At 41.4% G+C, this 121,896-nt stretch overlaps 3 protein-coding genes across 3 annotated transcripts; 2 read left to right on the top strand and 1 right to left on the bottom strand.

The window, feature by feature from the left end:
- Nucleotides 1-1,722: 1,722 nt before the first annotated feature.
- LOC137255289 (olfactory receptor 4M1-like) lies at nucleotides 1,723-59,840 on the bottom strand. Its single transcript, XM_067792742.1, has 6 exons — nucleotides 59,759-59,840; nucleotides 10,255-10,840; nucleotides 9,079-9,204; nucleotides 3,395-3,446; nucleotides 3,252-3,311; nucleotides 1,723-1,734 (listed from the first exon to the last, which is right to left on the bottom strand). The coding sequence occupies exons 1-6, from the start codon at nucleotides 59,838-59,840 to the stop codon at nucleotides 1,723-1,725; spliced, it is 918 nt and encodes a 305-aa protein (XP_067648843.1).
- A 12,553-nt stretch (nucleotides 59,841-72,393) lies between these two features.
- Nucleotides 72,394-74,219, top strand: LOC137255729 (uncharacterized). Its single transcript, XM_067793228.1, has one exon. The coding sequence runs from the start codon at nucleotides 72,582-72,584 to the stop codon at nucleotides 73,308-73,310; it is 729 nt and encodes a 242-aa protein (XP_067649329.1). The 5' UTR covers nucleotides 72,394-72,581; the 3' UTR covers nucleotides 73,311-74,219.
- A 43,456-nt stretch (nucleotides 74,220-117,675) lies between these two features.
- On the top strand, nucleotides 117,676-120,647 carry LOC137256158 (protein Fer3-like). The gene has a single exon (XM_067793863.1). The coding sequence runs from the start codon at nucleotides 118,400-118,402 to the stop codon at nucleotides 119,102-119,104; it is 705 nt and encodes a 234-aa protein (XP_067649964.1). The 5' UTR covers nucleotides 117,676-118,399; the 3' UTR covers nucleotides 119,105-120,647.
- Nucleotides 120,648-121,896: the final 1,249 nt, after the last annotated feature.

Genomic DNA, 121,896 nt, shown 5'->3' with positions numbered 1-121,896 from the left:
AACTCACGAGGATGTAACACATAATTATTCATCAGCGTGCTCCGGGTTTCCGACTGTACCCGGATTTGACAGATTACTTAGCCTCTGAAACACGTCTTTTGTGTGAACCGGAACCAGTTTGCCACAGTAATGTGGTGTAGCAGTCACTAAGTACCTGTTTGTCACCTTTCCTCTCTTACCTGTAGCTCAATTAAATACTGCAGGTGCACGTGTATTTGTCTGTATGTGGCGCAACTCCCGTGGACGACATCCATGGATGACAGATCGACTGTGTAATATTGGTGCACATCAGAACAGTACAGCCTGGCAGATCTTCATGTGGGAAGCGGGTGTGCTTTTGATAAATAGAGTTATTCGCTTCTGTTCCCAACAATGTGATTTGTTTGTATCTAATAGAGCGTTTGTGGTCTGCAATAGACTGTGAATGAAACGTGATGCTAAGAGCACAGCTTGGAGTCCGAGGCTGACTGTACTGAAGGCGACCCAGAGCGACTTTCGACGTATGTAGGCCTAAGCTTTCACTGTTGCTTTTCAATCGATCAATCATTTATTCAATAGTATGGCCACATGTCCACATTTATTTGTTAGTATATGTATATGCAATCACGTGATAGATTTTAAACGAAAGCATGTTTCCGGATACTGAAACGAATTTAGGCTATTTACATTTTTTGAGTTTAACAGGTTTGTCGTATACATTTGGACAAGTAAACAAGGCCTGAAATTCATCCCCGATCATGTAATTATTACAATTTGTATAAATAATATTAACATTTTCAACATTTTTCTCTTCTTTGCATTTTTCTCTTTCTTTCTTACTTTAAAATCGTGCAGAGATATTCTAAATTTGCATAGTACTCATTGGAGCTTTTTATCTTCTACATGTTTACTCGTTCTGGCTGTAGATGGAGTACATCCAAAGTCTTGAAATGGGCTAGATATGTTGAGTTTGAAATTTCATTAGGCCATGTTTGAGCATATATCATTTAGCCCTTGCTTCACTTGGTAAATAAAACTATTTTCATATCTGACCGCCCTGGAAATCCATACATGTGTGAAAATACACACAAAAAATAATAGGCGATTTATTTCCGATGTCCAGTGTACTTTTCCTTTTTGCATTAAATACAATTGATGAGGATATTTGTGTTCGTTCACACTTAGTAGTCTGATCCAGTATTTGACAGCTTTTACTTGGGTACATGTGCATATCTGGTACAATCCGGTTTCTCCCAGAACTGCATTATATGCTGCAAATGTTCCAAGGTTCAGAAATCTTTTAAAACAACACTTAGTGCCTTGCATCTTTTCCATACTTTATTGATATTTGATTCCCCGTATCTCAGACGCATAGAGGGGGCAGTGTTGGTTTTAATTTTGCTGTCAAATATTTGGCCGATGATATTGATATCGATGATATTGATGAGTATTGTATGAAGAGATTGTTGATAGGAATAACGGCTTTTTCATCTTGAGCGGAGAGACGGTGGTGGCAGTTCTTGGTTCAATTCAGCGACGAAGAGAACAGAACTCAAAGATATAATTAATAACATGTTGTACGTTTGACAAGTTTATCTTCAAATCTCAATGATTCAATTTTCGAGATTATGCTCAAATGTATCTGGTATTCTTTTTTCAAATTCAATTCAAGCCCCCATTTGTTACAAAAGGTTGATACACAATCAAGTTGTCGATGTAAATCTGTTATAGTATGTGAAAAAGTCACAACATCGTCTGCAAACAGAAGTAACAGATCCTCAATAGCTGAGACGGAAATACGTGGTTACACACAGAGTACATTTAACTCGCAAGTTGACGACGAAAGGAAATAACAAGGAACTCAGAATGCACCCCTGCCGAAAACCTGTCTTTGTTGTAAATAATGGCGTTTTTTTTTTCATTACTAATTTTTACACATGATTTCACAGTCATACAGTCATACGTATTGACGATATTTTAAACCAACCCATGATGCCCTTCGAGAAGTAACGGATACGAAAGCTTTTTCTTTGGGAAAATGTCCATCTCCATAAAATGTCCTAATTCCACAAGATCTTTCGCCGTTCAGTGGCTCTTCAGGGGGTGAACTAAGCTTAGTGTTATATATATACTTGAATAGCCGAATATTGTTCACGAAAGCCAGATTGGGATCCTGCGAGAAGTTCGTTTTGCTCATTCAAAGATCACATTCTTCGTTCAATACTGATAGTGAATACTTTTCCAATGACGTTTAGTAAAGATATTCCAGGATAGTTATTGGGATCATCTCTTCCATCATGTTATATAATCGTATGATGATTCCGATGTTCTAAGTCTCTGGGAAAATACCACAGTTCAAAATGTTGTTAAACAGTAGGTTCATTTACGGACGTATATTAACAATGTCCGCTTTAAGAAACGCTGCAGGAATCCCATCTTCTCTAGGAGTTTTATTGTTTTTGAGTTGTACAACAGTCTTTATGATTTCGTGATTTGGAATTTCGGAAGATAGGTCCATATTCGATACAGTTTCACAGCAGTCATCACATCTGTGAAGAAAGTCGTTCTTGCTGATCGAGGTCATCCCTATTATCAGATTTGTCACTACCTAAAAGGCATTTGAAGTATTCATTTCCATTCATATCATTCGTGTTTTTCTCATTTGACAAAAAATGTCACTGTATTCAGGGATGCTTTTAACCTTTGCCCTTGAACGTTTCGTTGGCATTTTCAGCCATCTTTAGTTCATGTTCCATCTTTCTGTGTTTACAGTATTCCTTGATATGCAAATTTGCTGTGAAAGATTTCTGTAGATTTGTTGCACGTCTGTACTACATATATTTGTTTAGGTACTTGTATTTCTCAGTCTTTTACGTTGAACATTCCCTATCAAACCACTGAGATTGTTGTTTTGGAGATTTCTTTTTCTTATTTCCACATACATTCCCCACAGAATGTAAAGATTTCAGCCATTCTGCATGACGCTGCATTTATGTCCTTGCTAAACAGATACTCAAATTCTTCAATATATTATCGTTTATACCTCACCACAGCACATTGATAAATCCTGCCTTTTTACTATCTGGGAGTTCATATCGAATTTATGTACTTATATGTATTGTGGTATTTGTCACAATTGCTTGAACCGGCTGTAATATATCTCACATTGAACATATCAGGCATTTGGTCTGATTCAGATCTGCACAGGACCTCCAGATCAAACAACTTGTGGAAAATATTGCTTGACATGAGACAACAGTCAACACAATTACATCCTTGCTGCGAAATAAATAAATAATTTGCCGGAGCACGACAATGTGTATGGTGTACAGCTTTTACATTTGCAGAAGACGTCTACCATATGCATTCGTAACAGTGTCAGGACGTTCTGGGCAATAGAATGCATCTGAATTACACTTCTGAGCTTGTAATCTTGTTCTGTGACGTTCTGGCATTGAGCGTGGAGCCTGAAAAAAATGGTTGAGACTGACAACAGTTTGGAACCTGACGACAATAGGGGGCCTGAAGATAGTGGGGACTGACGACAGTTGGTGACTGACGACAATAGGGCCCGTAAGTAGGTCACGGGGCAATGCGAGAATCGACGTGATTACCCACTTCCGGTGACAAACAATAGTGGGGGACTGACAATAGTGGGAAACTGACGACAATGGGGGACTGACAGTAGTGGGGAACTGACGACAATGGGGGATTGACAATAGTAGGGGACTGACGACAATAGGGAGACTGACAATAGTGGGGGACTGACGACAATAGGGAGACTGACGACATCAGGAAACTTGACAACAGCGGGGACCCTGAAGACTCTAAAGAGACTGAAGAGAATAGCGAGTCTGTCAACAGTGTACTTTGTACAAGAATATTTGGTGCACTCTGAATCCAACAAACATAAGTTCCGCTCACACTTGCGCTCACCACTCACACTTCCAAGCCAGTCAAACAAGCACAAGCACCACTCACGCGCTCCAAAACTCAACCTGAAGCACAATGGTTTCCTCTTTGAAGAAAACCTTCCTCCCCAAGTAAACATAACTTCAAATATCAATTTTATCATGACCGCTCCACGTATTTATTTATTGAAGCATCTCGACTACAAGGAGATACAAGAGAGCTGCTTAATAAATATTACACGGCAGAGCTCATTAATATATATTCCTTTGGTGACATGAAATAGAAAATGTGGTTGAGTACATGTACAGTTGGTTGAACTGTGACTTAAATCAGTCTCTAGCCAGCTTGAACGTCGCTGCTTAATGCAGCAGCTGTGATACCAGCTAATGACATTATTGTTGGTGACAGCTTTGAAACAGGCATCGGAAACCAAAACGCCAAGTTCTGTAATCTTATTAGTTGATAAACATGATCAAATGGTATTCGAATCCCGGAAAGTACAAGGCTATTCGCAATTGTTTTGTTGTGTCAAAAGCAGTGGTGACGTCATTCCAATCATATTGTGACGTGAGGTAGGAATGACGTCACAGATGAGCATCTCCAGATGCTAACATGGGAACCAGCTGAAGCTGACATTTTACTGCTGTACCCTTTGGCTTCCTTTTTTGTTTACAGTGTCGATAAACATCATGTGTTGGCCAATTTCAGGGTGTTACTGAGTATTTGAGGGATATTTCATCTGAAACCCTCCGCTGACGCCGCGTCAGTTCCAAATGTATTCCCGTGCTTCAAATAATCAATAACACCCGGAAATTGGCCAACACATGCTGTTTATCCCCAAATTTTGTACCCACGACAAGGGAGATTGACGTTGTATAACTACTTGTCCTTGACAAAATAATAGTATGTAATAAGGAAATGAAAAGTCCTTTACCAAAACATTATTATCTTTTTCGTGACCAACCGGACTATTCCTACTGGTTACGGAAACTGACGAGTGGCTATGAATGATAAAAGCGTCACCTTTGGATGGCAGTCTCGTTTTCAATAATGAGATACTGTATGTATGATATTGCAGCTCTGAGCGTCTGAATCCTTGACATTTTGTTACTGTCACGAACATTTGGGAGATGATCCTTTAGTTTCTTAAACGCATGGTTCAAGTGAGACATTCTTCTTCGTTCTCTTGTATTGGCCGCTAAACGCTGCGACGATGTTTGCATCCGCCTTCGTTTCCGCTGATCATTTTCGGAAAATCCTGCATTTTTCTTTTCCACGTCGAAGCACCGCCTGATTTGACCGCCATTTTGGTTTTCGAACATTCCGCAAAGTTTCGTACAAGATGTTTCACTTCCGGCGTAGCTGTAGTTTATATTCTGATTTGTCATGGGTTCATGTTGATAGAGAATCTGGATACTCTCTTCCACAACAATGTCTTCGGGAATAAGCTGTTCTGGCGTGTAAACATCATCTTCTGACCTTGAACTTGGTCGCGATGTTGACCTCGAAGGCCGGTCATTCACCCTTGTATTTCCATCTGCTTCTTGAGACTTCCTGTGGCGCATTGTCTGTACTCGTTGACTCTGTGAAGGATACAGAACCACAGTTACATCCACTCACTACCTCAACAGGAGACATTTCACAAAGAAAATAACCAAGAACCTGTCCTATCTCCTGTCTAGCTTTTCGAAGCTCTCTCAGCGCTAAAATAGTCGTAAGTGCCATACATTAACATTAACTTACGACGATCTTAGCCAGCGCCACGGTTTTCGAAGCTGTCTAAGCGCAGAGATCGTATTAATTCAGTGTTAAGGTATCATGGCACTTACGACTATCTTAGCGATAAGAGAGCTTCGAAAACCAAAGCCCATGGTTTAGGTTTTGGAAACCCTCTTAGCGTTAAGATAGTCGTTAGTTAATGTTAATGTATGACCCTTACGATGATCTTAGCGACGACAGAGTTTCTAGGCCAAGGGCAGGCCTCCATTTTCTAAGCTTTCATGGCGCAAAATATAGCCGTAAGTGCCATACATTAACATTAACTTACGACATATCATAGCGTTAACAGAGCTTCGGAAATATAGGCCCTGTACCATAGACTTACGACAGTCGTAGCGCTAGGATAGCTTTGTGAAATGGGGCCCAGATTGTTTATTTCACCACTGTTTTACCTGTTATACCCAATGGAATCCACTGTCGGATACTGAAAACAGGTGTTTCCATGTAGTGGACGTGTCACGTGATAGAGGTCCTGAGAACGAGGTGATTGTAGTTATGTTGCGTCATTAACGGGTGATTATAAGTGTTCTAATTAAATCCTTTCCGGAAGTTAGTTTCTGAGGACTTCGAACATCGGATCCAGACCGCTGTGTCATATTCAACGTTTACATTTTATTCCATATCTTTTCGCTTACCTATGATTAACATTATTTGAAATGTCGAGGAAAAGACGTGTTCCCCAACAACACTGCAGGAACATTGCCAAATCCTTCCTCAAATATGGAATATTCTTCCCAAGGAATTCCACTGACGTTTTGTGGCCTGAATAATCGCGACGGTACCGGCCTACATCAATGTACATGGTTGACACACCCACTACTGACTGTGTGAACTTGTGAATCCATTCTTATGTGTTGGCTCGTTTTGCATGTGCCAAGTGCATGGGGTGGTTTTGTTGACTGTTGGTTGTTCTCATATCTTTAACAGTTGTCTTTCCATGTAATATTTCATTCGCGGTAGAGCATATGTAGCTCTGATTCTGTCTGTTAGTGTGTCACACTAACTTTTGTATGTGAGTATAATTTGTTTTGTCATATTTAAGTTTTAAAGGTTTACTTTCTTTAGCAGGGCAGGTTATACGCTTCGAAATGATCCCCGGGGTTCCGATAAAGGAACTCAAAGTCACAATACTGTGCGTTGTCCATCCACTGTTGTGGGGCCAGTGAAGTCGTAAAATAAAATATGTTTCATGCTTCACAGCGGTTGCTGTGTTAAGTTAACCAGTGCTTCAACTCTACTGTTGCGTGTTTGCTTAGGTACTTCACCTCTACAGTTGCGTGTTTGCTTAAGTACTTCAACTCTACTGTTGCGTGTTTTCTCAAGAAGTACTTCAACTCTACTGTGAAGTGTTTGCTTAAACTGTATTTCACCTTTATTGTTTATACTTAACCAGTACTTCAAGAATACTGTGCAGCGTTTACTTAAACAGTACTTCAACTCTATTGTGACGTAGCTTTAACTCTGACGTAGTTACTTAAACATAGCTTCACCTCTTCTGTGACGCGTTTGCTTAAAATATAATCAACTCTATTGTTTCATGTTTACTTTACCAACACTTCAATTCCACTTTGACGTATTTACGTAAGCAGCACTTCAACCCTACTTTGACGTATTAATTAAACAGTACTTTAACTCTACTTTGACGTATTTACTTAAGCAGTACTTCAACTCTACTTTGACGTATTAATTAAACAGTACTTTAACTCTACTTTGACCTATTAATTAAACAGTACTTCAACTCTACTTTGACATATTCACTTAAGCAGTACTTCAACTCTACTTTGACGTATTAATTAAACAGTACTTCAACTCTACTTTGACGTATTAATTAAACAGTACTTCAACTCTACTTTGACATATTTACTTAAGCAGTACTTCAACTCTACTTTGACATATTTACTTAAGCAGTACTTCAACTCTACTTTGACGTATTAATTAAAAAGTACTTCAACTCTGCTTTGACATATTTACTTAAGCAGTACTTCAACTCTACTTTGACATATTTACTTAAGCAGTACTTCAACTCTACCATTACTGGTTTACGACTGACGATCATGATGCTGAGGAACCAATGCAGTAATCAGCGAGTGCAGGAGCCGAGCTACCATGTCTGCACAGCTTTAGTACTTCACGTCTTTACCTGCAATTTTTTCTTTACTTATACCTTGTGATGACAAGAATCCGTAGTCTCTCATGTTTATTTACGTCACTGCATATGTGGCACCGTCTCTGACCGGAGCTGACTTCATTATAGCCAGATCACCAATGAGAAGCATACACAATAAATAGGAATACATGAAATCATCGCTTTTCTTAATATATGTTGGAATTTGTCAGTTGCTTAATTAGTTTCCTAGAATAGTTTTTCAAACTGTAGTTCAGTGCATGTTCAGTTAATATGTAAGATTAAAATTGAAGTCTTGAAAGAACAAGAAACGTTGGCACTGCCATACAGCTATCTCAGTTCCTAAACAGTGGAATATAGCGTCCAGATGTTTATGTACTTACATTATGAGGAGACAGATATATCCTAACTGTTCCCAGTAAACAGAACGAAGCTGGCAGGTTTGTAGCAGAAGTTCTGTTCTCGTATTCTCTTCAAGTTCTACGGTGCAATGACCACATATTCTAACAGCATATTCATATATTTAATCCTGATAAAATCCCTAAGAGTGATCCCATTACAAGCGTCCGGATGCTATCGCTAATCTCTTCCTGATGGTATATTGCAATTTGGTTTTAATCGGAAACAAAATCTTCCAAATAACTGTCACTATTGTCCGGGGATGGCGATAGGCAACTGTTGGACTGACAGTCTGCCGTGCGTGTCGCGGGATTTCAAAAGGTGGGCGTGGCGTTCAGTTCGCCCTTTATTTTAGCTGCATGCAGGTGTCTCACGTGTATTGTGTTCGACATAATGAGCAGAGTGGGGTTGTCCTGTTAATATCGACTCGGCCTCTACGTGTGGTGGACAGATAACAACACTAACCTCAGGCTTCTCATAGAGTGTACTATAACGAGAGACAATTCGAACCTAAAATTTTTACAGATGCCCCCGAAAGCTTGTGGATGTCTGTGTGAATTCATTTATTTGCAAATGTCCCCGAAAGACCATGAGTATTGCCTGATCATATACATCCATGGACGTTAGTGAACGTCACTTGTTGCCATGAATGGATACGCCTCTTCTAAGGTCATAGGTCAACATTCAATATCTACATGGGTATAAACATAACGCTAAACTATTCCACCTTAATGTAGATCTGAAGAACTACGTGGATAGAGTTCCACACATTGTACCTAGACAAAGTTGCACTCATGATACTTAGACCAAGTTCCACACATTGTATCATAATACCAAGACGTGGGATGCACGAGACAAACGCGCGCTGAAACGCTCTAACCCACCATAGAACTGACAGCAACTTACACAAGCCCTCAGGTCGGATGGCGTCACATACCACGTGACCTTGTCCGACATCCGACGCCCGACGCCCGACGCCCGACGTCTTCGGCTGGAAGGAGGCTTCGTGCCTGTATGGAAGTAACACACAAACAGGATACTTAAGTGAGGGAAGTGAACATTTACTGTGTGTAGCTCAGTATCTGCTTATCCCATATGTGACAAAAACTGGTTTTGAGGGCCCCCGTGAACTTGTGCATGTTTGACGCCGCGTGTTTCTGTAGTATGCGTGTGATTTTAGTTCAGGTTGAGAACAGATGTCGTTAACACCACTGAATTACGTTTGTGTGTCTGGGTAGTCTGGGTCAATGATAAGGGTCAATGATAATGATTTCTGGAAAACCTGGTATACCTTCTTTTGACGGTCAGTTTATCTGATATGCAGGTTTATCAACACGGATCGGCATGTGCACACCTTCATGTATCATGAAAGAGCTGATATTATCCGAGTGCTGGATTACAGTTAAAACATTGCAAAACCTAAAAACACAAACTAAATTCATCAAACTCAAAGTGAACACAGTTCAAAAAGTCTAATTTTATTTATCTGCCTTTACTAAGAGAACACAGTTCAGATACAAACCATAGTACCCCAGTTCTAACCCCCCTTAATCCCCTTGACTTTCACCTTTGAGCTAGCTAACACCCCGATTGCACAGAATGGAGTAGAGTGACGTCATCACTGCCTGTCCATAGTTGGAGAGTCAATGGCGAAGATCTGCGTGGCATCTCCGGAAACACGAACACTTCGCGACTGTCTGGTGAACTCCCAATCATCATTCCGAACACGTTGTTTGAAGAGAGTTTTCATGAACGCCATCCTGAACGGCCTGTAAGTAAGTGCGTACACAACGACATTGTAAAAGCTGTTTGAGACTGCGCAGAAAAAAAACAGGTTATATATTCCGTCCGGGATCAGGTGACCCATGCCAAATAAGGACATAGATTCAACAACAACAAAGCCCACGTAATTGATGACGTAGAGCACAGTTAACAGTACCAATGTCGATGCTAGCTTTATTTGTTGGGTAATGTTTGGGGGAACGTAATTTACTCCCTTTGCTTGCACTTTACGACCTTCCTGGAAAACGCGAAGGTAACTGATTATTATTGTGCCAAACCCAACTCCTACAGTTGAACATATCAGATAGATGCTGAAGGGGACGTTTGCCGCCAGGTCAGGAACCACCGCGTATCTGACGTCATCGTATTTGTAACCGTTAGTAAAACAGAAAACCACAGGATTGAGAATTGCGTATAACCATGACAAAGAAACCACTACCAACAGGTTAGTGTCCGTTAACAACCTGACGTATTGATACGGTCGACATATCGCTACGTATCGATCAAGGGCTGCTAAGGCTAGTCCATACACGGCTTCGTCGAAGAAGATGAGAACCAGCGTCCCCTGCACCTGAACGAATGACTCATGGAAAGGGAAGTAACCGATGAGGACTGAAGGCACGACGGCAAACCCTACCAAACCCCCAAGGGCAAGGTCACATGTGGCGATGTTGACTATTATCCATCCCGCTGGAGAACGCAATGTCTGGTTCAGCCGGAAGACGGCGATGGTAACACAGTTTCCAAGGATGATGCCAAGAACGAGGAAAATAAGGGAAATTCCGAAAGGGACGTTTGGTATATTTTGTAATTGTAAAGGCGCGGGCGACGTGTTTGTTGTATTGCTGGGGTTCATCACCACTCCTGCGAAAGACAAAGAAAAAATGTGGAAAACAAGGGAATATGAAGAATGCCAAACGTCCATTCATTCTGAGGTAATCACGACGTAATCCACCACCCATCTCTCTCTCACACACACACGCACGCGGGCACACACACACACATACACAGAGCTATACACACAAGTTACAAACTTAAATACCGGGGCTCACGTTTCATCAGTCAATCAAGCCCAGTTCCAAACGTCGGGCATAGTACCACTTGCTGTATAAGTCTACGTCTGAGTGCGCAACAGGAGTTATTTCTACGACATGTTATTGAAAACCCCTTATTTCTAGTCATATTAATATTTGTGAAACCAAATACAACTGAACATAGATAGCACAAAAACTTCCGCCCAGGCAATAGTTATCAATTTAAACAGCAAATCATATTTTAGCCAACCACCTTGTGAGGAGAAGTGCACCTACGTTAATATTTATAATTTTCTTGTAGACCTGAATAGTTTCAATGCTGCTGATTAAGCGTGTAATCTCTTAGGTTCTTATGAGAGTAAGATATGGTTTAAATCAGAGTAAGATATGCGACAGAAATCCAATAGCGTGGAATTGGTTTTAATACACGTGATATCTTCTAACATGACACCCCTATTAATGATCGATAAAATAAAAGAAAAAGTACAATGTTATAGTACATTTACTGAATCCAGCGTTTGGGACGATGGACCAACAGTGTCTCTGAGAACTTGGATAGCGTTCAAGAAGTTCTGGACAATTCGCGCTGTGTGTGTGTGTGTGTGTGTGTGTGTGTGTGGCAGGCTGGCGTTGTCATACTGCAGAACTGTTCCCTGTTGTTGCTGGCGAAGAAATGGTATTGTCACTGTTTGATGAATGTCATCTCTGTATCTCTGAGCGTTCACGTTTCCATACATTACGTCCAACCGTGTACGTTGATTCCCACAAATTCCTCCCGACACCATCACATCGCCTCCTCCGAAAGGATCCACTTCTTGGACGCAGTTCGGCTTTAGCCCTTCTCGCCTTTGATGGTATACTCGCAGCCGGCCATCATTTTGGAACATGGTGAATCGATTTTCGTCTGTAAAAACCACTCGCTGCCAGTTAGTGTCAACCAGTGACGTACAGTCCTTGTCCTCTGGAACCTACGACGACGGTGTTCCTGGGTCAAGCCCATTCCACGCAGAGGACGTCGAGCTCTGATACCTGCCGCACGCAGACGTCTTAGCACGGTACGTCAACTGATGACGCCGTTGCCGCCGTTGCCGCCGTTGCCGCCGTTACCGTTGCCGAGATGACCCGGTTGCGTAGATGAAGAGTACGCAGATGGCGGACTTCCTGTGGGGTCGTGACACGTGGTCTGCCTGATCGTGGCCTGACGTGGGTGCTGCCAGTCTGCCTGTAACGGCGGAACGGCCTGACGACGGTATGTTAAGGGCCCTTGTAATGTGGTTTTCCGGTTGTTTGCGTCCGTCTGCTCTAACCCCCTCTTCCCCCTCCTCCCCCCGAATATACACACACATACCTCTCTCTCTCTCTCTCTCTCTCTCTCTCTCTCTCTCTCTCTCTCTCTCTCTATTTATTTATCTATCTCAGATTTGCTGCCTATTTATACCAGTTCTCGCCAAGTATTTCGCTAAATAATAATTTAAAAAATAAAGTGTTCGCTTACTTTTGCCCACGAGGTTACTTAATAACAGAAAGAGTTGGTGATGCCTGATGCCTGATTAATGTGTAGTTGAATTATCGAATCCCATCCAACGAACACACGCTGGTCACAGCTTGAGACTTTCTTACCTCTCTTGGAATAAACTTTAATCATGTCTTTATTAAGGAACAAGATCTGGTTTGACAGATCGGTTTCATTAAGACTTGTAGTCATGTTGTGTCTTCATAATTACACGAGTCAGTGAGTTGCTGACAGCGCCTACGGGCTCAAAGTCATTAGCTGACGTATTGTTTGGTGTAGTTTACCAGAACGTACGTCCCGTACGTCCTGTACGTCACATTAGTAAAAAAAGTCGGGTAACGTATTCTGAGTTACTTGGTGCTTGTATTTACATTCTGTAGCCACATACTGTCCAACATAGTACGTGCACTAAAAACAGGTCGAGTAGGAAGTCGGTATGTGACCTTCCCCTTTTCTTAACCATATAACTGTTGGTGCTGATGCTGATGGTAAAGGTTCTCTCCCCTAACATATCTATCAGTTTATACGCTGAGTGTGTAATCTCACAAAAAGAAAGTGACACGTTTGGTAAAACTGCGAACAGATTCGAATGACCCTTAGCGATTGTGTCGGAGAAACAGGGGACACTGGATAGTGACTAGTATATCCAAATGCATATAGATAACGTTGTAGCCTCAGGATGATGTTGTAAATGTATGTTCTTATATAAAGAGCAGACATGTCCTAGACAATGCGTCAGCGTATAATTAACTCAATGTAACCGGTTTAGTAGAAACAACAAGACAGCGGCGGCGGTCGGGACGGCCAGTTCTCATCAGGACTGGTTGTATCTAGTGAACACACCGACACACAGAAATCACTATTAATGGTTTACAGGGCCTCTAATACTGGTTAACACGGGCACTAATATTAGTTAACAAGAGCACTGATAACGGTGTAGATGAACACTAATACCGCTTTTATACTGGTTTACATAGGCACCAAGACTGTTTTGCAGGGACACTGATACTGGTTCAGATGTGGCACTAATACTGCCTTACAGGAGCAATAATGAATGTTTACAGCGGTAATCATACTGGTTTACATAGGCACTAATACTGGCTTACAGGAGCATTTATACTGGTTTACAGGTCACAAATATTGGCTTACATAGGCACAATACTGGTTTACATGTGCACTGATACTTGGTTTCCAGGTCACTAAAACTGGTGTACAGGTCATTGATACTGACTTACCGGAACGCCAATACTGGCTTACAGGAGCACAAATATTAGTTTACAGGGCCACTGATGCTGGTTTACAGGTCACCAATACCGATTTACATAGACACGAATACTGGATTACATGTGAACTGATACTTGTTTTAGTGACACTATTACTGGTTTACAGGAGCACTAATACTAGTTTAAAGGGACACTAATGCATGGGTATTAATAATGACTTACATCGGCACTAATACTGGCTTATATGTTATCTCAGCATCGTGGAAAAAAACAGCATTACATGACTAACGAAACAATAACAGTTGTACGTACCCTCATGAGTGAGTGAATGAGTGAGTTTAGTTTTACGCCGCACTTAGCAATATTCCAGCTATATGGCGGCGGTCTGTAAATAATCGAGTCTGGACCAGACAATCCAGTAATCAACAACATGAGCATCGATCTGCACAAATGGGAACTGATGGCATGTGCCAACCAAGTCAGCAAGCTTGACCACCCGACAAGCGTAGTCGCCTTTTATGGCAAGCATGGGTTGCTGAAGGCCTATTCTACCCCGGGACCTTCACAGGTACGTACCCTCATGAAACAGTAGCAGTCTTACCTAACCTCATGAAACAGTAACAGTCATACCTGACCTCATGAAATAGTAACAGTCATACCTGACCTCATGAAACAGTAACAGTCATACCTGACCTCACGAAACAGTAACAGTCATACCTGACCTCATGAAACAGTAACAGTCATACCTGACCTCATGAAACAGTAACAGTCATACCTGACCTCATGAAACAGTAACAGTCATACCCGACCTCATGAAACAGTAACAGTCACACCTACCCTCATGAAACAATAACATTAGTACCTACCCTCATGAAACAATACCAGTTGCACCTAACCACATGAAACAGTTGCAGCTAAACTCATGAAATAATAACAGTCTTACCTCACCTCATGAAACAGAAAGTCATAATAACCTTCATGAAACAGTAACAGTTGTACCTATCCTCATGAAACAGTAATAGTTGTACCTACCCTCGTAAAACGCTTCGGGGCCGCCTTGACAGGAACGTTTACTTCACTCTGGGTTTGAATCCCATACTGGATGTACTATATGATGAACAGTTCAGTACGTCGACGTTCCCGCACGTACACTCACACACATACCTCTGTAGCATGATTACTCAGTCGACACAGACTCCCGAAGTATCAGCATCAATCATCGTTCTACTTCTGCTTCGTCGGCAATCTGTTATAAGTTAAATGACGGGTGTGTCTTGAACCGTAGTACAGACCCCACATCTAAGCTCGTCTATGCTCTTCCGGTATTGATTAAGTATCAACGACTTCCGACTTAAGACTCCGGCTACACAAAGTCACAGAAATGGAGATACATTGTCCATTATCTAAATTAGAACTGGCTTTGCTGACAATGAGTATTAATAATAGTCACAGAGGAGGATGGTCCTGACATCCGTCCACCCCGCTGTACATCACAGCATCACAATAAGTAACAATACATCACAGCAATCACAATATACACCATTATCGATTGCATAGGTATCTACTAGTCAGGATTTATCAAAGGGACACGTCTTGGACAAAACTGAATCTCTCATCACAGAGTAGATTCTAAACAAAGTCGTGAAACATTATAAATATGATCCATTATGTACTTTGGACTGGCATCCTAAACCGGACGCACCACTCAAGCAGTTACTGTTCAGGCAACAAATATTCCACGTTTAATGTAATGCCATGGGCAGAAGGTTCAAGCCTACATAACAACCAAGTGTCAAGCACACTGATTGAGAGCATGAGCATACTGCCAGGTTATGATTACATGCCCTCAATCACGACACAGACGACACTATCGAGGTGAGATAACACGCACTAAGTCACAACACAGACGACATGGTCAGGGTGAGATAACACGTCCTCAGTCACAACACAGACGACACTGTCAAGGTGAGATTACACGCCCCCAGTCACGGCACAGACGACACTGTCGAGATATAATGACACGCCTTCAGTCACGATACAGATGTCAGTGTCGAGGTGAGATAACACGCCTCAGTCACGACACAGACGGCACTGTCAAGGTGAGATTACACGCCCCCAGTCACGGCACAGAGGGCACTATCGAGGTGAGACAACACGCCCTCGGTCACGACACAGACCCAAGCATTTGAATCTAGCGGGTATCAAGAAAACTCATCACGAGCTGGAACAGCCGTATGGAGTGGATCGGGACGTCGACTGCCACTCAGTAGGATTTGTCAGACATTAGTCGGCAGTTTGATAAGCGTTTGTGGATTTATTGAAAGTGGAAAACGTTGCGACTGATGACAGATGACGTCGTGAAGTTGGACAGTTCCATGTCACAGTTGACGGGAGCACCATGGGTCTTGAAGCTGGAGAGTCCGAGAGTTGACGGGAGCATCATGGGTCTTGAAGCTGGAGAGTCAGAGCGTTGACGGGAGCACCATGGGTCTTGAAGCTGGAGAGTCCGAGAGTTGACGGGAGCACCATGGGTCTTGAAGCTGGAGAGTCAGAGAGTTTATAGGAGCACCATGGGCCTTGAAGCTGGAGAGTCCGAGAGTTGACGGGAGCACCATACGTCGTGAAGCTGGAGAGTCCTGCGTCAGTGTTGACGGGAACGCCATGGATCGTTTACTGGAACGGGATATCCCTATCAATTCAACCCATGAAATGGAAGAATACGGACAAGCACTCCTTCTCAACATGACTACATTCAGGCCTTTAATCTAGGTCATCCCGCACCCAGGAATCGCCGGCTAGCAGTGGACCCGGGCCACAAATACCATGTCCTGACGCAGAAAGAGATTTCCGTTCTGTTACTGAACCAAAGTAGAGTAAAGTAAAGGCCTGTAGGCTTTGTCTTGAAAGCAGAAATTTTCAATCTCGTTAAGTTTATGACAATGCCAGTTTCATGGTATGTTATCGTCTTGAGCGTCATGATAATCATTTGTTGGGTTTTTATGGTTTTATAATTTCTATCCTTTTACTTCCCTTATTAATCATTTTGTTGATCTCAAGGACAAGGCCCAGCTATTACCAGGACAATGTGTGGTTGATTGAGTGTTGTTTTACACCTCAGTTTGCTATGAGAATGTCATGACCTGTAAAAACATCTAGACAATCCTGTGATTGGAGTAGTCACGTATGTGCTCCTTGAATTGAAGGGTTTCGTGAAGCCGTCATCGTGTACAGCACAGTCGTGCGTTGCTCTTACACAGCTAGTAGTGACAGTAGACATCGGCATGTCGCCAACATTTAATCACCTTTACACTATTGTCCTCAGACATTACACTGTGTGCCGCTTGGCGCTACGGGTCAAACTTGATGTCAAACTAGTGAGTGAGTGAATCAGTTTAGTTTTACGCCGCACTCAGCAATATTCTAGCTTTATGGCGGCGGTTTGTAAATAATCGAATCTGGACGAGACAATTCAGTGATGATGTCTGAGCATCGGTCTGAGTGATTGGGGACCGATGACAGGTGTCAGCCGAGTCAGTCAGCCTTACCACCCGATCCCGTTAGTCAAAGTATAGTTTGTCGAGAAAACGTATCGATGAATTTTACTTTAAACAAAACAAAATCGTATAAATTGAATATCTCAATCTCAGAATTTTTATTCAACTTAAGATAAAAGTTGTTTAACAAACGATCATATTTTCAAATCGCTTTAATTGTTTGTATTGCAAGAGGATTATTCATATTAAATAGAACACCGAGAAGAAGTATTGTTGGTCTAAGTTAACGCTCACCACGTGTATACGTTTCACCGTTCGAACTGGTGCGCGTATCCCCTTGTAATACAAACCAGTAATAACGATTTGAATCTATGATCGTTTGTCAAACAACTTTTATCCTAAGTTGAATAAAATTCGGAGACTTAAATTTTCATTCGGCAAGGTAAAGTTATCAGGATTGGCAATCTTAATTTCACTAGTCTATATTTTGTTTACTTTTTGTTGAAAGTGAAATTCATCAGTACCTCTTGACTGGAAACAGATTATACGAACACCCGGCAATCTTCGGAAGTATGCCATGCACGACATATACACGTTCAGCAACAACGTGTCAGTGGATGCAGTCCACGTGATTTAATACTGATCTCTCATTGGACGAAAACTTTCAACCGCCTTTTACTCACATTTTCATGGCCAAAAGGCATTTTGTTACAGAACATTCTCTATTATTTTAGCCGATATTATTTCTCAACCTCTTTTTCCACATGATGAAACAACGATCAAAGGACGCGTGATTTTTAACACCTGAAACAAAATCACAATTAATCAAATAATTATAAGTTTCTTTTTATGTGAAACATGTCTCAAAGGATTCATTTTAGGAGGACACCCGTTAAAAGCCGTGGTGACTCAGGAGTAATTAGGTGACGTATTGTAACGGCAAACTCTGTCGCTATCCGTCACGCTAGTTATGGTATAATTACAGAGGAAGGTGCCGCGCTCCGTCCCCCAGGGGCGATCACAGGTAACCTTGGCGCGAACACTGATACGGACTCTGTAATTATCCATACAACTCTAGTTGTCGAGATATTAGTTTCAAGAGAAGATAGGGAAGATAAATGTTTGATTTGTATGACGTGTTTAACTGACGATAAAAAGTAACACGGTGCATGTTAACTTTGTGACTGCATGAAGCATCACCGTCGTCATCGACTGGTCTCAAGAACAGACCACCCTAGTCTAAAAACATACTTGGTGGGTGCCTTAGTTTGGTCGCGTCTTTGTGTTCCTGTTTCGAGTGTCTATAACTGATTGAAAGGTTTATACAGGGCATTTGAAAATTAAAGTCTGTATTAACAGAACGACTGATACTCCCAAAGACTGGAAAATGTCTGGAGGAGGTGATAGTTGACAACGGCCACTGTGTAGTTGGGTGAATGAGTTGAGTATATACCAACATCAGTGCGGCCATGTCTATGTAATGAAGAAAAGACAATGTTTGATGTGTTTGAGGGGCAGTAGCTGGACATACTGTGTAGTTGGGTGAATGAGTTGAGTATATACCAACATCAGTGCGGCCATGTCTATGTAATGAAGAAAAGACAATGTTTGATGTGTTTGAGGGGCAGTAGCTGGACATACTGTGAAGTTGGGTGAATGAGTTGAGTATATACCAACGTCAGTGCGGCCATGTCTGTGTAGTGAAGAAAAGACAATGTTTGATGTGTTTGAGGGGCAGTAGCTGGACATACTGTGAAGTTGGGTGAATGAGTTGAGTATATACCAACGTCAGTGCGGCAATGTCTATGTAATGAAGAAAAGACAATGTTTGATGTGTTTGAGGGGCAGTAGCTGGACATACTGTGTAGTTGGGTGAATGAGTTGAGTATATACCAACATCAGTGCGGCCATGTCTATGTAATGAAGAAAAGACAATGTTTGATGTGTTTGAGGGGCAGTAGCTGGACATACTGTGAAGTTAGGTGAATGAGTTGAGTATATACCAACATCAGTGCGGCCATGTCTATGTAATGAAGAAAAGACAATGTTTGATGTGTTTGAGGGGCAGTAGCTGGACATACTGTGAAGTTGGGTGAATGAGTTGAGTATATACCAACCTCAGTGCGGCCATGTCTATGTAATGAAGAAAAGACAATGTTTGATGTGTTTGAGGGGCAGTAGCTGGACATACTGTGAAGTTGGGTGAATGAGTTGAGTATATACCAACCTCAGTGCGGCCATGTCTATGTAATGAAGAAAAGACAATGTTTGATGTGTTGGAGGGACAGTAGCTAGACATACTGTGACTACTCGGGTCTCACACAGCCACTGGGACCACTCTTGTCTCATACAGCCACTAAGGCCACTTGGATCTCATACAGCTACAGTGGCCACTCTTGTCTCATACAGCCACTTAGATCAATTAATAATAATCTCAAATAGTCTCTGAAACCACTCGGATCTCAGACAGCCACTGAGACCACTTGGATCTCATACAGCCAGAGAGACCACTCGGATCTCATACAGCCACTGAAACCACTCTGATCTCATACAGCCACTAAAACCACTTGGATCTCATACAGCTACAGTGACCACTCTTGTCTCATACAGCCACTTAGATCAAATAATAATAGTCTCAAATAGTCTCTGAAACCACTCTGATCTCAGACAGCTACAGTGACCACTCGGATCTCAGACAGCCACTGAGACCACTTGGATCTCATACAGCCAGAGAGACCACTCGGATCTCATACAGCCACTGAAACCACTCTGATCTCATACAGCCACTAAAACCACTTGGATCTCATACAGCCACAGTGACCACTCTTGTCTCATACAGCCACTTGGATCAAATAATAATAGTCTCAAATAGTCTCTGAAACCACTCATGTCACCTACAGCCAACGAGACTACTTGGGTTTCATACAGCCACTGAAACCAATCGGGTCTCATACAGTTACTCAGACCACACACCTGTACTCTGACACATGTCTGTGAACACACTTCCTCAGGAAGACGGTCAGCGATCACTGTGCTTGACAATCGTCTCTTGGCGAACACTCCTTATCTAATGCAGTTCGTATATGTTTAGCTGAAACGTTGCATTGTCTTTTTCATCCCGACTGATTATCATCAACCTGCTATGGTGAATGATAAGGCTACACTCGTCACGTTGTGTAAGTGTTAGGGTGAAAGACGACGTTACACTTGTTACATTGTAACTGTTAGGGTGAAGGATGATGTTACACTTGTCACATTGTGTAAGTGTTAGGGTGTAAATGATATTACTCTTGTCACATTATGCGTGTTAGGGTGAAAGATGATGTTATCTTGTCACATTCTATGTGTGTTAGAGTGACGAATGATGTTATATTTGTGACATTCTGTGTGTTAGGGTGAAGGATGATGTTACACTTGTCACATTGTGTGTGTGCTAGGGTGAAGGATCATGTTACACTTGTCTCTGTGTGTGTTAGGGTGAAGGATGATGTTTCATTTGTCACATTGTGTGTGTGTTAGGGTGTAAATGATGTTACACTTGTCACATTATGCGTGTTAGGGTGAAAGATGATGTTATACTTGACACATTCTGTGTGTGTTAGAGTGACGAATGATGTTATATTTGTGACATTCTGTGTGTTAGGGTGAAGGATGATGTTTCATTTGTCACATTGTGTAAGTGTGAGGGTGATATATGTCGTTACATCTGTCACATTGTGTAAGTGTTAGGGTGAAAGATTACGCTACACTTCTCACATTGTGTAGGTGGTAGGGTGAAGGATGATGTTACGTTTGTCATGTTGTGTAATTTTTATGGTGAAGGATGATGTCACACGTGTTACACTTTGTAATGGTTAGGGTGAAAGATGATGTTACACTTGTCACATTGTGTAAGTGTTATGGTGAAATATGACGTTACACTTGTCACATTGTCTGGGTGTTAGAGTGAAGGATGATGTTAAACCTGTCACATTTTGTAATTTGTATGGTGAAGGGTGACGTTACACTTGTTACACTTTGTAACTGTTAGGGTGAAAGATGATGTTAAATTTGTCACATTGTGTAAGTGTTAGGGTGAAAGATGGTGTTACACTTGTCACATTGTGTAAGTGTAAGGGTGAAATATGATGTTACACTTGTCACATTGTGTAAGTGTTAGGGTGTAAATGATGTTACACTTGTCACATTGTGTAAGTGTTACGGTAAAAGATGATGTTACACTTGTCACATTGTGTAAGTGTTAGGGTGTAAACTGCTGTCACACTTGTCACACTTTGCAATTGTTATGGTTAGGGATGATGTTACACTTATCACATTGTGTATTGTTATGATGAAGTCGTCACATAAACGTTTCCGTTAGCGTCTGAGATCCACAACTTAAACGTAGAGATATAATCAGTCGTAAGGAACAATCTGGACGCTTGTAACTCAACGGATCAATGTAACTCAATGATGTAACCTGGGGAATTGTAAACACTTCCTAACCTGACGGTTGCCCCCGCAACTCTTCGTTAAAACGTAACTATTTTGGCTCTGGAAAATGTTTTGTTACTTTAATTTGAATCAAAGTCCGCGCTCACCAGAAACTTGAGTGTTTGATATTTACAACAATCCCTTTAGAAGCGCATCCAGCAAAAGTGAATAGCATGAATCGATGGTTGTTTTGTCAACTTCCTCATGTATTATGTAGACAAGAAACATTCCTGTTGACTGAAGGTAAGTTTAGAATAAACGGGTATGTTTCTTTCCGTGCGCATGAATGTATAGCAGAAAACTATAACGCTAGAAGTCAAGGTGGTTATAGGCAATGCTACAGATTACATCTCTTGTGATGCCTTGAAGCACAGACAACATAAGTGTTGCAGACAACTGTTTTATATATATGTTAAAGGCAAATGTTCATAGATGTCATGTTCAATATGTACAGCAAAGACAACCTAAGTGCTGAAGACAAGTGTTAAAAGATGTCATGTTCAATACTTGCTACACAAACAATCCAAGTGTTGAAGACAATTGTTGATAATTATCACGTTTAATTCTTAGTACACATCAATAATCGGACATACTTCGTATGTGACACATGTTTGGGACCCTTTTTCGAGGTTCAGCTGAATTCTACTGAACATTGGTATGCATTACAAACGCGAGAGGTCAACTGTTTCTATCAAATAAAGTCATGCTTCAAACAGAGAAGTGAGTAAGTTTGGTTTCACGCCGCTTTTAATAATATTCCAACAATGTGTACACCAGAAATGGGTTTCATCATTCCAAGAGTTACCTACGGAAACCATGCATGACATTTTCTGTGTTTTCAAGCTTATTCAGTATCTAGTGCCGAGTGGCATACATGCCCTATGTTTTGGCTACACACGAGAGCACATCTAATACATACGTGTTTTGGAAATTCAGCCTGCAGTGCGTTGAGAAATGTGTATATTGCCAAGTGTGCAAAACAGTTTCCAAATGTTGTTAGCCAGTCGGGATAGCTATGCCTGAATGTTACTAGCCCACAACATAATTCACTAGTCAGAAAGTTACTAGCCCACAACATAATTTACTAGCTAGTGGGTTCCATCATTATGCTACTAATATGATGAACATATTTTAGCAGGCCATAACCTTGCATGATTTGAAAGATTATTACAGCTCTCAGGTCTGAGAGAGTGACATATTTACAAAATGACCTCATGAAAATGGAGATCGAAGATCTACTAGCCCGACTGGATTTTTACTAGCCAATATGTATTTTTTTTTTTGCAATGCTGACAAAGAAAGAATTGTCCATTTGATGTGTTCATGTATATACGTTAACAGGCTGTGGCAAGACCTTTTAGACTGGATTGAAAGCACAAGCGAAACTATTATAAACCTGGATCCCAAAACAGTCCTTTGGAACTTTCATGAAAATTGCAATGATGTTCTGAACTTGATAACAAAGGAGTATACATATTCCAGAAAACTAGCAAATATATATCCAACTCTTAAACCATAGTTACAATCTCCATAAATGCAATGATTAATCTGTATGCAAACATAGTAAGTTCACGGTCTTCTGGTCATTATGTTACAACATATTTACATAGCCTGTCCGATACCACTCATCATGTTTGTTATTTTGCTATGTATATTGTATATGAATAGTGTTGTGTGCGAATGATATAACTGTACCAGTGCCAAAAAACAAAGTGAAAAATAACGAACTTTGGGCCACGGTGACTTTTGTGGAGCCGGTTCCTTGAGTGCTACGTATTCTATGTGATACCTTCCACGCATCAAAACGGCGGGCCTTTGATGTTGACCTGATTACAGGTGGCGGCAGGTACAATAGGTACTCATTCTACCTATTAGCTGAACCGTTAAATTCAATTACTCGGGGAACAAGTAACGACAGAATTGTGGCTCATTTTCTTGAAATCAAAGACACCATAGCAGTTCCCACAATGCCGTATAGGGCGTGATGCATTGTGGGCGGTGACAGGAGGCAACACGGGAGGAATGGTTGTTGTCTAATTACTGCAGAATTATTGGATTTAAATTTAGAGGCGTGTGCGTTTAGGTTTACATCCTTTCAGAAAGGGGCGGATAAAAGGTGAAATATGTTTGAGTGGTTAAAGTGTAAGGATGTTTGTGAGGGAGGACTGCTTGTCGGCATTTACTGTGGGCGCTCACAAGCCAAGCACATATGTTATCCAACTGTCTAATTTAGAAATAAAGACGTCTAGATATCGTCAGTCGTATATATAGCCCATTGTTAGAAGTCCGTAAAGTAATATTAGATTGCAATGACGATGGTTAAAATATCGTTCACTGCGATTTAATAGTTTTCATGACTGGAAGCGAAGACATTGAAAATAAACAATCCGTAGCGAGTTGATGGCCTGTAGTTCGGCGTTCGCCCTGGATGGACGCGGCAGAGTTGCCCCCTTATCAGCGCCCGTAGTGAATGAGTGAGTCAAGATTTAATGTCACATCGGCAATATTTCAGTCATATCCTCTACAGTAGGGGAGTGTAACGAATACTTTGACTAGGTTTACTTACACTGCAACCTTAGTTCTCAATTCATAACTCATACAAATAATAAATAAAACCCTAAATATGCTTTATGGTTCAACTTCTTTATTATACAAGGTCACAACGTTTCGTGACAGTTCCTAGTCGACATCTTCAGGTGATAAAGAGACTCGGAACTGTCTCGAAACGCTGTGACCTTGTATAATAAGAAAGTTGAACCATAAAGCATATTTAGTTTGATTCCACCAACTTCTAACACAGATATAACCTTGTCAAAGAAGGACAGTAAAATGTCTACATTATCACAAAATGAGTTAAAACTAGGTGGCATATATCTTGGAAAGTAGATAACTACTTGTCTACAATGCAATGTAAAAATGGGCCATTGATCGACACCAACTGAAGGTTGATCACCATTCTATGGTCCATGACAACGTTTGTAAACATAACAGTACGAGAAATGATGTTACACACAGATCGCGCGTCTAGTTCAATATTTCATACTCTGCCGTGTCTTCTAGTCGGGGACATCCACCTGTCGCTACCGTCACCAGCCACCGCATCTCAGCGTCAGTGCGATGTCACAATGTCGTCTGTCCCACAGTTCATCATGTCGTCTGCTCTGTTAGAGACCATCACAGTCCGTGTCTCTCGTGGTGGCAGTGATGGGTTGCATCACGTGCGGCACGTGCAGCTGACGCCATCGTGACAGCTGAAGGTTACATGCCACCTAGTGTATATTCCACTAACGATCACTCTCCATCTGACTTTCTGTCAGGCCTGGTCATACGACTGACGGGGAGTTATCGTTCGCTTTCACACCAGGAGGCCCAGTAGTTCAAGAATGTTTTTATCACTGGGTTCGATTCCCTGTATGGTTTGACCTACACCTGACTGTTGCTGAATCCTAATTGCTAAAGCATGATTGAGCGTTGCGTAGCAATAGTAATAACCAAACAGCCCGTGATAGTGTGCGGATATACACAAGTAAATTCCCATAGACTTACATGTTCATGAACAATTGCAAGAAATTCTTCATAAACTTAGTTTCAGTCGAATTGATTTCATTACTTATATACCAGCTGAGAATTCATCTCAGCTACATGCATATGATTTCCATTCAATGTTCTGATGATTATTAAGAAAACTGTAATTATTTAAACAACATATGTTAGATACATCGGTCAGGTTTAACGTGGCTGTCTCTGGGATAGGTCAAAATTATGTCGTATTTGTGGTGCTTAATCAGGTGTTGTTTGATAACTAATGAAAGGAAAGATGAAAGAAAATTATGTACACGTAGCTGAACATGATTTCAAAGATGTCAGCAAAATAAAAAAAATAGGATGACTTCTACTCAGGTTATGAAAGTTATACTTGCAACCGTTAATTAGCATGTACGTCAATGGACATTTCGTTAATGATGACTCACTTGTCGCCAACTCCAGGCTACTGGTTGAGAGAGGGGTGAGAAGGTATATTGCAATAACTTAAAACAAGCCCAGGGCGCAAAAGTATCATACCACCAGGCTGGAAGATCAAGGGGACCCATGATGTGGTAGATGCATGTGATTTTAAACCTACGACAGAAAACAGTGCAGATGATTTGAGTTGAGAAACGAGGACAGAAGTTCGAATGATCCCATCAGAATTGATTAACTCAGGGCACACAATAATTCTGCGACCCTAGCTGTTCACCATAGTGAGCGAGTGAGTTGATTTTACGTCGCTTTTATCAATATTCTAGCAACTTCTTTGAGGGAAATACCAGAAATGGGGAATCGTACCTGAGTCTTCGGCGTGACGAGCGAACGCTTTAACCACTAGGCTACCCCATCGCGTCCAAGCTTGTTGAAACTTGATACTGACCATATAGCTTATGACAGACCATTGCTGTGATGGGTATAGGCGGTATTAAAACCAAAACACTGTCATTAATACAAATAAGAAATGATATACCCGCAAAGTAACTGCTGGCATACAAATACCCATGACTGTCAAAATGCAGTGTGTTACAATAGCAGGGTCGGTTTGAGATGTCATTGAGTAAGTGGGTGAGTATGGTTTTACGCCGCTTCTATTCCAGCAATGTCATGGCGGGGGATATCAGAAATGGGCTTCACGCATTGTCCCCATGTGGGGAATCAAACCCGGAGTTTCAGTACGATGACGGGACACTTTAACCATTAGGCTACCCTCCCAGTCCCGGGGTGTCCTTGAAGGGAAACCGCTGAATAGTGTTTGAAAAGAAGTTAGATGCATTTCACGCACTGACACAATCGACCGGATCGCCAAATGGTGTTGAAGGTGAGTAAAACCGTCCTCAAGGGGCCTCTGACATCATCACTGTGTGATAATTACAGTTACTCGTAGACCGCTTAGCTACAGGCGGAATCCTACAGCTGCTGTTAGATGGGACTTCAGGGCCGTGATTTTCAAAGCTCGCTCAGCCTTAAGAGAGTCGTAAGTTAATGTTGATGTATTGCGCTTACGACTGTCTTAGCGCTAAGCGAGTTTCGTAAATCTAGGCCAGGTGTTTTGTAATAACAGTTTCAGTCACGTAATGTTACAGTGAGTGACTGAGTTTAATTTTTCGCCACTTTCAGCAATATCCCAGCTATATGGCGCCGGTCTTTAAATAAACGAGTCTGGACCAGACAACCCAGTGATCAACAACATGAGCATCGATCTGCGCAATCGGGAACCGATGACACCAGTCAACCACGTCAGCGAGCTTGACCACCCAATCCCTTTAGTCGACAAGCATAGTCACCTTTTGTGGCCATCATGGTTGCTAAAGACCTATTGTAACCCTAATCTTCACGGGTCACCAAATGTTAGATTGAAATGGAAGAGAACAGAGAGCACATGTGAGCCTCATCTCCAAGCGAGGCTACCATCACATCACGTGGCAACATTGGACTTATCAGGCGACATATCAATAACCACACAAGCTACATCACTGACCGGTGCACTGACGCCTCGACATTTGTTATTCTCTTCTGTTTGGAATCACAAATCAACTACTGAAGAAGTACAAAAGGTCCAGAGCACTGCAGCCGGGGTCGTTAGCAAAACCAGGAAGTATGACCACACATGACCGGTCCACTGATTACCAGTGAAGTACAGTATTCAGCATAAGATTTAGTATGACCAGAAATTATTGATATTTATTTTTTTCACTCATTACTCACGTATTAAATGCGAATATTAGCAGAACATAACACCAGATTCAAAGACAGGTGGACAGATGGTATTTTGACAAGTCACTATGGGCAACAATGCTGGCTTCAATACGGCGGGACATACCACTGATCAAAGTCGTGGTCCATACTGTCCCAATATCGGACCACCTATTCTTTCATTTCAGCAATTTATGTCAGATGTTTCTTACTGACACTTCCGTTCATAAGTCCCAAAACATTTTCTATTAGATTTAGGTCAGACTAGCTATTCTCGAAACGTTCGTAGCGACACGAACTTCCTAAGCCCATTGTTAACACATTGGCTACAAAGTTAAGAATTCTTAGGGCTACGAAAGCTTCGAGAATAAGGGCCTAGGGCTCTAATAATGGCCAATCTAATAATGTCATATTTTGGGTCCAAAACCAGGTATGTGAATGCTTTGAACGACGTTTTGGGTCGCTATCCTGCTGGAAAATCAAAACCTATCCATTGAACGCGTGAGGAGATGAAAGTAAAATGTCCCGCGAGAATATCTGTGTATATCTGCTCACTGTTCATATTCCCTCCAAATAGGCAGAGGGACGTTGCCCCTAACACAGATATGCCACCCACATATTAAATTTTGGGCTGAACTTTGGGCGCTGATACAAAAGTCTTCCAGTTTGTTTGGTCCAGAATTTCAGTGTATTAGGAAACAGCCACACAGAACTTTCATCTGAGAAAATCATTGTCCCAGTTAAAATTTCTATGTTGTAAGCATCAGTTCAACCTTCGCTCCTTTGGTTCAGGTTCCATGATCGGTGATGGAATTCCCCGACTTTTCTGCCAACCCGTTGCATCCAGCTCAGTCTTAAGTGTCTCCTTACAGACAGCCACAGTTCCTCTATCAATCATATCCAGCCTTAGGTTTTCTCCTCTTTTGTTTTTAGAAACAACAATACCAAGTCGCCTCCTATCATTGACAATCAATTTTCTGGGCCTACCTGCGCCTCCCAGGTGCTCAGTGGCATATCCATTTGCATTATTTTTCAAAACGATAAACTATGAACAAAAGGATGTCTGTTCTATTAAGAAATCACTTTAGCTGATCTGACGTCCTTACTCTAACATCAGCTTTCTCTTCTCTAAATCATTCACATTGAGGATCATTGAAAATGTCGTCTGCTAGCAAGTAAGCAAGGAGGGAGGGGGGGGGGGGGCGGTAACCATGCTTGTGGAAATCCACTCTCACTGGATTGTAGCCGTGGTGGTGGTGGCAATTGTAATGCTAGTAGTGGTGGCAGTGGTAGTGGTAGTAGTGGTCGTGATGGTGATAGTGATAGTGATAGTGATAGTGATAGTGATAGTGATAGTGATAGTGATAGTGATAGTGGTAGTGGTAGTGATAGTGATAGTGATAGTGGTAGTGGTAGTGGTGATAGTAGTGGTAGTGGTAGTAGTGGTCGTGATGGTGATAGTGATAGTGATAGTGGTAGTGGTAGTGGTAGTGATAGTGATAGTGATAGTGATAGTGGTAGTGATAGTGATAGTGGTAGTGGTAGTGGTAGTGATAGTGATAGTGGTAGTGGTAGTGGTAGTGGTGATAGTAGTGGTAGTGGTAGTAGTGGTGATAGTAGTGGTTGTTGTGGTGGTAGTGATAGTGTTAGGATCAGTAGTAGTTGTAGTAGTTGTGGGAGTAATAGTAGTAGTAGTAACAGTCGTAGTAGAAGCAGCAGCAGTAGTTATGGTAGTACCTGCAGCAGTAGCAGCAGGAGGAATGGTAGTAGTAGTAGTAGTAATAACAGTAGTAGTACTAGCAGCAGCAGCAGCAGTAGCAGCAGTAGCAGCAGCAGCAGCAGCAGCAGGAGTAGGAGGATGAGGAGGAGAGGAAGGAGGAGTGTGGTAAATGAACAGTAAGTACGCCGTACAAGGGGCAGGCATAGTAGCAGAAGACGGAATACTTTCAGACAATGAGCAGAATCTGACATGTCACAGTTTCCGCGTTTAAAGTTCGGCAAAAAGTTACAGTTAAAGTTTGTATTACTATTTTGTTGACGCAGAAATATTGCATTTCAAACGACCGGGTTAACCTCTAAACCCGGCGCCCGCGGAGACAAAGGCAAACAGGATTACTTGAAAACACTTTTTTAAAAATAATGTTTGCTGGATTATTGTAAATATTTTGCACGTGCGTCTCATTTTCTTTTCTGTACAATTGCGTTGAAGTCCACATCCCGTTAGTTATTGATATGCTTTGTGTTCGGCGGCTCTTCACGGCCATTAATAAAGTGTGATAACTCGAGATGCGAACAACACTACAACTCTGACGTTTTGGAACTATTAATCACGTGATGATAACGTGAGATCTTGGCGAGACTGGATATTAATTGTGATTACGATCTGAACACGAGAAATGTATCTAACGGGTCTCTTTGACACGGAATAGTCCGAGTTAATCCGGAATGACCCGAACTAAGCCCAAAGCAGACTCCGGATCAGCCGAGTGGTTTTAAGTGAATATTTGCGTCGTTGACGTACTTGAGGACACATTAATTTTAGACGGTGTTGTGTATCACGTTTGGAAACCTAGCACCAAACAACATGGTGTACATGACGACAAAACTATTAATTGTAAAATCTACAACGTTTTTTCAGTCAGTTCCACGCAGACATTTATAACTGACTTGTTATGGCGGTCTGAGTATTCAGTCTGATTTTAAACAATAGAAATAACAATGGGATACTAAGGTTGAGACAGCTCACAGAGGGTGCAACCAGTGATAAAATCAGTCGCTGTTGAGACTGATTACAGACAGAGCACTCACTCATTAACTCACTGTCGAGACAGCTCACATACGACGAACTCCGTCAATATTGGGACAACTCACAGAGCACTCACTCACCAACTCACTGTTAAGACAGTTTACAGACAGCGCACTCACACACCAACTCACTCACTACTGAGACAGATCACAGACAACACATTGACTCACTTAGTTAGTGTTGAGACAGCTCACGGACAGCTAACTCACTCACCAACTCGATAACTTTTGAGAAACCTGACAGACGGCGCACTCAGTCACCACCTAGCTCACTTTTGAAAACGTTCACAGACAATGCACCCACTCACCAACTCACTCACTGATGAGATAGATCACAGACAGCGCACTCACCCACCAACTCACTGTTGAGATATCCGACAGACAGCGCACTTACTAACAGGCTTCAACAAATGGATAATTAATCAAATGAACGTTATGTTTGTATCGAGATCAGTGTATACAAACTGTTATCCATCTGACAAATTGAAATAGCCCAGACCGTCGTTCTTTAAAGACGTTTTAATACGCTGCAGCAACGTTAGGTGTTGGTCAAACATTTGCTCAACAGCAAAGTGACAAGACATATAAAATTTATGAAACAAGGGGCCCTCTGATGTTCCACCATTAAAGTGCCACGTGATCTCAGATTTCCACGCGAGAACACAGACGAGACATGGATTAGTCTGTCTTGTTTATAGCTGAAACGGAAGCCGAGATATTGATCTATTTCATCATGTTCATAGCTCCTGGCCCATATTTTGCCGCTCTGTACCAGGGGTAAACGGATCCTTTACGATCTCTTATCAAACATTAACGTCCACCTTCAAGTGACAGAACAGCTCAGACTTTACAGATCGTAAATGTTAACGGTGCTTTTAGGACAACACAAAACCTGCCGGGAAATTCGAACTTTAGAATTCTCATTATATTAGCTATAATATCCAACTGGCTGTACAAACTACATGTGAGGTGTTTTTAGGTAGACGGGTACAGATGAGGCCCTCGAATGTCAGTGAGTGAGTGAGTGAGTGAGTGAGTGAGTGGGTGGGTGGGTGGGTGGGTGGGTGAGTGAGTGAGTGAGTGAGTGAGTGAGTGAGTGAGTGAGTTCCACAATCCAGGACTACTTGGCACACAAACTTTCTAATATAAGGACATTATGTTTTCCGACTGATGTTGGTATTACTGACAGGAGTATTGTCAAGAAATATCAACCTGTATTGCCCTGGAACAAAATTCAGCCCAGATTTTGACAGTCCCAATTTTGACAGTGTAATATAACACTTCTGTAATTGATCTAACAGCGCTTTGAGCAAGCAATAGTTGCATGGATATATGCTATATATAACTATCCTATAATAAAAGAAATAATAATAGTAATATAGCCAGCTGTCCCAGTTTTGACAATGAGCTTACCGTAGTCCCAACTATGACAGTCCTCGGCTCACAAATGTTAGTTAATCCCTGACTAGCCAGTGATTGTGGCCTATTGTAACAGAAGACTACGACTCAAAATACTAAAACTAAAACAGTTTATTCTTTAAAGTTAATCCCGATTCACCAGTGGTCAATCAAGTGAACAATCACTGAGCAACATTGCCAGCCAGCACACTGACACAGGCAGAAATTAAAGATATGACGCCATACTTCTGTCAAGTGTCAAGTATTCCAAACATGTATTTTCAACATGTATGGCCTTGGAGCAATGATATCAACATGTATTGCCTTGGAACAATAATATCAACACATATTGCCTTGGAACAATTGTATGAACACATATTGCCTTGGAACAATAATATCAAATTGTATTGCTTAGAACAATGATATCAGTATATATTGCCTTGCACCAATAACATCAAACTGTGTTGCCTTGAAAAAAATGTATTGCTTTTGAACAATAATATCAACCTGTATTGCTTTGGAAAAATGTATTGTCTTGGACCAATAACATCAATATGTATTGCCTTGCAACAATACATCAAACTGTATTGCCTTGGGAAAATAATATTAACAAAAAGCAAACATGTATTTCACATTGCAAACTCCATAAATTTTACGACCAAACGTAAAACAAAAGACCCAACAAGATCACACACTTTACAATAGCGTTACTCTCATAAACAAGTGTTTATTTGTAATGTCGAAATCCGGACCTTTTGTTACCGGGACATAAAGCATAACTCTAATTAACTATTCAATAATATGATAGCATGAGCTGGGTCACACCTCCATGTGACTTGTCACGGATGGAACGTAAATGTCCTGTACAAAGTATCACTTTCTCTTTATATTGTCTGAAACTAGTCTGTCTGTGAATATAAATCTTATTCAACGATGTCAGAAATTAACGAACTGACGAACTAAGAAATAACAATTTAATGAATGAATCACTTAAAACCCGGGATATGAGTAAGCGGCTCTCCCTATCCATACAGTTTTATGAAAGATAGGTTTGCGTACAAAACCAGAATCTTGTCAGTGTTGATTAAAGTGCTATTCGTAGTCCTAGTTTAATGTGATAGTTTCGGTCATTGAAAACCAAAAGCAGTGGTATATTTTGCTCCGTTTCGTAAAGAATACGAAAATCAGTTCCTTTCGGATAATAAAAGTGAGTGAATTTAGTTTTACGCCGCACTCAGCAATATTCTAGCTATGTGTCGGCGGTCCGTAAATAATCAAGACTGGACCAGACAATCCTGTGATCAACAGCGAGAGCATCGATCTGCTCAGTTAGGTACCGATGACATTTCAACGAGTCTGACTACTGTTAGTCGCATCTTACGACAAGCATAGTCGCCTTTTGTGGCAAGCATGTGTTGCTGAAGAACTATTCTACCCCGTATCTTAACTGGTACGGATAACAAGAACCTTCATACCTTATCCTCAGGGATAACCTACAGGTATGTCGTCTTCTATTCTCCCTGCTTCGACCTAATTGTCAGGTAAAACATTCTGAGGAGAACATTAAGTAATCAAATGATTCTCCTGCTCATCTATTCTCTGTGTCCTCCCGCGTGACGCCACATCATCAACCGTGACAGTATCTACCAGCAACACATTGCAAGCGGTTACGCTCACCATCACCCGTCCCCTTGACACTAAGACCGAGTCTCTGACACGCTCATCGTGTGTCCTAATGGTCATTTAACACTGGGAAGCTGAGGACAGTGACCACTTGGCCGCATATCTGACCGAACAACACGAGTGACACCGGTCATCAGCCGAACTCATAATTGTCACAGTAGTAAGGAAACAGTACGATGTCAGTTTGGGGTGTGTGACACGCTTGCGTCACCTGGTGATGATAAGAGACGGACAACCAGTCATTCAACGTAATGGTTACGCCTCCAAGTGGACGCGGCGTTGCGCTAATAGGAACATTGTACATAACGCAAACAAACACTTTCGTTTAACCCCCTTGGATGTCGAGTTAATCTGGAAACGAACAATAATAATAAACGCTCTTCAAATTGAACATTGTGCTGACAAAGGTGTCTAGGTGGTACTTAGAAGACCCTGAAACTGTACTATTATAGAATATTCAGTGTCCAGTCTCGCTGCGTAGATTGATTTGCAAAATTTAAACTTGATTGGGCGAAGTCAATCACGTATTTTGTTCTATACTCTTCAAAAGAAAGTAGGGGATCTTCATTTTTTGTAATTTACGATTAAAATTATTAGGAGATTTATCGGGATCAATCAGTGTTGATATTACATGTATATTACCGAATGTTTTGAGAGTGCATCACCATTTACTCTTCCTTACAACCATAGTTATTTGGAATGTAGACGCTTTTGAAAAATGATTGGAGTATGGCATGTAATTTACATGTACACGATTTTCATTTTGAAACAAACGACTAGAAACAAACCTCACCACTATGTGATGCAAGATGAGTGTCAAAATTAATGTTCTAAGTGATTTCTCGACCTTCTTGAAAAAAACCCGACAAAATCAAGAATGGGACCCGATACACCTGTATGGAGCTACTGCGTTGTGCACGTGTATAACATGCGTTGTGGTTAGGGGTGGTAATAGAGGGAAATGGCGGTGCGTACATAAGATGTCTGCCCTTGAAACGTTTGTTAACGTTTACACTTCCTATCCAAATTGAAAGTTCATTATCCTCTACTTTTTTTAAGAGTATATTTTTGTGAAAAAATACTTCTTTTGATAGCATTACCTTAAGGGGAAATGGTTCTGACTTTTACATAACCTTAACTGGTAAACAGAATATGTTCTGATAAACACATTATTAAATGAGAGTGAGAGATGTATATAAGGCCATACGACCTACAGTACAAAATAGTACATAATATAGTGGAGTTATCAGAGGCGTATATGATATGAAAAGAAGATACGATTTAATGTTTCGCAGAATAAACACACAAATGTTTCACAAAGTTGTTAAAGATGTTAATATTTGAGGATGCACAGAGACTTTGAATGAAGACATGTCCGAAGTTACAATAGGACTATCACAAAACTTACAATGTATATAACACGAACTTTATTTTCATCATCTTCATTTGGTAGAGGCCGTCATTAAGTTGAATATCTTGTGCCCAAACATTTTCTTCAATAAATAAAATGTGTTTAAATCAAAATGATCGTGAACGGTTTTACAATGCTGACATAAAGCGACATTATCATTGACAGCAGCCATGCCTGCTCTGATTACATGTGACTCAATACCGAGTATATTACATCCTGGTCTAAACATTTTTAAAAAATCGTTTATTATCATCACTGATGTTAGACAGGAGGTATTTTTCACAAGTCAACAGAGATTTATGAGAATAAGAAAACACAGTGACTTGCAGTAAAGAAGGGATGAATGTCAGTCTTGGTGGAAACAATCATGAATGCTTTCAACAAATTTCTTAAAATATTGTGGCAAGCATTGGTTGCTGAAGACCTATTCTACCAGACTGTGTGTTCATACAATTCCAAATCCATGCCTAAATAAGATATACTTTATGTAACTTGCCCATGGGCCAGATTGGGAGTTTTCCATATTCAACTGGCAATAAAAATGGATAACATTAATAAGGGTGTCTGTCTGGGTGCATGTCGTATCCAATATTTGATACACTTTACAAAATAAACATTTGACAGGGAGAGTCGTACTGTTTCCTCATAAACAACAACACTGAGAAATCTGTAACCAATTAAGAAAAATAGATTAATTTTGCAAAACTGCAATGGATAATTTCAGTATTCTCACTTTTTTAAAAAAAACACTATATCTCAAGATCTCAGCGCCATATGGAAGAATTGGAACAATCTTCTTATCAAAAATCTAAAAAGCAAAAGAAAATCACATATTGCACCGTCTTATAAATGATTTACAATGACAAAGAACTTTACTAGCTTGTTCAGATAGATTTTACACGTTCTAGTCCAAATTATTTTAGGCGTGACCATAACATCAAAAATACGTATAAACATTTACAGTTTCTGTTGGGATCTCCATTATACAGCCATAATTCAAATTTTGACAGAGGGCAACCCATCCTACCAAGAGCAACGGATATATATATAAATATGGCCTATTTGTAAGAATGTATGGTTATGTAAAACACCAAGACAACGTTGAAGTTGAACAAAGGAGTCAGCAAACCAAAATTTAGCTCATCTGGAAAACAACAATGCAATTATTTTTAACATATTATTTTGCGGTTCTAAAAATAGGTTCATGAAATGTATTTTCTAGTAACGATTTGGAAGTTTATTAATAAACAAAGAAAACAGCTCAGGGCTGAGGACACAAACTTGACGAACTCCACAGGAGCAGTCAAAATATCCAGTTACTTTTCTACCAAACCATGAGACACAGTGACTTCAACATGTCTGTATTCTGACTCAAAGTAAAACATTTAACGTGGATTCCGTTTTGTAAAACAACATATAATAATTCCATTTGTACCTGTTTATACTACCAACGGCGCTACAGAAGTCTATGAAAGAAACATACAGTTTACCACCTTTACGAGTCATATATTTCTTAACAGTAGCCTGAAGAAAATAAATACTGTCAACAGTGGGATCCTTTTAAAGCCTCCTTGGTATTCACCAACTTGCGCACAAAATTCTAAATGATATTCCAATCTGTTATTAAAAATTGTAGACAAGTTTGACATTTTCACATTTTGATATTATCAAGTTTGTTACGTAATAAAATGCGCGTGTCATTTTGAAATAATAGCAAATTCCTTTTTATTATTTGATTGAATTTTGGTACAATTGTATAGTTAACTGACCGATTGACCACACCTGTACCACACCAATGTACCATCCATTATGCTATGGCTATCCATCCGTAATGTATCTAACGGGTAGATCGGGTAGATATAATCAAACATGACATATTCTAACTGACACTGAAGATGAACAGTTGGTCTTGGCAGCCTATAAAAGTGCCAAACATCACAAATATCATAACAGGTGGCTCATTATCGACAATTTCAAGCTCATTTTGCAAACAAACATTATAACAGATTAATTAGAAACCAACTTATCGATATTGGAATTCTGCCATGCTGGGTCAGTGACTCGTGTCCATTTGATGGTCAGCTCCCGTGTCCATAATGACATTCGATGTTCATATGTATGCAGAAGGTATCAATATGTTGATAATCCAGGATCTACTGTTAACTGTTAAAGTGGGCAGACCTGACTCTGGATATCCAAACGGACTGCTAAATCAAATCCAATAACACTGCAATATAGTTAATGACCCTATGAAAACACATGCTCAGTGAACACAGAAACTCTCTGCAGCCCCGAACAAGCATAGTTTTCAATATTAAAGACAATCAGAACCTCCGACATGCGCGCCTCCTTTTCTAATTCATGTTTCACTCCCAGCGATAGAAATAGCCAGCCCGAACCATGTTTAATAAAACCACTCTTGATGAGTTATTTATTATTGGCACTTCTCCTGCGGTCAAAAGTTACTAATTGCTACTTAACGTCAATGACCACTGGTCAATAATGATCACAGTGACCACGAGGGCGACTTTGTCAGCGACGTCTGACGTCAATGGACCTTGACATAATAGCTAAGCGGCGTTATTGCCGGGTCAGGAGCGGTCAATAGCTTGCGTTTGTTTACTTTGGGGGGCCAGAGTGACAAACTGACAGGACTTCACATAGGAATAATTCGTTAATTAATCTCGCTCTGTGGAATAGTCATCGCATCAACACCGTCGCCACATCTGCCCTCCGTTTATCACTCGTTATCATTACGACATTTACTGTTAGACTGAGGAGGAAGCATCCCCTCCACCCCCTGTGACAGTTGACTAACTCTGACATTTCGCATCCGTTTTCCCGTGCGACTTTTCTCACACCCAATACAAGTTTTTCATGAAATTGTTAACGGAAGTCTTAGTTTTGGTCATAAATTGCAGTCTTATAAATTTCAGTGTTTGAGGCTTAAACCATTGAACAAACTACTTTGACTGGCATTTTAGACGTTGTTTAGATGAAAAATGAGGACTATTTGCATGGATTTCTCTTTATTCTTTATTTCGACATAGACATAGAAACAAATGTGATTCTCAATCAAATAACATGTCTGGTATCTTTGACTGAAACAAAGTCTGGCTATTCTTCATATAAAATATCTTGTTACTCAGACTGAAATAAAGCTCGACTCTCATTCATATAACATGGCTGGTGCCTTTGAAAGAAAGAAAGTTTGACTCTCATTCGTGTAACATATCTGATACCTTTGTGTGATACAAAGTGTGACACTCATTCATATAACATATCTGGTACCTTTGGCATAAACAGAGTGTGAGGCTCCTCCATATTTCATATCTGGCATAGTTGACTGAAACAAAGTGTGAGTCTCCTTCATGTAACATACCTGGTGCTTTTCACTGAAACAAAGACTGACTCATTCATATACCATATCTGGTGCTTTTCTAAAGGCATATTTCATGCATTAAAAGATGCAGGTGATCTTCCAAAAACGCCTTTGCAATAGTTTGTCTTTTCCTCGTGTGCATGGAGTCGTGTGCTCAAATGCTGGTTTTCAGGTTTGTCAGCACCAAACTCGTGTTTGAATATTTCAAACAACTGGGTACAGTTTATGAACATCATGTGTGGATGTCCATATCTGTCAGTGTGTCTTTTACTACTAACAATCGATAGCAGGTTAATGTGTCCAGTTTTCTTCAGTTGCACAGCAATAAATAGCATAATGAAGGATCTATGAGTTTTACAATCTCTGCATACATGCATGCGCTCTTTGAGACACATTATAGAATAAGACGATGTGTAATTGAACCTCCTATTTTTTCCGTTTGAAAATGACAGTTGTCAATAATGTAAAATACAGCACAATGCTCTATATCCGTTGATTTTTTTCTAAAATATCGGAATTATTTAAACACTGTTCAAGTTACTATAATAGTGTTATATTTGGTGACTTTGAAGAAATATGTCTTCGTTGGTTAATTTCATCTGTTGCACATATGCTGGAGGTTTATGGTCGTCCCTTGTCAATATGCTGCACAGGCATAGATTTTCGAAGCTCTCTTAGCGCTCGAAGTCCTAAGTTAATGAACAGAACAAAACAGAAATTTTATTCTCAAAAATCACATAATGTAACACAGAGAAGTGTATGGCAGGTATGACTACCTCAACGCTAAGAAAGCTTCGAAAATCTGGGCCCAGGGTTAGTTGTCTGTCGCAGAAATTCTGCAGGCATATAGTCCTTGGTTGCAGATATTATGTAGGTTTATATTAACCTGTCGGAGATTTTCTACATGTTCATAGACATCTGTTGCAGATTTTCTACAGGTATACATCGTGAATTGTTGTAGATATTCTACAAGTTATAGTGTTCTGTTGCAGATATTCTGCAGGTTAATTGTAATCTGTTGTTGATATTTTGGCGGTTTAGGGGTTTTAAGCACCCTGGTGTAGATACTCTACAGATGCAAATGAGATATTTTACAGATATCTTTTTCAGATATTTTACATGTGTACAGTTAGTATGTCGCACTTGTGCGGTAGGTTTATAGTTATCTGTAGAAAATATTCAGCACCTTATATTCGTCTGCGACATATTTATAGTCATCTGTTGAAAGTATTCAGCAGCTTATTTTCGTCTGTATCAGATATTCTGCAGGTTAGCTCTTTTGAATTTTTTCATACTCGACAATCGGTGATCATACTTGAGGTTTTATTTGATCTTATAAAGAGTAGAGAGCGATTTATAGTTACGTGCAACTATGCCAGTTGTTCAAGTGTATGACAAAATACACTGTCGTTTTTGTGAAACTGTGTGAGCGACGGATGCCAAAGGATTTATGTGCATACCCTTTGCTAAAACACATGTCTCACTGAACTTAACTGATTGCGTTTGTGTCATTTTCATCGCTATACTGCCTTTCAAGCATATTGGATTTAGTTGGGTGGATAATCGCTTGTGACTTTTTTCTTGCGTTGACTTATTTTTCATCCAGCAAAATCGTTTCCTGCCATATGTTTCCCTATGGTATTCGAGATACTATTTTTGTGTTTTAGAAAAGAACATTAAGAGATTAAACATCTGACAAAAATGGTCTTTCACTGGAGCTACATCAAAGCACAAAAGAACCTGGCACAGTAAACCCCTTCCCACCTGGAGGCGGTTCGTTGCATCTACTGAAGTTCATATTGCCAAAAGTTCTGCTGATTTTTTAAATTGTGTTATTTGTCCCTCTCTTCTCACTGTAACTAATTTAGTTATAAATTGCACTAAAATAAATAAATAATGGCAAAGCAGGTTTGGACAAAAGTCATTAGGATCTGCAGCCACCAGGTCCTGCAGGTGAACCTGGATGTGGCTGTGAGTTATGTTTCACCTGTCCAAACACTAACAAGGCCGGACCCCATCTGGTCAAACTAGCTATCATTCCTCGTGGACAGAGCTGGTGCACATACCCGCCACATGCCGATAGAGTCTGACCACAGGTCAAGACAATAACTCAGCATCAGATCTGGACAAATGACCAGTCTATTATGGGCGAGATGGGTAGGGATTAAAGGGGATTCGGTCTTTCATCGGATGAAGAGCTACTGCTTGGCGGTGGACAAAGAGACAATATGGACACGAGATTGTGTTTCCCTGACAACTGTGTACACAGGAGGGTTTATTGCGCAACCATATTGCTGGTATTTAGGGAGGTCTCTGACTATGGATTCGGGTCACAGTACTAGCTGACTGTAATGTCAGCGTTTAGTTTTAGTGATTAGTAATGCACGAGCTAATGATTAGTCCATGAAAACTTTGAACTCTTCGTTTGAAGATCTCGTTGGCTAGAAAGTCTGTTCAAAAAGACCCCCAACGAACAGAAGGAAACCCTCTAAGTCGTTGCTTGAGGAGTGTCTTGAATTTGTAAATTTCCTTAGTTGTTTTAAAGTGGAAGACACAGCAGTAGAAACGGAATCTGGTGTTTTTAACTAAATGCTGTGAAGAACGGGCTATTAGATTTATTACTGGAGAATCTATCTGTCTTCTGTGACACGCAGGCCGTGATTAACAAACGTCCATAAACCAGACCAAAAAGTGTATGAAACAAGCTGTCTACCCGCCATGTCTCTAGGTGGAGATGCTTTACTGCTGTTTCTCTGATAATAAATCACAACAATCAATGTGTTTGGGCAGAGTGATATGGACTGGGGGTCTGGGGTGTGGATTTAGGGCTGTTAGAGGAGGGGTGAGGGCTGGGGACAGTGGCAAATGGATATCCTTTCAGCTATTGTGAGACAGGGTCAAGGGGAAAAAAGCAACAGTCAGTGTATGCATCAATCATTGAGGCCCCAATCATCTGGAAGAAGTCAACAGAAAATACTTGCGTTCAATTCCCAGTATCATAGTGACAAGCCATCTTTAATCTTTAATCATCAACGTTATCTGAAATGCCTTTTGCCAACTAAAATTTAACGCGAGGATTTGAACAAGCAGCAAAGACTTGATATGAAATCATACCGGATATAAATGCGTGATTACTGAAATCAACCGATAACTAACGGAATATGAGAAAAGATGTCTGTAGATCTCCACTCGACATCGTTCGGAAATCAAATTGTTCAATTCCAACTCCACCAGAAGAATTACGACCTGGAGTTTGCCAAAATATGAGTGAGTGAGTTTAGTTTTTCGCCGTCCAGTTATATGGCGGCGGCCTGTAAATATTCGAGTCTGAACCAGACAATCCATTGATCAAGAGTATGAGCATCGATCTACGATTGAGATACACGTGTCAACCAGGTCAACGAGTCTGACTACCCTTGCCTTTACGACAAGCGTGGCTTATAATAACTGAAGATCAGTTCTTCCCCGAATGTTCACGGATGCCAAAAGATGAGCGGATCCTGCATCATCGGTGGCGCCCATCGGAAGAAAACGAGTTAGTAGTATTCTTCGTCTGAAAATTAAAACAAAAACACATGACATATGTTCCTGACCTAAATAATGAGCAAGATGGGACATAAGACATAAACACCTAAAACAACCCGTTACCCTACTAGTTCTTCTCATTTATTGCCACGTCCCAGCATGCACCACACAAACACATGTAGAAGAAGTCAGTCAAATGTAAAACGGACTCGGCTTCCTGTGGTCACGTCAATAATGCATGTTACTTCTCATAACGTTGTCGACGTCCGTCGCCCAGGGGCGGGAGCGGGGTGTACAGTGTACATCTTGGTTGGACGTAATTGTTTTGGGGCCACACGAGAACATCGAACACACGTCAGTACGTGAAACAAGTGATATATACCGATGATTGATCATGAATCAAATTTCAATCTCCTTTGTCAGTGTAGAAATAAATCAAGAGACAAAATATTTTCTATAATCGTTATGTATTGATTTTATATTTTTGCTTGAGAACATCACATGTGCATAAGGAGTGTTTAAAGACGGGCCATTATACACTGAAAATAGCAAAGAAAGTTAACTCTGAATTTAATAGAAACATTTTGATCAGATATAAAATGAAATTCAAATTTATTTGCACTTCGGAACCATAAGTGGAAATTACCCACTAGTGCAGGGAAGGTAAGATACCATTATCTGATTGCCCGAAATCAAAACTGACTTGTCTTGAGCGTCGATCGATGGGGATTTTAACCCCCTGTCAACCGGTTACTGGAACATTTTTCTTATTTTAAATAATATTGTATCATGTCGTAAAATGTAAAACCGAATAAGATTTTCCATTTAATTTAACAATTCTAACTTGTTTTAAAGATTTGTAGATAGTTGGATAAAAGAATTTGACATGGTACACATGGGATGTGGAAGCTAGTCGTTTTATATCTGTTAAACATGCCCTGTTAACAGAAATACAGAATTTTAAGAAACACTACATTTCGGGAGTGATGATGAAGGGCCAAGAATATACACCAAAAGGACGTTTTCCTATATATAAAGAGGTTGAGATCCATACATTCTCGCCTATATGTGTATCGCTTCTAAGTGCTTTCAAAAGCTATACATGTACATGAACATTTTTGGAATTACCGGCGGAATGGATAGCCAGTATCCCGTCCACCAAAAAGAAGAATGACATTTTCAACGATTTCTACTTGCACAGCGGGATAATGTTTCTGCAAATGGAAATACTACCACCTTCGGTGTTTCTAGTCATGGCCTCCAAGCAGCACCGAGTCGCTACGTGAGTGTTCCCCTTGTAAATCCGATTGCGCAAAGCCACAAGTAAACGGGAGACCACCGTAGTGCTCCTGCAGCATTGATCATCGAAGAGTCATCTTTTCACTATTCCTTTCAATTAAACAAGGATTAAGTATGTATTAGAGATACACCGGGTTTATGTAAACTAGATTTTGACTATGGAGTGGCACTTTTACGATGTGTTTGTAGAATGGCGGATATGATTTCAATAAAAAGGTACAGCTTACTGTGTAGCATAGCTTGAGAGAGGTCATTGACCACATACACATACTGGAGTTGATTACAGCTAATTGAATTTTCGTCGTTACCCAATCCAACCAGATTATTTGAAAGAAATTTTGAGTCTGTTCACAACAGGTTTCTAAGCATGGTTGCCCGTGCAATGTGAGTAAGTGTGTTTATCTTAATTTGTAATCTTAAAGAAATATATATTTGAATAACTGAATAACTGCGATACAAGGTAATGAATAACTGATGTGATTATGTCTCGTTTACCAAAACAATTGCGCTAATTGAAAATATAAGTGATTGCTGTTTTTCTGTTGCATGTAGTGAAAAGCCTCGGTCTCTTGTGAATTACTGTAGATGTAATGAGGAGTAGCTTTCCACAAGGAAGAATTTTTTATGGATGTCATCTTTATTATGAGGAACACAAATTTCGGAGTCTATTCTTACATGGGTATCCAGAAATGAAACAGACTTGAAGTGACTGACGCTTCATCCCATGTCAGCTAATAGGGAACATACATGTCTGAAAATAAAGTTAGTTCAGAACGTGTGAGTGAAGGGGTTTGTGGTAGCTCGGGAAAACATTGCTGCTATGCAGTAACGAAACAAGTTGAGGGTGGCAAATGTTACAATTAACAATTTGAATAGAGAAACGTGGGGCAAAATGTGGCATGTCTCCCTTTTGATATATTCGACAAAATATTTTAGTGGCTCATACTGAGCACTTTAGAATGTCAATTGATATCAGTTTTGAAATTATAATGAAATTATAATGAGCACACTCCGAAAACAAGCAACAGGTAATTGGTATATATATATATATATATATATATATATATATATATATATATATATATGTGTGTGTGTGTGTGTGTGTGTGTGTGTGTGTGTGTGTGTGTGTGTGTGTGTGTGTGTGTGTGTATATATGTGTATGTATATATGTGTATGTATGTATGTGTGTATATATATATATATATATATATATATATATATATATATATATATATATATATATATATATATATATATATATATATATATATATATGTGTGTGTGTGTGTGTGTGTATATATATGTGTATATATATATATGTTTAGATCTTTAGAAATTCAAATGTCTGAGCGCGCTCAATTACATTTCATGCGTCACGTGTTATAGAATTCTTTTCCTATCGTTGTCTTCGTTGATGCAGCTTCGAACAGATTATCTAACTACAGCGTAATTGTAACAACAAAGTTTAACTGGCACAGTAAATTTTTACAAATAACAGTTGCATTTCTCGCACGTTTCTTTTATCTCCTCTCCTTCTTGCTATTTCAAGGACAATATGTGGCCATGCAGTATATGCGTCTCCCCATCACGTCGAACGTCCGAGTTTAATTCCCGACGTGGGTACAATGGGTGGATGTCACTCGTGGTGTCCCCTATCTCTATATTGCTGGAACATTGCTGAAGCTGAGACTCAGCGTTGTTGCCATTACACGACACCTGTTCACCATTTCCTACATCCCCGGTCAGTGGAAGCCGGCAGGGCTGTGTGCTCTGTCCGTGACTTTCTATTGAAATTGTGCGGGTATCGTCCTCGAGCAGCCCTTTTCGTCAGCATCATTAAACATGCAAAATAAGGGATATGGGCACAATTAATGCATAACTTGTGACTTTAATTAGACCATGTTCTTTCCTGAATTCATAATAAATACAACAAAGGAGATTTATTCATAACAAATGTTTACTGCGAGTGACGAAGTTGGGCAGCGTATGTATGCGGGTGCACAGCACATTTCAGTTTTGTTAACAAATTTAGTATATAAAATCATATCGACCCCCAAACTGTATTCGCATGGGTGGTCCTGTTGGCTAGAGTGAGTAAGTGAATGAATGAGTGTGCTTTGAGACGAAGTGTATTGTGGATATGACGGCAGTGGACGCCAGAATGGGCTTCACGTTGTAATTGAAGGTGACACGAGGACATGAGACCTTCAAATAATTTCTTTTTGTTTATATCACACCTTGTTGCAATCGTTCAAATGTAAAGACCTGCCTGCTCAAGCTACCTTATATGAGGAACATTTCATATTAAGAGTGGTATTTAGGTGGGGAGTTTTTAACGCGACGGGGGAAAATAACATGTAAAGCTATTCTAATGGATGACATATTCCATGGCAAATTATATACACGTGATATGAAAACACGGTTGGAATATCAGGAATGGATGTCACCCTAGTGCGTACAGAGCGTCACATGAATGAAACGTTTCTCCTTAAACGGATCTATCACTTATCGTTTGTTGGTGTATGGTCAAGGGACATAGACAATTATACTGTGTTTCACAGATACTCCTGTATGATATTTCCCCTGACACGTCCGAGGCTTCTTGGCATGTGAAACCTATTATGATCTGTTCATGAATAATTCTCCCTTTCCGTACCTGTCAAGCTCATGTTTGTAATATACGCTCCATATATCTAACGGTAACAGTGTAGGTCCACATCTGTGTCGCGTGGGAAGCCACTTCACGCAGGTTCTTGGTGTTACCTTACTTACCAGACCATATTAAATGTCCTTAAAGGATTAGATCGCTCCCCGACATGGAGGCGTAAATGTGTCAAAGGTGTCAAGGTCAGTGATGTTGGCGATATAGCAGATACACTTTTGTCACTAGACACTTGAATAAATTATTTTTCTTCTTCTTTCTTCCTTCTCCTCCTTTTAACAATGGTATATAACCGATATGCCATAATGCAGTGACTATTGCAAAATATCACACAATAATGAAACAACTTTTCTTCTTCTTCTTCTTCTACTTCTTCTTCTTCTATAGTAGCTTTGGTCTTTCATGTTTTGTCCTTCAACTAGAAATCTTCAAGGGATGTTAGCTGTCAACATTTTGTTGTACGTATGCTGAAGCTAAATTATTTCTCCAACATGATGCAAACCAGTTCGTTTCTTTGGGAAAATTTAGATTTAATGGTGTTTAAATTATTAAACTTGTTTGCGATTGTTTTGGAGATGTGCATCAAAATGTCAAGATGCACATCTTTTCAAATCAGAGACCACATCAGTATATGGTCTCTGGTCAAATACATTTCCCTTGAAATGTGTTGCTGTTTCATTAACATACAGTGGAATGTTTTCCCCAGCTTTGACTCCCTCTGAATCCAGAAATATATCTCAGTTGTATAGTTGATACAGTCCCCTTCCTATACTTGATGCCTGTCTTCAAAATTAAATGATATGTCAGTCCAGTGCTAGATAATGCCCCGGTCATATGGCAGATACATTCTGGGTGCAATACAAGATAATACATCGGTCATACACCTGATAATGTCAAGTCCTATACTAAATAATGTGGGTCTCATGCTAAATAATGTTTCTATTTTATGTTAACTAGTATGGGGCTTATGCTAAATAATGTTTCTGTTTCATATTAACTAATGTTTCTGTTTTATATTAACTAATTTTTCTGTTTTATATTAACTAATGTTTCTGTTTTATATTAACTAATGTTTCTGTTTTATATTAACTAATGTTTCTATTTATATGAACTAATGTTTCTGACATGTGTTAGACAATGTTTCGGGCTCATAATTAGTCATGCTTCTGTTCTATACGAAATAATGTTTGTCCTGTAGTAGACAATGTTTTGTCCTGTACCAGACAATGTTTTTGTCCTAAACTAGACAATAGCTCTGTCCTAAAATTTCTTTCCTAAACTAGACAATGTTTCTATCCCTACGCGAAATAATGTTTCAGACATATGCGAAATAATGTTTCGGGTGTATAATAGATAATCTTTCTGTCCTTTACTAAATAATGTTTATATTTAGCACTGAATAATGTTTTGGTCCTTTACTGAAAAATGTTTCTGTCCTGTACTAGGTGATATATCTGTCAAAGTAATTTGAATCTTTATTAACAAATGGGTGTCTTCTTTACCGTTACCTTTCGACAACAAGTGGAACAAACTATCAGGTTTTGTTTATCAAATATCCAATATCAGAAGCATATGGCAGAGCTCCAGGTAAGGAGGGTATTTGAGTATTTTATTCAATAAAATCGGATTTGCTCAATTAATAATAATATAATCAATCAATGAAGAGTAAAGGATACAAAATCGCCATCAATGTTACACCATTTGTGCAAACACGTGTCTACCAATTCTAAAGCGCACATTAATGTTAACTGTATATTTATCAACAGCGTTTATTTAGCTAAGAACCCAGACATGTTGTGGAGTAAATTATCAAACAAAATGTCTTCATCTTATCGACTTTCATCAAACAGATTCACCGAAAACCAACGAAGCAAACCAGCATTGTCACTCGTGAGTTCAATTACTCGTGGGGAAAATAGTACCTAGATTGCCCTGGGGCTGTGACGTAACGGCTCGTGCCACCTGCGCCTACAATCACGTGACCCCGAAAGTCATTTCCCATTTCTTGGAACTGCGGGGGAGAGCCCTCGTGGAAAACAAGCCATTACCTTTAATCTTGTGTAAGATGCTCTCATAAACTATCGTAAAGTGGATTCAGGGTGAACAGGGAGTGTCCTAGACAATGAATTGTGACGTGGATAGAGCAGTTTATGGTGTCTACTGGTTGTTTTAACTGCTTACACTCCGTCTACACACAACTACAGCACCCAGTCAGTACCAACAGATGTATGCTTGCACATATACATGACGCAGTTAACAATTAATACACGCCTTTGTTTTCTTTATATAAAAAAATACAGAATTCTTTTTGTACGAATATCTGAGTAAGTGTTCTATTTGAATTTATACCATATATGGGAGTAGTCTTACCATAGCATGTCATTTCATAAAATTGTACCAATTGTCTTATACTCTCACATCTGGTTGTTTTACATACTACTGCCGAAAGCTGCTATCCTATTTTATGCAAGCGTTCCTCTCTCATATACAACTGCTGATTTTTATACATGTTGTATAAAGTTTTAATGTCTTAATCTTTTAATCATACCTATTCAAACTTATTTATAAACGTTATTGCTCTTTGCTCATGTTATTTTTTAGCTGAAATGTAGTCTCTCATAACTCCATGGTGGGTGGGTCGATATATTTCACTTGTATAATTTCTTGATGTATGTATTTAATATTGATATGTATCGAGGAGAAACTTAAATTTAATAATCTGTCTCTGATGCAGACGTACTACTTGGAAACAACAGTGCTGGTAGCGGTTTTAGTACTGGCGTAGTAGTAGTAGTAGTCGTCGTCGTCGTCGTAGTAGTAGTAGTAGTAGTAGTAGTAGTAGTACTCATAGTAGTAGCAGTAGTAGCCATAGTGGTAGCAGTAGTAGCAGCAGTCATCGTAGTAGTAGTAGTAGTAGTGATGTAGTAGTAGTAGTAGTAATAGTAGACGTACTCAGAGTAGTCGCCATAGTAATATAACTAGTCATAGTAGTAGCAGTCGTAGCAGAAGTAGTAGTGGTGGTAAAAGTGGTAGTAGTAGTAGTAGAAGCAGCAGCAGCGGCAGCGGCAGCAGCAGCAGTAGTAGTGGTAGTAGTAGTAGTAGTTCCCCGTAGTGGCAATTCGTGAGTAGTAAACAAAGCTTAGTAGTCGTACCAAAAGTATTAGTGGTAGTCGCCTTTTCTGATCATGTATTTATTTAGATGTATCCTATTTAGATGCAACAGTCTACAACGTATTAATACCAAGTGCGCTTAGTCTATATGCCATTTCCTGTTTTAACTATCACAAAAGGGGAGTTTGGGGGTATTTTGCTGTCGTCATTCTTGGCGTAAAGTAGTCCGTAATCTTTTCTTAGGAGCAAGTCCACCTTCGCACACTGTCAGATATGTTAAAAGTAACCGATTTGTCCTCCAAACACGGTCCAACAATACATGGCCAATCCATTATGTAAGCGTGGAATATTCTTCACTACTAGGTTTGAGTGAGTTGCAAGTGTTAGGAAATACTCTGTGCTAACCGCTGAAAACAAAGAAGCATGTTGTCGTTTATTGGTCGATCACCGTTATGTGATCAGACAAACATGCAATTACAGGCTTTAGATCGTGGTGATTATTGCAAATTAAAACACAATTCTGAAAACGTGGTACCAGAAACTGTTACAAATCAAAAGAAACGTCATTATTTACACCTACTTAAAGAAAATGGGAACACCCCATAATGTTCTCTTTTACAAAACCGCAAACAAAAACTGAATGAACGAAAACACCTCAGGGGCTCCCTTATCAATCATGGCCCAGCGGGGGCCCATTCTTCTAAAAGCGAAACATGTTTTCCTTTCACAAAAGATGAGCCCTTAAGTGTCTAAGGTGATTACTAGACAAAAAGATGAACTGAAAGCACACCGCCCTGCCTCACGCCTTCATTCAGTCCGCGAAAGATCAAAGGGAAATGACGTCATTATCATGTAACTAGCTGTCAACAGCTGATTGCAACAAATGCTTATCATCACTGTAAATATAATGGAACTTTTCTAGCACAGAATAGTTTTCCTGACGTCACGTCACGGTTTCTGATCGTTGTACGCAAAATAACTCGGTTTACACGGGCGGGACACATGGTCAACCAACAATACATGAAAATAAGATATTCTGTTAATTAGTAAAGGAAATTGTTAACAGGTTTTATAGGATTCAAATTTTAAACCTCGTTATAAACATTATTCGGATTCTTCATTTCTCTAGCTCTAGTGACAACTATCAAGGACAGAACGCGTTCGCAGATGTTAAATATTAACTTTGTGGGTAGCAACTTAGGGTTTTTTTTGTGAGTGCGCCGTTCGATACAGATTTCCTGTTTGACAACGGTACCAGAGTCTGTACGGAAACGTCGCACTAGTAAAAGTCTGTTATCCATAACGTTATGTTCTACAATGCCAGGTTTGTATGTTTATCGTCAACCTTCTAATTCGTTCGTGGAATATATCTGTTAAGCATATTGTTCTGTGCCACTGCACCACTAATTGCAGCTTATAAACTTATTCCACGCAGAAAATCATAGCATCTGCCATATGGTTTGACCAATGGCAATTTGAAGTAAATTTTAAGGACAGTAAAATTTTACATTTCAGGATTGAGGATTGTATTCTGTCAGATTTTTTTAAAAAAAATCTATAAGTGGAATTGACTGGTCTTTAATCATCAATCTCCGAGGACTTGCTAAATGGATATTTAGATATGACTATAAAAGCAAAAGAGATTGCACAATAACCTGTTCTGGCTTTACCTGTTATCATTGTCAAAGTTTAGGACAGCTGTTAATTGGTGGTTTGGTATATGCTGTTTTTCCACAGCTTCATGACAGCATGTGCATCTTATTCTATATTAAAGTGTGCTCCATTTCTGAGCTGTTTGCTCCCGATAACAACGATCGCGAGGACCGGAATAGAACTTGTAATGCTCGCCCCATAACAACCGGACATGTCGCGTTTGTAAAGTTTTCAATCTATCTGCTATTAAAGGAGCATGGGACTTTTTAATTATCTGTCCATGCAATTTCGTTTGAAGTGTGATCTTTCCTGTTAAGTCAGTTTCTCTGTTATGGAACATCAGGAATGATGTTACCCGTGTACTACCATAGGACACGTTCTTGTTATTTGCTATGTTTTCTGCATTATAACTCTTATATGTAACCTATCTATCTTCATATTCTAACTTAAAAATATGCTATCTATCTTAACACGTTCTCTATTATAGTATTCACACTGAGGTGTGTTCTTTTCTGTAAGGTTAGACGATTTGAACCATTTTCCCTATTATGGACCCAATCGATAAACGTTACCTGTGTCCAAAAAAATTGAGCACTTTCTCGTCAATTCTTACTCCTGCATTATATACCTTTAATCTGTCTTATTTAACCTAACTTATTCTGTGTGGCTATATTCTTTACACGGCACAGTAATTGTATGTAAAGCTGTGTTTCGTAGCCAATTAGAATTTTACGTTCCTTTTAACAGTGGTATATAACCCATATGTCAAAATGGTTTGATATTGCAAAATGTGTCGCTTTAATAAAACAATACTTCCTCTTCTTTTTCTTCTTCTTCTTTTACTACTACTACTGCTCTTCCTCTTCCTTCTTCTTCTTCTCCTTCCTTCGGCATCCACTTCTTCCTTCTTCGTCTTCCACTTCTTACATTTCTTCTTCTGCCACCTCTACATCTTCTCTCTTCTTCTACTTCTATTTATTCCATCGGTGTCTTCTTCTTCTGCCACCTCTACATCTTCTCTCTTCTTCTACTTCTATTTATTCCATCGGCGTCATCTTCTTCTGCCACCTCTACATCTTCTCTCTTCTTCTACTTCTATTTATTCCATCGGTGTCTTCTTCTTCTGCCACCTCTACATCTTCTCTCTTCTTCTACTTCTATTTATTCCATCGGCGTCTTCTTCTTCTGCCACCTCTACATCTTCTCTCTTCTTCTACTTCTATTTATTCCATCGGCGTCTTCTTCTTCTGCCACCTCTACATCTTCTCTCTTCTTCTACTTCTATTCATTCCATCGGCGCCTTCTTCTTCTGTTCTTTTTTCTACTTATTCTTATTCTACTTCTTCTCTTCTAATGTCCCTCATTTCCCTTCTACTTCTTCTCTTCTTCCACTTCTAACTTCTTCTACTTTTCTCCCCCTTAATCACTTTCTGATAAAACAACGAACCGTGTTTTCAGTGTGTCAACAAACAGGAACCTTTCGGCGCCGGCCTCTGTTACACATATACCTAATATAAATAAATTCTTTTCGTTCGCTTTAAGCAGTTTAGCGGCCTCTGTTCAGTATCTCATGAATGTTATTTTACACTGTGATATGTACAGGACGTGGGACCTTTATAAAATTCACTCTTGTTGCCTTCTAGGTCATTGAGCCGATGTAGTGTTCAGGTTGTTCAATACAGCAGTGAACAATAGAAACTGGGAATTCGTGCATTTATCCACAACAGACAATCGAAGTAAGAGGTGGGAAGCGTAGGTTCCGTGTGCTGTATCGTCATTAAGGGATGTAGACCACGTGGCAACATTCATACGTATAAACGTATTAATACGTACAGTCGTCTATGACTTTAACCTTGTTGATGACACTGAGCAGATAGCACGGAAATGTCGGATTTCACTGACGATAAGGAGAACAAAACCTCTTTGAAATTGAATTCGTCTTTTTATCGTCAATTTATGTTCAAAGGAATTGAACTGCTGAATTTGACAGCCGGGTTGAAGCGCACGTTTTCGGGTTAATTTAAAGATAATGTTAATTGAATTTGCCCCCGTACCCCCCACCGAAGTGTGAAATCATGTCGCAAGATTGAACTGAAACCGACCAAGAGGTTTTTGTTCATTTGATCTCTCGGACAGATTTACAACCTTCAGCAGCCGTGCTTAACCCTTGTTATGGACTGAGGTGAAATTAACATTTCACGGCTGTTCCTCGCGCCCTCGTGGCAAACGCTGCCGCAAAGATGTCGCATATCCTCTGCACGTGCATCCATAGCAACCATATTTTACGACAGTCATAAGAGGGATGTATAAGTCGTTAAAATGCCACCTTCTTTTAAAAAGATCTTGTCTTTTCAGTGACATTTTTGTTATTTTCTCTGTGTTGTATATTTTAAATATACCACTGTATCACCAGCGTACCACTATAGTACCATCATTCACTTAGCATCGTCAATACATTATCAAATTTGTTCTTATACCCGAGATGTTTTTACAAAATGTTGATACACAGAATGTACACGTGTGTGCGTGTGTGTGTGCATATGTGTATGTGTCAGTGTGTGTATGTGCGTGTGTGCGCGTAAGCGTGAGTGTTCCGTGTATGTGTGTGTGAGAGAGAGAGAGAGGGTGTGTGTGTGTGTGTGAACGTATGTGTGTCACGACAATGCGGTTCGATGACAAAATCATAGCACGGTGTTACTCAAGGGAACTAAACTTTTACACCTCAAGGAATGAAAACACCAGAACCAAGACCAATGAATTTACTCTAATTCGGTATAATCTGTTAGTCATCTATCAACATGCATATGCATTCGGGCATTACCTCATTTATCATTGTCAAAGACGTTGAATGGCGCTTTATCTAAGCATTTCGCCACTAAAAGTGCTATTTTCTTAAAACTTTGATGCAACCGACCTATAAAATATTTGTCAGATTCGCCACCGTTCTCAAAACGCAAATTGAATTGAAACCGTATGGTGCATTTAACTAAAACGATATTCATTACCTTTAAAAATATTTCAGCCACAATAACAAAGGTGTTTTGTCTTAAAAGGCTTTTAATACATGCTATTGTGAACAAGTGTTCTATTCACATTAGCCTCTGTCGAGCCTCTTTTCATTTGCAGTTAACTTTCAACGGGTGGGAGGAGGTAATGGCGAGTTCTCCCATTTGCAGATTCAATCACATATACGGTAAGGCATTCGGCAGGTGATTGTCTAGAGCGAAATGTTCATTGTGTCATGCATATCATAAAAAGATCCAGTTCATTGAACACATTTAGTAACACAATTTACGGATTCTGAAGTGAAAAAAAAATACAATTATGTTGTGTGATATGTGCCACTTTTAGCGACAGGCAACTGAGCTGGAACAAGTAACTATTGCTCGCTCTTCATCTTTTTAACCCAAGGCGTGATCGGTTTAGTAATTGCCTTCGGACGTTTTGTTCCGAACATTCTCTTGACGGAACCATGGCGGAAGACTAAGACGGACGGACGCGCTGTTTAACGATATCTTTTGCATGTTTTTGCAGCATGTGTAAAGTTTTACTTTAAATGTAAAACACCTGTTTGTCTGTGTTTCCCTTCTAGCAATGTGTCCCTTTCTTGAATACATGGTCTACCCGTCCTTGAATACATGGTCTACCCGTCAGTTGTATGTCCCTGTCTTTGATACAAGGTTAACCCCGTTGACTGTCAACTGTATCACCCTATGTAGGATGCAACCGTGGGCGGGTGGATAGTGGAGGAGGGTGTGTGCCATTTAACAAGTTCTTTAATAACAAGATTAATTGATCGGAAAGCAATAGTATTATGAATATCGCCTAGTTTTCAATTGTTTTTTCAGCGCTTAACCTTGTTTAATATGAACAGGCTTCAAAGAACAAAAATGACATGCTACAGGAAGGTTACGACAAACCGAGAGATGTATCGCTCTGAAAAAATCTAAACTTGTGAGGTAGAGAGCTCTCTATAACCATGGCTTTCACGAAGATCTCGCTCCCCATTTCTGGTCTCAGGAATGCTGTGTGTTCGTGCAATGCTCTGTGGGTTTGAAGCGGAATTTTTAATTTTATCTGCCTATGTTAGGTTTTGTAGACAGATAGGAACACTTCATGAAGACTGAATATAGGCAGATGGCTGTTGAGTTAAGTCAGTACGACTTCTGCAGGAAGCGAATGTTTGAAACAGACTGCTAGTTCTTCAGCACAGATGGATAAAAGCTTGGCACCTTCATGATGGGTATGACTGTGGCTTTCGTGAAGCAAATTGGTACCTCACCATCTTTTAGTGATGTCTGAAGCTGTAAGGTGGTAGCGGGGGCAAAATTGACAAGTCAACCATGGTCAAGCCATGTGGGCAGTGAGTCCGGTGTATCCTCATGGACAAAGTATCAATCATATGAGGTGGTAAATGTTTCAGATCCTCGTCGCTTGATATTCCTGTGAAGAAGCATGCCATGGTTACCCTCTGACCAGTCTTCAGCACGTTGGTTCTTGGTTTGGATAACCGGTTGGTAATCTCAAAGAGCTGTCAGAAATTAGTCCTGTTCGGGGGTATAGATTCCTTCATGCTCAGAAAAATGTTAATGACTGACGTAATAGACACGACAGCTCTCATCACAATGAGCTGGGTGTTGTTGCATGGCATAGCAGTAGTAGTAGTAGTAGTAGTAGCAGTGATAGTAGTAGTACTACTAGTAGTAGTTGTGGTGGTGGTGGTAGTAGTAGTAGTAGTAGCAGCAGCAATAGCAGTAGTTGTAGTGGTAGAAGCAGTAGTAGCAGTAGTAGTAGTAGTGGTGGTGGCGGTGGAGGTGGTAGCAGTAGCAGTAGCAGTAGATACTTATATACTTACCTGTTTCAGTGCGGTACACATTGATTGAATTAGCTGGGTTTTCATGGTATGAAACAATGTTAATATCTGGTGATTAATTTGATTTTAGATATCTATGAATGAACAGGTGCTATATTTGGGATTCAACCATAAATTGTGTTATAAATTTGTATCATAAGTTACTGTCCTAAGAAATAAACCCACACAACTTCATCAAATCGTCAATTAGATTGAACCGTAGAGAGCTTAGGGTAGTTGCTCTCAGTCCCTGTAAGCCTTGCACTTCTTGTTTGTGTAGGTCTATATGCTTGTCACCTATTTTGCCCGCAGCCAATCACTTAGAACAATTCAATCACTGGATTATTACGCACAGCCTTTCAGACACCCGGTTCCCCTGCCACCTGTTACATAAACGTATTTACACACGATTGATAACGCATAAAAGTAGGTGTCGATTAAACAAAGCTAACCGTTCAGATCACGCGGTTGGGGGGAGGGCGGTGTGGGCGTTTTCGTCATTTTACACCTGCAAAATTAATGGATCAATTCGCACTCGCTGTTTTTTTGTGGAGTATGACTGTTCTTCACCCTGCTTGGTATTCCTCTCCTCTAATGTGATAATTACATAGAAAGCAGTCCAGACAGTTTGGGCTTATTAGGATTTTACTCAGTTTACGGCTAATGCAACCTGTAGTTTTTAAAACATGTTTAAACACGAACGTTGTGTGATTACATCTCCTATCTGCCGCTCTTAATATTTCAGACTCCTGGTTTGACGTAAACCGTGTTTTTAAATTTGGATAACATTTGCTGTTGATTTGTATGAAAAGAAAAGGACCTAGAACATTTCCTTGCCATGCTCTGTATTGATTGCATTGTGACAGTTTACGGCCTAATGCGGAATTATGTTAATACAAAATATCTTGTGCGACATCAAGACGACTTGCAGTGTAATATCTTGAAACAACTGTGTATGCGTTAGTTGACAAAAATGCAAATTGTCATTGTCCTGTTGATTTTGCGATTCATTTTTACCAATATTTATATCGTATCAGTGTCATATTGAGAGGACTAACAATGACCAACCGATTGCTGTATGTGAGGCTATTCAATCTGGCACATGTTCTCAAAGTATAAAATCAGCTTTATCAAGATATTATGATTCTTGACATTTAACTGGCATGGAAAGCCGAACCCGCGCGGAATCCATAAACTCGGGAAAGGTTTTGTCACCCGAGCTATTCGACTGTGTCGCTGGCGCGGCCATTAACGTGGCTGATCTGGCTCTAGGGCCACTTACCATGGCCGCCACGCTCCCAACATAGTCTTGACCAACAATGGCCTGAAAGCACGTGCCAAAACGCGCCACACCACGACTGGACACTGGATAGTCTCCACGGGATTAAGCACCTAATCTTCCGTAAAGAGAAATTATGGCAGACGGGGCAAGTCGCTGGGGCATGTCAACTGATCTTTTTATATTAGGAGAGATTGATGGGATTTTATCTTTTGTATTATATGCATATATTTTGTTGGAGAATATCCGTTGTTTGAGGAGGGACAATCGAGATGAGTATTTAACACCATTAGACCAGGATCTGCATCAATGTTTACATGGGGGCTGTGTGTCTTTGGGAACTGTAGCGCATCTCGATAATTTTGGGACAAAACCTTTCTTTTCTTGGCATTTACCAAAGAAGTGAAATAAATGGAATATGTCAAAGATGCGATATGGGATGACTGCGGCTTGTGGCACTAAGCTGTATGGCGATATTCCACATGGAGGAGATCTAGATGAGTCTGATTGTGTTTATGAAGTGTGCATCGATAACTGATTCATCCTCCTGGAACAGAAACTGTTGTAAATCCATCACTGTTAGATGAGCTCCATCAGGTGTAGGTGTAGACGCCTTCTCCAACACTGCAATATTCTTAATGGTGACAGTTTTCAAACACTAAGAAAAAGACCACTAACACTTAGTACACTATTTACAGCTAACAATGTTAAACAAGTCTCAAATTCCTTAATTATACCATTAAAAAGTAGGGGAAATTCCATTTTGTGAACGTACCACTATCCAATGTCAGTTCATATGAGAAAAAGTAATATATATCCATACAGATGAAACATTTCCAATGGAATGGAATAAATTGTCAAATTTTCCATCTACATTTCTGTTCATAATTGTTTCCTCCATTATCTTCATCACTAGCACTTTATCAATCTTGTAAAGCCAATATCCCTTACTTTTTTAATGGTTATATATTCTAAAAACCGATTCTAAAGTTGTAACCGTTTTTATATGCTGTCTTTATAATTCTGTTATGAAACTGTCAGTGTTGGGTATATGTCTAAGTTATTTGTTTTGTGTACATGGCGTTTAATTACCTTTTACGTTGATGGTATATATTACCATATGTGACAGCCATTGAGCAGCTTCTGCTGTACACACATTGCCATTTGTATATTGGACAACCCCTATAAACCGACATCAACCACCACCAAAGTATTTCAATTGCATATTGGACAACCCCTTTACACCGACATCAAGCACCACCAAAGTATTTCAATTGTATATTGGACAACCCCTATAAACCGACATCAACCACCACCAAAGTATTTCACTTGTATATTACACAACCCTTTTACACCGACATCAACAACCACCAAAGTATTTCACTTGTATATTACACAACCCCTTTAAACGGACATCAAGCACACCAAAGTATTTCATGTGTGAAGTTGCACGTCAGCTAAATCTGCACCGAGACAGACGTGACATGTTTCAGTGCGTTATTAACTGAGAGTGAAGTTATAGAAAGTTTTACGTGACGTTATAAGGATGCATGTAGCCCACATTCTACAATGTCAAAGGCGACAGATGAGTTACTGAGGGTATGGCATGAAATAAACATGCAGCATGTGGAATGTTTTACAAGATCCAGAAAGTCGGGCATTGTATGGGGTACAGCAAGCGTTACATGGAAGGTGACGGTGACAGTATGAAGGTACCATGTGTGTGATGATATAAAGGTACAACGTGCGTGACAGTATAAATGTACGACGTGCGTGACGATATTAAGCTATGACGTGCGTGACAATATACAAGTACGAAGTGTGTGACGATATGAAGAATATACATGTGCGACGTGTGTGATGATATAAAGAATGTACAGGTGCGACGTGTGTGACGACATAAAGAATATACAGGTGCGACATGTGTGATGATATAAAGAATATACAGGTGCGACGTGTGTGACGATATAAAGAATATACATGTGCGACATGTGTGATGATATAAAGACTATACATGTGTGACGTGTGTGACGATATGAAGAATATACAGGCACGACGTGTGTGATGATATAAAGAATATACAGGTGCGACATGTGTGATGACATAAAGCATATACAGGCGCGACATGTGTGACGACATAAAGAATATACAGGTGCGACATGTGTGATGTTATAAAGAATATACAGGTGTGACATGTGTGATGATATGAAGAATATACAGGTGCGACATGTGTGACGATATGAAGAATATACAGGTGCGACGTGTGTGATGATATGAAGAATATACAGGTGCGACATGTGTGACGATATGAAGAATATACAGGTGCGACATGTGTGACGATATAAATAATATACAGGTGCGACATGTGTGATGATATAAATAATATACATGTGCGACATGTGTGATGATATAAAGAATATACAGGTGCGACGTGTGTGACGATATAAAGAATATACATGTGCGACATGTGTGATGATATGAAGAATATACAGGTGCGACATGTGTGATGATATAAAGAATATACATGTGCGACATGTGTGACGATATGAAGAATATACATGTGCGACATGTGTGATGATATAAAGAATATACATGTGCGACGTGTGTGATGATATAGTGAATATACAGGTGCGACATGTGTGACGATATGAAGAATATACAGGTGACGATATGAAGATATGACGTATATATGACGACACAAAGATACGACGTACGTGGCTTAAAAAGGAATACAACGCAAGTGGTTTAGATTTACAGTCCCTTCTACAACCACCTATCCTCAAAAGACGTTTAACTGCATTTTGTACACTGATGACAGCATTCAAATATATTCTGCGAACATTCGAACTTTTAGCTACAAAAGCCAATCATCTGACCTAATGCCCCAATACAAATATTGATTCATCGTCAACACTGACGACCTTTGTATCTTTGTCAAAGAGGTGTGAGTAAAATAACAACCACATGATTTGTGTTTAAAATATTTAAAATGTTGAAAAGCAACAACTTCAAAGGAAACTGAAATGTTCGATATTGCGCTACTCCCTACCCTCCGGTGCTGTTTCCAGCATATCTATCTGGCCATATCTAACTATTGTCCACCTGTACCGCAGGTGCCCCTCCGCACTGACCTAGATAGCCACGAGGCAAGCTCGTTGACCACATATCCAATGACGACACCGGTCACTCTTCAATGGCCTGCTGTGCAAAAGTGATGGACGGTAAAGTCGCTCAATTGTGAACCACACAACTGTGTATATTTACCAGCATCGAACCAGCCGTCCATGCTCGTCTTGTCAATGTCGGGCTTGTCGATTTCACCCTCTATTACAGAATCGCCATCCATGTCTTTTGACAACTGCGTCGGCTGACCACGCGATGTAAGTGACAAGCGTCACGTGGCCAGCAAGTGCCCGACAGAAAGTGAGAAGTTTAATAACGTGTAGTCGTTTATCATATTTTATCTGCCTCTGAATCTGACATCTTGATTTTAAACAGTACTCTCTCGCTCCCAGCTGCTCAGCGAAGGTGGACCTGGAAACCAATATTTTTGACATCGTGTGTCAAAACCTTGAACTCACCTTCCCGAATTTTATTACTTCTCAATTATGTAAATAAAGGTATATAATTCTTAGATAAATAAAGATACCGTATCTGGAGGAATATTTCTTATTATGCTTTCCTTTACAGTTAGTGTCAAAAACAATTGTTGAGATTTCAACCTTTTTGGGTCATTAAGAAAAACACTTTAAAACAGAACCACTTCTATAATTGAAAACCCAAAGTTATTCGTGTTGTTTTCGTTCAATACTTTTGATAACCTAATTCTACAAGGGAGATATCTTCCCAAATCAACATGCATCACACGCATATATGCTTCAGCTGACCACAGAAATGACCAATCAAAGAGGCGACCATCACAAGTTGTATGGAAGACCAAAAAGAGCTGACGTCCGTTGATGGAACTATTCCCGATACAAACGTAACAAAGGAAAATTCTTACATTTCACCACTGACGACATCCCTGCCTTGTATCCTCAATATCACAAACACAACCAAACTTACAGCGTGTGTTTAACTTGTGTATTTAATGGCAGAGTGCTCGGGCTTGCCCCGCAGGTATCGGATAGAGGGAAATTGATGTATTAAACGTTTTTTCACCAATTTCAAAGGTTATTTAATTTGCCGATGAAGGTTTTGATGGGAACATTGTAGCCTATTATAGGGGTAGCCGTTTAAAAACAAGCCGTATTCGTGTATTCGACGAAGTAAAAACATATCGGTTATCACCAAATATATCTTAATGACATTTACTCTACACTATTCACTAGCACAGGCAGTGTCAATGAAGTTTTTAACATTACCAACACGCGTACTCCTACACAGAGCGTGCGGCTAGTTATCAAAATATCTCGCACAAAAGCAGTTAAAGTGTTTCAGGGAAACTCCTGAATTTGTTACACACGTGTCAAGGACAATCGGGCTACTTCAACAATTAAAAACAGTCCTTTTTATCCTGGTTCTGATCACAGTCTGAAACGCTGGGTCTGAGTCTAGTATATCATGTACAACACATCGTCACTGTGGCGTGGACTCAGTCTGACGTTACCGTCAGTGACTCGTGCTTGTGTTGAGGGTGGCATTATGTTGTGCGGACGTCTAACGAGGCGGAACCAGCATCCTACTTCGAGGTCGCTGATCCCATTGAGAGCTACCGGGGTATGATGTACGTGTTGGAAGAGCTGGTGTCGGTAGTTTCCCACTGGGGATGGCTCCACGATAAATGTGTGCGACACTCTCATTGTGAATCAGTGGTGGCCTATTTCACTTATAATGCATTAAAGTGAACACTTTAAATTCACAATTCTGAAATCACAGGCTGTCTCTAAACAATCATTGTAGAATACACCTGGATAATTTGTGTAATTGAACTGTGGAGTTTCGCGGAGGTTTTTTGCGGTGACGTGATTGGTTTTCGGTACTGGATAAATGAATTCAGATATCTATATATATAACTTGTTTGTCAATGTACATATATATACCAACCTTTCGACATATGGAGGTCTTTTAAACTAAAGGTGTGGTGATGTGTTTACTTTAGTTCCATGGCATGTATATAGTGCACCTATCTGGGGGATCGAACCGGGATCTTCGGCGTGACGAGAGAACGCTCTATATTAACCTCTAGGCCACCCATCCCCGAAAAGAGTTCGATGATACTGATCATCACATTGTGTTTCGTGACAAATAGGTCAATGCATTGTGCGTTTCACGACATATACAGGCCATTACATAATGACTTTCACGACAGATATGTCATCACATTATGCCTTTCACAATACATAGGTCAATAATATGTAGGTCATCACATTATATCTTTCACAATACATAGGTCAATAATATGTAGGTCATCACATTATGCCTTTCACAATATATAGATCAATAATATGTAGGTCATCACATTATGCCTTTCACAATATATAGGTCAATAATATGTAGGTCATTACATTTTGCCTTTCACGATATATAGGTCAATAATATGTAGGTCATTACATTTTGCCTTTCACGATATATAGGTCAATACATTATGCCTTTCACGATATAGAGGTCATTACATTTTGACTTTGACGATACATAAGTCACTGTAGTTTTTCTTCACGATATATAGCTCAATACATTATGCCTTTCAGGATATACAGGTCGTTGCATTTTTCCCTTACGATATATAGGTCATTACATTCTACATTTCCAGATATACAAGTCATTACATTATGTGTTTCGTGATAAATAGGTCAAATCATTATGCGTTTCAAGATACGAACAGGTCTTTGCGTTATGACTTTAAATATAGATTTGTCATTACTTCACGACTTTCGCAATAGACAGATAGGTCATTACATTCTACATTTCCAGATATATAGGTCATTACATTCTACATTTCCAGATATATAGGTCATTACATTCTACATTTCCAGATATATAGGTCATTACATTCTACATTTCCAGATATATAGGTCATTACATTCTACATTTCCAGATATATAGGTCATTACATTATGCGTTTCACGATATGTAGATGATTACATCATGCGTGTCACGGCATAGTAACAGGTTGTCAGTATTTACATTGGCTGGTGTTAGGTATTTACAGGAGTGTCATTACGATATTTAAACAGTTATAGTGTATTTTCGGGCATTAACGTTAGACAATATCGCACGTCCACGTTCTACCAGGGTAAGGGAAGAACGTTATGTGACGACATCTGTCTTAAAGACGTGGCCATGTCGTGGTCCTTCAAGCGATGGTTCCACATCCAGATCATTGCAGGTTCTGTGCCGTTGAGGAAATCGACAACCAAAGTTGTGAATTCATCTAAAGCTTTGATGTCATTCAACATTAAAAAGCTAAAAAAACTGACTTGTAGTTCGGTTCAGGCACACATTTCTAACACATCTCCCACACACCCCTTAAAATCTTGTGTCACGACAGTGGTCAGTGTCCACGCTACTAGAGGGCTGGTCACCCAGGATTGTTACAGGCACTGCTGGGAATACAGTTCTGAAATTGGCTTGTCCGGCTACAAGGTCGACTTACCTCCTACTTTTACCCAGACAATTGTTGACTATCGGTCCTGTGTAGACCCAACAATCAGGAAGAAATCTGGTATTATGTCCTGTACATATGCCTACGTTAATGTAGTAATCCCGTACATATGCTACACTGATCTCAAATGGTTGTACCTTGACAAGGCCGTGTAGTATTCCTGTACATATGGTTTCACTTATCTTACGTTGACAACGTGTAGTATTTGAAAGCTTGTTGACGAAGACTGTAAGAAGTATAAAGGTGGCGGTGAGCTTGAAGGTGACCGTGAGAACGATAAAGGTAGTAGTAAGCCTGAAGGTAACTGCAAGAAGGATAAAGGTGGATGTGAGCTTGAGGGTGACCGTGAGAAGGATGAAAGTGGAGATGAGCTTGAGTGAGTGAGTGAGTTTGGTTTTACGCTGCTTTTAGCAATATTCCAGCGATATCACGGCGGGGGACACCAGAAAATGGGCCTCACACATTGTACCCATGTGGGGAATCGAACCCGGGTCTTCGGCGTGACGAGCGAACGCTTTAATCACTAGGCGACCCCACCGCCCCAGGTGAGCTTGAAGGTGACCATGAGAAGGAAAAAGGTACAGGTGAGCTTGAAGGTGACTGTGAGAAGGATGAGAGGACTTGAAGGACTAGAGGGATGGTTTGACTAATGCCAACTGATATAACCAACCGATGTAGCAAAATAGTGTGAATGAACATTTGGATCTGAAAGGAAATTTAATTTGTGTCTCCTTTTGACCGCCTCCCTGGTTTGGTGGCTATAGCGTGTGTCCAGAGAGACAATGCCTGTCGTTTGATCCCACGGCGTGTCTACCACGGTGTGGCCAAAGACCGTTGTTACATGGCCCGGAGACGTAAACCCAGTTTCCGGTTCTGAAACCGGTGTCTTTTCCATCCGCTTCTACAGCTGATAAATTAATGTTCATTTTTTAGAATTATGGTGTCAATTTCAAGATATTAAACGTAGCCCTATGTTCATTCCTCGTCCCTAATTATCACCCAGATGATGGTTGGACACAGGGTCAGCGCCGGACAATGACAAGTTCCCGGGAGTGCTTCAACCTCCATCAAACGGCCCAGAGACCACATAAAGCACGCTTTGTGCTTGATTCGTCTCCATTTCACCTTACGCCGCCGTCACAGCAATTGTACAAAAACCCTGGAGCCTCACCCATGTGACAGTCATAAAGTTTGTGCTTCAACACCCAAAGTTTAAAAAACAGATTTCATATGTCGTCCCCTGTGGAGAACTCGCGCGCTGGCCACATTAAAAAAGCAGTTTTTGTCCCGACATGGTGCGCCATTGCGGTTCGCTGTCAGGGTCTTGTAGGGACGATGCAGGGGGTCTTTCCGTCATGCGCAGACGCATACTGTTAAAGCCTGGATCAAAGGGTCGGTGCTCCCTCCCTGCCATGTCGTAGTCGACAAAGACGGTTTATCTCTTTAAAGACCGGTGTGAAGTATGAATTTACGAATTAAATAGAGGTGTGAGATGGTGTACATGGGTCAGCAACGCTGAGTTGCAATTTCACACTTCACTTTGAAAGGTTTTCAAAGGATATATTCTAAAGCGATGACTTCTTTTTGGTGACATTATAAACCCTATCACATTGAGAAACATCGTTTTGCCCTTCTAGATGGATGCCTCAATGCGCAGACAACAATCCGTCTATTATCTCTTCTTGTCATAATGTATACATGTCAGCTGATAAAGTGTCGGCTACCTTACAAGCTCTAATCGACCCCGTCACAGTCTGTACGACACAAATATCGCTTGTTTGGAGTTATCAGCTGCTTGGTGTTGTTAAAACACGTGGGTGCAGTTGTCCTGGGAAGGAGTAGGATGGAAGCAATCTCGCAACTCTGAACCTTAAAAGAAATGTACAGCTAACTAAATTATTTCCAGTAAGAGACAAGAAATCTTCGCTTACTAATTCGGGGAAGCATTCCAATTGCTATAAGTAATTCACGGATACAAGAGACTGTTGGGGTGTGGGATAGGGGTTGGGTGTGTGTGTTGTATCAACAGAATTACAGGACTTTCGGAAATACATCTATTTCTCGAATTATTTGATTTCATGTCGCTTGCAAAAACCTACACTTATTAGTTTGTCTTATACGTTGCCTCTATCATGAAGAGAAAGTAACAAAATAACCTGATATTGCAGTGTGTAATTTAAGTTATTAACAGTTCTAATATTTAAGCATGTATATTATGAAGCTACCACATTCCTGCATTGTTTGTATCAATATTTCAATGTGTGAGGAATACGAGTATATTAGACAAGAATTCTTTCCTTCAGGTATAGTTGTTAACCGCAGTTTGACAAGATTGCTACTCTAAATTCTTGCAGCAAACATTATCGCATTAAAAGATCTTGGACTTCTCCTCTTTCATATAAAGAAAGTAAGGAGTAAGTCCGATTTTACTGTACACAGTACTAATACTTGACCATGTACAACGTAATGGACGAATGTGCCTGCATTTTGTATTACGGGCTTTTGGCCTAGAAATATAGAAATAAATCTGTCAGTCTGTAGCACCGGTATATGTTTATGTGTATGTAAGCACTTATATCGACACTTATAGTTATATCTAACCTGTAACAACAGTTATCTTAAAACCAACTTGTAACCGCAGTTACTTTAATGCTAGCCTGTAACCACAGTTATGCTTTTACTAATTGTAACCACATTTATGTCACTACCTGATATAAATCCTCTCCTTTTTATCCGGAGTAGGGGTACCTGGACAGAAAACGAGCCGGACGGACTTCAAGCTGGACAGACAGGCCTCAGCTGGACGGACCACGAACTGGACAGACAGACAGGCCACGGGCTGAACAGAACACGAGCTGGACAGACCTAAAGCCGGACAGACCTCGAGCTGGACAGACCACGAGCTGGAAAGACCACGAGCTGTACAGACGGACCACGAGCTGGACGTATCTCGAGCTGGACAGACAGACCTCGAGCCGGACAGACGTCGGAGCTGGACAGACAGACCACGAGCTGGACAGAGCATGAGCTGAACAGACCTCAAGCCGGTCAGACCTCGAGCTGGACAGGCCTCGAGCTGGATAGACCACGAGCTCGACATATCTCGTGCTGGACAGACAGATCTACAGCTGGAATGACCACGAGTTGGACATACAGACCACGAGATGGACATCTCGTGCTGGAAAGACAGACCTCGAGCCGGACAGACAATGAGCTGGACATCTCGTGCTGGACAGACAGACCTCGAGCTGGACAGACAATGTAGGCTGGACAGACCTCAAGCTGGACAGACAATGTAGGCTGGACAGACCTCAAGCTGGACAGACCTCGAGCTGGAAAGACCACGAGCTGTACAGACGGACCACGAGCTGGACGTATCTCGAGCTGGACAGACAGACCTCGAGCCGGACAGACGTCGAGCTGGACAGACAGACCACGAGCTGGACAGACCTCGAGCTGGATAGACCACGAGCTCGACATATCTCGTGCTGGACAGATAGATCTACAGCTGGAATGACCACGAGCTGGACATACAGACCACGAGATGGACATCTCGTGCTGGAAAGACAGACCTCGAGCCGGACAGACAATGAGCTGGACATCTCGTGCTGGACAGACAGAGATCGAGCCGGACAGACAATGTAGGCTGAACAGACCTCAAGCTGGACAGACAATGTAGGCTGGACAGACCTCAAGCTGGACAGACAATGTAGGCTGGACAGACCTCAAGCTGGACAGACCTCGAGCTGGAAAGACCACGAGCTGTACAGACGGACCACGAGCTGGACGTATCTCGAGCTGGACAGACAGACCTCGAGCCGGACAGACGTCGAGCTGGATAGACCACGAGCTCGACATATCTCGTGCTGGACAGACAGATCTACAGCTGGAATGACCACGAGTTGGACATACAGACCACGAGATGGACATCTCGTGCTGGAAAGACAGACCTCGAGCCGGACAGACAATGAGCTGGACATCTCGTGCTGGACAGACAGACCTCGAGCCGGACAGACAATGTAGGCTGAACAGACCTCAAGCTGGACAGACAATGTAGGCTGGACAGACCTCAAGCTGGACAGACCTCGAGCTGGAAAGACCACGAGTTGGACAGACAGACCACGGGTTGGACAGACCTCGTGCTGGACAGACAGACCTCGAACCGGACAGACCTCCAGCTGGACAAGCAGCGAGCTGAACAGACCTCGAGCTGGAAAGACCACGAGCTGGACAGACAGACCACGTGCTGGACAGAGCACGAGCTGGACATACCTAAAGCCGGACAGACCTCGAGCTGGACCGGCCACGAGCTGGACATACCTTGAGTTGGACAGACAGACCACGAGCTGGACATACCTCGTGATGGACAGACAGACCTCGAGCCGGACAGACCTCCAGCTGGACAAGCAGCGAGCTGAACATACCTCGAGCTGGAAAGACCACGAGCTGGACAGACAGACCACGTGCTGGACAGAGCACGAGCTGGACATACCTAAAGCCGGACAGACCTCGAGCTGGACCGGCCACGAGCTGGACATACCTCGAGTTGGACAGAAAGACCAAGAGCTGGACATACCTCGAGTTGGACAGACAGACCAAGAGCTGGACATACCTCGTGATGGACAGAAAGACCACGAGCTGGACAGACAGACCACGTGCTGGACAGAGCACGAGCTGGACATACATAAAGCCGGACAGACCTCGAGCTGGACCGGCCACGAGCTGGACATACCTCGAGTTGGACAGACAGACCAAGAGCTGGACATACCTCGTGATGGACAGAAAGACCACGAGCTGGACATACTTAAAGCCGGGCAGATCTCGTGCTGGACAAACAACGAGCTGAACAGACCACATAACACAACAACACGCACCAACACCACAGCACACCACGCTCTAGTGCGCAGTGATGAGAAATGTCCGCTGTCTCGGTCGGCACGTGTCTTGTGTTAATGTTCGTTCAGAGTTATCTACACATCAATATAAGACATCGGTTTATAACATTTTTATCGTTCCGAGCATTCGACAAAACATTCCCCATTGTCCAACAGTTGCATGAAAACAGATACTCGGCCTTTTCCATAGGCATTTTACGACGATTTCGACAGTATCGCTGAGGATTATCTCCCTTTACCTTCGTCCCCGCTGCTATCCACAACATGGCTTGAAATGATTACAAGACTGACTCATTGTTGTTCATTTGTCTGCTGTGTTGTTAGATGTGTTGTGATTGCTTAAAACAATAGTCATCTGAAATAAATGCAATTTTCTCAATTTAGTTTTGTAGAAGTACTCTTGCATGTGTGCTGCAGTAAATACTAAGATTTAACAAACATAATTGATTGAGCAGACAACCAAGTGTTTATTTGACCATATGCTTTGCTTGTCAATTTTGTTTACGATTAATAAATTACTAGTTGAACATTTGGCATTTTTAAGACCTATAGGACATGCATCCATAAGACAGACCCATGGGTCAAATCCGTATCGATGTCGTCTTCAACTGCGTGTCAGACATTCACCCCGTGATGCCCGTCTCTTCTTCGCCCCTGCTCCCAATGACTGGCGCAGTAAACTTTGTCATAAGGAGCCACCAAGAGTCTGCCGTCAAGCGAACCCTCTATTAGCTGTCTCGCGTTACTCATTTCGTTGCTTTGTAGGATTCAACCCTTGAATTAATTCACACCCGATACTTCTCGCTAATCTTGCAAAAAATGCGCTGAGTAAAAAGTCGCGTCCGTTTTAGGTTTCAGAAAAATATAAAGATGAAGGTCACTGCGCACAGAAATCGAAAACCAGAACCACTTCAAGAAAAAACGATTCATAAATGCAGTGTCGTGAGGATGAATAAAGGACAAATCACCATATCTCGCAAACACTTCTCTTGACAAAAGAATTCACTTTTCTTGAAACAGGAAATCTGACTGCTATTAATCACGCTGTACAAATTTATCACATTTAGTAACAAATGTCATGTTCCAACTCAAGTGAAGACAAGCTTCTATTTATCTTACGAGAGAACATAAGACACACGTTTGTGTGGCTAAACACTCACTGAACTTCCCGACAGGGGAACGTCCACGTGTCGTATTCAAGTGTCGTGATATACCATCTATTTACCCATGAGTGTGTGCTAACCCATTGTGTTATCCGCCAGTTATGTATGTTGTTTATGTTTGTGTTATCCACCAATTATGTATGTTGTATATGCTTGTGTTGTCCACTAGTTATGCATTCTGTGCATGCTTGTGTTATCCACCAGTTGCATAGTACCAGACCACCGACACATCAGCTTAAGATGAATCAAACACAGTATCAAAGGTGTTCTTGTTTTGTCCATTTAATGTCGGAAGCAAGGTAGGGTAGCATCAAGTAGCACCCTTTAACGCATCTTGGTGTGACGCGGTCAGAGAATCGAACCGTCAGTACAGGGGCGATGTGGACGGATGCAGCACAAGAAGTTGTGAATTTAACCATTGTTAGTCTTACACCATGGCGTTGTATCATGGCAATCCTGAATACTGAACTGAATCTAAGCTTTGACGGGAAACCTTTACTACCCACGGTTATTCATCAGTTTAATCCAACGAGGACACTGACAACACCCTGCCTCAATCCGAATGCACAGTTGCCATCATGTGGGTTAAGTAACTGAAACTAACACATAATGTACGTGTTCTCTCATCAGGCCGCGATAGGATACGTTAGTATCTCTTTGTGTGCTCGTTTTCCAGTAACTTGAAACTGTACAAAAGTTTTGGATAATTCAAACGAATCGGAACGTTGCACCATTATCTTTTCAAAGATGACCCATCAATAAATCACGCGCTAGCCGGCTCCACTTCCATCCGGGTTCCAGGCAAGAAGCTGTGCTCTTGGCGCCTGGCGAGGTGAGGCAACGCGGATGTTGATCTCTACTATGTCGGTGTGGGCAACCTGTTATACGACCTTGTTTAAAAGTGTGTATCTAAAAGAGCAGATGCCTCGAGGAATTTCCTAGAAATGCATATATATATAATTCTTTGTAAATCGGTGAGTTAAATAAACAACAGCGCTCTCCAAATCACTATGACGGACAGTTATTGACTATGAGTCGCTAGTTCAGTGATGTTTCCTAAGGCTGATAATGACAATGCTGGGCAGTGACTTTCGTCATTTAAATTCTTTAGATGTACATGTACTGAATGACACTATCGACGTGTGCAAATGATCGGTGACTTTGAGCTACGTGAGTGAGTGAGTTTAGTTTTACGCCGCTTTTAGCAATATTCCAGCAATATCACGGCAGGGGACACCAGAAAATGGGCTTCACACATTGTTCCCATGTGGGGAATCGAACCCGGGTCTTCGGCGTGACGAGCGAACGCTTGAACCACTAGGCTACCCCACCGCCCATTTGAGCTACGTGAATCACATGACAAGTTACTGCAAAGAAACTTTCTAATTCGTGATTTGATAAAGAAAAAAGGTGGAACTAGTTGTGATGGAATCCACAATCCGTCTGTGTTATTATAACACTGACCTATGGAGACTCACTGTATCGCTAGAAATCAATGTCCATTTTCAATTTATTCATTAACACCTTGGGTGAACCTGATATCCACAACTACCAGCTTTGGATGACTGGTAATAACAACAGCATCGACGAAAATTAAATATTGTCACCCAATATCTGCCAAATATTTTCGTATGTGACACTGTAATTTGCCAATCTTGATGTCAACGCATTCATTATGACTTTACTGTAAGTGCGTAATCGTTCCCCTGTTGGTAAGGGATTAGCACGGGACAGTCGTTCCGTCTGGCGTTCAGCTACACAGCCGTCCCCAGCAATAACAACACTCAATGGCCAAAGATTAAATCATTAGGATTAAAGTTTGGCGATTTTGAGATTTGTACCCTTCCCGTGTTTTCATACTAGAATAGTGTCACTCGACTTCTCGTTAACCTGTTCTGATTCGTCTATTCATTGCTCATTCATCCTTTCATATAGTTTCCTTCTGTCAATCTGTTCAGTTGTATTGGATGGATTTTTTCATTCTTTCCCATAAATCCGCATTCCTTCCTTCTTTCTGTCCACAGATATTTGCGAAAAGAAAATATAAAAAATCAGCTTCCTGTCGTTTTCCTTCCATTTGGCCATCCGTCATTTATTCAAAAATGTATCACATTCATTCATTCATTCATTCATTCATTCATTCATTCATTCATTCATTCATTCATTCATTTATTCATTTATTCATTCATTCATTCGCCTATCTGTCTGATAATGTTCAGAGGCTTTTAAATGTTTTCTGTTGAAACTTTATTTCTTTCATTTAATGAGAGTGGTATAGAGTCACGATCTTGCTCATGTGCCCTATATATGTGCGAGTTTATAGTCCCTGGTGAGGTTATTCCAAGTTGTTCATTCTGTGTTTAACACAATTGTGATTAAAACAATTACATGATGTCATGAGAACATACACATTCTCTTTTACAGACTACAGACCTATCACCCCAAAATCTTCACAATCATATCCAGAGAAAATGTTAATTCTATGTGTGGACCGTCAAATATATACTCATCCAACAGCTAAGGAACTTGATTTTGTTGTGGAAAAAGATCCTCATTGTGTATAAAAGTACGACCAACTGACTTTATTCGGGCCCTGTATTTCGGGTGGTCGGGGTGAAAACGCAACAGTTGGCAATTTCGGTTTGACGTACTGAATGAAACAACGGCAACTTCACTTTGATCGAAATAAAGAATTAAACCTGATTTAATATCCAGCTTCTATATATTCCCCGTGTGTGCAGACACACTGGGGTGTGTATGTCTGTAAACCAGTGGGATCGTTTAGTCCATCCCTGTTAAAATTTAGCTATACGATCTGAAAACGAAAACTTCATTTCAATCCCACCGCGATCTTCCAGCAACAAGTTTCCCCAACCCGTTTACAATTGTCGAGGCAAGGCATCCATGCTGTAGAGTTACTCGAGCGAGACACGTTACCCCAATCCTGGCAGGACAAATCCACTACGCAAGCCGAAACAAAATCGCCCAAGGGTAAAAACCCCCTCGTGCTTGGGTCGCGCTGGCTCGTGCCAAGCAGATGATTGACAGGTGATGTCACGTGGATGGGCTAAGCCCCGCCTCTCACACGTGGTCTACTTGCTTCCTGAGGTCCTACCTGGCCAGCAGCCAATCAAGTGTCGCGTGCCTGTTGCATTTAAATTTCAATGCGATTACTTTTGTTAAACTTGCTACCTGTGGCTTAACAGGGTATAAATATGAGCCTTGCACTGTAGGAATCACATACCTTGTGCAGCTACAGGTAACAGACTAGCTCCACTCTCAGTGTTTACCTCAGTCCCGCTACCTGTTGAGTTCTGCTGTGACAGCGAGTCATCCGTTGCTGCTAGTAGTACATATGAACTTTACTGTTAAACACTAAGAGTGTTTGTGAGTGATCGAGTGCGGCTCGAATCCCGTATATTACGATGATGGAGACAGAACGTCGCCTGATGGGGGATGAGGCAGTGTACACCGACATCCCCTACACAACGACAGAACTGTCGCCATACTCAACGACGTCAACCTACTCCAGCGACACGTCTCACAACAGTAGCTTCTACAACGAGTTCGACTGCTACCAAAATTCGGACCCAAACAGAATATTCTACCCTGTCCACGAGAGAAGTGACATTGCTATGCATAATCTGTACGCGGGGTTCACGCCCAGTACTGCCACAGACGTGTATCAACCAAATGCAGTATGGCACCACCAACAGCAACAGGACGTTTCTGGGCCGTCACAGATGACGCCGGTCACATCTGTTTTACCGTCCATGACTTTTTGCAGAACCCCCAGTCAGACTTCTCCGACAGGGTTGGGACCAAATGGTAAACCAAAACGGAAAAGAATTCAAACGATGCCTCAACGCAAAGCCGCAAACGTCCGAGAGAGAAAGAGGATGTTTCACCTAAATGAAGCTTTTGACAGTCTAAGACTGCGTCTGCCAGCATTCAACTACGAGAAACGCCTGTCCAGGATCGAGACTCTGAGACTAGCCATTACATACATCGGGTTCATGAAGGAAATCATGGATGGCAAGGACCCAAAAGACATTAAACTGGAGAAGGATTTTGATATGAGCGATATGGAGAACTTTCAAATCCCTAGTGTGTCTGCTTCTAGTTCCAAAGAAGGTGAAACAGACTCAGAATAGACATTTATTCCTCGCTGGAGGAGCGGCAAGTGCAATTAACATTATCTTTGTAAATTTCAATTCAAGGTCAGTGCTGTTATAACTGTGAGTGACACCTCATGGTTTATATTTCATTCTATTTGTGACATTTTGCAACTGAAAAAACACGCGGTCTTCCACGCAGCGATCTTCCATTTGATTGGCTGTTACTGTTTGATTGACGTTCTGCCTGTCACGTGTGCACTGTTGTTCGCCATACCATCTTTCCAGATCGGGTTCTTGAGATTATTGGTACTACTATTATACAAACGCTAAAAAGTGGTAACGTTCTTCAGATCGTTCTTAAGTAAACATTTCAGCATGGAACAAATGTTGTTTACGTTGAACGCTAACGTCTAGAAATAATATATTCCAGTTCAAAGTCAGATTCTCAAATACAATTCAGTCATTTGACCCCTAAAATCTACGTTTCACTTTTTCCAGATTTACTGCTCGAAAAACGAGATTGCCGTTCTCAGTTCGTTTTTGAATCTTTTGAAGCTTTGAACGGCCACTTGAGAAATCCAGAATTTATAATCGCTGTACTTGAACAGCCACTTGTGGCGTTGTATTCAGCCTCAGGCGATTTTGGTTGTCTAATGGCTATCTAAAGTAAATCATGTATTTGATGCCGAACAAACAGATACTCTCCGTATGTTCCAGCTTTGAAGCCAACCCACATAGTGCAATATCATAAGTTTGGTTATGGCGTCAACTAAACGTTGGACATGATTTATTTCTATTTTTGTACTGTTTTATGAAAGGCCAGTTATCGATCGCCCGAAGACCATGATAGTATTTAATCATTCATATTGCGAGTGTCTACAGGACATTCGTCAGTTCATTGTTATGTTCATTTTTGAATTGTAAATAAATCATTTTATTACATAATTTATCTTCTTTGTTTTCATCTATAACGTCCGACATAACTCTTGTTACAACGTGCCGTGCTCTGCTAATACTGTGAGCGCCGGGACATGACTGAAATAGTGTTTAAAACGGCGATAAATAAACCACGGAATTAAAACTACATGGACACGACTTGTGATCACTCACTCACTCACTCACTCACTCACTCACTCACTCACTCACTCACTCACTCACTCACTCACTCACTCACTCACTCACTCACTCACTCACTCACTGGTTGCACTGAATTAAGGTTATTACTTCATGTTGTTCGTTTCCTCACGACACAGATGTGGTGGGCCTGGTACTGCCTCAGACAGTCAAGGACAGACAGTCAATGATAGACAGTTTTCTCAGGAAACTGGAACCGTGAAGGCTTTGTGACCGCTGACCGCCATCCCTGACCGCCTACACGCGAAGTCTGGGATCGTTAGCAAGCAAAATCTATTATACTGCAAGCATATAAAGCTGACAGTTTACATCACATTTCACCTTTTCAAATCCACACATCAATCTGTAAGACGAAATATCAACACGTGGTTTTCGTCATGTTATAACATATAGTAAAACAGAAGCAAATGGCTTCTTGATAGCTTGAAGGAAACACTAGGGCGCATCCAGAAACATTAAATCATATCAGTGTAGACGCTTGCTCGCTTGGCTTTGTAGAGTCAAAAGAAGTAAACTCTCTTCCCTTTGAATGGCTGTCAATATATGTACTTAAACGCCACGAGAGACTTTTCAAATGAAATAAAAAAAACTCAGGTCAAGGTGGTCGTACAAAGGCCACACCGGTGGACCGCGAGGGGGAGGGGAGGGCTCACATTTCATTGCTGCCTTCTGTTGAAATATGCTGGCTTGCAACCCATCGGACTCCTCCAAAGAGTGTCAAAGTGAGAACATAACTACTCATTTACATAAACCCCTTTGCCGGTTAAATGAAAAAGTAGTCTCAGCATTGAAAGCGAATTAAGAACGCTTTTTGGTGTTGTGTAAGCATGTATAGCTGCCTTGGGCATCGTGATTTTAGGGGGTTTTGCCCTTGTAAAGAAAACGTCCACCCGCCTATAAAACCATATGAAGTGGAGATGAAATGTCTGTCCGCGGACAGAGGTGATGCGGCCCCTCAAAGGTGGATGGTGCTCTGTGCACAGTGTTGACCGGCGCCGGGCTTTGTGAACTGATCAAGCTGGAAGTCAAAGATGCCATATAACCTCTAAAGTATGCGTTTTCTGGCAACAAAACATATTTCAAAAATCATTTTTCACGACGAAAGCAATAAATCATTTCGAAAGAAATCAGAGAACTGTGTCCATGAACTGTTCCGGCTTATTGCTCCCTTTTGGTTTTATACTTTGTTTTGATGGTACGAATCTGCATGATAACTCCAATACGAAGAACACCTTGAACACGCTCATAATCAAAGGGCGCGGAACATCTCTTATGCAAAGTGACATTGTTTTATGGTAAGTCATAACGATATTTTGAATAGAATGTGTGTAGATCTGATGATTCGTTTTAACAAGTCCGTGAAAATACAAATGGACATAACGGCGAACAAAAATTTATCAGACAATTCGAAAACACTTTCGAATATATTTGGATGAATGGTATATGCAAGGACGCTAAATATTCGTGTGTATAGAATGTACAAGGGTTGTGAATAAGCAGGTGTTTGGTACTTACAGGGACGGTGAACAATACAACAATATAGTTCAAAACAGTTGTGAGTGGAGATACTGAAAGTACTGAAGGGTGAGATATGGTTCATAGTTGATGGCTGATGGTTGATAGGACCATGGCCAAGTGATGTGATGGGGACGAGATGTTTTGTGCTGATTGGCTTATGGTTAGACTAATGAAGAATAGAATATCATTTATACTGACTATAACTTCGAATGCTCTCATGTTCACAAAGCGTTTTTATCTTATGGACATTATTTGATATACGGGTGGATGACTGCTTCATCTGAAAGGTATAGGGTGTGGCATACGGGTGGGTGATTGTATTAGGTAATTGTTACATGGGTGGTAAACGGGTGGTTGATTGTATTAACTGTTAATGGAGTGATATACAGGTGGGTGATTGTATTTACTGATAGTTACATGGTGTGATATACGGATGGATAACTGTATTACTGATAGGCATAGATTGTGATATACGGGTGGATGGTTGTATTAACTCATCGGTATAGGGTGTGATACACGGGTGGATGGTTGTATTAACTGATAGGTATAGGGTGTGCTGTACGGGTGGGTGATTGTGTTAATTGATAGCTGTAGGGTGTGATACTCGGTGTGAGGTATCACAGCTAGACAGTCTCCTGTCTCTGTTTTCCGTCTTGTACCATAGCTAGACAGATTCTACGTAGGATTCTATGTACCGCCTTGTACCACAGTCAGAGCGACTCCGACTTCTCTGTACCACACTGTACCACACTGTACCACACTGCACCACATTTCAGTGGATGTTTTGGTTTATTATGTTAGTTTGTTTCTGTTGAATGAAGATGAAACATTAGTAACCGTTACTCTGGATGAAACATCACATGCACGACACGTGATGTTACACAAACAGTCATCTCTCACAAATCTGGGCCGCGTGTACCCGAAATGAAATTCAAAACTCAACATTTGACACGCACACTTTGTTTGTTGTGCTTGTTTATTTGTTTCCTGCCCGTAATATCACAGCATACTCCAGAAACGCCACAACGTGTCCCGTATCATAAAACGAGGGAATGAAATTACTACAAAACACACTGTTATCGCATTCCAAAACCCAGCTACGGCGTATCCAGGGTAACACTAAATTTCGAATCGGCGGGTCCCGGACCTCTATTACGGAAAGGTCGGGTGAAAATTAGCCTCGTGTTATTGCTCTTTTAAAGGAACAGCATGTCGTCTGGGGTATTTAAACGAAGTCCCCCCGCCCTTGAAGTTGAAGCACAGTTGTGCTGACACTCAAGCAATTTTCGTCGGAATCAGCACAATCGCTAATGATTCTTGCGCAAATCCCTGTCCGCAGTGAACTCCCTCTTTTGTATCAACCCCGTCGCCCGGGACACCTCGCTTGGTGAGCGCTGTTATTTGTGAGGACAGATTGAACGTTAAACACCCCTCTGCTAGCAGGATGCTGGAGATGAGATGGGTTCATTTCACTCTGACAAATTTGCAGGTAGCGGCGGGATACGCACTCACGACAATTTAAACTGGGATCGGGCTGTATAAATGGCGCATATAATCCCGTATCTTACCATGTAAATCAATTTGCCGTCGCTGCTGTTTCTCTGAACGTAAAAAAATGTGGAGTTAAAATCTACATGCAGTTCGCAGCAACAAAGAACATTGCCACTTTTTATGTCATGAATTTTCAGCTTGCTGACGACACAACGAGATCAAGGGAACAGAAATATTGGCTGACGCTGAAATAATTTCACGTTTGGACAAAGTCGTCTTTATCGGTAGTATTTATATTGTGCGACGTGAACATGCGCCATACGTTGTCTCCACTACCGATTTAAATAAATTTAATGTAGGCAAAACGTATTTCAAACGCTGGTTTCAGTCTGAGGCAAATGCCCAATGGTTTCCTGAAAAAGAATAAGAAAGAAAAGCTCACCTTGATTTTTGTTCACCTGGCTAAATCACATCAGAACGGTATATTTGAGTAGGTGGAGATCATCATTTTCAGATTACAGGTGATGGTTAATTGGAAACACGCCTTCTTGCTTTCATTGGAAGCCCCATTTACTACTCCATGTTATACTTCCTCTTAGTTTTTTTTGTTTTGTTTTTTTGTTCCCTTTTTTTATGTATATGCGGGTCTCTTTAAGGCAGTCGTGTATATTCCCGGCCGTCACTTTGTCTCATTATCAATCAGGTTGCGGGTTCATTTTATTTCTTTAATGACAAGAAATTCGATAGTAAAAAGTGAAAGTAATAGACGCAATGATTTGGGGGAAAACAGAAAGTACACATTTTCAATTTTTAGTTTTGATTGTGCGAGATATTTTCGTTTTAACGTGGCCTCAATTCAATAAATTTTAATTTGGATTTTTTTCATGGGTGACTACGCCTAATGTAAGCGCCACCTTCCCCCACCCCTTCTGTGCCCCAGCTTACGTTAGGTTTAGTGGGAATAATACACCCCAGTCACGTAAACCGCTAACGGATAACCCGCATTACTAGTTCGCCAACCGCGATCCCCAGATTCTCCGCGGACAAATTCCATGGAATGCCCAAGATTTAAGCATGTAGATCGCGTCGTTTAGTTCAGTAACGAAATATGACTTCTACAGAACAATACATTTTTCTTCAACTTGCCCTTTCAAACGTGTACCGCTGTATTGAAGCTTGATTATTTAGAGATCAAAAGTTTTGAATATTTACCGAATATTATGTTTTTTGAGATGTGATTTAGTTTCTGTATTTCCAATTGAGACGCTTCAAGTGCTTGGGCAGTGGGCATGAACGCCAATTCAAGGAGTATGTGCAGGAGAAGTTATTTCAGTGCAGCTGGATTTCTTTCGCCAAATGTCCATTAATCATTTCATGTATGCATAAACTTTGCAGAAAATTTCATTTAAAAGGCTTATTTGCATTAATGGATAAACAGTTTTTCATCGCGTTTGATGTGAGTTCAGTGTTTACTGCAGTGAAGGCGGAAATCACGGTTTGGTCTGCACTTGCTTCGGGGTCAGGGGAAACACACCAGACCACATCAGAAACAAGTGAAACATCACCTGAAACATCACCTGAAACTCACCTGAAACATCACCTGAAACATCACCACTCACTCTGTCTGGACACAACAGTTAATACATGTAAAGGAAATAGAGAAGAGTTTACGTTGCTCTTTACCCGGGTGTATATAAGGGTGTATAATGCATACATAACGGTTGGTATACGGATGTATAAGGATGTACAGAATGGTGTTGATGAAGGTGCATGTACGGGTGGATAGGGATGTATTGAGGACGGAATTTATAAGGGTGTATCGAATAGTTTACATTAGGGCGTGTATAAACGGCTGTAATGGATGTGTGGAACGGTGTATCGAATGGTGTATGTTACGGTGTGTACACGGAAGTGTAAGGGTGTAGAGAATGGTTTTTATTCGGGTGTATAACGGTGTAGAGAACGGCGTAGAAGGAGGTTTGGAACGGTGTAGATACGGGTGGACGAAATGGTGAATATAAGGGCGGATGGGAATGGTGTATATACGAATGGGCGGAATGGTGTGTATAAGGATGTATGGAATAGTGTATATAAGGGTCGGCGGAATGGTGTATACATGTGTAAGGGTGGATGGAATGGTGTATACATATATAAGGGTGGACAGAATGGTGTATACATGTATAAGATTGGATGGAATGGTGTATGCATGTATAAGGGTGGGCGAAATGGTGTATATATGTATAAGGGTGGGCGGAATGGTGTATACATGTATAAGGGTGGGCGGAATGGTGTATACATGTATAAGATTGGATAGAATGATGTATACATGTATAAGGGTGGGCGGAATGGTGTATACATGTATAAGGTTGGGCGGAATGGTGTATACATGTATAAGATTGGATGGAATGGTGTATACATGTATAAGATTGGATGGAATGGTGTATACATGTATAAGGTTAGGCGGAATGGTGTATACATGTATCAGATTGGATGGAATGGTGTATACATGTATAAGGTTGGGCGGAATGGTGTATACATGTATAAGATTGGATGGAATGGTGTATACGTGTATAAGGGTGGGCGGAATGGTGTATACATGTATCAGATTGGATGGAATGGTGTATGCATGTATAAGGGTGGGCGGAATGGTGTATATAAGAATGGATGGAACGGTGGACATCATGATGTGGAGATTCGTTCAAGGGTGTATAGAATGGGGTGTGTACGGGTGCGTAGAGTGGGGTATATCGGATGTATAGAATGGTGCATATACGTGTGTATAAGGGTGTGTGAAATGGCATATATACGTTTATATATGGATGTGCACACATCAGAGGAACACAATAACTCTGTTGCCAGATAAACTGAAATGTACACCCAAGAAGTAAGAATATACCCCGAAACGTTGTGTTTCCCATAATAAGGAAGTTGACATTCATAAAAAGTGTCTTCCTCATGACTTCCTTGGAACATCCGACAAATGTACAAACCCGTGATGGGTAGTCATGCAAGACAGAAATCGCCCTCAAAGTGCTGAACATATAAAACAAGGACACTCTAGATCGAGCCATAAATCTGACGCCGAAGTCAAATAAGGATATTGCAGCTATGAGCTGTTATACACGTCCATGAGGAGTAATCCTTTGGTGGAAATAAATCCGTACGCATGATCCAAGTCGGTCACACTTCTACAACATCCATTCCTGAAAGGAAGGATAGCACAGGCACCACGCGACGAACATAAATTTATGTCGTGTCATAAACTGTTATTAGGAGCTCGCCTTTGCCGATCAGGATATGGAAACTCATTTGATATGGTGTCTCGTGATCAACGAGCGCGTGAACCGCACGAGCTGCACGAGCGATGGGGCATGACGAAGAATAAAGAGCTACATTTCGCCTCCTCACTGACAACAAAGGCTAAGACTGACCCAATATGTCATGGGTACTGCGTCGGATATCACACAAGAGGACAAAGAAAATGCGATGGCGTAGAATGCCCGCTCTGTTCCTTTGCAAATAAAGTGCACGGCTAATGAGAGAATAATGCCCTGCCTCTGACTCAACTCACGAATGCCTTCCCCAACTTTTGTGCAGCTAGGAGTTCGTCAAGGGCGCCTTCTATCTCCGTGTCTTTTAATGCAAAATCTTTACGCACCATCCCAAACCACCCTAATCCCTTAATCGCTGGCCGTTGATCAAATCTGGCCAGCTGAATATTGATGCGCTAATTCCTGTGGAACCTTGTGATAGTTCATCAATTTTGACATGGATGTTATGTATAATAGATACACCTTTGTGATATGTCTTGAGACACATGCACCGGTAGTCCCCTTGTTTGGTGTCACTTGTGTCTGTCTTGGGACACACGCAACTGTAGTCCCCCTGTTTAGTGTCACTTCTATCTGTCTTGGAACACATGCATAGGTAGTCTCCCTGTTTAGTGCCACTTGTATCTGTCTTGGGACACATGCAGAGGTAGTCTCTCTGTGTAGTGTCACTTCTATCTGTCTTGGGACACATGCACAGGTAGTCTACCTGTTTAGTGTCACTTGTATCTGTCTTGGGACACATGCACAGGTAGTCCCCTGTTTAGTGTCACTTGTATCTGTCTTGAGACACATGCACCGGTAGTCCCCTTGTTTGGTGTCACTTGTGTCTGTCTTGGGACACACGCACCTGTAGTCCCCCTGTTTAGTGTCACTTCTATCTGTCTTGGAACACATGCATAGGTAGTCTCCCTGTTTAGTGTCACTTGTATCTGTCTTTGGACACATGCAGAGGTAGTCTCTCTGTGTAGTGTCACTTCTATCTGTCTTGGGACACATGCACAGGTAGTCCCCTGTTTAGTGTCACTTGTATCTGTCTTGGGACACATGCACAGGTAGTCCCCTGTTTGGTCTCATGTGAAAGCCGTCACAACCACTTGTGAATACATGAGGGATGATGTGTTTGTAAACGTTAGGACGTTGCGCTGGAATAAGATGGTTATTCAACATTGACAAAAATGGCCGATTACAAAATAACCGAAAACAACCGAAACTGACCAACTGAGAATAACATATCAACATCTTGGCCAATTATTGAAATTCCGTCGTTAATTCTGATCTTCTTACCCTCAACTAACGAGTGGAACACAGACACATAAGCCACCAGCAGCAGCTGTAGCAGCAGCTGTAGTGGCATTAGTACCAGCAGCAGTAGTGGTTGTAGTAGCAGTAGCAGTAGCAGCAGCAACAACAGCAACAACAGCAGCAGCAGTAGTAGTAGTAGTAGTTGAGGTGCTGTGACAGTGTGAAATGGGGTGTGCATAACAATCAACATGCAAACCCAGAATCATGTAGGTGAGGTATTCGACATACACGCAGTCGTTTTAGTTGCAATATCCCGTAGGCAATTTGTCACACAAATGTTTTCATTCACCCCAGTCCTATTTTGCAGTCTCGTGTTTTTAAGACAAAATCCGAATTTCTGGATCCCACTTGCTGTCAACGACGTGTCCCAGACGTATACAAGACCAAATGCTGGCTTCCGTTCTCTGTTCTCTATAATTTTTTTTCTATTTTGAAAACACCCTCAACACTCAGGTCGAAACAGACCCAGGAGCACAGTCGTGACTGCTCAAAAGAAAGAACCAGTCAACAGTTGTCAGAAGCACAGTGCTATGCTTTTCACAGCTATTCCAAGACTGTTTTAAGGACACTTTCCAAGCTCTAAGCAGCTATGACTCTGGGGCAAATGGCAGCGATAACTGGTACTGCCACTTAGGTGTTTTTTCTATCATTTAGCACGTGCGCTCGAGGGAAATAAACGCACACGAATCGTTCTTTAGACCTGCGCGTGGACGTACAGAGGTCGCTCGTTGTGCCCGTTATCTCGACTCTTGGGGAAGCCGAAGAATTGAAAAAACCCACGAGCGCGTGCATATATTTGCACGCAAAGAAAATCCGCCCTCCGCTCACGTGCCGGTATATATCAGTTCACAATACGCGCGTGCTTCTTATGAAACCAAAGAAATTCGCCTGACGAGCAACGCAGAGGACTGTGAAAGTCGGTTATGGCTAAGTTCAATAGCTTCCATGGAGCCGAATTTATGACGGGAGAAAATCATTAAAAATTGTTATGATACCATGACCTTTGTATCGCGTGTGTCATATGACTAGAAAAAGTCGGCCGGAGCTTTGAAGTTTCTTGACGCACGTGCAAACTGGACTTTGAAATTCCTAAATCGTTGCTATGCGACAATAAACGGTTCATAAACGTTTATGCACTTTTTGATGAAATTACATTAATCATTGCCATAAACAAAAACCCCGGTTGGGTAATTGCAAAATGCTAGACATGCTGAATATAGTAATTTTGTATTCTCATGAACCTCCGTTGGTGGTGTATCGAGTGATAAATTGAACTGAATATAGTTTAATTGAACTGGGAGTACAAGGTGAACAAATTGAACGAATGAAAGTCATTCATTACATGATGTAATTGCTAAAAGGGTAAAAGTGAACATTTAAACGTTGTCGTTGTCGCGACTTATGTTTATACGCATAATGGTGTTATGAAAAAAGGACATGATACATATTTTTTTTTTAAAAAATGGGGATCGATGAAACCACTGGCGGATCCAACCCCTTTAAAGTTACTTAGGGAAGATCCTAACACCAACTCCCCCTTCCTTTTGCCAAAGCTCCTGGACCCGAACGAACCATGCGAGCCGTTTGTTATACAGAATATATACAGGTAAGAAAGGTCTAAGTTACTCACGACGAGGTCCGGGTTTGATTCGCCTCATGGGGCAAATTGTGTCCACCCCACCGTGTTGTTCCAATATAACTAACAACGGAGTTACTAAATAAATACTCACTCATTCACTTATACACATATACATTTTCAGATTTGCAGGAAGTTTAAAAAGGTTCTGAATGTTCTGTCACCGAGTTGTGATCACATGAAGACAAAACGGTTACGTCCCATTTCTCATACAAAATTACTGTAGGCAAAATGGGAAGTGATTTTTTTACCTATAAAATATTAATATTGAAAAATCACCCAAACTATAACATAGTTTGTTCAAAATTCATAAATCAAACTTGAACTTATGAAAACCTCTAACACTATAAACCAGAGTTCTTCAAACATGCAACTACATGCTATTTAAGAAACCTTCATCTTTGACGATGCTTTGACGTAGTGCGGGAAAACAAATTTGCCAAGTATTTAACCACCAGGTACCAGGTAAATCGATACTGTGGTAATGAATTTCCAACATCGAGTGTACACTGTTGCTTATATCAGCATAATCAGCGGCAACAGCTGGTGCGATGAACAATATCGTGACTGACATGCAAAACGAACAAGCGCCAAACACCGCAGTCTCGTCAAGGATGAACGTTACTGGCCAAAACTACAAGCGGCCGATTGACATGCAGAACAAACGGATCACACTGTATATGAACACACAGGCTGATAGGTGCAGCCTAGCATTTAGCCTTTGTTCGTTTAATTAATAACATCAGTTATCATGGCGTTAAATGCTGGTTTCATGATGTTCGTGACAGTGTTTCCCACGGTGTTCACTCTATACTGCATTCCGAGATGTATAGATGCCCTATATTCATATACAGCCATGGTAACCACGGCCGTCTTATCTGAACATCCACGGCCGTTTTACCTTGTGTACCTACGGACGTGTTACCTTGTCCACCCATTGCAATCTTACCCATACAGTCTCGACTGTCTTACCTATACACCTATGGTCGTCTTACCTGTATACCCTTGACCGACCGACCGCCCGTCCGTCCGCCCATACGTGTGTCTGTCTGTGGATAACCTATCTACCATCTACCTAGATAACCTATCTACCACCTACCTACCTACCTACCTACCTACCTGCCTGCCTGACTGCCTCCCTACTCCGTTTATACCTACCTACCCACCTACCCCCTCCCTCCCTGCCTGCCTGCCTCCCTACTCCGTTTATACCTACCTACCTACCTACCTACCTACCTACCTACCAACCTACCTACCTCCCTCCCTCCCTGCCTGACTGCCTCCCTACTCCGTTTATACCTACCTACCTACCCCCTCCCTGCCTGCCTGCCTCCCTACTCCGTTTATACCTACCTACCTACCTACCTACCTCCCTGCCTGACTGCCTCCCTACTCCGTTTATACCTACCTACCTACCCCCTCCATGCCTGCCTGCCTCCCAACTCCGTTTATACCTACCTACCTACCTACCTATCTGCCTACCTACCTACCTACCTACCTCCCTGCCTGACTGCCTCCCTACTCCGTTTATACCTACCTACCTACCTACCTACCTACCTACCTACCTACCTACCTACCTACCTACCTACCTCCCTGCCTGCCTGCCTGCCTGCCTGCCTGCCTGCCTACCTTCCTGCCTGCCTGCCTGCCTGCCTGCCAACCTACCTACCAACCTACCTACCTACCTACCTATCTGCCTACCTGCCTACCTACCTGTAACAATGTATCCAGTCATCTCCCACCACTCGTATTTTTCACCTGACTTTTGTTACTTTGTCAGTTGAACATTACTCGTTCGTTATAATGTTCTCCAGCTGCCTCCCTACTCCGTTTATACCTACCAACCTACCTACCTACCTACCTACCCACCCACCCACCTACCTACCTACCTACCTACCTACCTACCTACTCACCTACCTACATTACTCGTTCATTATAGTGCTCTCCAGCTGCCTACAACTGCTCTTCACAACGAAGTTCTCGTCCTACTTCTATTCCCGAGTGAGACCGTGAGTGAGTATAGCTTTACGCTGCTTTTAGCAATATTCTAACAATATTCCAGCAATATCGAGGCGGAGGACACGAGACATGGGCTTCACACACTGTACTCATGTGGGTCCCGAGAGACGTTATACCACATCGCGAGTTTCACTGAACTACAAACATCTCTAATTTCCTGTGTATCCGATTCATTTACGTTTGGTACCACAAATTCAAACCTAATTTAATGTCACTTTTGAGCTTAAAAACGAGGGTTTATGTTTACTTACAAACGAGGAGCGGTATCTTTTTTCAGATCTTAAACAATTCGCTTTCTCTAACCAACGTAAGATCACTTTTCCAACGGTGAATCTGAGCCTCTTTGAAAGTGATAGTATTTGTTTTCTCGATAAATACGTTAGTGATCGGCAGCTTTGATAGAAGGAGAACGACCCATGCTAGTCTAAGAGAGGCCAAAGTATTCAGTGGCATTTGCTCAGAACCAACTCCTCCAAGAGATTCTGTTACTCAGTTTTACATCGAAATTTCTGCATATACAAAAGAAGAGGTTCAAGCCATTGAAATTCGCTAGCTAATCTTTTTGACTAAACATGATGGACTGAAAGACAACCGTGTTGCACCTTGGAGCCAACCAGTGAGGACGTGCTCGCACAAATAGAGACTTTCTCTGCGCCCTGGCGTTAATTATCATATTTCGGAAGAGTGGGGCAGTGGTCTGAGTTCGATTTATTGTCATTCCAGGTTTTAGAGGATCAGGTCATGGCACGTGCAGTCTCGTTTTCGTGTCACCCACGCGCCATGTTCACGGAAGCACGAGACTTGCCGGTATGGAAAATGGTGCAAAAAGGTTTTTTGATAATGTTTTCACACCTTATATGAAATGACAAACGCGTTTTATTATTCCGGTCACGTCTATCAGAAATGCAATTTATAAGGCTTATTTGGTCTGATTTTTTCAAGTTCTAGTTCAAGGCCATGCTCCTCTATTAGGTATTCTGCAGCCTAGTAGGACCAGGTCGCAGAGGGTTGGTTGATATAGAGTGAGTGAGTTTAGTTTTACACCACACTCAGTAATATTGCAGCTAAATGGCGGCGGTCTGAAAATAATCGAGTCTGGACTAGACAATCCAGTGATCAACAGCATCACAATCAGTCTGCGCAAATGGGAAGCGAATATACATATGTCAACTAAGGCACCAAGTCTGACCACCTGATCCCGTTAGTCGCCTTTTATGGCAAGCATGGGTTGCTGAAGGCCTATTCTACCCCGGATCTTCATGTGTCTGGTTGGTATAGAAGTGTTAAATACCGTTGAAGATTGTTAGGCGCTGATCACAGCTAGATGATTACCAAGATCTGTCGCTGCGATTGCAGCCCCTACAAGTAGGTTCTGATTTGTCTGTATCATGGGAGGATAAGTGATTAATGAATCAGTCAATATTCAATCGGCGTCCCGTATCAAAGCTGTATGGAGTCATGGTAAATAATCTGAGCTAAACACGTCCAGACCAGGATTGTATGAGGGTGTAACGGAATTTGGTGATTAAAGATGTCAGCTAATTCATTTGTGACAAACCTCACAAGCACTAGGTACAGTCGTGTACGGGGTACGTCTGGATAAGACGGACGCTCAGGTACATGTGTACATGGTGCACGGAGGGCTGGATGTCAAGGACGCAGAGATATACGTATACAGTGTTGCACGGGAGGATGGATGACACGGGCGCACACAAGCACGTGTACAGTCGTTTGCGGGGTACGTCTGGATAAAACGGACGCTCAGAAACACGTGTGCATGGTGCACGGAGGGCTGGATGTCATGGGCGCACACATACACGTGTGCAGTTGTGCATGGTAGGCTGGATGAGATGGGCGCACACATACACGTGTACATTTGTGCGTTGGAGGCCGGATGACAATTTCGCACACATACACGTGTGCAGTTGTGCATGGGTGTCTGGATGACAATTTCGCATACATAAACGTTAACATTTATGCATTGGACGCTGGATGAGATGGACGCACACATACACGTGTACGCGTACAGTGGTGCACAGTAGGCTTGATGAGATGGACGCACACATAAACGTGTACAGTGGTGCACGGGAGGCCAGGTGACGTGAGCGCACACATGCACTTGTGCAGTTGTGCATGGGAGGCTGGATGACACGGGCGCACACATACACGTGTACATTTGTGCATTGGAGGCTGGATGACATGGGCGCATACATACACGTGTACATTTATGCATGGGAGGCTGGGTGACATGGGCGCACACATACACGTGTACATTTTTGCATTGGAGGCTGGATGACATGGGCGCACACATACACGTGTACATTTATGCATGGGAGGCTGGGTGACATGGGCGCACACATACACGTGTACATTTTTGCATTGGAGGCTGGATAACATGGGCGCACAAATACACGTGTACAGTGGTGCACGGGAGGCCAGGTGACGTGAGCGCACACATGCACTTGTGCAGTTGTGCATGGGAGGCTGGATGACACGGGCGCACACATACACGTGTACATTTGTGCATTGGAGGCTGGATGACATGGGCGCATACATACACGTGTACATTTATGCATGGGAGGCTGGGTGACATGGGCGCACACATACACGTGTACATTTTTGCATTGGAGGCTGGATGACATGGGCGCACACATACACGTGTACATTTATGCATGGGAGGCTGGGTGACATGGGCGCACACATACACGTGTACATTTTTGCATTGGAGGCTGGATAACATGGGCGCACAAATACACGTGTACATTTGTGCATAGGATGCTGGATGACAATTGCGCACACATACACGTGTGCAGTGATGCACAAGAGGTTGGGTGACATGGGCGCACTCATGCACGTGTACAGTGATGCACAGGGGGCTGAATGAGAAGGGCGTACACATACACGTGTACACTTGTGAATGGGAGGCCGGGTGACATGGACGTGCAGATACACGTGTACATTGGTGCACTAGTGCCTGGATGACATGCGCGCACAGATATACAAGTGAACAGACCCATCCATTCACACTCCCTACAAGCACATGCAGACGCACACGCAGACGTACACAGACATACACTGGTAGAGAAAAGGGTAGACATGCAAAGGGCAGATGAATTAGGTTACGTATGTAGGCGGATATATCAAAGAATTGATGTACGTAAACACGTATGCTGTGCGGCAATGTTAGGTAGAGGAGTGGTAGTGGGTAGATAAACACGTGATGGGTTGTTGGCTTGTAACTAAAGAGGCACGTAATGGAATGCTGAATTGGTGTTAGTGGATAGATGGTAGATATATTTCTAAAATCGTATTGATGAAATAGATTGACGGACAAATATGGTGGACAGATGATGGTTTTAAGTTATGGATAGATCGACTTTGTTTAGAAGGCAGATGATGGTTTGACATAATGGTTTAGTGGACCTAGTTTGGTACACAGATGATGGTTTAAGGGCATTGATTGGTAGACAGATGATGGTTTAGGGTAAGGACTGGTAGACAGATGATGGTTTAAGGCAATGGATTGGTAGACAGATGATGGTTTAAAGTAACGGACTGATAGACAGATGGTGTTTAAAGTAGTGGCCTGATAGATAGATGATGGTTTAAAATATTGGACTGATAGACCGATGGTGGTTACAGCAATAGATTGGTAGACAGATGATGATTTAATGTAATGGACTGATATATGATGGTTTAAAGTGATGGACTGGTAGACAGATAATGGTTTAAAGTAATGGACTGTTAGACAGATGATGGTTTAAAATAATGGAGTGATAGACAGATGATGGTTTAAGGTAATGGACCGATAGAAGATGATGGTTTAAAGTAATGGACTGGTAAACAGATGATGGTTTAAAGTAATGGAGTGATAGACAGATGATGGTTTAAAGCAATGGAGTGATAGACAGATGATGGTTTAAAGTAATGGAGTGATAGACAGATGATGGTTTAAAGTAATGGACTGGTAAACAGATGATGGTTTAAAGTAATGGAGTGATAGACAGATGATGGTTTAAAGTAATGGAGTGATAGACAGATGATGGTTTAAGGTAATGGAGTGATAGACTTAGTTACCTAGGCAGATGATGGTTTAAGGTAATAGATTGGAACACAGATGATGGTTTAAGGTAATAGATTAGTACACAGATGATGGTTTAAGGCAGTAGACTGGTAGACTTAGTTACCTAGGCAGATGATGGTTTAAGGTAATAGATTGATACACAGATGATGGTTTAAGGCAGTAGACTGGTAGACTTAGTTACCTAGGCAGATGATGGTTTAAGGTAATGGATTGGGACACAGATGATGGTTTAAGGCAGTAGACTGGTAGACTTAGTTACCTAGGCAGATGATGGTTTAAGGTAATGGATTGGGACACAGATGATGGTTTAAGGCAGTAGACTGGTAGACTTAGTTACCTAGGCAGATGATGGTTTAAGGTAATGGATTGGGACACAGATGATGGTTTAAGGCAGTAGACTGGTAGACTTAGTTACCTAGGCAGATGATTGTTTAAGGTAATAGATTGATACACAGATGATGGTTTAAGGCAGTAGACTGGTAGACTTAGTTACCTAGGCAGATGATGGTTTAAGGTAATGGATTGCTGGACCAAGCACAGACGTCATGTGTTGCATGCGCCTTAGAATCTCGTGATCGATATACCTCTCCCAAAGGTCAACTGGACGTGGTTCTTCGAGATATTTTCTCATCATATTCGCGGATTATTTATGATTGCGAACGTGGTCAGGCATTTAAATCCCGCATACGTAGAAATAATCGAAATAGCCCACGTAGAAAAATTCAAGATGGCGCCAGTGCGCAACACGTGTTGCAATCGATCCCGTTATTATGAAAATGGCGTCAAATCAAGACTATTCCACATGAGAGTGTTATTTAGGTTGTCTCATGTCACAGGTGTCACGTGCTACCCACGGTTGAAAGGAAATCGATTGAGACTTGATATACATCTACACAACCAGCTCCAGTGGTTAATAAACAGGGCCAGTTGGAAGTCAGAAGCAATCAAACACCAACACTGGATAAACATTTAAAACCCTTGAGCCACTCTCCATCAGTCGCCTCGACCAGGCGCAATAATTAACTGTTATTGTTTGTAACGGTTTAGGTAAATGGCAAAAGCTAAAATCAAACTATAAACTACAGCACGCATAGCTAAAATAAAAGTGTAAATATATTTTCAGAATTATTAAGGCATACGTTTGGCTCTTCAATAGAAGATGCAACAGTTTGTCAATGTGTGGTCCCAAATGTCTCTAAAATGTCTCTAAGTTCCACTGACTTAAATAGCCGCACTGATACACTATTCTATCTCAGAAACAGTCACTACCCTACCCCTGATACCGTCACTACCCTACCTCTGATAATGTCACTACCCTAACCCTGTTACTGTCACTACCCTACACCTCATACTGTCACTACCCTACCCCTGACACTTTCACTACCCTTCCCCTGATCCTGTCACTAACTACACCAAAAACTTTTACTATTCTACCCTGATACTGTCACCACTTAATAATTGACACTTCCGCTACCCTAACACTGATACTGTCACTACCCTACGCCTGACACTATTACTACCATGGTACCTTCACTGTCCTACCCTGCTACTGTCATTGCCTACCTTGGTGCTGTCATTCATCTTCTCCTCACACTCTCAGTATCCTTCCCCTAATACTGTCACTTCTCTACACCAATACTTCTCAGCTACCTCACTCAGGTCACTCAGCTACCTCAGATACTGTCACTTTGTACCCTACACCCGATAACGCCAGTATCCTACTAATGATGCTGTCACAACCTACCCCTGATATTGTCACTATCCTCTAAGTGGTACCTTCACTACCCTACCCCCGATACTGTCACTACCCTACCCATGATACTGTCACTGCCCTACCCCTGATGATGTCGTTACCCTACCCCTGATAACGTCACTAACCTACCCCTGATACTGTCACTGCCCTAAAGCTGGTACTTTTACTACCTTATCCGTTAGTTTGTAACTATTCTGTCCCTACTCTATCCCTGATACTTTCACTACTCTTCCCCTCACTACTCTTCCCCTGACACTGTTACCACCCTACCCCTGACACTGTCACCACCTACCCTGATACTGTCTCGACCCTTCTCCCGACACTGTGAATATCTTTCACCTGATACTGTCATTACACCACTCCTCATACTGTCGCTACTTTACCCCTGATAATGTCACTATCCTACCCCTAATAATGTCACTACCCTACCCTGATACCTTCACTACCCTAGCCCGATAATATCACTATCTACCCTGATACTGTCACTGCTCTTCTCCTCACACTGTCACTGCCCTTCCCCTTATGCTGTCACTACCCTACCCCAATACCTCTAACCTACTGTCACTGCTGTACTCTTTATATTGTCACCACCCTCTAACTGTTACTTTCACAACCCTACCCCTGATACTGTCACTACTGTTCCTCCCCGTCTCTCTCTCTTCCAAGGAAGTGAATGTTCATGGCTTGTATTGGAATGCTAGGGGGTAATGTTGATGGCTCGTATTGAAATCCAAGGAAGTGAATATTCATGACTTTTATTGATATGACTTTTATTGAGGTGACATCCGTAAGGCAAGTCGATGAATGTTCAAGGCTTATGTTGACATCCAAGGATTTGGATGTTCATGACTTATATTGACATTCAAGGAAGTGAATGTTCATGGCTTGTATAAGGAGTGAAATTTCATGACTTGTACTGACATTCAAGAAAGCGAACGTTCAAGGCTTGTGTAAGGAGGTGAATGTTCGTGACTTTTATCGACATTAAAGAAGGTGAATGTTAGTGACTTTTATCGACATTAAAGAAGGTGAATGTTAGTGACTTTTATCGACATTAAAGAAGGTGAATGTTAGTGACTTTTATCGACATTAAAGAAGGTGAATGTTAGTGACTTTTATCGACATTAAAGAAGGTGAATGTTAGTGACTTTTATCGACATTAAAGAAGGTGAATGTTAGTGACTTTTATCGACATTAAAGAAGGTGAATGTTAGTGACTTGTATATAGATGTGAATGCTCACTACACCGAAGCCTATATTTACATTGAGTGAGTGAGTTAAAATTTAAAGTCACTTTGGCAATATTTCAGCCACATCGTGACTAAAACAATATATAGAGTAACAATAATGAAAGATTGATTATATAATCCTGTCAACAAAGGACAGTAAAATCACTAGAATATCACAGATATATAAGTAAAACTAGAAATGAATTCTAAAATATTTAGCGATAGGGGATAACACAATATAAAAATAGGCTATAGATCGCCAACAACGGAAGGTAGATCACCACACTAGAGACCAAGGGGACTTACAGTACCTTTGCTACCTGCGTGGACCCTAGTTGGATTTACATCATCCCTTCAGCTGATGGCGATTGTAGGAAATTTTAGCCAAAATTAAAAGAACAAGAATACTACATTTAAAACACCTGGTACGTTTACACTGGCTTTGAACGATGTGGGACTTACGTACCCTCTCAGGAGGACAATAATTTTACAATACTTCAACCCCCTTCGAGGGTACAGCCACAAACAGCTCAACTTCCTAGTCTAGCTACCAAACATTAAAATACATCTATCTACAGAGCATATTGTTCAGAATTCAACTAATAAATCAATTTCCTTTAAAAATGCAATAATTAAATGAGAACTAACTGTGTTAAAAAGATCTTTAACTGTTTTAACAGTAAAATATTTCTCCCTTGTGATGGAGAATTCAACACAGTCAAGCAGTATATGCTTGACCGTAACTCTCTCATCACAAGGGATACAGAACGGAGGATCTTCACCTTTTAATAAGTATTTGTGAGTATATCTAGTATGGCCAATGCGACATCGTCGCATGATGACCTCTTCAGATCTGGACTGACAACCCAAGTAGGTGTAACCAATGTAGGGTTTTATTTCATGTAATTTATTGATACCTACTTGGGTGTCCCACCTCTTCTGCATCAGATCACGGATGTAAGTTCCAATGCTAGCTTTGTAATCCGAGTAAGGAACAAGAAGTGGTGTCACAGATTTGTTGAGTGCTGCCTTGGCAGCAAAATCCGCCATTGTGTTACCAGAAATGCCTACGTGGCTAGGTAACCAGCAGAGGACGATGTCGTATTGGCCAGTAGCAAGAACATTATATATTTCAATAATTTCTATTAAAAGTGGATGTTGACACGATAAGTTTTTAATAGCCTGAAGGCAAGAAAGAGAGTCTGAATAAATTATATACTGTTTATGTTTAGGGTGTCTTTCAATATGTTTAAGAGCCGTTAATATGGCATTTGCTTCCGCTGTGAAAATAGAGGCATTGTCCGGTATTCTAGACGATATTGTTGTAGAACCAATAACAGTGGCACAGGCCACAGCGCCACCGTCCTTGGACCCGTCTGTGAACAAGGATTTGTAATTGCCATATTTAGTTTTTAACTGATTATATCCTTGTTTGTATTGTAATTCATTTGTTTCGGATTTCTTAAACATTGTCAGGGTGAGGTCAACCTCTGGCCTAACCAATTGCCAAGGAGGAGACGAAAGAAGACGGGAAGGAGCAATATTTTGTAGCTTAATGCCAGCAGCAGAAAGGAAAGGTTTAATTCGTATTCCAAGAGGCGGAATAAGAGAAGTTTTTTTCCCATACAAATCCTCGTAGAGAGGATTAAAAACGCAGTTGTATGCAGGGTTGGATTCATTAGAAAACAGTTTTGTAACATACTGCAAAGAAAGCTTAATACGTCGATGGTTCAAAGAAGGCTCATCGGCTTCAACATAAAGACTGTCAAGGGGAGAAGTTCGAAAGGATCCAAGACAAAGTCTTAGACCGTGGTGATGAATAGAATCTAAAAGTTTCAGGTTGCTTTTGCAGGCTCCGCCATACACAACGGAGCCGTAATCAAGTTTGGATCGTATAAGAGCTCGGTATAGTTGGAGGAGGGTTTTCTGGTCTGCACCCCACTTTGTATTAGATACAACCTTTAGCAAATCGAGGGCCTTCAGGCACTTATTTTTTAAATATTTAATGTGTGGTCGAAATGTTAAATGTTCATCAAAAATTATGCCCAAGAATTTTGCTTCTTTAACAACTGTAATAGGTGTGTTATCTAGATACAGTTCGGGGTCTTTATGAGGTTTATACTTTCGGCAAAAGTGGATGCAATTAGTTTTGGATTTTGAAAATTTAAATCCATTTTCCATACACCATTTATCAATCTTATTTAAACAAAGCTGGAGTTGTCTTTCAATTGTGTGCATGTTTTTGCCACGACAAGAAATATTAAAATCATCCACGAAAAGTGATCCATCAATTGAATCATTTAAAACCTTTGCTAAACTGTTGATTTTAATGCTAAATAAAGTTACAGACAAAATACTGCCTTGTGGGACACCCTGATCTTGAGCATAATAATCAGACAAGGTAGAACCCACGCGGACTTGAAATTGCCTGTCAGCTAAAAATTCGGATATAAATTGAGGCAGACGACCTCGCAATCCAAAGTCATGAATATCTTTTAAAATACCGTGCTTCCATGTAGTGTCATAAGCCTTTTCTAAATCGAAAAAGATTGACACTGCATGCTGTTTGGATACAATGGCATTCTTAACGAATGATTCCAATCGAACCAAATGGTCAATGGTACTTCGATTTTTGCGAAAACCACATTGAATATCTGTGATTAAGTTGTTTGATTCTAAGTACCATATCAATCTGTTATTGACCATGCGTTCCATGGTTTTGCAAACGCAGCTAGTCAGTGAAATAGGTCTATAATTAGATGGATCAGTATGATCACGTCCAGGTTTAGGTATGGGAATAACTATGGCATCACGCCAGGATGAAGGAAATTTACCTGACGTCCAAATTTCATCAAAGATATTCAACAGAGTCTCTAAACATGATCCTGGTAAGTGTTTCAGGAGTTGATAATGTATACCATCAGCTCCTGTAGCGGTATTATTAGCTTGTTCAAGAGCATTATAAAGCTCATGGATAGAAAAGAGTTCGTTATAATCTTCCCCGTTGTCCGAATGAAAATTGATGGGTTTCTTCTCCTGTTGTTCTTGGTATTTTTGAAATTTTGGAACATAATTAGACGAGGAAGAATGTTTGGCAAGCGTTTCACCCAGTTTATTTGCGATATCGGATCGATCAGTTAACAACTGATCTCCAGATTGTAGATGGTGGATGCTTGATTTGGTCCCCTTACCTTTTATTTTCTGGATCATGTTCCAAACCTTTGACATTGGCGTTCGTGAAGTTATCCTTGACACATAATTTTGCCAAGACTTGCGTTTATTTTGTTTAAAAATACGCCGGGCTTTAGCATTTAGTATCTTATATTTATTTAAGTTATGGACCATGGGATGGCGACGGAAATAATGTTCAGCCTTCTTCCGTGCTTTCCTAGCTTGTTTGCAATCAGTTGTAAACCATGGTTTACGTATGTGAGAATTTGGAGAGGACTTTGGAATACAATCTTCAGCTATTTTGAGAAGTTCAGCAGAGAAAGATTCTATAGGATCGGCAACATCTGTAAAAGCATCAGGTGTTAGTTTATTAGTACAAAGAGTTGCATACAAATTCCAGTCAGCCTTAGTGAAATTCCATCTGGACGATGGAGGAACATCAGATGGACACACAGCTGTGAGAGCAGTAGGAAAATGGTCACTTCCGCACAGGTCATCGTGAACCGACCACTCGAATTCACCCAGTAAATTGGAATCCACTATTGACAAGTCCAGACAAGAGTAACTGCCAGTTCCAGGATGAAGATAAGTGTAAGAACCATCATTAAAAATACATAAATCATTGTTTGAGAAAAACTCCTCTAAGATTTTACCGTTTGTATTGATGTTAGTACTACCCCAAAGAGGGTTATGACCATTTAAATCTCCCAGGATGACACAGGGCTTCGGTAGCTGGTCATATAATGCTTGAAGGTCAACCTGTTGGAGACAAAACGAAGGTGGAATATATAAAGAACAAAGAGTAAACACAATATTCAGGGTTACGCGTACAGCGACAGCCTGGAGAGGGGTATTAAGAGGAACAGGACTGTGAATAACACCCTGCCTCACCATAACAGAAGATCCTCCAGTAGCTTTATAACCTGGAGGGGAAAAGTGATGGTAAGAAGTATATGATCTCAAGTCAAAATTATCAGTAGCTTTAAGGAAAGTTTCCTGTAAGCAAAAGGCTGATGGTTTTAGATCTTGTATTAATAGCTGAAGATCATTAAAATTATTACGAAGTCCTCTACAATTCCATTGAAATAAAGTAGTGGAAGAAGTCATGGTGGTTCAATTGGAGATCGAGCACGTGGAGAAGGTCTTCGCTGATCTGATAGCGATGGCGTGACCTCCATGTCCAGAGGTTCAAAAGTGTTGTGAACCTCTACAGGAACAGTTAAAGGAAGAGACACTTCTATGTGCTTAAGTGCCCTAGTTTCTTTCTTTTTGAGTTGTTTCTGTTGTTTGTTCGTAAGACGTTTAGGTTTGTTTACCGATGCTGGCTGTACTTCGGGGTCTGAAAGAACTTCAGGTGCTGGCGGTGTAGTGGTGGTTAATGGTGTGGGAGACATGGCTGGAAGCATATGGTCAGCTTCAGTCTCTGTCTGAGTGGCAGCACCATTTCTGGCACCAGAAACACTGTACAAAACAGTTTGGTCATCGGAGACCCAGGTGATCGCAGTTTGACAGCCCTGATCAACCTTTGTACAAGGAGTAGAAACAGCTACTGCGTACGTTTTTGCAGACGACATGTGACTTGTAACTGGTAAAAGTTTCTTTGCTTCATTGAAGGATATATTGTTGGTGTGCTTCAATTTCAAAATTTGTGCTTGTCTTTCATATGCTGGACATGATTTGGAAAATGACATATGGTTACCATTGCAGTTCGCACATTTTATTTCATTTGCGCAGTTGACATTTTCATGTTTCCCACTACAACGGGAGCAAACTGGGGAGCTGTGACATGACTTAGCTCCATGTCCAAACTGTTGACATTTGAAACATCGAAGCGGATTGGGAATATACACTTCCACTTCAATGTTAAAATAACCAGCTTTTATTGATTTTGGTAAGGACGTGAGACAGAAAGTAAACAGGTATGTATTCGTCCCAATGATTTCATCACCTAGTTTCCTAGAGAATCTCTTGACAGAGGTGACACCTTGGGACTTCAGTTCAGAAGCAATTTCGCCTTCTGACATGTCAGCAAGACATTTTGCCCGATCACGTATGATGCCTCTGCACGAATTAAGAGTTTTATGAACGGAAACAGTAATCCCAGTATTCGCAAACTGGCGAGCTGCGAGCAAATTAACAGATTGCTGTCTCTTTGCACATTCAACTAACAGAGAACCTGTCCTGAGACGTGTTACATTTCTCACTTCACCACATATTCCAGCAATGGCTTTTGATATGACAAAGGGGTTAAGCTTCAAGGGTTGTCCATCAATTCCGTCCACAACTAAAAAGCGCGGCCAGGATTCACTACTGACTGCAGTAGAGTCATCATCAGAAGATGATAAACCATCTGTTTCAACATGTCGCCTTTTTGATTTTGATCGAGAACCAGTTAGATTGGGGGTAGCCATAATGAAGAAAGGATATTCGACAACCCTGCTCCCCACCCACCATGGAGTGTCAACAAGGACGGTGTCGAAGTGGAAACCGACTCCAAACCACCAGGGTTACAGGGTTGTTATACTCTAGCAGTACAGACACAGGTAGCTAAAATTGTCAAACAGAAGAAAAGTCAGGCTGGTTCCGCCCATGGCTATTATCTGAAGACACATAGAACCCGGAGGTCAGTATTGCCAGATTGGCCCATGAGCCACCGCCTTCTGGCATAGGACTCTAGGCATAGCAACAATTTTCAAACATGAGAGTATCACAAAAATATTTCGTGGAAAAGATACACAGATATACATAATCCACATTTGATGTTGACCATGCACAGGGCATGACATGACCAGCCGATTGGTAGAACCGGGCCAGTTCTACCTCCCGTCTAGGTGAAGTCAGGGCCAAAGTGGTGTGTTGAGCAATAGGTACACGGTTGCAGGCACCTATTGCCCTCAACCACCAGGATCCCTTCCTCCACCGACACAGGGTTGCAACCCACGGCAAACGGGTTGGTGGACCAAATATCCCCCCGGGTCCACAACGGGGGTGTCGGCGAGCTCTTGGCGTTACCCAGCACCCACCACGAGGAGGTGGCTCGCCACGGGTGCCATATTTACATTGAAGTACCAGTTAGTAAACTAACGGGCACAAGAAACGATACAAGGGGTAAATGAACCATAACTTTAAAAAAACGACATAAAGCACTGTGAATGTTATGTTTAATCTTTGAACAAATGAATTATCAATCAAACACAATCATTTCATGAAAGTGAACACATTAATCAGTAGAAATCCATGGACCAAATTGTCCTGATTTTGATCAACAGGTTAGAACACCAGTCGTACACACAGTATATTACGAAGAGTTTTTTTTCAGTATCTGGTGTCCCCACCACGGGCCTCAATGCATGTTGCAACTCGATATCTTGCCGAGAATATCAGATGTTCAATAACACGGTCTGGAATTCTCTGTCATTCCTCTCGAAGAGCTTGAGCAAGCTCCTGACGGTTTCCAGGAAGTGCCACCCTTGCTCTGACTTGACGATCCTCAAAAAGTCCCATAAATGTTCAATCGGCGATAAGCCAGGTGACCTGGCAGGCCATGACAACACATTGACATTGTTTCTTTGCAGGAAATACGCCGTATATATGTCGTATGGGGTCAGGAATTGTCGTGCTGGAACAATGTCCTGTTATGGTGTTGCTGTTGGAACGGTATGTCCTACGGGCGTAGAATCTGATCGATGCAACGCTGAGCATTCAGATTCCCATCCACAACAACGAGATCAGTCTTTCCCTGGCCACTTACCTCACCTCACTACCACCACCAAAAGACTCCACAGTCTGGGGCACCCGAGAACAGCCACCTCCTCGTGGTGGGTGGTGGGTAACGCTAAGAGCTGTTCAAACCCCCTTGTGGACCCGGGTCAACTAGGTCCATAGCACCCCAATGCTGGTCGCAAGGAACGACCGAATTGGGCAACCTGTTTGTCGTGGGTTGCGTCCCGTGTCGGTGGAGGACGGTAGTCTGGTGGCTGAGGGCACTAGGAGCCTGAACCGTGTTCCTGTTGCTCAACACACCACTTCGGCCCTTACTTCACCTAGACGGGTTATAGAATCGGCCCCTATCACCAAGAACAAACGTCCTCTTGACGTGATCCTGATGTTAATGAACTAAGACCGTCCACAACTATTGACTATTGGTCACGTTCTATAGTACTTAAGACCGTTGACAAGACACCCTTGAAGTTGAACGGCATAGCAGGAAATGTTAAAAACGTTAGACGTTTGCGTTCAGGTTCTCTTCTTATTGAATGCAGTAAGATACCTCCTTCAACTAAATCTTTTTGTCGGCATTCCCGTATCAGTCTCTGCCTACCAAACACTTAACACCAGCAAAGGCATAGTGAGAGACCGAGACTGCCTTTTTGCTGATATGCTGGACATTGATATTACCTCAGAAATGAAGGAACAAGGTGTGCAATATGTAAAACGTTTCACTACCCTGAAACACAATGAGATCCAACAAACACCTGTTTGTTTTCTTTCTCTACTCCGACTGCTCCTAAATCGATAAAGGCTGGTTACTGTCATATCAAAGTGGAAACGTATATTCCAAATCCACTAAGATGTTTCAAGTGCTTAAAGTATGGGCATGGCGTAAATACTTGCACATTGTCTGTTGTGTGTGCTCACTGTGGTGAGAAGACACAAACAACAGAAGATTGTGACAGTAGTTATAAGAAATGTACTAACTGTTCAGGAGACCATTCTTCTTTCTCAAAACAGTGTCCGAAGCAGTAGATGGAGATACACAAACTCAAATTTACCCAAAACATTAGTCTTCTGAAGCACAACAGGTTGTCAATAGATCCGAATTAACAGAAACGTATGCTTCAAAAGCTATGACATCATCTGAGGCGACGAATAAAGCAACCAGATAAACAGACTGTCAAACAGATTTGACGTGGGTGAACACTGATTCCCCACAGACATTTGCACCTGCAATATCTACACAAACTGCTGAGCCACTTCCTGGCACGTCGCAAAGTCAACAAGAGTCAGATCGTGATCATAATGCATCATCTCAGTCTACCACAAGGTCTCAGTTGTTGTGTAACATACAACAAATTACTAAAGGCAAAAGTAAGCCTAAGTCTGATTTTCCCCAAAAACAAAGTGGCAGAGCCCCAAAAGGGTCTGAAAATAAGATTAAACTTTACAAGAAATACGGATCACGTGAGGACATGGACGTCTCCGAAAATGTCCATTCCAGGGCACACAGCTTGTCGCCACCAAAAAAGTGCGGGGTAGGTCCCCAATAAATCCCCCGAAACGATAGTTTACTCCCATAACATCGTACAGTGGAACTGCAGAGGACTAAGGCATAATTATAATGAGTTATAGTTATTGGTCCAGGATTGTACGCCGTCAGCAGTCTGTCTGCAGGAGACTTATTCAAAGCAGATAGATCCTTTTGAACTACGTCATTTCAATGCTTATCATTGTCTGTCAGAGCCACTGGGGGATCTTCAATCCTAGTCAAATAGAATGTTGTCCATAGCCCAATAACACTCACTACTAATCTTGAAGCAGTTGCCGTCCGACTCAGTTTGCATGTTACCCTTACATTATGCTCTTTGTATGTCTACAGCTCTTCAGAAGACTGACCTTCAGACCCTATATGATCAACTCCCCAGACCGTGTATTATTATGGGAGATTTGAATGGCCACAACCCACTCTGGTGTGGTACAACTACTAATACTAAAGGTAAAGTATTGGAAGAATTCTGTTCAGATAACGATTTATGCTTATATAATGACGGTTCTAACACATATTTACATCCTGGCACGGGAATATATTCAGCTCTTGATCTGTCAGTTACAGACCCTGAACTTGAATGGTTAGTCCATGATGACCTTTGTGGGAGTGACCATTTTCCAACAGTCTTAACACCTGTAAACCTATCTGATACTACCCTATCTTCGAGATGGAACTTTTAAAAAGCTAACTGGAACTTATATCGAACTTTGTGTTGTAAAAGACTTAAACCTGAAACTTTTTACGGATGTTTCTGATGCCATAAAGAATTTCTTTTATGAACTGAACAATATAGCTGACGAGTGTATCCCTAAATCCTTTCCTCTTCATGACGTGATGCTATCGTTGTCCCTATCCCTAAACCTGGACGTGATCATGCCGATCCTTCGAACTACTGACCTATTTCCCTTACCAGCTGCGTTTGCAAAACCATGGAGCGCATGATCAATAATCGACTTGTTTGGTACTTGGAAACCATTAACCTAATTACAGATGTTCAATGTGGTTTCCGTAAAAACAGATGTACCGTTGATCACTTAGTGCATTTGGAATCATTTGTATAAAACGCTCTAATTGATAAACAACATGCAGTGTCTATCTTTTTTTATTTAGAAAAAGCATATAACACAACCTGGAAACATGGTATCTTAAAAGATTTACATGACTTTGGATTACAAGGTCGTTTACCTCAATTCATAACTTTTTAAATGACAGGCAGTTTCAAGTCCGAGTTGGTTCTACCCTGTCTGATCATTACAGTTAGGATCGGGGTGTCCCGCAGGACAGCATTTTGTCTGTCACCTTATTTAGCATCAACATTAACAGTTTATCAAAGGTTTTAACCGATTCAGTTCGTGGATCATTATTTGTGGATAATTTTAATATTTCTTGTCGTGGGAGAAACATGCATACTATTGAACGGCAACTGCAGGTGTGTTTAAACAAAATAGATAAAAGGTGTCTGGAAAATGGCTTTAGATTTTCTAAGTAAAAAACTAATTGCATACATTTTTGCCGTAAAAATAAACCACATAAGGACCCAGAACTGTTTTTAAATGGTACTCCCATCAAAGTTGTCAAGGAGGCCAAGTTCCTAGATCTGATTGTCGACTCACATTCAACTCTTCTTCCACATATCAAATCCCTAAAGACTAAACGCCTGAAGGCACTGATTTATTGAAAGTCGTGTCCAATTCAAAGTGGGAAGGTGATCAAGCTACCCTTCTACACCTATAAAGATCACGTGTCCGTTCGAAACTTGACTATGGCTCCGTCGTATATGGTGGAGCCTGCAAAAGCAACTTAAAACTATTAGATTCTGTCCATCATCAAGGTCTAAGACTTTGTCGTGGCTCCTTTCGAACTTCACCTGTTGACAGCCTGTATGTCGAGGCTGATGAACCATCTCTTGAGCAGCGACGCATAAACTTAGCTTTACAGTACGTAACAAAACTGTATTCCAATGAGTCAAACCCTGCGTATAACTGTTTTCAATCCTCTGTATGAGGATTTATGCAGTAAGAAATCATCTCATGGTCCGCATCTTGGTTTAAGAATAAAACCACTTATTTCTGCTGCCAATATTGAGCTGGAAAACATAGCTCCTTCCCGTCTTCTTTCTTCTCCTCCTTGGCAGCTGGTTAGGCCCCAATTGGACCTACCATTGACCACATTTAAAAAGTCAGAAACTAATGAAATACAATATAAACAAGAATATAATCAATTAAAACAGAAATACATGTATAGCAATTATGAATCCTTATTTACAGATGGGTCCAAGGACGGTGGCGCAGTGGCTTGTGCCACTGTCATTGGATCCAGAACAATATCTTCTAGATTACCAGATAACAGTTCTATTTTCACTGCTGAAGCTAACGCCGTATTAAAGGCTCTTAAATATATTCAGAAACATCCTAAACATAAACAATACATAATCTATTCGGACTCACTTCCTTGTTTTCAGGCTATTAAAAACTTATCATGTAAACATCCACTTTTAATCTGGCCAATACGACATCGTCTTTTGTTGGTTATCCAGCCATTTCGGTATTTCTGGGAACACACTGGCTGACCTTGCTGCTAATGCAGCCCTCAACAAATCTGTGACACCACTTCTTATTCCCTACACCGATTATAAAGCTACCATTAGATCTTACATCCGTGATCTGATGCAGAAGAGGTGGGACACTCGAGTAGGTATCAACAAATTACATGAAATAAAACCTTACATTGGTTACAGCTACTTGGGTTGTCAGTCCAGGTTTGAAGAGGTCATTATACGACGGTGTCGCATCGGCCACACAAGATATACACATGAATATTTGCTTAAAGGTGAAGATTCTCCGTTTTGTATCCCTTGTGATGAAAGATTCACAGCCAAGCATGTTTTGCTTGACTGTTTTTGAATATTCCATCACAAGGGATAACTGTTTTAATTCCCTAACTATGAAGGATCTTTTTAGTAACACAAGTTCTCATTTAATCATTTCTTTTTTAAAAAAATAGATTTATAAACTGAATTGTAAATAGATAAATATTTTATTATTGGAAGTTTAAATTGGTAACTGTGCTTGTTAGTGGCTGTATCCTCAAAGGGGGTTGAAGTACCGTAAAACTATTGTCCTTCTGAGAGGGTACGTAAGTCCACAAGCATTCAATGTAAATTCAAACTTTCCACGTTTTTAATCGTAGAATAAGTGTCTTTTCACTTTATGGCTAGATTTCCCAAATTGCTGACGACTGAGGTGATGATATAAATCCAGCTAGGGTCCATGCAGGTAACAAAAGTACTGTAAGTCCCTATGGTCCCTAGTATGGTGATCTACCTTCAGTGGTTAGCAATCTGTAGCCCATTTTTATATTGTGTCGTCCTCTATATAAACCGTTTTAGGTATGATCATTAGTTTTACATTCTTTTCTGTGATATTCTAGTTGCTTTACTGTCCTTTGTCGATAGGGTTTTATGATATACATATAGTTCATTTCAGTGTTATGTTCCCGTGTGATATGGCTGAAATATTGCCGATGTGATGTTAAATATTAACTCACTCACTTACTCCACAGTCTGGATGCAAAAACGCTGGTATCGTTCATGAGGACGTCGGTAAACCGGTGCCCTTCCATCATTCTTGCACAACTGGAAGCGGCTCTCATCTGAAAAGAATTTCTCTGCTCCAGTTCCTGGCCTGCCAGTGACGGACGTCATGCGCCCACCGGAGTCTTTCACGTCGATGTTGAAGGGTCAGCCGCACGCCACGTTTGAGTCTGTAGTCTCTGATACCATGATGGTGGAGACGTCCTGCCACTGTCCTTCGGTGTCCAAGCGGATGTGTTGCTGATGACGTCACCCTTAGGAAACGGTTTCTTAGGTGAAGAATGTCCACTCCTGGGCCTGTCCACAGTCCTTCCTGCCTGCCTGTAGCGTGTCATCAGTCTGGTGACGGTAATACGGCTGCAGCTAGAGTCGCAGCTACGTGTGCATGTGTGGCACCCATCTGTATCAACCCGACATATACACATAACTAGTACATCGGATGTCAACCTCAGTTGCACATCGTTTTTTTTCTATGCCTTTTACCTGAGGAACATGCAACTCTTGCAGTCACTAGGTGCACCAGGTTAATCCTAATCCTTACTATGTACCCATTCAAAGCTGGGGGGACTGAGACACATAGTGACTGTACTTTATTACACGTTGCTGTACCCGCAACTAGGTGTTTGCACGTATCCCTGTGGCCACCATCTGGCCATTCTATAACGTATTCCTGGTTCTTGTAAGTGCACAGGGTTGTGCACTGTCCACTAGGGGTAGTGACAACACTGAAAACGTCTGCACACGAAGTTGATTCAAAGGTCACAGGGTGGATCACTGGACTGGCGCCCAAGACAGCTCACCCACCACACAACCGTAGCCATCCTTTGTGACGCCCTTTTCTATAGCAGTTGCTTTGAGCCAATATTATTGCATCTATACCTGGTATATCAAAGCGAGTAAACGTGCATCGCACGTTGTCATGTCGTGCATTATCCTGGCATGTTGTGTGCGCACTCCTTCTACACTCGCACCCTCCTCAGCACACAGAAAGACACACCCTCTAGATCCACCGATGCCTCCCCTCCCCTCCCCTCCCCTCCCCTCCCCTCCCCTCCTCCAAACAACGTCATATCGTCCCGTCTCAACTATACCGCCGGGTTACCCTTGGCTCGCCCCGTACACGATGTTGTGCATGAGGTGTAAGTAATAAAATTACTTTGGCAGCACTTTGACAGTTTCTGGAAAAGTGGTTTCAATTTAAAATTCAGCTTGAAAGGGAAATGTTCTTTAAATAAGACAGGAAACGTCAAGGACCAGGAAATTCGTACAATGTGTTATAGGGGCGTGATTTCAAAGAACAGGGCCATCTATGGTTATGGCCTTGTGCTGTCGACACAACAATACGACCATCTAATACATTGCGTCACCCGGAAGTATCGGCCAGATACACTGACACAATCCCAACTGTGACAAATAATACCTCAGCTATTTTAATAAATCAATTATAAGCGTTTCAAAACACGGTTCCTTTATCGCACGTGCATAAAATAGGGTCGTTTCAAGCCTCGTAAATATTGACAGTTTCGAGACCACCGTAACATACATGCGCCGAAATAAGAAATTTCAGAAATAAGAGATGTCTACAAACTTTTTCAAGAAATTTCAACTCTCAGTGCGTTCTGGTGAATAACACAAGTATTTACAAGTGTTTACTGTCATCATTGGGTTAAACGTCATTTGCTTTGCGGTCTTTGGCAAGCAAGATTTTCATGTCATCACAAATTAATCAGCACTCTTCGCCTCAACAAGGCGCGACATCACGCAGGCCGATGGAGCCTTGTGGGGAAGAAATCGCTAAGCGGTTTCCCCAAGCCGGATGCGGTTAAGCGAAGCGAGCAGTGCGCCTGTGCCGCACGTGCATGCCGGGCGCCATTAAAAAGCAGCCAATCAGAGGATACCATTTTTTTAAAACACGCGTGCGAGTCAATCTTGCACTACAGAAACGGAAAGTAAAAAGGCTGGTGGCAGCGCCGTTTAGGGGTTTTGAAACCCTGCTGGGTATTCTGGGATAAACGTGGCACTCTCGAATACTTTCAATGACATATAGAAGGATCGAATATGCTTAAATTTGGCGTAGGTTCGTTGAAAGGATCCTGACTTAATGATGCAAGAATCTATACTACTGGTGTTGTGACGAGACGAACAATGTTTGACATCTGAGACAACTACAAACAGTCTTAATTTTCTACATTTCTGCACAAAAAATGAGTTTTCTATAATGAATGGTTTTCAATATTGGGGGTTTTGTAAACGCTTTGCTAGCACCGAATCAACGGAGGTCCCAGTATTCTGGCCCAAGTTCACCATTATTCTTGGGGGGAAATCAATTAAAGCTAATTGATAACAATTGGTGATATCCCTCTCATCAGTAATAAATCAGGCCAATTAGAAGATCACCACGTGCCTCTCAAGTGGTTGGATATGAAGTCATTCTAAATGGGTTTTTTAAAAAAAATAATAAAATAACACTCCCATATGAGGCACAATGTATTCTGATGTTTATTAACTTTGTTTCCTTTGGTATAAGAGTTTCTCGGTGCAGTTATTCAATTGCAGAGAAGAAAATACGGAATCTCTCATAAATAATACCGACGCGTTTTAGTAGCCAGTGCAACTACCAAAATGCATATACGTCCACGTACCAAAATATCCAATAGTTCATCTTCACACATTAAATAGTGAATCTTCACATATTAAATAGTAAATCGAAACGCATTATAAAGTGAATCTTGACATATTAATGGTGAATCTCCGCACGTTAAAAGTGAATCTGGACCCATTAATAGTGACCCTTGACAAATTAATAGTGAATCTCAGCACATTAAATGGTAAATTTTGACACACTGATTATGAATCTTGACACGTTATATGGTAAATCTTGACACATTCATAGTGAACCTTGATACGCTATATAGTAAGTCTTGACATATTAACAGTGAATCCCGGCACATAAAATGGTGAATCTTGACACATTAACAGTGAACCTTGACACGTTATATGGTAAATCTTGACACATTAACAATGAATCTTGGCACATAAAATCCACGCTCACGTCTGTCTGTCTCTCTGTCCGTCCATCCGTCTGTTTTTCTGTCTGTCAGTCTCAAATAAACTAAGCGGTAAAATAAAGTATAGGTCAACATTAATGAACAGTGAAAAAGACACAACAAATGCCTTTGGTTAAATGTGCAGTTTATGGTAAATAATAATTATAGATAATCGTCTGATCACACTCTGAAGGAGATACTGACGACACATGACGTGTGGGGAGTTTTGGAACAATGGTGGGGCCCGAAATGCCGATTTTCAGTGATATCTGAACAAGTGTACAAGATTTTTCAGGTTCACAAACAGTTCACCTGGCACAATTAGAGTCTCATTTGCGTGTATGGCACCCACGTGCCCTAGTGCATGTTGTGATCTGTCGCCTCATCGATGACGTCTGACGTCTGATGACGTTTGGTTGAATCCTTTGCCACTCTTCTCTCAGGATACGTTCCAGTTCTTGTCTGTCCACAGGGGGTTGGCGTCTTCTAATCTGTCTGTTTAAATGGTCCCACAGATGCTCCATCGTGTTCTTGTCCAGAGAGAACGGTCATAGGAGAACGTGGACATTGTGACGGTAGAGGAAGTCCACAGTCAGTCTCGCTGTTTGGGGCCTGGCACTGTCGTGTTGAAACATCGTCCTTTGTGGTTGGATTTGCAGGAATGGAAGCGCAGTTGGCTGTATGAATTGGTCGCGGCACTGCACAGTATTCAGGTTCACCTGCACAATTACCAGGTCAGTCTTCTTTTCCCCACACGATAACATCTCCTCCACCGAATGGTTGGACTTCTCGAATGCATACTGGAGCTAATCTTTCACCTCTACGACGATAAATATGTTCCCTGGCATCATTCTGAAACAACTTGAAGCGACTCTCGTCGGTAAACAGCACTCGCCGCCACTGACTCACATGCCAGACCAGACTCGAAATCTTCTAGCCAATCGCAGTCTCTGGAGTCGATGTTGTGCAGTTAAGGACGATATGCTCTGATTCCTGCAGCACGAAGTCTACGAAGTACTCTACGAAGTCTGATGCGATGTTCCAGGACTGTTGCCGTCGCCATCACGAAGCGGTTTCGCAAGTGAATGGTCCGTAATTCGCTGGCCTTCCCGTGATGTTGTGGCTGGTGGTCTTTCTGTTCTGGGCCTATTACCTTTCAGTTAAGCAGCCCGTTATGGTGTAAAACTTTGTTCCCTATACCCGGACATTGATTGTCAGAATACTCACCATCTACCAGATATAAATTTTTAAAGAACATTTAGTTCTATATACTTTCTTTTGCTGCCTAGTTTTTTTTAGTTTAAAGTTAAAATGGGTGCCATCTTATAATCTTGTAAGTAACGCATGCTCAACGATACCGATGTTTTCATCAGCGTTCCCTGAAAACAAGTTCTCCAGGAATCTCGCTCTCTTCTGACACATGTTGTTGGGTCCAAACGCCAGCCCTATACCCCAGTAAGGCCTTTACATGATGTCAGTATTTACAGGGTTTTCGTTTCTTTCCGCAACAAATTTATCTTAAGTGCAAGAAAGTTTACAGTAAATGTGTGTTTAATTTACTCTGATCAAAGGCATGCGTGATCTGCAGGGGTTTAAAATACGAACATGCACCGATTTAAAAAGAAACGCAATAACTCATTTCTAAAAAAATACTGGTGTAAGGGAAGAAAGATTGGACCTTCTATCAGCTGTCCCAGCCCCTAATCACGCGAACAATATGTATTGTTGTGTGAGATGTTGACACTATTACGGTTAGTTATATACCATGGACTCGGCACATATCACACGTGGATAAAATAGATGCTTAAGGGTTTGGGAGTTTTTTTGCAATCACATTCGCAGAGACGCGTGATTGTTCCATCGGTGAAGAAGGCTGGCGCTCTGCCATCATGTTACACCGACCCAGTAGAGACATGTTTCAATGCAAGAGGTCAAGGTTATGAAGAAAAGCGTTTGGATATTTCTGTGTACGTCACGTCTGAAGCACACGTCAAAGAGATCAATGTTGTTGAGGCGGATGTTGGAGGATAATGCATGTTGGAGGGGGGATAACACCTCTTTAGTTGTTTGTCTGGGAGCCCATTGACTGAAGCGAGTGACTGAATGTATTTTCGACGCCGCTTTCCACAGTTTGTCACTTACATCCCCTCGATAAAGGCACTTGGGGGTTGGGCTAAATGATACCCGCTGGGGCCTATGTAGACCTGCTTGGCATTTTGGGTGTAACCCTCCAGCCAGGGGCACTTTGGTGAAACCCGCGAGTACAGGTGCGTTGGTGAAATCTGGGAGGACGGGTACTTCGGCGAAATCCGTGAGGACAGGCACTTTACTGAACCCCGCGAGGACAGGCACTTTACTGAACGCCGCGAGGACATTGGTGGAAACAGCGAGAACGGGTACTTTTCAGGATGTAAAATGCGGCGTGATTCTTCACGACAGAAGTTGCTTACTGAAATTTGCAAAACTGTACCTGATATCTTCACCGATCTTGGAAGTGTTTCTATTTACAGGAATTTTGTCAGACGATTTGGTCCCTCTTCAAGTCATCCTTGGCGGATTTTCTGTGACTCCAGAAACAGATGAGAACTTCTTCAAATGCGCGCGTGCTTGTATGTGTTAGTGAAAGCCCACCAGAGCACTCACTAACACAATCATGACTGCATAAACCTAAACACAGGTTTAAATTATCAACGCAGCCCATTAATGACACCATACAGAACCACACTCAGAAAGTTCTTCTGGAGGTTCCTGCATGTCGTGCTTAATTCAGCCTCTCCTATTTCAAGGAGAGTCGGGATAAAAAAAAGAGTCCGGTGTCTTGTGTGACGGAATACTATATTCATCTTCCTGGTCAAAAAGAAAAAACAACAAATGTATCTTGGTGTCGATTTCAAAGATTGCAAGTGGCGGTAGACAAGAGGCGCCCCAAGCGATATCGGTTTACAATTACACCATTAAGTCATAACAAACTGAGTGTTTGTGCGCTGCCTATTACCGCCTTCCTTTTTCTTAAGTAAATATTCTCCTTGTGGACATATTGTTGGGTGATAACACAGTATATTTATCAACAAAGTTCCCATATAAAAAACTCATGCAAGGATCACAATGAATGAATACACTTGATGACACCAATGAGAGAACTGTTGGCGATATTGTCCGGTTGTTGATGATACGAAGCACCCATGAAATTAACTAGTGAAACAGCCATGGTTTCACCTGTGTCCTTCTATGAGGACATGTGAAATCTGTAACTTTACATTTCAGGAAGGTTAGTTTTTAAAGTGACTCGTTGGCTTGTACATGTGAAAGCAACAACCTGAAACATGGAATAATAGTCCTGTATGAAGTACATGTGTACTGGAGCGTCCATGAGAGTTATACAATCACCAGAATATGAGCTGTATAAAAACAGAATTTTCGAAATGGCTCATTGCGTAAAATAGAGTTGTCGATTTCCTGTGGCGTCGTGTAATTTCAGGGATCCTATTACGGAAGAAGGGCAACACACGCACCAGCCCACGATACGTGAGACCCAGTATTACCCCAACAGGTCTTAGCATAGATTGATACTTCAAAGATGACTGTTTCTCTACTTGCTTCATTTTCTGTCATCTTTTTTACATGAGTGAGTGAGTTTAGTTTCACGCCGTTCTCAACAATATTCCAGCTACATGGCGGTGGTTTGTAAATAATCGAGTCTGGACCAGATAATCCAGTTATCAACAACATGAGCATCGATCTGCGCAATTGGGAACCGATGACATGTGTCAACCATGTCAGCGAGCCTGACCACCCGATCACGTTAGTCGCCTCTTACAAGCTTAGCTGCTTGTAATGGCAAGCATGGGTTGCTGAAGTCCTATTCTATCCCGAACCATGGGTCTTCGACTTTACATCAGAAACTTGTTTCGATAATAAATCCTACATATTCAGGTACAACCGGGCATGTTATGTATGCGAAGATTTAAAAAAGCGTCAAAATATTCTTCCTAAACTTTCACATTCGTGCATGGAGGTTTCACGTGTCCTCACAGAGCGACCCAGGTAAAACCACGTCAAAGGTAGACTGGAGGTTTCATATGTCCCTCAGAAAGACACGGGTGAAAACATGGATATTTAGCATGTCCTTCAAGAAGGTCACTTGACAGACCATGGAGGGTTCGCATGTCCTCATAGAACGATACGGATAAAGCCACGTCAAAGGTAGAGATTTCACATGTCATCACAGAAGGACACGGATGAACCATGGAGGTTTCCCGTGTCTTTACAGAAAGACACGGATGAACCATGGAGGTTTCACATGTCCTCACAGAAGGACACGGATGAACCATGGAGGTTTCACATGTCCTCACAGAAGGACACAACTGATGGAAACTTATGAATCAAAGAGCTCGTTGTCTTTCTCCGCCCACTCTATGAACGGATTTAAACAGTTCCGAGAACCCAAAAGCGTGGGGGTTTCAGGCGTTATGTCATGCAAATGCAATGTACACTAATGTACTCAGTTAAAATGCAAAAACTGGTTTAAAATTTCCAAAAGGTCAATAAATGTTTTCTAATGGAAACCTACTTTCTTGAAATACTTCTTTTGACATACATGTTTGTATGTTTACAAGACTCGCCATTCTTTAGTCACTAACATTGCAAAGAAGTAGAAAATTCTAATGCACTTCCTTAAACAATAAAAAATGGTTGATGAAACGCATGAGTTAATGGTTTAGCTGAAACATTCGACAGAAAAGTTAATACACGCACCTCTCTGTCTAAGGAGGAAGTTAGGAGTAAAATCACACCTGCCAGAATGTGACCCCACACCTTGAAAAAGGCACCTTTGCTTGAGCCGGATATTCCAGGAAAATGTTCAATGTGATGTTCTTTGTGTGTAGTGTATGGCTACGAGAGAACAGCAATACACGGTCAGAGGTCATCTCGCAACATCAGAAACACGGCCTCGATGGCAGGTACATAATGAAGTCTCGGTGTCGCGTCCAAAATCAGAATAAGTGTCTCTGTCTCCCGGCGGAACATGTGCGGGCGGCGCCATGTTTATTGATGACTATAGAGATGCTAAGTATTATAATTTCAAGCACCTGCCCCCGTGGATCCGATAAAATTTCTTGAATTCAAATAGAAGAGATTTCATTAAAGACTCGAGTTTGTTTAAATGTTGAGGTCCTATGCATTCACGACACTGCGAGAAACAAGAGATGGTTTGTTTCAAATGCTATGTCTCATTTTTCGTTTGTTTAACCCTAGCGCGGAAACAACCATGTAAACAAACATTAATAATATTTTCTGGGTTATTTTGTACCCCAAACAGTGTGTGAGTTTGGTTTTACGCCGCATTTAGGTATTATTACAGCAGTATTATGGAAGTGAACACAAGAAATGGGCTTCGCACATTGTGTCCTTGTGGGGCACGGAACCCGAATTAAATCGAGGTTGGTATCAGGCCCAACAATCTAAACTCGTCTGTCTGGTTGGAGTCAGAATACCACATACCCAGAATACTCCATACACTCTGAATAAACCACATACACAGAATACACCCCATACACCGAAAACCATTGTTTCTGTTGTAACTTACATATGGCATTGTGGTCCACAGCAAGTACTTCCTGTGATTTTGTTTGGGACATGTTTTATATAATATTATATATATATGTATAATATACGTCTCGACCCCAATACCCAGTTCCGATCAAACACTAAACCCCACCCCAGAACCCAAACACATTCCACAACCCACCACCTTGTTCCACCATGCACCATCTTATACCACCAGGCGATACCTCTCTCCACCACCGTATCACACTCCATCTAGCTCCACCACCTTGCTCCACCAAGAGCCACCATGCTTCACAAACTAAACAAGCAACACTGTGACACCTTATTCCAGCATGCACCACCATCCGCCAACGTCTCCACCATGATAACACGCGCCAACACGCGTCACTTCACTCCAGCATGCACCACCACGAGCCACCTTCTAGACCACAATAACACATGCCACCACCCGCTACGTTCTCCATCACAAAACCACGCGCATGACGTGCCAGCTTGCTCCACCATGCGCCACTACACACCACCGTCTCCACCATGATAACACGCACGACCACACAAGACTTTGCTCCAAGACGCACCACCCGCCATCTTGCTCCATCACCCTTCTCTACCAGACACTACCAACCACCACGATAACATGCACCACCTCGCAACACCTTGCTCCACCAAGCACCACCCCATGCCACCAAACAACATCCCTCTCAACCATCGTGTCACACTCCATCCAGCTCCACCACCTTGCTCCACCTCACTCCATAACGCAAACGCCACATCGCTCCATCCGATTAACGTTCTCCACTACCCCACCCTTCTTTGTTTAGGCTATGACAGGACCGTGTATGTTACCAGCACTCCTATGCAGATTTACAGCGTAGCGGGTGAAAGGGGCCCACACCTCATGTTCGCTGAAGAAGTTGTCAAACATCTCGAAAAAAATGTCGTGGCAGGATTTTACGATGCGTCAGACTAAAATGGTTAATTGAACAGATTGATGGAATAATTATACTGAAATAAACGCAATATCAAAACCAGAGGGGTGCCCTCTGTAATTATAGCCCCAAATACTGCAATTTTCCTTTCAGCGTGTCTCCAAGACGATCCATCAAGGCGCGTGTCGGCCGCGGCACGTGAAGCCAGATCTGTTCTAGCAGCGCCACAACCATTATAACCTATACTTAAAACGCTTGAGATCAATCGGAACATGCTGTACCCGTCTTCTGAGCGTCTGCCCTCGTAATTGACCAAGTTTACGCTGCTCCCTAAACGACCTATCATTTACCTGTACTCAAGGACAAGTGTTTACGGAACCCGAGCCACCGCTTAGCGTAATCAAGTCCATTCCCAATAGGACACCCGTGACAGGAAAAGAAGAAGGGTTGGCGGGAAACAGAGCATAACTGGACAATATGGTTGCAGGGCTGGTAGCTCCAGGACCTGTGGTTGCATGCTACCTGAGACGGGGTCCCCACTCCATGCAGGTGGGCCGGGCTGGAATCCACTTAATTGCCCTCTCCCCTACATATATCGAGTCACAGACACGCTCTGGGGTAGCTCTGTTGTGTGGGAGGGGGAGACGGCGCTCGGAGATTTGTTGTAACTTTCAACAGGTGTGCAGTGACGTCATTTCCTCATTGGCTACCTCTTCATTTCGAGGAAGCAGGGAAAGTGTGGAGTTGGGTGTCTGCTTACATGCCCTGGGATGGGGTAAGGGGAGGAAGTGCCTTTTTGTGTGTCTGCCTTGTGCGTCGAGCGGGGCGAGTGGAGGAAGTGCCTTTTGGTGTGTCTGACTAGATGGAGGCGAGGGGAAGAAGTGCAGTTGGGTTTATGACTAGTTTTTGGTGTGTTACTAGTTTCAGGGATGGGGGCGGGGGGGGGGGGGGGCAGTGGAGGAAGTGCGTTTGGGCGTCTTACTAGTTGCAGGGATGGGGGTCAGGGGAAGAGGTGAAGTTAGTTGTCTAACTTGATGTAGTCGTGTGAGGCGAATGTGAGTGGTGTAAGGGACTGTGGGTGATGTAGGGAACTGTGAGTGATGTAGGGGGTTATGAGTGGTGTAGAGGGTTATGAGTGGTGTAGGGGACTGTGAATGGTGTAGGGGTGGGCTAGGAGTGGTGTAGAGGGCTAGGGGTAGAGTAGGGGGCGGCTATGAGTGGTGTAAGGGACTGTACGTATTGTAGGGGGCAGCTATGACTGGTTTAGGGGGCTGTTAGTTGTGTAGGGGGCGGGTAGGAGTGGTGTAGAGGGCTAGGAGAGGTGTATAGGGCGGCTATGAGTGGTGTAAAAGGCTATGAGTGGTGTAGGGGACTGTGAGTGGTGTAGGAGGCATCTATGAGTGGTGTAGGGGACTGTGAGTGGTGTATGGGGCGACTATGAGTGGTGTGGAAGACAAAGGGTGGTTAAGGTGGCGGCTATGAGTGGTGTAGGGGACAGCTATGAATGGTGTAGAGGGCTAGGAGCGGTGTAGGGGGCGGCTAGGAGTGGTGTATAGGGCTAGGTGTGGTTTAGGGGGCGGCTAGGAGTGGTGTAGAGGGTTATGAGTCGTTTAGGTGGCATCTATGAGTAGCGTAGAGGGCTAGGAGTGGTGTAGAGGACGGCTATGAGGGGCGTAGAGGGCTAGGAATGGTGTAGAGGACGGCTATGAGTGGTGTAGAGGGCTAAGAGTGGTGTAGAGGGCTATAATGTCCAAAAACAACTACGATGTGACCTACTAGGTAGTTAATTTCCCCCATACCTAACTATGATGTGCCGCACTAGGGTGTTAACCTGAACCAAACCTAACTATGATGTGCCGCACTAGGGTGTTAACCTGAACCAAACTTAACTATGATGTGCCGCACTAGGGTGTTAACCTGAACCAAACCTAACTATGATGTGCCGCACTAGGGTGTTAACCTGAACCAAACCTAACTATGATGTGCCGCACTGGTTTGTTAACCTGAACCAAACCTAACTATGATGTGCCGCACTGGGGTGTTAACCTGAACCAAACCTAACTATGATGTGCCGCACTAGGGTGTTAACCTGAACCAAACCTATCTACGATGTGCCGCACTAGGGTGTTAACCTGAACCAAACCTAACTACGATGTGCCGCACTAGGGTGTTAACCTGAACCAAACCTAACTATGATGTGCCGCACTAGGGTGTTAACCTGAACCAAACCTAACTATGATGTGCCGCACTAGGGTGTTAACCTGAACCAAACCTAACTATGATGTGCCGCACTAGGGTGTTAACCTGAACGAAACCTAACTATGATGTGCCGCACTAGGGTGTTAACCTCAAACCAAACCTATCTACGATGTGGCGCAATAGGGTGTTACCACCCATCAAACGTATATACAATTTGACGCAGAAGGGCGTTTCCGTCCATCAAACCTAACTACGATGTGCCGCACTAGGGTGTTAACTTCCACCAAACATATCTACGATGTGACGCACTAGGGTTTAAAGCCCACCAAACTTATCTACGATGTGGCGCAGAAGGGTGTTACCGTCCACAAAACCTAACTACGATTTGACGCACTAGGTCTTAACGCCCACCAAACCTATCTACGATGTGGCGCTGAAGGGTGTGACTCTGGTTCAGCTGAGTGAGCTACAAACCATCCAATAAACACAACACACCCTGACTCATGATTGTTAGTTGGTGCACATTGTTATCACTTTCAATATACCTCGATCTATAACGCTACAGCGCAGATATGTATAGACCAACACCTGTCACCATATCAAACTTGAATATTCAACGTTATATCAAGCGAAAGCAAATATGACAGCAATAAATTCTCCTGTTTCCATGGTAACGTAACGGTCCTGTGATTTATCGATCTCGATGAACATTGGGCGATAGCTTTAGATATACGTTCACCATATACCCATATCATTATATTTAAAACAACATCTGGCAGGATAGCAATGCTGAAGTAATTATTTTATCACACCAAAACAGTTGGTCCTAAAAGCTACCGGAGGTCACGGTACCACATTCTCAATGCCATTGACAGACAGAAAATCAGATTGGGGCATCAGTTGTTTTGTCAATTTTCAGATTTTATACTTTAATAAAGATTTTTTTGTGATAAGGGAAGTTTGAAAAGTGTGAAACACGTTGTCTGTCATCACCAACGGCCCAAGCTGTCACTTAGTGTAACTCCTAGTATTTCGTACTTGTATGGCGACAGCTTTCGGCTTTCTAGGCAAGTCCATATGTATATAAATTGTCATCTGCACCAAACAGATTTTCACTTATGTTCTGTCATTTAACACCGTAGGACATCCGTGGTGCCCTGTCTCCAAAACCCGCCTGCAAGTTCTTCGGAAACCATGGTAGGCCAACTTGGTGCAGGACCTGGTGAGACGATGCTTGTCACGTTATCCGATGTTTAGATCCAACCGTGGACTGCACCGGTAACATTTCTTGTGAAATATTACTGATGAGTCTGAACACTCTCTGGACACGTTTTCTTTCCCTGAATGTGAGTGTTAAGTTCTCGTATTGAACGTTCTGGTAGTGCGGATTGTCGTTGAATAACAAACGGCATGAAAGCGTCAGAGAATCAAAGACATTTAGCCAGTTTGAAGACGAACGGGATGCAATTTGTTTAAATTAGATACAGATACGCCGGAGATTAATAACCTTGGACGGTCCTCAGAAACTAATTTTCCGTTAATCGTATTCCAATTGTGAATTTTGACGTCCAGCGTATTCGGCTTCGATCGTCTGCCCATTGTCTTAACTTATCAATTTGGCGGCAAAGTCAGCAGCACAGAGAACATTTGCAAGATTTTTATTAAACGCGGTCGTCTTCTCGTTAATCAACGATAGCTTTATATCAATTGCTCTTGCTGACTAGAAGTGTCAAAATAAAGCGCACCCCTCGCCCTGCGCGACGGAACCAAATGAAGCCAACGGGGTCTTTATTGAGCAATAATGGCCGCCAACTCGGAACATATTTGGCGTGAGTGACACGAGAGAGTTTAAACGAATATGAGTTACTTTTACGGAGACAATTTACTGACGTCAGTTGAAGGTCAACGTGAGACGTCCCCGGCTATATACACGGAAATCTACCCTTATGCTATGATTCCTACCAGGACAGAAGACGGAATTGGACAATTGCCCGTTAATGGCTACTCTCCAAGCACGTACCCCCTGGTGCCCCAGGCCTACGTGTGGACGGACCACAGTTTGGTAGTCCCGAACCAGGCACTCGCTGTTCAGCACTCACAGATCAATTCCGGGACACGATACATTCAGGGAAACGACGGGAGTGAACTCGACGTACGTTCAAGAAAACGTCGTTTGCCGACCGTTGCTCAACGCCGAGCGGCCAATGTTCGCGAGCGACGGCGGATGTTCAATCTTAACGAAGCTTTTGATTCTCTGAGGAGACGAGTTCCAACTTTTGCGTACGAGAAGCGTCTATCAAGAATTGAAACGTTACGTCTTGCTATAGCATATATAGCCTTTATGACAGAGGTCGTGAAGGGGAAGAGCCCGGATGATGTAAAATTAAATATCTACAGGAATCAAACGGTGAACGACTATGGGCGACGCCAACCGCCGTCAGCGATTTGTCGGCATGAGTCTGGTTTCAGCCTCGATTCCACTGGCGAGTCTAACGTCGACGACAGCAACGTGAACAACGACGAGGAGATATTCAGTGAATATGAATCAAACGGGGACGAATAGAAATATTGAGCTACTAGCTGTTATTTGCGAGTGTGGTTGTAAAATGTAAACGATGTGATGACGATGTAATCAGGTGATGCGCCTCTTGAAAATTTTGAAAATTGACGACGAAATCAATTATATCTTCTACGAACCCGGGAAATAATAATTGTATCTGTGATTATTAAGATGTTACCTGTCACAAGTTTACCTTGGATGCAGCGGGAGGATTAAGTTGACTTGCTCTGAAAGTTCAAACATAATCGGTTTTGAAACAATGACGAGGACACACTACACCTATTTGAGCAAATGTGCATTATGTGATTTTCAGCATTAAAATGTCTCTACCCATAACGGATTAAATTTCAAACAGCATTCAGACACGTTGGATTATCGTTGACATTTGTGTTACGTTTCATACTTGGAGGATATTTCACTGGGAGATGATGTATGGATTTTACACGTGGTTGTTTTCTCCAAAAGGAAGTAATCTGTTTCAAGTTTCTATATCATTTTCACTTGGTTCGGTTTTTCTATGAAATCAAAATTAAATCATGTCATTCTAAATAATCAAAGATTTAATTCAAATACTTATTTCGTCTTTTTTGGAAGAAATCAGTATCATGTAAATAAACAAAAACATCTACTTTCGATTTCTAAATGTGAATTTATTTAAACTAAATAAGCAGTCGTTTTCTCCTTATTTACAGTAGAGCATTTAAAAATACTTTTACAGCTGTAATGAAATAAATGTAAACTACATTTCTGTTTCTTTCAAATCTTATTGGTATTTCGCGGATGGTATTTTCTATATGTTAACACATGGTTTGTTGGTGCCTGTAATCAACTGGTAATAAAATATCAAAGGTTTTATGTTATTTTTTTCGTTTACCTCTCATGATTGCATATCAGCCATACATATCTAAACAAAAGACATAAAATCTGCGCATCTGAAATATTGGACATGCGTGGTTTATTTGTTATTATGCTGTAACATTACTTAGATTAAATACGGTAATTTGCAACCGAGTTGTCCAAAACTTACTAAAGAGTATGACAAGGAATACAATATTAATCCGCATCAGCTAACAGACTGTTGTCTTCATGTTAACGGCAACTAAACGCTTGAATTACAGTTCAACTGAACACTCCATTGTGAAATCATAAAGGTATTCATTTACCCTACAAAATCAATTTTATCATGATGATTAAAAGTTTTTACATCGCGTTTATAATTCCATGTGCGTCCCCGCTTACTGCTAGTGTATGTTTAATTATAGGCACTATTGCGCCCATTGTTCCTGAACTCCACGTTCTAAGTCAGACAAGTGTATGCTTCATGAAATGCACGTGCATCCGTCAGTTGTTATCTGTTTTCTAAACTTTCTTCAATTAACACTGCAGTACGTCGGTGTTTTTGCCTCAAATAATCTTTTAATATTTTAAATGATACCTCACAGAGGGATTAAAAATTTCTGTAATCAAAATGATTTTAAAAATAGGAAATATATATATTCAAATAATGTTCGTAAAAACAGGAGGAACCTTTACATTAAATACAAAAAGAAAATATGTTATAAACTATAATTATGACTTCAGTGTTGATAGTCAAGTGTTAAATTATTTTTCACATTTCCCATAAAAAATGTACGCTTCTATCTCAGTTTCTTTTCCTTTGTAAAACATAAAATGTCGACCTATCGCGATCATCAGTCGACACAAATGTCATTTCACGAGAAATTTCAAGCTTGTGGAGCTATTTTTCTTATTTCAGATATTTTTTATTTTTGGAGAGGGAAGATTCGGTGAATGATGTTCTTGGATAGCCACACAACGCAAACAAGATTGTGTAATAAAAAATACATTTTTACTTTCACTTTTGCCTCAGGTTTTATAGACGCAATACTAGTTCGATCACAATCACAATAAACATTGACTTGATGAAAATATTATCAAAGATCATCATGATAATAATGTATTTGATTATATTTACCTTTCAACTATGTGTATTCCTTAAGCAAGAATGTGATATATTTTACATGATAACTCTTAGTTACTGCAAAACACCTTTGTCATTACAGTTGATGTTTTCGTGCATCACCAAAACACAACACGGATTGTGCCATCAATTTGTTTTCTTGTCCAAACGTTTCTATCGAGAATATGAGTACAAGGTCATGATAGAAATAAAAATAAATTAAATTTAATTTAGGTACATTAACATGTGAACATTTAATGACCATCATAACTATTGTTTTGTTTCCCAGTTGTCAACAACCAAATGCCAGGCATTAGGAACAATGGTGAAATTACATGCGCGAGACCAGCAAGTGTCTTTAGAAAAATCGGAATTTTGGGAAGGACAAAAAGAAAAATTGGATTTACCCCTAAATTTACAAACGGTATCAAAATGTAACCGGGATGAAACAGTTCTGCTTACACTGCAAACATTGATGCTACATCATCACCTTCACATTGTTCTTTGTTTAATTTTAGCCAGCACAAATGGGTGTTACTGTTCTTTGCCCGCCAGATTACCACTTGAACTACTTTGCAGTTCTCTATGATAAAGGTGAACATTTACTTATGTGAGCTTCTCTGTAAAGAGACATACGACGTTTTGGGGGAAATATTCGTACTCATTCAACGGGTGAATTAAAAAAATGAAGATACCGAAATCCATATTATTTCACCTAGTATTGGGAATCAGTTATGAATCACAATTCAAAGACTTTGTCTAATATGCTTTATGATTTCTGTTTTACGGACTAGTAACAGCTTATATAAGTATATACACAGCGTACGAGTATTTC

This window comes from Haliotis asinina, chromosome 11 (genome assembly GCF_037392515.1).
Source record: "Haliotis asinina isolate JCU_RB_2024 chromosome 11, JCU_Hal_asi_v2, whole genome shotgun sequence".
NCBI classification, from domain to species: domain Eukaryota; kingdom Metazoa; phylum Mollusca; class Gastropoda; order Lepetellida; family Haliotidae; genus Haliotis; species Haliotis asinina.
The sequence above is the reverse complement of the archived record's forward strand: the minus strand, read 5'-3'. Positions and strand labels throughout refer to the sequence as shown.

Coding starts and splice junctions, on each gene's coding strand:
- LOC137255289 (XM_067792742.1), bottom strand. CDS start 59,840: ATGGATGGCGATTCTGTAATAGAGGGTGAAATCGACAAGCCCGACATT. Junction 10,841..59,758: donor GGACGGCTGGTTCGATGCTG/GTAAATATACAC, acceptor TGTCTTTCGCAG/GAGTGGTGATGAACCCCAGC. Junction 3,447..9,078: donor AAGTTGCTGTCAGTTCTATG/GTGGGTTAGAGC, acceptor CATTTTTTTCAG/GCTCCACGCTCAATGCCAGA.
- LOC137255729 (XM_067793228.1), top strand. CDS start 72,582: ATGATGGAGACAGAACGTCGCCTGATGGGGGATGAGGCAGTGTACACC.
- LOC137256158 (XM_067793863.1), top strand. CDS start 118,400: ATGAGTTACTTTTACGGAGACAATTTACTGACGTCAGTTGAAGGTCAA.